This window comes from Mangifera indica, chromosome 17 (genome assembly GCF_011075055.1).
Source record: "Mangifera indica cultivar Alphonso chromosome 17, CATAS_Mindica_2.1, whole genome shotgun sequence".
NCBI classification, from domain to species: domain Eukaryota; kingdom Viridiplantae; phylum Streptophyta; class Magnoliopsida; order Sapindales; family Anacardiaceae; genus Mangifera; species Mangifera indica.
In genome coordinates this window covers 5665397-5774980 of record NC_058153.1, presented here as the reverse complement: position 1 = coordinate 5774980, position 109584 = coordinate 5665397, and the positions used below count along the sequence as shown (strand labels likewise).

At 31.1% G+C, this 109584-nt stretch overlaps 9 protein-coding genes across 20 annotated transcripts in view; 8 read left to right on the top strand and 1 right to left on the bottom strand.

The window, feature by feature from the left end:
* Nucleotides 1-12574: 12574 nt before the first annotated feature.
* LOC123199903 (monogalactosyldiacylglycerol synthase 2, chloroplastic) lies at nucleotides 12575-15536 on the top strand. The gene is made up of 8 exons (XM_044614943.1): nucleotides 12575-13187; nucleotides 13443-13615; nucleotides 13977-14138; nucleotides 14223-14364; nucleotides 14500-14724; nucleotides 14821-14883; nucleotides 14972-15046; nucleotides 15151-15536. The coding sequence occupies exons 1-8, from the start codon at nucleotides 12891-12893 to the stop codon at nucleotides 15409-15411; spliced, it is 1398 nt and encodes a 465-aa protein (XP_044470878.1). The 5' UTR covers nucleotides 12575-12890; the 3' UTR covers nucleotides 15412-15536.
* A 4998-nt stretch (nucleotides 15537-20534) lies between these two features.
* LOC123199942 (actin-related protein 2/3 complex subunit 3) lies at nucleotides 20535-24185 on the top strand. Of its 4 annotated transcripts, none has more exons than XM_044614997.1 (6): nucleotides 20535-20764; nucleotides 20873-20936; nucleotides 22030-22076; nucleotides 22362-22470; nucleotides 22547-22816; nucleotides 23775-24185. In XM_044614997.1, the coding sequence occupies exons 3-6, from the start codon at nucleotides 22074-22076 to the stop codon at nucleotides 23915-23917; spliced, it is 525 nt and encodes a 174-aa protein (XP_044470932.1). In that variant the 5' UTR covers nucleotides 20535-20764; nucleotides 20873-20936; nucleotides 22030-22073; the 3' UTR covers nucleotides 23918-24185. The 4 variants fall into 4 exon arrangements, with proteins under 4 accessions (XP_044470932.1, XP_044470934.1, XP_044470933.1 ...); XM_044614999.1 differs by having other exon boundaries at nucleotides 20850-20936; XM_044614998.1 differs by lacking the exon at nucleotides 20873-20936 and having other exon boundaries at nucleotides 20535-20769.
* A 6397-nt stretch (nucleotides 24186-30582) lies between these two features.
* On the top strand, nucleotides 30583-34896 carry LOC123200912 (ubiquitin C-terminal hydrolase 22-like). Its single transcript, XM_044616295.1, has 3 exons — nucleotides 30583-31576; nucleotides 31790-31914; nucleotides 33698-34896. Exons 1-3 carry the CDS (start codon nucleotides 30765-30767, stop codon nucleotides 34465-34467), a joined length of 1707 nt encoding a protein of 568 aa, XP_044472230.1. The 5' UTR covers nucleotides 30583-30764; the 3' UTR covers nucleotides 34468-34896.
* Nucleotides 34897-38841: 3945 nt separating this feature from the next.
* LOC123200678 (translocase of chloroplast 90, chloroplastic) lies at nucleotides 38842-43037 on the top strand. 5 transcript variants are annotated; one of them, XM_044616004.1, is made up of 3 exons: nucleotides 38842-39144; nucleotides 39270-39400; nucleotides 40425-43037. In XM_044616004.1, the coding sequence occupies exons 2-3, from the start codon at nucleotides 39365-39367 to the stop codon at nucleotides 42615-42617; spliced, it is 2229 nt and encodes a 742-aa protein (XP_044471939.1). In that variant the 5' UTR covers nucleotides 38842-39144; nucleotides 39270-39364; the 3' UTR covers nucleotides 42618-43037. The 5 variants fall into 5 exon arrangements, with proteins under 5 accessions (XP_044471939.1, XP_044471937.1, XP_044471938.1 ...); XM_044616002.1 differs by having other exon boundaries at nucleotides 40357-43037; XM_044616003.1 differs by having other exon boundaries at nucleotides 39260-39400.
* Nucleotides 43038-46971: 3934 nt separating this feature from the next.
* LOC123200925 (bifunctional purple acid phosphatase 26-like) lies at nucleotides 46972-54501 on the top strand. Its single transcript, XM_044616311.1, has 9 exons — nucleotides 46972-47370; nucleotides 47765-47965; nucleotides 48266-48377; nucleotides 48640-48866; nucleotides 49695-49833; nucleotides 51922-52142; nucleotides 53031-53152; nucleotides 53307-53468; nucleotides 54205-54501. The coding sequence occupies exons 1-9, from the start codon at nucleotides 47188-47190 to the stop codon at nucleotides 54263-54265; spliced, it is 1428 nt and encodes a 475-aa protein (XP_044472246.1). The 5' UTR covers nucleotides 46972-47187; the 3' UTR covers nucleotides 54266-54501.
* A 10112-nt stretch (nucleotides 54502-64613) lies between these two features.
* LOC123199919 (putative chloride channel-like protein CLC-g) lies at nucleotides 64614-68951 on the top strand. 2 transcript variants are annotated; one of them, XM_044614963.1, is made up of 8 exons: nucleotides 64618-64736; nucleotides 64842-65040; nucleotides 65130-65330; nucleotides 65410-65587; nucleotides 66076-66338; nucleotides 67023-67292; nucleotides 67386-68514; nucleotides 68611-68951. In XM_044614963.1, exons 2-8 carry the CDS (start codon nucleotides 64886-64888, stop codon nucleotides 68743-68745), a joined length of 2331 nt encoding a protein of 776 aa, XP_044470898.1. In that variant the 5' UTR covers nucleotides 64618-64736; nucleotides 64842-64885; the 3' UTR covers nucleotides 68746-68951. The 2 variants fall into 2 exon arrangements, with proteins under 2 accessions (XP_044470897.1, XP_044470898.1); XM_044614962.1 differs by having other exon boundaries at nucleotides 64614-65040.
* A 2675-nt stretch (nucleotides 68952-71626) lies between these two features.
* On the bottom strand, nucleotides 71627-81226 carry LOC123200099 (calmodulin-binding receptor-like cytoplasmic kinase 3). Of its 4 annotated transcripts, none has more exons than XM_044615211.1 (9): nucleotides 81073-81226; nucleotides 80136-80810; nucleotides 79742-79987; nucleotides 79214-79476; nucleotides 75824-75989; nucleotides 75655-75744; nucleotides 74921-74956; nucleotides 72775-73073; nucleotides 71627-72142 (listed from the first exon to the last, which is right to left on the bottom strand). In XM_044615211.1, the coding sequence occupies exons 2-9, from the start codon at nucleotides 80422-80424 to the stop codon at nucleotides 71933-71935; spliced, it is 1599 nt and encodes a 532-aa protein (XP_044471146.1). In that variant the 5' UTR covers nucleotides 80425-80810; nucleotides 81073-81226; the 3' UTR covers nucleotides 71627-71932. The 4 variants fall into 4 exon arrangements, with proteins under 4 accessions (XP_044471146.1, XP_044471148.1, XP_044471149.1 ...); XM_044615213.1 differs by lacking the exon at nucleotides 81073-81226 and adding an exon at nucleotides 80910-80926; XM_044615214.1 differs by lacking the exon at nucleotides 74921-74956 and having other exon boundaries at nucleotides 81073-81225.
* Nucleotides 81227-94552: 13326 nt separating this feature from the next.
* Nucleotides 94553-97730, top strand: LOC123200414 (receptor-like protein 15). The gene is made up of 4 exons (XM_044615579.1): nucleotides 94553-94893; nucleotides 94966-95130; nucleotides 95243-95383; nucleotides 95472-97730. The coding sequence occupies exons 1-4, from the start codon at nucleotides 94671-94673 to the stop codon at nucleotides 97673-97675; spliced, it is 2733 nt and encodes a 910-aa protein (XP_044471514.1). The 5' UTR covers nucleotides 94553-94670; the 3' UTR covers nucleotides 97676-97730.
* Nucleotides 97731-108454: 10724 nt separating this feature from the next.
* Nucleotides 108455-109584, top strand: part of LOC123200038 (heptahelical transmembrane protein 1) — a 1888-nt gene continuing 758 nt past the window's right edge. Inside the window, exons 1-4 of the mRNA XM_044615124.1 lie at nucleotides 108455-108841; nucleotides 108922-109014; nucleotides 109361-109418; nucleotides 109513-109584. The exon at nucleotides 109513-109584 is cut by the window's right edge and continues 758 nt beyond it. Of these exons, the coding sequence (XP_044471059.1) occupies nucleotides 108549-108841; nucleotides 108922-109014; nucleotides 109361-109418; nucleotides 109513-109584 (516 nt within the window). The 5' untranslated portion in view covers nucleotides 108455-108548. The remainder of the gene's footprint in view (nucleotides 108842-108921; nucleotides 109015-109360; nucleotides 109419-109512) is intronic.

The window sequence follows — 109584 nt, the reverse complement described above, 5'->3', positions numbered from 1 at the left end:
CTTGATAGTAATTATAAAATTTAACAGATGAATGAATATTTAGAATTTTGATAATTAACTGGGTGAAAAATTAAGTTTGCACCACCTTAGATGGAAAATAGTCATTTGGCCTTCCTTAAACTTGAGAAAAATTTCATTATTTTTTATTCTTGTAGGTTGGGAAAATTTTTATTGATTGGTTCAAACAATGTTTATTAGCAAGTATGAAAAATTATCAAAAAAATATATTATTGAATATAAATTATTATTATATTTGATAAAAATTTATATATATAAATTATTACTATATTTGATAAAATTTGACAGATCTGGATGACGAAGGGTCATCCTTCGTTAGATAAGACCGCCACTTTTTCTTGATCACCAGTCAAATTCCCTAAGCCACAAGAGATGAAACCTAGAAAAGGGAGAAAACAACTTTTTCAAAGTTTAATCATAGAAGCAAATTGTTAGTTTTCTAAACTAAGGGGGGAAATTATATACATTTCTAAGATTTCAGGGTTTTGGTTTTGGAGTGAAATGATGATTTTATCCCTCCTTCTAACTAAAAATTTTAATAGGGGTTAGCACATGGGTAGATGTTTGAGTTTTTCATCTATCATGGATATGTTTTTGAGATTGGACTAAAAATTGGGTAGAAAATTCTCCCTTGATTGTATAAAAAATATTGTATTTAGTTGAAGGTAATAAAAGAATACAAAAATATTTTTTTACTTAAATATCTTTATGTGTAATTATTTTAAAATACATTGATATTATTTATTATATTAATTAAAATTGAAGGTATTTTAGTTCTAAAAAATTAATAAGTAAGGATAAAATTTGAAATTTACGTGGAATCATCTTATCCAACTGATGTGGCAATGACACACAAGCATGGTCTCAATATACACAACCGTGTGTCACTCAAAATTTTTATTTTGACTTTCTATTCACACTAAATCCTTCATACAAAAATTATACTCATACATACAAACTATTTTACTCTTAAAACGTACCTGTGAGTGTTACAATTCCTTCCCCCTTATTGGAATTTCAATCTTTGAATTTACTGGAAACAGCTCGAAATGTTTATCTCACATGGTCTACTCCATCTCCTAAGTTGGTGCCCAATAACCTATGCAAACTCCCCCAAAAAGCCAACACAAACCTTATGTCTCTATTATAAACTATGGTATTGGGTACACCATGCAACTTGACAATCTCTCAAACATACAACTTTCTCAGCTTACCTGTAAGGGTGGTGTCATTAATAAGCAAGAAATGCACTGTCTTGGTCAATTTGTCAACTATTACCCAAAGTACATTAAAATTGCTTTGAATCTTCGAGAGCCCAACAATGAAATCCATACAAATATGCTCTCATTTCCATTCGAATACACTTAGAGGTTGTAGTAATTCTAACAGTCTTTGATGTTCGACCTTATTAACATATTATCGTTTATGTACAAATTTATTTTTATTATTTATATACATAGTATCACTCTTTATAATATATAGCTTCTTCCTAATGGAACATTATATTGAAACTTCAAATGCCACTTATATTATTATATTATTTGTTGAAAATAATAAATAAATAAATAAAAATTGCTTGACAATCAGCATCTAAGTTTCTGGGAAAGTTGAAAAAGTACAAGATAAAGCATGGAAACACGTTAGGTAAAATAGTAAGGGGGTTTACTATTAGCATTTGCCGAGCATTCATTAAAATTAAATGAAAGTCAATTTTCTAAAGGAAGATGTAGACAAAGTAGCCGCCCATAAAAAATAGATATTATTGGGGATCATTGCGTGTGAAAAAAATTTTCAATATGTATGGACTTGAAAACAAAAATTTTCAAAAACACTGTTAAAAGGAGTTGGAAGTTGTTGGCTGCTTAATTCATTCATCAGTCAAACTCAAAAAGATAAGGCAATAGATCAAATGTGGAACCCTACATGTTTCTTTCATTTTCCTTCTTGATTTTCTAGATAATTATTTGTTGATATACTTGGGGTTTCTTATATTTCATACATAAAACCAATATTTATAATTTAATAAAATTATATATATACATTTTTAAGTATATAATTAGATATACAGATGATATATAATCATGTAAATAAGTGATTTTGAGTATAGAAAAAATTAACACCTAATCATATGATAATTTATCATCTGTATATTAAATCATACACTTCAAAATATGTACACATAATATTATCTATATAAATTTTCATCTATTTTTTTTTTCTAGATAATTTGACAAACCTGCGCTTGTTATGTTGTAAAATAACATTTATACCCCATAATTTGGGAAACTTGTTACCCCTACTTTCATAAACTAGTTACATTCATTAACATTATATTATTTTTCTTCCATTGTACATCCAAAACTTTATATTTGTAATCACAAAATCATCAAAATAATCTGAGGTCTGTTAGATTTCATAGTTTTGTAATTAAATTAGAATTCTTGATCATTTTCAAAGTGAGTTAATTTTTTTCTTTCACAAAAATTTAACTTTTGGCCATTGGGTCTCATATCCTTTCCCACCTAAAGCAAGTTTAAGTGAAATCAATTGTAATATTAATTTTCACATGGCAGCAGTTGATTTAAGCTCTGGATCTTCTTTGCTAAGTTTAGTAATTTTATATAAAACTATTACAAAATACAAACAATTTATCATAAAAATTTTATTGACTCAATGAAAAATCATTTCTCAAGGGTATTCTAGTCATTTCACCTCGCAAAGCGGAAGTCTACATGTCTTAATTGATTGTTCACCGGTTAATGGCATTCAAAAATTGTCGGAATGCCGAAAAACTCTACTTGGATACTAAGACTCAAGTAAATGATCGTATATCTCATACCACATAGTCATGGCACGAACCCAGAAAATAGATCAAGAAACCTAAATTTGATCCCTGGTTTACCACTACGTGTTCAATAAGCATCCACATTACTCAATTCTAAGTACAATAGAACCCTTAAAGGAGCAATATTCATCCATTCAAGATATACCAATCACAACCCGCAATACTACAGTGATTAAACACATACTATACTCTTCTCCTCAACCTCATGGCATCATTCATCACTTATTGAATTTGCCAATATGCAATTTTACAAATAACAACATTGCTAACCTAATCATCAACATTGAACTTAAAGGCCTCATTTTCTCTTCTTTCCTTGCCACCACGTCGCTGAAAACAAGTCATCGAAGTTACTTCACAGAAGTCAAATGATCAGTCTAGATATCTCTCTCTTCTTCTCTTTGTTTCATGCATTTGAGGATTGGGATAATAATCTTTAAAATGCAGTAAGGTGTCTTTTATAAAATTGAAACCGTGTTCAACACATATGGGCATGTGTCACTTAAATTTGAAATTTACAAGGAATCATCTTATTCAGCAGTTGAGGTGACAATGACACATAGGCATAGCCTTACTATGCACAGTCATGTATCACTCAAAACTTATATTTTAACTTTCAATTCACACTAAATCCTTCATAGAATAATTATAATCATGCATAAAAACTATTTTGCCCTCGAGACACACTTGTAGGTGTTATAATTCCTTCTCCCTTATTAGAATTTTGACCTTAGAATTCACTAGAAACAGCTTGGGATGCTTATCTCGCATGGTCTACTCCATCTCCCTAATAGCCTCCTCAATCATATGATTCCTCTAAAGTAGCTTCATTAAGGGAATCTATTAGTTTCTTAGTTGCTTGATCCTCCTATTTAAGATTTGAATTGGTCGCTCATCATAACTCAAATCCTCTAATAGCTAAATCTCCTCGATCCTCAACACATAGGAAGGGTCACTAATGTGTTGTGCAATGATGAGACATGGAACACATCATGAATATGGTCTATATTTGGTGGTAACGCAAGCTTAAAAGTTATCTTACCAACCCACTCCACTGTTTCACATGGGCCAATATGCAGTTTTGCAAATAACAACTTTTCTAACCTAATCATCAAGATATTTATCAAGCAAACTAACATACTCAAAACTATGTATAAATCATCAAGTATAAAGATTATATCCTTTTCTCCATAAAATCATAACATTACCATCTCAAACCACAATTCCCATCAAGAATCATATTTAATAAGTGAAATTCATTCAAGCATAGAAGAGGGCAAGCCTATTTACCTCTAGATGTTTTTGTTGCACTTGGTCACACAAAAGCTTTTTTCTCTCTTCTTTCTCTTGCACCACATTGTTGGAAACAAGCCATCAAAGCTATGACATGGAAGTTGGATGATCAACCTAGAAATCTCCCTCTTCCTCTCTCAATTTTGTGTGTTTAGGGATTGAGATAATCTTTAAATCATAGCAACATGTCTTTTATAAAACAAAAATCGCATTTAGTACACACAAGCATGTGTCATAGGTACATAGTTGTGTGTCACTTAAATTTGAAATTTACATGAAATCATCTTGTCTGGCTAACGTGGTAACAGCACACGAGCATAACCTTACTATGCATGGTCATTTGTCACTCAAAACTTATATTTTGACTTTCAGTTCACACGAAATCCTTTATACAACAATTATACTCATGCATAAAGACTATTTTGCTCTCGAGACGTACCTATGAGTGTTGCATTGGTGTTTTGCAAATAAAAGCTTTCTATATCTATTTACAATTGTTGACATCATTGATGAAGTTTCTGGAGCTATTGTAAAAAGATATTACTCGTATTTATACGAGTTAGTCAAATATGAGAGATGTGTGATTTTATTGTAACTCAAAATTATGTTTACAAGTATGAAACATGAGTTGGGTGCTTTATTTTGGTAAAGTTGTTGTGTTGTTTGCCTTTATGAGGGTGATGAGACTCGAATCACTAACATGGAGATTTTAGAATAGTGACACTTGTGTAAAAAAGATGTGTTAAATTGGACCATGTGAACTTAATGCTTCTGTATAACTACAGAAATATAAACTTCACATCTTATCTACTTTGCATACATAGCATAATATTGAGTGGATGGTTGATTTGTGGGCTATAATCATTGATTAGAATAAAAGGTGAGATTTTGTTTGTACACTAATCAATACCTTGGCTTGTTAAGATTGTAATTTAATAAGTCCAAGAACATTGTTTCACTAACTTCAAAAGGTTTAACGGTCACTGTCTTATGGGTTTTTACAGGATAATGACTGATGAGTTTTCGCCAAGTGTAGAATGAAAGGTTCATTAAATATTGTCGTTCATTAGATGTTAAAACTAAACACAAGGAAAAAGACAAAACTAAAAGAGTATATCTGTAAATTGACCTAGTTTGGCTATCAATGTTCTATGAGGGTACCTATACACTTATTGTTAAATGGATGACTTTAACATTATTATTAAAGTTCCTAGACATAATAGTGTTTAATTTAGGAGCACAACATTGTCCATATGGTGGAGTAAGACATTGTTAACAAATTTGAAATCTTAAGTTTATGAGATAAAAGGGTATGGATTCATATACATTAGAGCTTTTTATTGAATATTATCCTACCTAGATAATAAAAGTTATCTTAGATAATATGTGATTATATGTTATAATCTAATTCAATTAAAACTTTGGAATAGTTTCAAAAATTAAATTAGTTTGGTCATGTCTAGTTGTATGGAGATAGTCACTAACCATTGTTGTCAGTCGCTACCCATAATCGATAGTTACTGCTCGTGGTCGATAGATAGTGCAGTTATTAGTTTCTTTGAGATAATTAGTTTCTTAAAGACATTACATCTAGAAAATATTATATATACACATTTTTAACACATAATTTAGATACATAAATAATATATCATCATGTGATTAAATGTTATTTTATTTTTAATTTAAAATCATTCAATCATGTAATGATACAATATTTTTGTACCCAAATTTATACTAAAAGTGTATACATATAGTTTTATCAATAAAATTTTCACTTCTTCGACATTTAAAACGTAAAACACTGCAATCTTTAATTAAATTATTTGAAATTTGATATTGTAGTTTTAATAAAATTTTATTTTCATATTTGTTAACATATATATTTCAATAATTAGATTTTAATAGCAAAAAAAAATGAGTTTTATTTTATATAAGATCAAAAGAGAATGGTTGTATTTTAAAATCAGTTTAAATAATTTTTGAAGTTTTTTCAGTTCTTAGTAACACTAAGGTGTTTTTCATTTTATAACAAAAGCGAAACTATTGATGACATTTTATAGTATCTAATTTGGTATTCATTTTTAATGTTCATAATTTTATTGTTCTATAAATATTGGTCATTCACACACATATATAAAGTTGACATTTCATTCCCTTCACTTAAGTTATATTCCCATCACCATAATTCTTATGGGTAAAGATGTATGAATCGATGGTTGGAACAGAAATTTGTATCGACTAAATATTTTTAAATAAAAAATTAGTTTTTATGTGGCATTACAGAAAATTGGTTAACAAAATAATAATTAATAATGAATGATAGGTCAATCGGTGTAAATTTCAGTACATTTCATCAATTTAGGTAGTATTGCTCAATTCTTAATATAAAATATTAGATAGTAAACTACAAGTTTAGGGAAAAATAAAAATGCCAAATGACTATATTTGAAAAACACAGTTTGAAAAACACAACCCCATACATCTATTAAATTTGTTAACATAAATTTTTTTATAAAATTACTGAAAAGACAAAAATAAAAGCCTTAAACTAAATAGAACGTTGCCCTTAAAATTTTAAAATAGTTTTTGTACCTTCATTTATGTTGATTTCAATTAAAAATAATTAAAAAATTTATATAAATATGAAAATGGGTGTCAACAATAAATAATTGTATATCGGTGATAATGAAATTTTAAACGGGTTTTGAATTAAAAAAAAAAGTTTGGGTTTTTCTAAAATTTTAATATGTCCCTTAGTAATTTTAAAAATGACAATTATATCTCAAGATTAAATGAAACACAACAAATTATAAGTATAAATGTTATATTATAAACTATTGAGGTTATAAATATATTCAAAATATATAGAGGTAAATATGATAATTTTTTAAACAAGATATAATGAAATTTTTCATTTAAAAATGACATTTTCACCCTTACAATATTGTTCATAGTTCTGCTCAATAGAGGTGTTATTGTATTATTTTAAATTTTGAGAATAAAATAACACTTAATAACACATCTATAATAATATTTAGACAAATTATGATATAAATACCTTTCGACTCTTAAAACTAAATATTGATTTTGACAAAAGGGAGGAAATTGATTTTTCTAACTTAAAGGATGAAGATCTACCATTTTATCACATGTTGGATGGGAAATCTAGACGATTTTCATTTGGAAATCTAGATGAAAGTCGTCTAGAAATATAGACGATTTTCATTTGGATGATGATGCGTCCAAATGATTAGTTTGGACATCGTCGTCTAAATGAAAATCATTTGGATTTTCAGATAGAAATTGTCTAAATTTTTAAACGATTTTTGTCGATTGATGGTTGGAGAAGAAAGGGAGAAAAGTCGAGAGGGAAAGATAATGCGGGAGGGAGGATAACCAACAGTTGGAGATAGCGGTTCATTGCCAGGGAAAAGAGGAAAAAACCCCATAAGGGAAATTGTCTTTTTTAAACTTTGGGTGGGGGTAAATTGCAAGATTTTTAAATATGAGTGAGAAAAATGTGATAAAACTTTAATTTTTTAATAAATAACGGTTTTACCCCTAACCATAACTGAAATTTTTAAAAGAAATTGTCTCATAGGTAGTTATTTGGGTTTTTGAAAGTTGAAGAGTAAAACTTTGGGATTTCACTATACCTTAGGTGGGAATAAGTCTTTTGGCCTTTCTAGTTTTGTTATTTTTGTTATTATTAGAGCAAAGGACTATTTCCCACCGAAGTTTTAGCTCAATCTCAACAATTCACCGCGACAGATGAAAAACTCAAACATTCACCCATCTCTAGACTATCTTTAAATTTTCTGTTAAATATAAGTGTAAAACTGTCATTCAATAATAATATTAAAAAATATTTTTTTTTTTTCATTTTCTCATTAAATTTTAAAAATTAACATTTAACCCTCATACCTAAACTTTGAAAAGTGACTTCTCCCCTCAAATCCCTAAGTTTTTTCTTTACCTCTCCCTCCGACCACTGACTATCGTCCAGTCTAGATGACGAAGTGTCATCTAGATTTGGACGATAGTCATCATCCGATCTAGACGACACTTGTCATCCTTAAATGATGGTCGTCGTCTAGAGGTCATCCTCTGGAGACTTCGTCTTGTTTCTCCACTGTTGGTCTACCATTCGTCAGAGAAAAAGGTTGGATTTTAGGTTTGGCATCCTAGGGGCAAAAGTTATTTTTCCAAAACAATAGAGAAAATAAGATATAATTAAGGGGGGAAATGTTATATTTCCAAACCAAGGGAGAAAATAAGATATAATTTTAATTATTTAATATCATTGATAAAATTTGTGGAGGTATCATAACAGATTAAAACTTGTATGGATATTTGAGTTTTTCATCTACCACGAATATATACTTGTCATTTTATCAAAACTTAAGTGAGAAATTGTCTTTTCCTTGTTATTATTAATTATATGTCTTCTTTCATATATATTTTTTCCTTAAAAAAAACTGTTTTTTTGTAAGAATAATTTGAATAGCATAAAAAAAAAGGTTTCATGTGATAGTAGTGGAGGCAAAAGTTTAAGTAATGAATATGAAATTAAATTTTTATTATAGTGATTCAATATAAAATTAAGGCCAAAAGACTTTCCCACCCAAGGTTTAGTGAAAAGACAATTCCCACCTATTAACTTTTAAATACTCAAATATTCACCCATATATTAAAATTTACTATTAGAGTTGAGGATAAAATTATTATTTAGCTAAAAATATTTAAAAAAACTAAAAATTATCACATTTCCCTCTAAGTTTAAAAACTAACAATTTCTCCCCATCTAAGATTTGAAAAGTTACATTTTTCCCCTTAAGGTTTGATATTTTCTAATAACCTCTTTCCAACAACCACTTCAAGAAGGTCATGTATCAACTTTTCCACTATCTCCCTCCCCATGGTTTTTCGACATGGAAACCAGTGGAAATTCAATCAATGGCCAGACGATGTTGCATAGATCAGTGTGACATCGTATGAATCTGTGCGCTATCAAACCATTTTGTCATTAGCAAGATGACAACACATATGTATGTGCATTGCCTAGCCAATGTTGCAGTGGTCGGATGACACAAAGATTCGTGCAACATCGCACAAATCTGCTTAATATAGTTCAACCATTTCGGTTAGATTTCTAATGGTTTTCATGCAAGGAAACCATCAGAGAGGAAGGTGGTGGGAAGACCAATTGACAACCTTCTCAAAGTGGTTGTCAGAATGTGGTTACTAGAAAAAATCAAACCCTATGAGGAAAATGCCACTTTTCAAATCTTGGGTAGGGGAGAAATTATTAGATTTTTAAACCTTAGGTAGAAATGTGATAGTTTTTTAAAAATATTTTTAGCTAAATTACAATTATACCACTAATCCTAATAGTGAATTTTAACAGATTGGTAGATATTTTAGTTTTTGAAAGTTAACAGGTGAGAATTTGTCTTTAACCTAAAATTTTTTTTTTTAGAAAAAAAAGATTTCTTTTGTTAGTAAGAACAAAATATTACTTTGATAATTTATCTTTTATTATTCCCATTATTTTGTTTGATTGTTATGTAATAAAAGATTTTAATAATTACTAGAGGTGATATAGTAGGTAATATAAGAGATAATCTGATTACTACCTTCACTTTAGATATTAAAAAATTATTATTTCCATTATTTTGTTTGATTGTTATATAATAAAAGATTCTAATAATTACTAGAGATGATATAGTAAGTAATATAAGAGATAATTTGATTACTATTTTCACCTTATATATTAAAAAATTATTAAAGTAATCTTGATTTTATTACAGTTTTATCCTTACTTATTAATTTTTTTGATAAAAATATATTTATTTTCAATAAATATAATAAGTAATATAACGAAGAGTAGCACTATATGCACAAATAATAAACACAAATTTGTTCATAAACAAACATGTCACTATATGATTGAAAATTCAAAATCACTTAATCAAATATTGATATATCATTGTTTGTACATAAATTTATGTTTATTATTTATATACATAGTTTTATAATATGAAAAATATTTTTAAAATAATTATATCAAATGACATTTAAATAAAATAATATTTTTATTTTTTTATTACATCGAGCCAAAGATAATAATTATTTATACTTATCAATTTTTATTAAATATATTAATAACTTATATCCAATAATTTTCAAGATAATCTATCGTTGTAATAATTTTTCAATTTTAATAATAAAACATTTCTTAATCCGAAATCACCCTTAAAATTATCATATAATTCAGCAATTATAAACAATACCAAATAAATATAAATTAATTATTATACAATTAATTATGTGTATAATCACAATTTATAATTATTATCTAATAATTATAAATTTTATCAGACGATATTATATAATTAAAAATTTCAAATTGATTATAAAATAAAAATAAGTCAAAGGATTATCTTTTACACAAATTTTGATAAAAAGATAAATGTATCCATGATAATTAAAAAACTCAAATATCCACCTAAAGTTTAGTCTATTATCACATATTCAAGAATTTTCTATTAGAATTAATTGTAAAATTATCATTTTATCAGTAATATTAAAATAATTAAAATTATATCTCATTTTCTCTCATGGTTTGACAAACTAACAATTTTTCTCTAAAATTAAAATTTGAAAAATTCACTTTTTTTTCTAGAGTCCGATATCCCAAAATTTGATCACTTTCTTTGACAAATGATGGGCCTCTCCTGAAATCCAACCAAAACTTTTGTCTAGGCGACGAAGGCGTTATTGAAGGATGACACTTCGTCATCCAGTGAAGGATAATGAGCGTTGTCAAGCAAAGAATAATGTTTCATCATCTGGATCTAGACGACGAGCATCGTCCTTCAAAAGACAATGCTTCGTTATCCCTTGGTTTAGGATGAAGTTTCTGGTAGTTAGGTTTAGGTTGAAAACTAGCAGTCGTCGATGGCTGAAGAGATGAAAAAACTAAGGATTTAGGGGGCAAGAAAAGTCACTTTTCAAAGTTGTGATCTGGAGTGATGTTAATTTTCAAAACCTGAGAGAAAATAAGAAAAATTATATATTTTTTAATATTATTATTAAAAATAATAGTTTTACCTTTATATTTAATGATAATTTTAACAAAAGTTAAGAAATAGGTGAATATTTGAGTTTTTGAATTGATGGTGGTGTACGTTGAGATTTGGCTAAAACTTGATTGGGAAATAGGTCTTTGGCCATAAAAATATCTTATTTAAATTTGGGACCCTGCTGGGAACCGGCAAATAATTGCCCTCACGTTTCTCAGAACCACTCGCTGTCTTGGTCTTGCCACCGCCAGCTAAATTTGTCTCAAATTGCCCAATCACATTGCACCCCTAACACTTGCCCATTTTATTTTTCTCTAATGCCCTTAAACTTTTCCATTATTACCCTAATTCCCTCACAATTTCATAATCTTCTTTTCATGCCCTTCAACTTAAACCTCAGCCAACTCATCTTTATTCAAACTCTGTTTTTTTTTTTTTTTTTTACTTTTAATGTGGAAAAAAAAAACCCAACTTGGAAAATATGGTTGTTCTTTTTGAGGTAGGCCTTTGAGTTTAAACTTGAATTTAATAAAAAAAATTAAACATTGATTTAATTAGTAAAAAGAAAATTATTTATGAACTTCTTAAGATTTTAGCCGTGAAATCATTTAAATTTAGTCATTATTTTTTTCAAGTGAAAAAATATCAAATACGTTGAATAGAAGATGCCCCTTCTAGGATTTGGAGTTGAAAGATATCTAGCCTCAAAGCAAGATACTCTATTTTGCAAGGGTAGATGTGCAAAAGCCTTCCATTTAATAGTTTAATTTTGGAGAGTCCAAAATACATAACTAAGAAAAAAAATTAAAACATATAAAAACACAACAGAAATTAATAATAAATATAAACTTATTATAAATATTTTATTATAAAAACTTAAACCAAGATCTTATTTACATATTTGAATATATATATATATCATCAAATTAAACTTATTTTAATATTAAATAAATGAAATAATATATTTAATCATAAATTATATAAAAAAATCTTAATATTAATTTTAAATAATTAACTGATTTGACTACCAATTAACCCATCTGATTATTGGTTATACTAAACCACGTCCTCCACTGAGTAAATATCTTATTCAGAGCTGAAAATATTATTTTATTTGTAATTTTAAATTATTTAATTATAATAATTTATTAATATTTATATTGGAATATATAATTATAATTACTGTAGAATAAAAATAATAAAGAAATCAGTGGGTAGCAAAAGCTGCAAATTATAAGAAATAAAAGGGCAAAATGCAAAAGCAGACAAAAAGTTTCTAACAAAACCTAAAACCAACTTTCACTATTCAAAGCAGAGGCAAGATGAAGATTCGAATCTTCCCAGCGGAACATTCCAAGAAAAAATGCGAATAAAACGGCAGCGATTCAATAAATTCCACTAAACTTTGGAAAATTCCAAGCATAATTCTAGTTTCCAGCTCACCTTAAAAACCGCTTCTGGCCAACGAAGTCTCACAACCCACCTTCTTTTGTCTCTTAGATACCGCAGAATACCAATTCAACCATCACTGTCTACCGGAGAAATCCAATTTTCCGGTGGCGGGAACATAATTTACCCGTTAATTTCATCTGGGTTGTTTTCCTTTTTGTGATTTATTATTAGGTAGAAGAATAAGTTTTAGTACCCTGATGACGGTGGCCACGCCGAAGAAGGCTGTTTCGATCACAGAAAAGGTGTGGAAGAAAGTCTATGGGAATTATGGCGCCTGTAGCGGTGGCGCGAGTCATCATAATAAGAGGTGTTCGTATGAAAGCGAGGATGATATTTATGAAGATGATAATGAAACCACCATGGAGCTGGTGCAGATTGGTGCTGAAAGGACTAAAAATGTGTTGATTCTTATGAGTGATACTGGTGGAGGCCATCGGGCTTCCGCTGAAGCCATTCGTGACGCTTTCAAGATTGAATTTGGTGATGAGTACCGGGTAAGTTTACTTTGTTGACTTTCTTCTTCGTCAAGTCTCTGAGTTTTTCTTTTTCCCCATTTTTGAAGATCTTGTTATCGCTAAAGAGAAGAATTTTTACCAATTCCATTCTGAATATGTGAAGAATATGCCGTCTGCTTATTCATTTCTGAGCTTGCAGGAATTTTTCAATTGATTCTTTTAATTTCAGGTCTTCCAATTTTGATACCACATGGTTCAGCTATTACAATTTTGATTGGCATGTTGTTGTTCCAGATATTTGTGAAGGATGTTTGGAAGGAATGCGCAGGGTGGCCATTAAACGACATGGAGAGATCATACAAGTTCATGGTAAAACATGGACAATTGTGGAACGTAGCATTTCACAGCACCTCTCCTAGATGGATTCATGGCTGCTATCTCGCTGCCATGGCCGCCTACTATGCCAAGTATGTTCTTCTTAACATTTTTTGCCTTCTGCAAAATTGCGGATTATTGACTGCCTACAGTCTGTTTGGAAATTTTATTATATGCCTTGATATTGTAATTTTTTAAGTCTGCCTGTATTAAAATGCAATCTTGCAATTGATGTTGGAAGCTTTCAGTGCTTAAATAAGCATTGTTTCTCTACTTTTGCCTAAACTTTTGTGTTTGTCATCTTTCATGGAAATGCTTCTTTATTACCCATTAGTGTGCAAGAATTGTTTGTTTGCAAAGATGAAATTCTCCCTAGGCTGAATATTTGAGTATGTAAAATTTACTCTAATTTAGTGTGGAAGATTCTAAATTTTGTTCTGTGCCTGATTGAAGGAAGGTGGAGGCTGGTTTAATGGAGTACAAGCCGGAAATTATCATAAGTGTTCATCCTTTGATGCAGCACATTCCCCTGCGAGTTCTTAAATGGCAAGGTCTACAGAAGAAAGTGATTTTTGTCACAGTTATTACAGACCTCAATACCTGCCACCCGACCTGGTTAGTTACTGAAGCCATTTCAAAATTTTCTTCTGTCAATATATTATAGAGCACCCTATATGTTGACGTTGAAATTGGTATCAGGTTTCATCCTGGGGTCAATAGATGCTACTGCCCATCACAGGAGGTAGCCAAGAGGGCTTCACTAGACAGCCTAGAAGAGACTCAAATTCGTGTATTTGGCCTGCCCATTCGACCTTCTTTTGCCCGTGCAATTCTTTCTAAGGTAGTTGATTCAAATCATTTGCATGCATTCTTTTGCCTTATCAGGTTTCATCCTGGGGTCAATCTGTTATGTATTCTTGCTTAGATGAAATCTGGGTCTAATTTAGTTTACTTGATTCTTTGGTTGATTCATCAGGATGATTTACGACGAGAACTTGAAATGGACCCCAACTTGCCAGCAGTACTACTGATGGGGGGTGGTGAAGGAATGGGTCCTGTTAAGCAAACTGCAAGGGCTCTAGGAGAATCTTTGTTTGATAAAGAAAGAGGGAAACCAATTGGGCAGTTGATTATCATATGTGGTCGTAATAAAACGCTAGCCTCTATTCTGCAATCTGACGAATGGATGATTCCGGTTAAGGTGATTGCTTTTCTAGTTTAAGCTATTAGATACAAAACATAGATAATGTTTACATTCCATATGTATCTAATGAACAATTCTTTTTCATCGTTGCAGGTTAGAGGGTTTGAGACACAAATGGAGAAATGGATGGGCGCTTGTGACTGCATAATTACTAAAGTATGTTTTGGAAGATCATCTCTTGATAGTCCCAAAATAATGTCAAGTAATTTACACTAATACATCTCTTGATTTCTGTATATCATAGGCTGGACCTGGTACAATTGCAGAGGCATTGATCAGGGGTCTTCCTATTATCCTCAATGATTACATTCCAGGACAAGTATGCGATCAATTCTTTTGCACATGCAATTACTTTTATGAACACCAAGTATCATATCAAGTTTCGAGTTCATACTAACTTTTCTCCTTCATTCGGAAACACAGGAAAAGGGCAATGTACCATATGTCGTAAACAATGGGGCTGGTGTTTTCACCAGAAGTCCAAAGGAAACAGCAAAACTGGTAGCAGAATGGTTCAGCACCAAGACAGATGAACTCAAGAGAATGGCGGAGAATTCCCGTAAACTTGCACAACCAGAGGCAGTTTTTAACATTGTAAAGGACATTCATGAACTTGCCAAGCAGCGAGTGCCTCTAGCCGGTGTTCCTTATATGTTAACGTCTTCTTTCTCAAGCTTAATCTAATTACATAGACCTTCATTTCTACTATAGCTAATATTTCCACAATTAGAATGGCCATGTACAGCTTGTTAAATTATCATTCTTTGTCCTCAAGATTCTTATAAAAAAGAAACCTCTTATGTTTGCTAGATTTGGGATTGTTTTAAGTTACTCTTGGGAGAAACTACTTTTGTTGTGAACTATAATTATGTATTTTATGTCAATATTACATAGACAGGGGGGGCAAAAAAAAAAAGGAAGTTGGTGTCTTATTACTTTACCTTCCCCAAAACTTGAAGGTTTGTTTTGCTTTAGATTGAGTCATGTTAATTGGTTGCTTAAAAGCTAAGCAAAAGTCTCTTTTGACCGACTCAAAACTTACTACGTTAGCAATCATTCCAAGTGGCTTCGCTTACAAACCTAGGATCAAAACTTTTGATTGATACCCTTCATATTTAATGAATATAAAGGAGATCCACAAGTTTTAGAATTTCACTTATACCCTTATATTCCTAAACATTTTTCGTGTGGCACATAATTTTGGACACAATAACTAATATACCCTTGTTTTTTCTTTTATCCCGCAATAAAGGAACTACTTTTTTACATTTTTGTACTGTTAAGATATTAAATATTATTAAATGATTTAAAAATATTAAATCTGACATTTGATTAAATATTTGGGAAACAAAAATATTTTATTTTTGTTGTAATTATCTCTTGGAGTTACTTTCTTATAAATGTTTGTCAATTATCTGGGTATAACTAATATTTTTAGAATTAAATTAAATATAGATTTGATTAAATAAATGGTTTGATTTAATTAATAATCGAATTGATTGACTGATAGTTAGATCAATTAATTATTTAAAAATAATATTTAAATTTTTTTTTTATAATTTATTATTAATTATAAATTTTGATTTATTTAATTTTTCATGATAAATTTTTCATGTGATTGGGTTTAAGTTTTTATAATGATTTTTTTTTAATTTTTTATTATCAAACCCGATTTAGATGGTTAGAATGGTTTTTAAAACTATGGGTATAACTGTTTTATTTCAAGACCTGACGACATATGAAAATCTCCTCAAAGATATTTAATGGGATAAACGATAAAGTCGTGTGATAATTTTTTTTTTTAAATTTAGGTCAAAGGACTTATTCCTATCCAAAGTCTATTGTTATTCCAAATTTTCATTCTTTAACTTTGAAAAACTTATTTATCCATTCATAGATAGTTAAGTATGTTCATTTTAAAAACAAAATCGTTATTTTACCTATAATATTAAAAATAAACTAAATTTTATCTCTTTTTTTTCTATAAATTCTAAAATCTAATATTTTTTTATGTATGTCAAGTTTTAAAAAATAATATTTTCTCCCCTAGGGTTTAGTTTTCAATTCTCGATGACATCTCTGATAGTCTCTCCCTCTCGACACTTCCTCTTCCTTTGATAGTGTCTCTTTTGGCATCTCTCTCTCCTTCAATCGACTATTCAAACTAAAAAGATGAAAAATTTTATCAGAAAAAACAAGAGATCTCGTCTTTATTTAGAAAGACAATCGTCTTATATTACCAATTGAAGGAGGGAGAGATGCTAAAAAAGACACCATCGAAGGAAGAAGATGTGTCAAGAGAAAGAGGTTGTTAGCAATGACATCAGAGATTTCATCGAGAATTGAAAACTAAACCTTAGAGAGAAAATATTGCTTTTTAAAACTTGATTTAGGGAGATAATTATTAGTTTTTGTGGTTTAGGGAAGAAAAGAAAATCAAATTTTAAGTGGTTAGAGTTCTGTTAATTTTAACCATTTATTGGTAGGTAAATGAGTTTTTCAAAGTTAAAGGATAGGAATTTGACAAAGTAGAATACTTTGGGTGGGAAAAGGGCTTTAGCCAAAAATTTATGAAGTAATTAGGAAGGCACTTAGTCACGATAATTGTGGTGTTAACGTGTGAAACACGGCTCTAATCCCTTACCAATATCAACCACGTGTTGGGTAATAACCAAAGTGATGATGAATGAGTTATGAGTTCAATTTGGGATAATAACCCAAGTGACGCCACATGTAGGTGACAGGGGTAACGTTCAACCACCATCAGGTTGATGCCAACGAATAACTAACAAGAGAGCCAATCATTAAGAATCCGCACATTTACAATTTGATGTTTGGTTTATTTTCCATATTTTTTGTTTATAGTGAATTGGTCAAGCATTGTCACTTCAATAACATAACTACACTTCAATAACATACCTACAACAATTTGAGATCGTTTAGTTAGGTTATAAAGGCCAAAGGATTACATCTCACCCAAGTTTTAATGTATTTTCAAAATCACATCAATAAGAATTGAAAAATCAAAAGTTTTACCGATGAATCAACTGTTATTAAAATTTTTTGTTAAAAATAAGAATAAAATCGTTATTTTACTAATAATATTTAAATAATATAAAATTTATTATATTTTCTCTTTAAAACTAACAATTTCACTCTTACCTAAAGTTTTATAACTTTAAAAAATCACATTTTCCGTTTAAATTTTTTCTTCACCCTTCCGAGCACCATCTCCTATGTCGACTATCTCTCATCTCCATCCTAAACCATTGATCGATGCATGAGAAGTGATGTGAAGTAGACGAAGAGATCTAGAATCTCTTTGTTGGAGACAAAGAGGTATAGATCTCTTCGTCTTGTCATCAAAGAGAAGATCTAAACAAATTTCTTTTTGACGAAGAGATCTGGAGATCTCCTAGTCGTCAGATCTCTTCATTTCTGATGAAGAGATCCACACTAAATCGTTTCTTATACACTAGCTAATAGTTTAGGGTGGAAAAAAAAGGTCGCTGACGCTGGAGATGGTGGCCGAAAGGGTGAAAAAAATTTGAGGGATGGAAGCAATGTGATTTTTCAAAGTTAAAAAATTTTATATAAAGGTAAAGTTGTTAGTTTTTAAAATTTAGGGGAACATAAATAAATTTTTTATTTTTTAATATTATTAATAAAATAACGATTTTATCCTAACTCTAATAAAAAATTTTAATGGTAATTAGTCTATGAATAAGATTATAAATTTTTTAAATTTTATAGATATAATTTTGAAAATGTATTAAAACTTCTGAGAGATATAGTCCTTTGGCTGGTTATAAGTAACAATCTCTTCCTCCCTCCTTTGTACCTTTTTCCACTAAGAATGTTTATGAAAATATGGGATATGGTAGGGTTAAGAACTCGGTAGCTTCTATGAAAAAAAAAATTATGAAATTGTTGAGTAATATTACGTATATATATTTTTAGTATATAAATATATATTTTTTATTATATAATTGAATAATATTTTATTTTTAATTTAAAATTATTTAAACAGATAATAACATATATTAAATATATAATTATTTGTATACTTTAAATAAATACGTATAATTTTATTAAAAATTATGTTGAACCATTGCTTGAGGACTAAATCAAAAATGGAAATACATAAAAGAATTATTTATGAAATTGTCTAACCGAGAATATATATATATTTTTTACATATTTATTATATATATATATATATATATATATATATATATATATATATATATATATATATATATATATATATATATATATATATATATATATAAAATATATATTTGAATATGTTTTATATTTATTTTATATCAAATTGGACCACCTAATTGCTAAAACTACCATACACCAACGTATATTTATTCTCCTGTTTAAAGTAAGGCCAAAGGATCTAGGGTTTGTTGTATTTCTAAATTGATATTTGTTAAATATTAAAAATTCAAATATTCAAGTGTGGTATTCCCATCTAAGGTTCATTGTATTTCCAAATTAGTACCTGTTAATTGTTAAAAGCTTAAACACTCATGTGTGGACTATTAAAATTATCAAAATCAATTAGCATTATCTATTTTCTTACTAGGTTTAGAAAACTAATTATTTTATCAAAATTAAACGTTAAAATATTATATTTTCCCCCTCAGGATTTCTTTCTTTTCTCCTTCCCTTTTTTGGCATTGTCTCGGACCAGCTTTTCTCTCCCTTTCCTTTTCGATGCTATCACTAGACGAAGACATCTTGCCTTCATTCAAAGACAATGACAATGACAATGTCTTCATCACTAGATGAAGATGATCGTCTTTGTTTGGAGACGATGCCAAAAAAGGGGAAAAAGAGAGAAGCCAACTGAAGATGACAGTGAAAAAGGGAGATAAAAAAGAAAGAAACTTTAGGGGAAAAACGTAATATTTCAAAATTTAATTCTAAGAGAAATTATAAGTTTTTTAAACTTAAAGGAGATAAATAATGTTTTATTATTTTTAATATATTACAAGTTAAATGACGATTTTACCTGTAGAACGTAACTGATTCTGTTAATTTTAATCGCATATGAGTAGATGTTTGAGTTTAAAATAATTAATGGGTACTAATTTGAGTATGCAACAAGCTTTGGATGGGAATAGTTCTCTGGCCTTAAACTAATAATAAAAGGCCAAAAGACTATATCCTGCCTAAGGTTCAATGAAATGATAAATTTATTTTTGTTAACTTTAAAAAACCTAAATACCCACTCATTTGTTAAAATTCATTGTTAGGGTTAGGGTTTAAAATGTTATTTAACTAAAATATTTTAAAAAACTAAAAATTTATTATATTTTTTCCCTTAGATTTAAAAACTAACAATTTTTTTCTAATCCAAGTTTAAAAAGTGACCAAATCCCTCTTAGGGTTTTCTTTTCCTTTTTCCGGTGACCATCTCTAATGGTAGGTCTGTCCAAACTCCTCACTTGATCTCTGGCAAGAAAGGAAGGTACAATAAAGGTTGGTTATCGGTCAGGATTGAGGTGGTCATTGGAGAAGGGAAAACAAAACTTTAAGGGGGATTTAGTTACTTTTCAAACCTTAGGTTAAAAAGAAATTATTAAATTTTTAAATTTAAGGGAGAAATATGATAAATTTTTTATTTTTTAAGTATTTTTATTAAATAACATTTTTATTCTTAACTTTATAATAAATTTTAATAAATAGATAATTATTTGATTTTTTTAAAATTAATATGTAAAAATTTACCAATTCACTAAATCTTAAGTGTAAAATATTTGTGTACATTTAAGCGGCATTGCCCTTAAGTTAATTAGTTTCTGTTCTCTCAAAACTGATTCTTTTTCAAGTCCTTTCTCTCTAAGATTCATTTTCTCACAAATTCTCTCTCTCCGAAGCAAGGAATCTGGTGACGAAACGATTTGATCCAGCAAACTGACGACGACGCTTCCATAAACTTTGTCTAGGTCACGCACGGTCGGAGACGCAGCTGGAACACAGCGTTTGCTTCTGCACGGGAGCTGACGAAGCGTAGTCTGTGGTAAGTTGAGTATTTTTTTTTTTTAATTTTAAATTCTTTTTAATTTTCTATAGATGGCCGTTTCATTGTTTCAAGCTATTAATAGGTAATGTTTTACATTGTCAATAGCAACATGCGACATGTCCTTAATCAGGATTTCTGAAATCCTCTTGTTGGACTTTAATTGATCTAGGTAATTTTCGCATTCTAGCCGAGCAGATTAAATTTAAATCCATTTCTTGTTTTGAGTCCTCAATTAGCATCCTGTTGAAAATCACTTCTCTGAATTGTGGATTACAACGGATGTTAGTTGGAATGTCAGATAATAACAGTGTCTGCAAATTTTTTAAAAAATAAAATAAAATCTTTGCATTATTTTGCTTTTCCGTGAATATGATTTTTTTTTTTTCTTGTGTGTTGTAGCTGCTTTGATGTTTCTAAATATTCGATGTTTTTATTGTTTGATCAATGAAGGAATTGGGCATTGTTTATTGAATGGTTATTAGTTTGTTTGTCTGAAGATATGATATAAGTTTCATCGAGGTCTGTTTGTGTCCTGGGTTATATTACGAGACTTAGAAATTAATTCATGTGATGTGATGAACCAAAATTTGATCTAGATTACTGTAGAATTTTTTCATAAGAACTCAGGATAAGATAATTTTCTTGGTTGATTTGTTATGGTGTGATGAAGTGCGGTACTTAAATGCTTATCAGCATTGTTGTATAAAGATGTGAATTTTATATGTTTTGTTTTCTGTAGGTTCTGTTTGTTTGTCAGGAAATTGTTTTGTGACTAAAAATCATTTGAATCTATCAACACCACCAACAGTTTTCTTTTGTTTCACTCTGAGCCTATCATTTGTTACTGTAGTCATTGATTCATTTGAAGTAAATGCATTTTAATGTTCTATAAACCTGCAAGTTTTGGTTTATACTTAAAAGGTTATTATTGCCTTTAAAATTGTAAGGTCTATAGACTTAGATATGCTTGGGAGAGGTGAGGCTAGGTTTTAAAACATTAGTGTGGCTAGGATCATGAATATCATTTCCCTACTTAAGTTCAAATAATATAATTGTAATTTATAATTGTTTGAAAGGGTAAACTATGTCATTTACATATATGTGCTGGCAATATATATATAAAAGATGTGATTTGTTCTATCATGACTCCACTTCCTTGGATGTCCCATCATTGCCAATCCTATCAACATGTAAAGTAGTAAATATTCAATTTTCCTCACAAATTTTAGTTGTTTTAAAAATTGCAATTTTCATTTCTGCAGGAGTTTGGTCAAAATCTGATTCTTCTACCTTCATATATTAGCAAATGGTATGAGAACTTTTCCCAATTTAATTTTCTCAAACATTTTCTATGTTTATTATTCAGTATTAGCCTTATGTGATGATTAAGCAATTGAAACTGTAAGTTCCATATTTAAATTACATAGTTTATTAATTACAGTTTGTACATAAACTTGCTAAATAGGTTCAATGGCCTTCTAGGTTTTTGAAAAATAGGAATTTGATTAATTTTATGTTTGGTGCCTTAGTTCTAGAGGTTATGTAAATGAGCGATGTGCTTCCAGAAGTTAGAGATGGTGTTTTTTCTTAATAGGTTTATCACTCAAGTTTTGTGGATGAAGAAGGAATTACTAAAGCTTGTGGGTGTCCTTTACTTCCTTTGAAAAGCCATATAAAGGGTCCTGCCCCGGCCTCTGATCAAGGTTATATTTTTATTTTAATTTCTAAAAGATTCACTCTTTTGGCTTTTTGTTTGATAATGACATTTTTTTTTTCCAGATAGAACTGATATTGTTGATGAAGCTATCACATTCTTTCGGGCAAATGTCTTCTTTAGAAACTTTGATATTAAGAGCTTGGCTGATAAGCTTCTTATATACTTGACATTCTACATAAATGTGGCTTTGAAGAGGCTTGAGGGTTGCAGAACCTTGGCTGAGGGAACTAAAGCCATCATTAACTTGGGCTTGGAAAAGGTTCCTGTGCCTGGTGAGCCTAATTTTCCTTTTCCGGGCCTTTTCCCTCTTCCCCAATCACAAAAGGAAGCAGGTAAAGCTCATTCATGTCTATATATGCATTTAGTATTACTTGTATGTCATAGAGCTTATTGAATTGCTCAAGAATTTGTGTAACTTTTTTCCAAGTTACATCATTTAGGTCATGTTTAATTAATCATCTCATTCTTTGCACTTCATGATGATATTGTTGCCTTTTAACATTCTACTTAAGATGTTTTCATCGGTAGCTCTAATACTAATTTCTTTTAATTTTGTAAAAAAAAAAAAAAAAAAAAATCTATGTTATATCTCATCCTACAGTTGACTTGAAAATTTTTGGTTTCAATATGATTAGTACCATTGTTAAATGACAATGATTTCTTTCTATTGCTCAAATTGTCATGCACGTAGGGCTTAAACACCCCCTCCCCTGTTGTTTGTTCACCTTGTTTCTCTGAATTGAAAAGTACGTGTAAGAATGATAATCTTGAGCATAATTAAATTGGTTTTCCTTGTGTCTTCAGCTTATTTCATTATTTCTAATTATCCGGAAGGTACTTTGCTGAAACTGTAATGCTTGCCTTACAATTGTGATCAATATTCAATTAAGTGTTTAGTCACTCGGCGAATCTGCCCCTTGGAGGATTGATTTTTAATAAAAGTTGTTTGGCATGACCTGTTGCTCCATCATATGATATCACAGTCTGATGTTCTTAATAAAAGTTGTTGAAGTTTATAATATTTGAAAGTAGTTTCGTCATGTGCCTATCCAAAGGTATTAGGGTAGGTATAAAGAAACAACTTTTTTCCCCTATGCTATAACCTCCACTTACAATTACTCGATTTGTCAGTTATATTAATGTACGATATGTTTACAGTCACATAACCTGTCAAAATGTTCAGGTTCAGTCTAGTTTATAATACTTGACACAATGCGATTTGATTGACTACATTGAGTACTCAGACATTGATTTGTTTAATTGTTTTTGACTTTGGATTAAAAAATGCAGAGCTTCTTAGAAATTATCTGAAGCAGATAAGAGAGGAAACTAGTGGGAGACTGTTGAGTGTTGCATATAGACCTAATGGCACTCCAAATAAATGGTGGTTGGCATTTGCCAAGAGGAAATTCATGAACATCATTGTTCCTTGAATAGATTGCTTTATTTCCAATCAACAGGTAGCTGTATGATGGATTCTTCTCATGGTAAGCTGTGAAAATTCTGTTGCAGATATTCTCTAATGATAAGCTGCGAAAAATCTTTTCTGTTTTAAACTGTCACTTGATCCCGTGTTGAAATCTTTTACATTGAAGACTATCCTGTGTTGATAGTGAAACTTGAGAGTCAAACTTTCTATATGTAAATTGCCAAATTCGTTGTATCTTTTTTTGTGAAAATAAATGTTCATGTTTTCTTCAATTTTTGAGGGCAAAGAAAAGGAAGGAGTGGGAGGGGAAAAAAGAAGTTTCCTTGGGAGGCTTTGTTAATTATTTGGTTTTGAATTATATCCGATTGTAATCCAAGTTAAGGGGTTACATCTGGCACAACTTAGGGTTGAATTCGAATTGAGCTTGAGTTTGAGCTCTCAAGGGAGTAATGACTATTGTTGGGATGGATTCCTCTGTCTCATTCTATTGGATTTGTCTATCTTGCCCTTTGAATTAGGACATAGATAAACTCATTTTGTGACAAACTTTCGACTCCACAATCATTGAACCAAGTAGATCAAGAGTTATATCTTGATATATCATCAGAGAAGACTCAAATTCATTCTCTTTTATATATGAAGTTTTTATTTTTATCATTCAAACTACTCTTGGGGTTGTTAAGATATAATTTGTTCTTGGTATATTGACAATGAATACTTACTCAAGTGTTACTTCTTCTTTATATTAAATCATATCTTTCGAACAGCCTCACTAGCCTAATTATTATACTAAGTTTATAGTTTGGTTCGCTAGGCGGGCTTATCACAGCCTTATCTTGGTCAACGCCAGTTAAAGCCTGTTTTAATACTCTAAAATTGATTTCATTTTTAACAAAGTAATCAACTCCCTAGAGTGACTTTCGAATTGATCGAATTACAATCTCAAACTGAAAATCTTTTCAATTCATATATACGAGCTCTTGATCTAGTTTTTGGAAGCAAGAATCAACAAGGCAGTGTTTCTTTTTGCAACTCGATGATTTCATGGACGACAAACTAATTTTTGGCCTTCCAAACCTAGACTAGATTGTTGGGTCATTTTCTTATCAAATTTTGTAAAATCTAATTTCTAAGTGTTAGGCACAAAATCGCTAAAATAGGCAATCAGCTTAATTTGTTGGTGTTGACCATTCTTTCCAATTTAGTTTGACTTTTGTGCAACTTTTCATTTGCTTCTTAGTATGTCCTCGTCAAATTCTATTACATAAATGTCTTCATCTGCTTGATAATATGTCCCCGAAACTACTCTTTTTGGCTGATCCCTGAAGTTACCTAGTCTTTCTCAAGGTTTCCTACTTCTTAAAATAGTTTTATCCTAGCTTTGATACCAAAGTTTAGGACCGGATTTGAGTCGGTATAAGCTCACACATAAGTTTGTTGATCTTGTTTCATAGATGTTTGAGTTTGGTTCATTTGAAAGGAATCGAGTCTAAGTTCAAGCTCAAATCAAAATTTAAGCTCAGTTTTATACTAAAACAATATCATTTTTATGTGTATTTGTTAAAATAACATCATTTTAGTTTATTCAAATCAAAATTTTTAAGCTCATGATTTTTTAGCCAAACACTCTTAAAACGCAAGGTTGAAAATATTAAACTCTTAAACTCAAGCTTGCTTAAAGAATGCCAAAGTTGTAATAAGCAAAATTTTATGTGGAAATAAAAATCAAACAAACCATGAAACTTAATGAGTTGATTAACCAGAGTATGATCTTTTATCAAGTAAATATAGTTCAAGAGATATCAAACCGTAGAAAAATATGGAGGTAACCCCAAAAAAAAAGGCAACATATACTATTCGAATGTCCTAATTTAATAAAATTATATATATATAAATAATATGTATAATTTTATATACAAATAATAATATATCGTTATGTGATTGAGTATTATTTTATCTTTAATTTAAAATAATCTAATTATATAGTAATATATCAATATTTATATATATTATTTCTATTTATAATATTACTCGTGCTAATAATTTGGTAAGTAACTAAACAAAAACGAAAAAATAATAAAAAATGGATAGAATGGCAACGACATGGACTTAGTCTCCAACGACAACCATTGTAACGACAAAATAAAACTAAGCAGCCGTCGCATGTAGACATGAATAACAATATTGAGATGGTAAACCATTGTTCATGCATAATAAATTAATACAAACTAACTAACATTGTTATTATTATTGCTTTAGGTTTTTTTTGCTAAGTATTATTGCTTTAGTTTCTTATAAATAAAATAGTTAGAAATTATTATATTTCTGCTTGCTTTATTAAGCCGAAATCTTTCATGTTTTTACATAAGCTATAATCCTATGGTATAACATGTCAGAGGAGAACACTAATAAACAATGGCAAAAAACAGTAGATGAAAATTAGATACGTCAATTAAGTCAGGTTAACCTATCGTTTGGTTTGATATTGTAATATGTTAAATCCAATCTATGGGCCTTTCGGATAAAGTGGTGTGTTGGGATATAAGACCTGTAGACCAGTTTTGGCTTACTGTTTATATAATTTAAAAAATAAAAAAATTAATCAGTTAATTAATACTTATAATATAAAAAATTAATTAAATAGTGACGGGCATATATAAATTGGGTCTGGTCATTGGCCTTATGTATCTCATAAGTCAACTCAATCCGAAGGCCAGTCATTATAATGAGTCTTAGGCCCGACCCAATTGACCCATGGGTCCTATAAGCTGCGTTAGAGCTGACTTGACCTAGCCCATGAACACATCTAATGAGAACTTTGAAATACACTTTAAATCTTGAATATAAAATATTTATTTAACTATTTTCAATAAATGCATTTAGAGTGCGTTTGATTTTTATAATATTTTATTATTAAAAATAAAATTACCACAAATATAAATTATCTAAAAAATTACTATATATAAAATTTTTATATATTTGATAAAAATTAATTAAGATAAATAATTATTGTGTTTGTTTTAAGGTAAAAAATATTAAAATATTATTTTACTTAAATATTTTAGATATAATTATTTTATTCATATAGAGATTATTTTTTTCTTAAAATATTAATATTTAATAATATAATTATAAAAAAATTAAAATACCTTAATAATATTTTAATATTTTATGTAAAAATGAAAATTAGATTACATATTACCAAAATAATTTTTTTTTCTTAACCAAATACCTCGTTAGTCTATTTTATTGCTACATAAGCTTATAAAATTATAACCCTATTATAAGGGTAAATCATATTCCTATAATTATATTTAGTGTATTTGTTCGTTTGAAGTTTTTTTTTTTTCTTAATTCTGCAAAATAACAAAGCAAATTAGTTGTAACTGTTTTCATGATGAATTATACAAATTTTATAATTGAATATTAGTTTGAATTTAGTTTTTTTAAAGTTTTAAGTTTCTCTTCTTTTTTTTTTTTTTAATTAAAGGAAGGTTTATATATTGAATGTATTAGAGGTAGGGCTAGATTCGAGTTGAGCCGAGCTGAGTTCGAGCTCGGCTCAATTTACATGTAATTAAGCTTGAGTTAAAGCTTGAACTCGTGAAAGTCAAGCTTGAACTCGGTTCGACTCATTTTTCGTTATTAAAATGAAGTCGTTTTAATATATATTAGTCAAAATGAAGTCGTTTTAATACATATTAGTCAAAACGACGTCGTTTTGTATCAAAATTTATAATTGAAAAATTTGGCGAATAGCTCAAGCTAGAACGAGCTCGGTTCGAGTCCAACCCTAACTACAGGTTTGACTAGACTTTCTTTTGAATATAAAAAACATGTTTGAGAGTTTTAGATAATATCAAAAACTAGATGGTTCATAATATAGTTTATTTATATAGACATTTGAATGGATATTTAACGGGAGTGAAGTGCTCGTTACAAGCATGGTACAATTGTTTTAATTGTATGACATGTCATCGAAATGATCGTTCTTAAGGCATCTATGGTTGTTCAGGTAATATCGAATCAATCATAATTAATTCTATGATTAACACTTAAAACACAAAATAAGATATTAGATAAGGTCAACTAGAAATAAGGAACAGTTGTTCCTTCAATTGGAATACTTGTTTACGTTGCTCTGTTATTTTTCTAATATTTAAATATCGTTTATTCAATTTGAATAATGTTAACTCTTAATTATTTCAATTCAATCCCTTCATGTTTGGGTTATTTTAGTGCGGTCCCTTAAGTAGATAAGATCACACTTAAATCCAATAATTTTATCGAGCTTGAAACCATCATTTCAAATTACGAACACGATTTACTCTATATAACCCAAGACCTATAGAGCTAATGAATAACTACTTTTATGTATAATCTATAGACTTTTTATCATATTAGTAGTGAGTGGATTCATGATGAATTTATAATCAATTAATCGTGCACATATAGATCAAGACTAATCTCTAACAAGGTATCATGATCACCCAAATGATAAAGTGTTATCGATAGACAAGAACTTATCAATAATACGATTACTGTATAATTTGATCATTTAATCAATTGATATTTTATCAAGGTTGAGACACAAAAGTACTAAATACCTCATATTATCCTTAATTTGCATTAGATAACTTATGTAGCATCAACCATATGGTATTGCTTTGATCCAAAACTCAATCCAATTAAATAAACAAATTTAAGTGATCATTGACATCTGTTAGTATGTCTAATTGATATATTTGATTTCATATTCGAAAGTGATAAATATTTTATTGATTTACCATAGTCTTATGAGAGCTCTCTCTAGAAGTTTTATCCTTTAAAGACTGATTCTACTTCTTTTTCCTATTAATGCATGATAAAGGAAAATCATAATAATTATTATAAACAATTCAAAAAATACCCTTTTAAAAAAGAAAAATATAAAAAAAAAATAAAAGATGATATATTAAATCACAATAACTAAAAGTGTGTAATCAAATATTTGTTTTATATATCAATGAACGATAAATAAACATCCACATAAATAACTTAAGGAACAACTAATAACAAATGTCTCTCTAATACATTATCCATAGTTGACATGTTGTCACGCAATTACCAAATCACTATCGTTTGCAAAATATAAAATAAACATAAGCGAATAAAAAACATTAAGTAAGAGTCTTTACTTCTACGATATTTCTTTTGATTCATTTTCACATTTCTAATATCTCATTTCCTACTTGTTTTCTCTCTCATCATCCATGACAAATCTCTAAACCTAGACTCTAATGACATGAAATGCAAATGTACATAAAATCATCTTTTTCAAAATCATTTGGTGAAAGAATTTTTCAAATCAGTATCATAAATTCATCAAAGTATGTATGCCGATTGGACTAGTTTAAGGTAGATACTCAACACCTTGACCATATGACTTAGTCTCTCAAATTATCACAGTTCAAAATATGTATAAATTTATCCTAATACTATTCTGTGGGTAAAGTCCATGTACTCTCTCATAAAGCCTCTTTGTTGGTACACACCTCTCCATGGGGATATGTGGTAAATGACGAATCCTCTGCATAGGTATAACACCTCTCTGTAGATGTATATTCTTAAAGAAGTGGATATGAGAGGTTTGAGATAGAAGTTTCAAATCACTATAAATCGTTTGAGTAATCTTTTATTCTCTTTATGTAAATTACAACATTTTACTTATTGTTCCCTTGCTTATATAAGTGTTAATATTGATTTAGTTTGATTAAGTATTTAAGTATGCAATAATTTTTATAACTCCTATTCACCTGTATAAGAGTAATTTAGCCATATTAGTTTTACAAATTCTATGTCCACGGTTTAATTATTAATCGATAATACAAAGTACCTTAAAGAGAATATGTGTATAAGAGACTACACAAGGTGATTAGCTAGATAACTTATGTATGTGCAGCTCTACTCGAATATGTCTAGTTCGAACCTCCTCTTGTATTGGGTTTTTATATTTATAAGACTTGAGAGGAGAAACTATAATCAAATAGTAATATTTGAAAATTCTTAATTCATTTATGATATTAAAAATTTATTCATATTTTGATTGAATTAAAAAGGAATACTTACAATAATGAAATTATTTTAATTGAAAACGAGGATATAACTTTCCTTTATAATCACATAAGAGAATAAGAAAATTCTTTTGAAAGATTTCGAACATATTTGCTAGTTGCAAAATGGAAGGTTTATTCGCATTTCTTGATATATGTCCAAAAAAGGATGTTCTTTGATCACAAATTCTATAACTAATTATTGGTCACACTTGCTCAGACATATTTCTTTGAAGGAACGTCCCTTTGGGAGATACCTTGCATATCAGAGTTTACCATATAACACTGGCATAACAAACCTTGAAAATAGAAAAAATAATATAATAATATATTTTATATATTAATAAAATTGATAAAATATTATAATTTTTAAAGAGAAGACTTGAGTTTGAGTTTTTACCGTATTTATAAAACTGATAATTGTATTTTAAGGTTTATCTTTTCGGAGAAACCAAATTAAGTTCAAGATACTAAAAAAAATTAATTATAAATATTAAAGTATTCAAATTAAATAAGAAAAGAAAAAAAAGACAAAATTATTTTTTTCGAGTATAAGTACATAAGAATCCCCACCTGACGAAACATTATTCTCACACTCCCACGCTTACTTTAATTCGTCCGCATCAGTCCTCGTGCTCCTTCACACCCGTGCCCTCCATCTTAGCCGTTGATCTCATCCCTCAATCCCATCCATCCATCCATCCATCACCCTTATGTTATCCTACAAATCTAGGGTTTACACCGCCAATTTTCATCACCATGTCATCCAAGATCAATCACCACCACAAAATCAACGGTCAGATCTTTCCCCAACCATGTCCCCATCTCGCCGACTTCCGCACCCGTAACGGCTCCAAACCATTCCGAGCCCTGCAAGACTGCCTCCGCATCAAACCCCCCGGCGGTCGCGCAGCCATCCGCCGTGACCCCTCCGAGGTGCCCCGTTGCGGCGCGTGCGGCGACGCATCGAAACCCCGCCTATTCGCCTGCGTGGCCTGTGCCTGCATCAGCTGTCACGCCCATCCACATTCCTCCCACGCGGAGGCTCACGCCTCATCGCGGTGTGTTCCTTCGGGTCACGAGATCGCCGTGGATGTGGATCGGGCCGAGCTCTTCTGCTGCGCGTGCGGTGACCAGGTGTACGATCGTGATTTCGACGCGGCGGTGGTTCTGGCCCACTCGACAAGTTCAATCCAGCCGTTAAAACCTGAAAATCTACGGAAACGACGACGTATCGATTACCGTCCTTGGAGCCCAGATTTACGAGAACGGGCCTTGCTGGCTAATAACGCAAGCCCAATTGGTACTCTGAACGGGAGTTGCAGCAATCTGCCGCGGGGATTACGTGGACTTAATAATTTGGGGAACACTTGTTTTATGAACTCGGTGTTACAGGCATTGTTTCATACTCCGCCGTTGAGAAATTACTTTTTGAGTGACAGGCATAACCGGTACTATTGCCAGTCCAAGAATGGCGTTAGGTTGTGTTTGGCTTGTGACATGGACGCCATGTTTTCCGCCGTGTTTTCGGGGGATCGGACGCCGTATAGTCCAGCAAAATTCTTGTATAGGTTAGTTTGTTTTGGTTGTGATCTGCCTTCCGGGATTGTTATGAGTTATTAGATGGAGTGAGACAAAAGTTTGTAGCTTGTATTACATGCTGTGGGATTATGGGTAATATGGGATTTGTTATTTTACTTTATTTACTATGGGTAAATCTTTTGATTGTGAGCTGTAAAGGGCCCTTTTTGAAATGGGATAGATTTGTTGTTTTTGCGTTGCAGTTGGTGGCAACATGCTTCTAACTTAGCAAGTTATGAGCAACAGGATGCTCATGAATTTTTCATATCCATGCTTGATGGGATCCATGAGAAGGTAGAGAAGGATCAACAAAAATCCCGAAGTCAAGGTAAATTGCTGTTTTTTAATAGTTGTAGGATGTTTCTTCTGTTTCTTCATACATTGGTTAGCATGATCCATTGGTTTTAGATATAGCAAAAAACAGTATTCAGTGAGACAGTCATACAGTGCCGTTGATCAAGCTTCATCTACATTTCACTGATAAGCGAAGGAATTGATTTAGGTGGATAAAAGAGAAAAATGAAAAAAAAGTGCCTATATGACAGTTTTATTCGATAGCTGGAGGTATTAAAATGTCGAACCCTTTCTTGTGCTTGAAGAGTGTGTGAAATTGATCAAAGCATCAAAGTTGGGAAGGTTTAGTGTGTCTTTCTACTTAGTTTGTTGATGGTTTAGTGTAGCTTTGTACCTGGTTTGTTGGGTGGTTAGAATTGTGCTGGGTTTTTTTAGAATGTTCCCTCCAATGCCACTCTTATAGTTGTCTTGATGTTTCTTTTGTTGTTTATATTTAGATATTTTCTTTAATCATGGTTTAGTTGTACTCATGCGTGTTTGTCAAGCTGAAAGTTGGTACGTTGTCTTTATCACCTGACATATATATACCATTTGTTGAGTTTAGATTGGAATTCCATGCCTATTATTATTCTCCATTAGCAGCTTAGCTCATGATCATTAGATTGTCTAACTTTGAGGTTTAAGCGGAAAGAAGAAGTAAATAATGGCAGCAGCGTATAGATTATTAAGAACACATTGTGTAATCCAATCTTGATTAAGTCACTGTTGAAAGTGATATATTTTTGGAGCATGAATAAAACTAGCTGTCACACTAAGACTTCAATATTATATATATAGAGATTACTTAATGTGCTTCTGATGTCCGACTCTGTAATATTCTAGTTTTCTTTGTGATCAAGATGATCCAAAATCCTTTTTCAGGATTAAGAAGTAACCACAACATTTAACTGCAGGGTGAGTGTTTTAGGTTCCTTGTTTGTTGCCCTAGGAGTTGCCAAGTGCTTCCAGATTTAGGGATAATACTCAACCTCAACCTGCAGGCTTGATGATGTCATCTGCTTCACTCCTGTAAGTCAACTTTTTCTAGCAACTGGTTTCATCATAGGGATCTCTTGTCTTCATGATTATCTTGTTAACTCAACCTTTGCCATTTATAGTGTCTTATATTATGACAAAGTTGATACCAGTCCTAGAGAAAGAGCAAGAGTTGCCTTAGGTTTTCTGCAAGGATAAACTTCCTTCTGAAATATTTTGAGGACTTTGATCCTCCTTTCTTCTTTGTGTCAAAAATCCTTCAAGCACCCTCTAGTATTGGTAGAGATTTTGGAATCCCTTTCAAACTGGATAAAAGTTTCTGCTATTTGGCAGAATGTTTTTTTTTTTCCCATATTCAAGTTTCTTTTCTCTCACCCCTTTTACCATGTAGGTGTTGCAATTGTTGTATTTTAACTTGTTGCTAGTTGGTTTTTTCTGACTATGGAGATCAGGTTTTAGTGGTTCTCAGTTTGTGTAGAGCTAAGATTCCAAACAACATTTTTACTGTACCATTTGACTTTTGCTAAAGAGTAGATCTTATGTATGTTTTTGGGAGAATAAACTGGAATTTTGTGTTGTTAGTGCACTAGATATTCATTGACTTGTGTTTTATTCATGGAAATTATGTATGCCCATTTTTATAATGGCAGAATTCTTGTAAAAGGAGTATATATATAATTTCAAATTTTAGATGTCCTGTGAAGCATCTGCCAGCTCAAATATTCAGTCATTTGTTCAACATGTCAAATATGTTACTAACCTTTTTTTTCTTGGTAGTGCAGGCAGTGGAGAATGTTGTATTGCTCATAAAGTGTTCTCTGGCATTTTGCGATCTGATGTCATGTGTATGGCATGTGGTTTCACATCAACAACATATGACCCATGTGTTGACTTCTCCCTGGACTTGGAACCAAATCAAGGCTGTTCTGCAAAGACAGTGCCAAAGTCAAATCATTCTTGCAATGGCGAGGCAGATTCCATGAATTCAAGTCAAAACTGTGGAATATCTACCTTGATGGGTTGCTTGGACCGGTTTACAAGACCTGAAAGATTGGGGTCTGACCAAAAGTTCTTCTGCCAACAATGTCAGGTTAGGCAGGAGTCTCTTAAACAGATGTCCATAAGAAAGCTTCCATTGGTTTCTTGCTTCCACATCAAAAGATTTGAGCATTCTTCTGTTCGAAAAATGTTGAGGAAGATTGACCGTTACCTTCAGTTTCCTCTTTCGTTGGACATGACACCTTACCTTTCTTCTTCCATCTTAAGGGGTCGATTTGGGAATAGGTGTTTTCCTTATGATGGGGATGAATCAGATAGTTTGAGTGAACTCTCCTCAGAGTTTGAGTTGTTTGCGGTTGTCACTCACACAGGCAAGCTAGATGCAGGCCACTATGTGACTTATTTGCGGTTAAGTAATCAATGGTACAAGTGTGATGATGCTTGGATCACTCAAGTCAATGAAAACGTTGTGAGAGCTGCACAAGGGTACATGATGTTTTATGTGCAGAAGATGTTTTATTACAAAGCAAGTGAGAAGCAGGTTGTCTCATGATTCTTCAAAGAGAAATGAGATATGGCTGATAGACTCAATCCAACAAAAAGCAAGTTTGGATAACACCATTGACAACTATGTTTAAGCATGGAATGCCACGGCTAGATTTTTGTATACTGTATATACAGATTTCTTCGTGTCACCAGTTGCTATACAAATTGGCAGAAGACAAGCTGATCAATCAAGTATTTGATTGGTAGTTAATGATCGTCAATCGGACTGTAAAGTGAGCCTAAATTTTTGAGGCATCAGATATTTGAGAAAATTAATTTAGAACAAAGTTCGGATTCATTGAAAAAAGTTTTCTGATCTGATATTTTGTTTTCCATTGTTTGGAGTGGTTTATCAGTGTAGTGGTGGTATTTACAATGTTAACAATGTAAATGGATTTTGTTTTGAAGTAAAAGATTCAATTGCCTTAGTTCATAACTCATCTTGACATTGTGTGGTACATTCTTTCAATAACAGATTTTGCGCGGACTACATGAGGTCTTAATATGATAGTCTTTTTAACTTTTCTGAAATCCAATCTGCAAAGTTGACAGCCACAAAATCCAGGAATATCTGCAGGGGATCTGCTAAATTTATGAATTTGATGTTGAAATGTTGCATTTTAAGAGCAATTTGCTTGGGATCATCCTTAACTGTTCCAATGATACAAAGGAATAAAATTAGGTGTCTTTGTAATGAGTATTAAATTGTGTATTGGGGATGACTTTATTATTGGTATTCAAAGTGATATTCCACATGACATTACTCACAAAGAAGTGAATACTGTTGAGCAGGAATGAACATGTCTTACACCATGGGTAGTGAGATTGTAAGATAAACACCAAATGCTGCCACCAAAGCTGATGTCCAAACTACCCCTAAATCCCTAATGCCATATAACTGTTCACCCAAAGGGGATTTTTCCACCCAATGTTTGACCTTATAGCCTTTTCCACCTTTTGAATGTATAAATCATATTTCATACCCAATACCTAATCCCATTAATGGAAATTTGACTCTAACTCTATACAAAGATTTTAATTATCATATTATCTTTGATCTTCTTTTTACTTTTTTTTCTCTTTTGTTCTCTCTATTTTCATTTTTTTCTCACTCATCACGATGACTAGTGGGTCAAAACTTGATTTTTCACCACCTCCATCTTCATCATCAATTCTACCTCCAACAACATTACCACATTCATGATCATCATCATCTCCACCTAGATCATCACCACCACATTCTTCATCATCATCTCCACCTCCATTATCTTCAATTTTGTCGTCATCATCATATTACCTTAGGTTTTAATTATTGTTTTTAGATAAATAATAATTAAATAATCTTGACGTTTGTTTGTGTTGCCAATTTGTTGCCTAGGCTATGTGGATAGTGGTAAAGAGTGAACTCAATGAGTCGTTTAACAAAGTTGAAATTTCTGATGGAGGAAGTCTTTCTACACTTATGAAATTGGTGGCTTTATATAGGTTTCTTTATCCTTACGCGTTCAATATTGTTGTAGATCTTTTTCTGATTTTGTCTAACGCGAAATTCACTCCTTCTTGATTTGTTGATGTTGATAGGTCTAGATTATTTCCTTTGTTCTTCCTTCAACATCTACTTAGTCCTTATACGATCAGGAAACTTTTGAAGATTCTTTCATTTTCTTCATTTATTTTCTGCAATTCTTCCTGATTTTCGTTCTATTTCCTACAAACAAAAAATAGCAATAAAATAAAATATCTAAGAATTTTATTACTATTTAATTTAAAATCCTAAACTTAATTATAGTTTAATGCAAAATGTTTACACCTTTAGACATAGTATATGAGTGTATAAATTTAATGCAACATCACACTAATATCATCTCATGATGTTCAACAAAAAATATTTAGTATGTCTACTATATGATATCATTGCCTAATTGACATCACGTAGGTAGGAGACATTTCGATGATTTGATCTTTTGAGAATTCATATCATCCGAACACTTCATATACACACAATTTATTTAATAAAAAAATTAATAATCAAAACTGAAGCAATATATGAATGTGAAAAAAAGGAACTCTTTCTTATATTATTATAAGATTAAATACACTAAAACCAATAACACCATTGGTTCCTAGGGTATATATTAATAGGAACTCTTGGGCTTTGCATATAGGTAACATCAACACTTTTATACTTAACCTTAAACAATCGTCTGAACTCGATCCATGTCATCTCTACAACTTTGAAAGTCTTCTCAATCAAATTCCACTAAACTCAAGTATCTGCCTTGAAAAGATAGATGACATATAATTCTATTTATAAGTTATCTCAAAAAAGGCCATGACACCTTCAACTGCTTCTAACCATTCTTCGAGTGTGGTTAGGTCCTTGGTGCCTACATATTTCAAAGATTGATGCATGGTTGAAAGACCATATATAGGGTGCAATTGGGTCCTTGCTACAATTAGAATCTTTACAAATGTCTCCTTTATTGAAACTTGTATTGGTGGTGATGTTAGAATTAACTCACTTACTTGAATTGGATTGTCATTCTGCTTCCTTAACACTTATTAAGTTCCTGATGTCAACAACTTTTATTATTGACTAAAAGGCTTGATGAATTAGCCTTGAATCTTGTGTCTATGGTGGGTCTCCTCATTGGCTATTTCCATTATACCTATTTGATCTCCTTATGATTCTGAAAATCCCATAACAATAAGTCTCAAACATATTTTAACAAGTATAACTTAAACTTAAATTTATAGTGATCGACTTCAAATGCGGTCAACGTAGCATGAGAAACTTATTTTCTTAATTTAAATTAGCTACATACATCTTAGGATAATCGTGTTCTGATATCACTTGTAACATTTTCTTCAAAAGTGCTTCTCTTAGGAGGAAAACATCACTTACTTAGAGTATTTCAACATGCAATCAGTTAAAATTTCTTCACACATTCAACATTCACTTGCAACATTACCAAATTACCCTTTATTAAAAGCAAACGAAAACAAAAAGGATATCTACAAATCATATATAATCATCAGACATCAAACAATTGTGTGTAGCAAAAATAACATGTCTAAACAATTGTTCGAATGAAAAACACATAAGTTGAAAAATGACACATATGCCCTCACTCATTGACTATCACTCATTCCATAGCTACTATATTCATTTTCACTTGTAAAACATGAAAAGAAAGGGGGAGAGTAAAAATCATTCAGTAAGCAAGATACCTATCTTTTACTAAATTCCTAAAATACCTATGACTTGATCCATCTTAACTAGGTCATCATGAGTTTGTCACCAAACTTCAGTTATGATGACATGGATACTACTACTTTTGTAAGAATACTCGGGAAGATCTACTACTTTTGTCTACTACTTTTGTCACCAACTAAAGTATGCAGTCTCGAGCCTTGTGCAAGTTAAACTCTAATAATAGCGATAAGATTTGATAACACTTTGGTGTCTATTATAATGTATAATGAATAAGATTGTGGCCATGAAAGTAAATAAGATATAAAATTTTTAACACAGTTTGACTTGATGATCAGAAAACCTACGTCTATAGTGTAGTTATTGGTTGTTGCTTACAAAGTATGTCTTGAAGAGAATGTACACAAAGGGAATATATTTATTTATTTTAGGGATTTGTTCATTAGAACCGATAATTTACAATAACTAAGTTATCTTGATTGGGAAGAAGGGGATAACTTTCTTTTATTGTCATGAAAGAGAATGAAAAAATTCTTTTGAAAAATTCAAAGCAGATTCATTAGTAAGTAGAAGTCTTTTTACTACCATGGGTTGAAAGGTCTATCCACATTCTTTGATGTATGGAGTGCAAGGGATGCTCTTTGTTTATTAAACTTGTAACTAGTTGTAATTATTTTGAAGATTTCATTGAAGAGATGCTTCTGAGAGAGATATTTGAAGGGTAGGGGAATACCGCACAACAATATATCATAGAAAAATTCTAAATTTCAATTGTAGAACTACAAATTTTATGACAAGACCTTGTGAAAAATTAGGGTTTAACTGACATAATCTTCCTATGATATGACAAACTTAGACAAATTAATCTAGAATTGAATAATAAAATATTATAATAAAACAAAACCTTAAATTATCTAGTATAATAGTTGCGATTTTAATTATTATATCTCAGAATTTGCTTATCTGATGAAGTCGGATAAGATTTTCTGATCATTAAAAAAAAAAGTATTTTCGAAACCAAAGAGGGGGATTTTCTTCCTTTTCTCATTAGAGGTCAAAATGTAATTCTGCCTCGAAACAACGGATGACGCAACACAATGTCTTGCTTCCAATCCCGCCCAATACACGTGTGAATGACAAAATCTTATCAAACAAAATCGTGCTGCTATTTGCAAATGCTCTCATTTTCGTATTTCTCTTCTCCAAAAGCACAACAACAAACAAAAAGCACAACCCTGATCTCTCTCTGTCTCATCTAATCCTTCTACCCCTTCTTCGGCTACTTCTCAGCCTCCCCTTCGTTATCACCGTACCCACTCTCAACTCTACCGCCACCAACTTCCCTTTCAATTCTGTTATTCGTTTCACCGAATTGGTTTATTGTCTCACGCCAAATGAATTTTCCTCGTTGAAGCCGGCTTTTAATTCTCATCGCTTTTTGAATTCCGCCTTCAATTTTCTCTGTTTTAGGTGATTAAATCTTGTTGTTAATTAATTATTTTTAACCGTTTTGTGAGTGTAATTATTCATTTATGTTTTGGGTGTATTTGGTGGATGATTTCTTTAATTGGCGTAATTTTTTTAGTATAATTCAGGGCAATGAAGGGTGTTAGAGACTGGGTTTTCTCTCAGTTATTGTCAAATTCACTGGCATCATCCGGGCCCCTGTCAAGCGGTAGAAGTTTCTTTCATGGAGGATCTCCTGATGAAGAGTTTGACGACCGAGGCATTGCCTTTCCCCTGCCTCTTTATTTTAAGTTAAATTTTATCATTTTAGTGTGAATTTCTGTAAAATGTGGATTAGAACTGTGCCATTTAGTTTAAACCAAGTGCCAAGTATACATTGATTTTATCTTCATAGTTCAGGTAATCCAACCGATGTCAATTGCCCTTACTGTTTTTTAATTGATTTCCTAGTCACTTGGAGTTATTATTATTGTACCCAAAAACATCATTTAAGGCGCCTGATTGTTTTGTTTTGTTTTTCACATTATGTTCTTGAATTATGTGTTCTTCGGTTTTGGGTTGTCAGGGACCAGTCAACATTTCAAACTGATGGATAGTTGTCAACCACCATCTTTCTGGGATGTTTAAGTAAATCAGTAACTATTCTTTTGGAAGCATTACATTTTAACTATGCTTGTTATTTTGCTCTAAGGAATAAACTTTTTAGTTAAATTATCAATGTATTGATTGAGTGTTTCTAGATGGGGCTCTACACACCTGTGTATGATTTTAGTTATTTAATTTTGAGTTACTTCTTCAGACTATATATCAGAGAAAACTCTATATAAGGAGAACTCTAGTATGCTTATGTCTCGGCCTTGGCTTCCCTTGGACTTTGGAACATGGAATACGCCAATAAGGGGGTTTTTCAGCATTTTCAAGTCTGTGAGACAGTTTTCTTATTGCTTTTTTTTTCTTTGAATTGATAGTTTAGTGTGTAGTGCAAAATATTCTTTTGGGATGCACAATTTTCCTTCCTAGATTGTCAATTAGAATACAGCTTTTTTAATTACATCTGGTGCTTAGGCCCTAGATTTTCAGATTGTGCTGTATTGGTGATAATGCTGGTAGGAACTTGTTCCAGTGTCATGTTCCAATTTGAGTCTCTGAATTGAAATTTTGTTTTGCTGTTGTCGCGTATTTTTCAGTAAGAGCTTATTGTGTTGTTATTTTCAGCTCACACATCCAGTTTGGTAGCACCACCAGTATCTCCTGATGCATCATGCGTTTCTGATGTTAATCAGGGTTATGGACCTCATCAATCGCTGCAACAAGTTCTAGTTGAAGATTCCACTCGATCTAATAGTCATAATGTTGATGAAAAGAAGATGGGTCCTTCGGCAAAGATTGAAGATCTCCAAATTAAGTTCCTGCGTCTTATTCAACGTGTTGGGCACAGACATGATGGTCTCTTGGTAGCCAAAGTTTTATATCGGATACACTTGGCAACTTTGATACGAGCTGGAGAATCAGATATGAAAATGGTCAACCTCAGAACTGACAGAGTTAGAGCAATAGCAAGAGATCAAGAGGCGGCTGGTCTACCTGAATTGGATTTCTCAATTAGAATACTTGTACTGGGAAAAACAGGGGTTGGTAAGAGTGCAACCATAAATTCTGTATTTGATCAAATAAAGACTGAGACTGGTGCATTTCGACCTGCAACAGATCACATCCAAGAGGTTGTGGGAACTGTTAGTGGGATAAAAGTAACTTTCATTGATACCCCTGGTTTTTTACCTTCTTCTGCAAGGAGTATAAGGAGAAATAGGAAGATTATGCTCTCTGTCAAGAAATTCATTAAAAAATCACCACCAGACATTGTTTTATATTTTGAACGTCTCGATCTCATCAACATGGGCTATAGTGATTTTCCACTTTTGAAGCTAATGACTGAAGCTTTTGGTTCTGCAATTTGGTTTAACACCATCCTTGTCATGACTCATTCGTCAACTCTTCCTGATGGACCCAGTGGGTATCCTGTTAGCTATGAATCATATGTGAGCCAATGCACAGATTTGGTGCAACATTACATACACCAGGCAGTATCTGACTCCAGAATTGAAAACCCTGTGCTTTTAGTGGAAAATCATCCTCAGTGTAGAAAAAATGTGAGGGGGGAACCTATCCTTCCAAATGGACAGGTTTGGAGGTCTCATTTCTTGTTATTATCCATATGTACCAAAGTTCTTGGTGATGCTAACTCCCTTTTGGAATTTCAAGACAGCATCGAATTGGGGCCCTTGAATAATGCCCGACTTCCTTCTGTTCCTCATCTCCTTTCCTCTTTTCTCCGTCATCGCTCATTATCAAGTCCAACTGCAGCAGAGAGTGAAATGGATGAAATATTTGTTTCGGACATGGATGAAGAAGATGAATATGATCAGTTACCATCAATACGGATTTTGACAAAAGCCCAGTTTGAGAGATTGACAAAATCCCAGAAAAGATCCTATCTTGATGAGCTTGATTGCCGAGAGATTCTTTATTTGAAAAAACAGATGAAAGAAGAGTTTCAAAGGCGGAAGGAGATTAAGCTTTCCAAGGAGGAAAATTCCCCCAATGACAATAATCCTGATAATGAGGTATATCCAGAGGCCATGATGCTACCAGATATTGCAGTCCCTCCTAGTTTTGACCCAGATTTCCTGTCCCACAGATACCGCTGCCTTGTGACAAGTGACCAGTGGCTTGTGAGGCCTGTTCTTGACCCCCGTGGATGGGATCATGATGTTGGCTTTGATGGAATTAATTTGGAGACAGCTTTGGAAATAAAACAGAATGTCCTTATCTCAGTTGCCGGACAGACAAGCAAGGACAAGCGTGATTTCAGTATTCAGTCAGAGTTTGCTGCTGCCTACGAGGATCCTAAGGGGCCTACTTACTGTGTTGGTCTGGATGTTCAATCTGCTGGTAAAGATCTGATCTATACAATTCACAGCAACACAAAAATGAGGAATCTCAAGCAGAATGTTACTGACTTGGGGGTTTCTTTGACATCTTTTGGGAACAAGTATTATCTTGGCACAAAGCTTGAAGATGCCTTACTGATTGGGAAACGACTGAAGTTGGTAATGAATGCTGGCCGAATGGGGGGTCCAGGACAAGCTGCATATGGCGGGAGTTTTGAAGCAATTTTAAGAGGGAGAGACTACCCAGTGAGGAATGACAGCATCAGTTTGACAATGACAGCTCTCTCTTATAATAAAGAGCTAGTATTAGGTGGAGTTTTCCAATCTGAGTTCCGGCCAAGTCGAGGGATGAAAATGTCGGTCAATGGTAATCTAAATAGCAGGAAAATGGGACAGGTTGGTATAAAATTGACTAGCTCAGAGCATATGGAAATTGCTTTTATTGCAGTTTTTGCAATTTTCAAGGGTCTATTCCGTAGAAATGCACCTAAAGATAGAAGCACGGAAGCATTGGATAGATGTTAAGTTTTGGCTTTTTGATACCAATGAGAAATGAATTTTGCGGTGGCCTGTGCCCTGGAATTTTCACCTTAATTTTTAGGTTAGTATTGGAGAAGTGTGGCAGGGAAAGGTATGGATAGACACAGTTGCGATGTTGTCTGAAAACCCATAAAACTCTGGTTCGATTTCTCACTACAGAATGCTGTTAGAGGTGGCGTTTATGGCCACAGAGGTTATCATCAGGTAAATTGGTGATAATTGTACAGGAAATCACTGAGTGAGTTTTTCTTCAGATTTATGTAGTAAGTCGAAATAGAAATAAGACAACCAAAATCTGTTTTTCTACTTCATAATAAAATCAGAGCGTTGCTGCAAGCAATGTATCATGATTACTATATATAAGGAGTTGGGATTCTGTTGAAATGGAAAGTGTGATTGATAGAATTGATCTTGTCACGTCTAACTCAATGAAGATATATAAAGTGTGAAAATTGGGGTTTACAACTGATTTGGCATGTTATGGAGTAGTTAGTTGTAAACATTTTTATGCCAACAGATGGTTAAATAGGTTAAACTTGTAATGATTTCTAACTATAGAAAGTGATATAATTTTACCAATATAACAATCACTTGATGCTTTCATATGCTCTCATTTAGTAATGATTAAGATTAATATTGTAATTTTATTAAAATATTGTATTGTATTTTTAATTAATTAATGACAATTATGTTGGTATTTATAGATTATAAAAATCATCGTAATGACAATGAAATAATAATTTTAAAATTTTAAGTACATTAAAATCTACCATAAACACTATACCAATAAAACTATGTATACCCATTTTTTATATACAATTTGTGTACACAGATGAGGTGTCATCATGTGTTTGAATATTTTTTTATCATATAGTGACAAATGTTTTAAAATCATCTAATTACATGATGACACATCACTGTATACATAAATTATGTGTAAAAAATGGGTACACATAGCATTGCTCAACACTATACAAAAGATTTACTTGTAGTTATTGCTATGTTAACATACTAAAGACTATATAAAATTAAGGGCACATATGGTGTTTGAAGGAATGTGCCAACGTTGGTGGCCCCTTCTTTTTAATGATGCCAAAATTAGGTTCTTACTTGTTTCTTATCCAAGTACAGGAAAACACCTTTCTATCTACAGGAGGTACAAAAGAGGCGATGGACAATCAACTTAGGTTTGCTAGAACCTTTATGCACAGTTTGGATGATGAACGATAGTACATCTTCTTATATAGGAGACGATGTATTATCAAACATCATCAAACATAGTTGTTTACTTGATCTTATTCATATATTGCATGATTCGTAATAATCCATATTTTGAGATGTGATAAAATCTACGAATAAGGTCAACCCGAGATAATGCACGAATGTGCATTGACCATGTACGGTTGTGTGTGACTTGACAATTATCCATTTCCAACCTTATCTTTATCTTATTTGATCAAGTCAACTACATGTTATTTCACCCAAAACATTTACCTTCGGATTATTTCACTTTAGTCCTCAAAACATTAATAGTATGTTTTGTGTCCAAACATTTTACAAGACTCCAAACCAATAATTTAGATATCAAACCAGATTCATCTTGAATAATTTAATGCCTTTGTAAAATTCGATCAACCCCAATTGTATGTGACTCATAGGCTCTTCATCGAGTTAGTAGTGCACAAATTTGTGTTGAATCTACAATTCAACAATCATCCATACATAAACCAAAATTGACGTATAGCAAAATATCATAACTACCCAACTAACGAAATGTTAGAGATTGATTGTTAACCTATCAATAATACTGTTATCGTATAATCTGATCTCTTTATCATACAATATCTCTTCAAGGCTGAGTTTGGGGATGATTAGTCCTCTCTATCAGTTTGTCTCGAAATGATATGTTGTACTGAAAGCTAATTCTTTGCCTAATGACCTTTACAAACTCCCTATCATGCTAACATAAATTTAATATCTTTATTTGAAACTGTTGTTTTAGGTACTCCATGCAACTTGTCTACTTCTCTCTTATATAACTGGCCCAACTAATTAGTGGAAATAGTGTCTTTCACTACTAGAGAGTGTACTAACTTGGTTAATCTATCTATGTGTCATCGAGAGCCCAACTATGAAGTTTGTGGAAATACACTCTCATTTCCACTTTGATAAATTGAGAGGTTGCAATATCCTAACAGTCTCTAACTTGATGGCATGTGAGACATTTAGCAACAAACTATTAGTATATTCCCTAGGAACCATTCGTGTTGTCGGTTTCAAGATATTTAATCTTGTATATAATCTTTTAAATAATTTATTAATAAAAAAGTAGCTCTTTTGTACATATGCATAAACCATTTCCTTTATTTTGTAATAGTATAGAGTATGTGTATGAATTATCTAGATGACTCATTTAATACAAACTAAATCATCGAATTGTTTCCAACGGAGGTAATATAACTTGGACAATTATATCACATAGTAATATACTGAATATCTTCGTTGAATCTTATGAGATGATATTAGTGCAGATGATTATAATAGTAATGTCATTACGATATTAGTATGGATTAATAGTTAGAAAATCGTTTTTTGAACATGACCAATAACAATAAGTCACATGATCATTAAATCGTAGTCAATGACTTATCATAAGATTGTACTAGTGTACAAAGTAATTCTTTGACTTGAGATGTCATGGTTGGATTCGATACAGATACATGTGATTCATGTCTCATAAAACAAACAGTGTTGGTCATGTGTTATTTGTATGTGGAGAAGAATGATGGTCAAGATGAAATCTGTTAACTCAGAAAATATTGGGTTTTGAATATTCGCTCATTCGACCTAGATCCAAGTTCTGAAGCCAACACCAATAAATATTGAAAATCAAATCTCTAGCTAAAGTATAATATAAGTCATATGAAAGATGTTCGTTATGATATGTTTTGAATATTTAAATTGATGTTTTGTAAAGAATGGAAATTAAGACTTTGACAATTCATGAGTCCCAAATCGATCTAGATTGGACAATTGAAAGATATTATCTATATGGAACATACGATTGGAGATTTTAGATTCAATGGAGTGTTTTTTATCGTGGTTTAGAGGCTATGACACATTGCTAGATGTTTGTTATAGTCATTGAGTTTCCAAATACACTTTCGGATTGTCCGAAAAAGGATTCATGGCTACACAACGATAAACCTAAAGGGTCACACCAATAAACTAAGCTTACGAGAGTGAGAATTAATTATCTGGGGTTGGTTAGCACATTCCGAAGGATAATAAAAATCATATAAAATGTTATATGGATGCAAAGATAACACTTTAAAAGTTAAAGTGTTAGTGAGATGAAATTAATGTGGTAAAATATTATATATATATATATATATATATATATATATATATATATATATATATATATATATATATATATATATATAATAAATCTTTAAATCAACATTTTGGTGGACCAAAATAAAATTTTAGAAAATTACAACTAATCACCATTATAAAATAATAAAGTTAGTTCATTCAAAAGTAGTTAATACATTTTAAACTAAAAATTCTCTTATTAAAATTGCAAAAACTGTTTCTCTCTCTCTATCTCACAACAAGATTTGTCTTTTAGCTTTGTGGTGAACTTTCTTTGGAGATCTTATAAGTGAAAGACTCATTCCATCAACTTATATCTATATAGCAGGCAAAAGAGTGCGTAAAATCTTATCTTATCCTTTCTTTTTTTTAACAAATGCATGTCTTGATTCTTTCCCTTTTGAATTGTTTTGTATCAATTCTCTTCACCCAATTTTTGCACAATCCCACCTAGATATTTCTTTATACCCACCAAAACTTCTCTTCCAATTATGTTACATCTTTATACTCCTTGGATGAATTGTATAGAGTTTATTTTTAGTCTCTGTTAGAATCCTTTGCTTCAGCTCCTTATCCTGATGAAGAGGTTCTAATGAAAATGACATTTTTAAGGAAAAGGTTTACATGAAACAACTAAAATGTTTTATTACAAAGGGAAATGATTAATTTGGTTCGTAGAATAAATATATATGATGAAGACAAATCATCATCTCTTCTAACTCACACCAAGCCAGGTCTTGAAGCATTGTTAGTGCTAACGTGCACCTGTCCCGCTCTACTTTAATAATCTTTTTTAAGCAAAGACAAGTTCATTATCAATCATTTTCTTCCCTTCTCTTCAATGCTTTTAAGGCACTTCTTCTGTAAACTTTAAAATTAGCAACCAGTTCCTGTACTTTTATTTTTCTTTGAATTTTGATTCTACAAGCTTCTATAATTGGTAATATCACCTCATATATCTCACTCATTCTGGGTTCATGTTATATTTTTGTTTTTTTTTTCATCTATTTATATTTTTTGCTTTTGGGATTAATATAAAAAGGGTTTGAGCCAAGTTGATTAAACAGCGTGTCTATCGTTAGTGTGGGTTAAAGTCTTCTGTTTTTATTGACAATTTGATTTGTTCTTGGATTCAATTAACCGATTGATCAAACAGAGCAGTCAGGTTGGAGGTCAAATGAGGCATTCCTACTCCTGGTTGTTTGAAGATATATTGATATCACTAGTGCTGTTGGGGAATTTGAAATGTGGGAGTGCAGGGATTACAAGTACTTTTATTCGATCAGAGTGGCCCTCCATTGATATCCCTCTTGATAATGAAGCATTTGCTGTTCCCAAGGGACATAATGCTCCGCAACAAGTGAGTTTTTTTCTTTTTCAATTGGTGTGCTATTTGAATGGCATGGACTTGTGCAGTCTTTAAATTCATTTCAGCATTTTCTGACGAACATTTGAAGAGATCTTTCTAAAATTATGTTATTCAAGAGGAATATAAGTGAATGGGATCCAAATAATTCTCGTTTTTAGGAGTCATTTCCGTATAATGATTAGTTGTGAAGTAGTTTTAAGTCCTTCAAGGTCATTTTTATTTGTGTTTAGAGAGAGAACTGTGTTTGTACAAAACAATTGTTAAGTGACCAGATGATGATGCGTTGTGTCGCTAGCATAGAAGTTTGTTGTGTTTTTCTTTATTTTAAATCTCTTGCCTAAATTTACCCACTAACGGGTAGTTTCCTTCTTTGCTTCATCTGTAGGTGCATATAACTCAAGGGGATTATGATGGGAAGGCTGTGATTGTTTCATGGGTGACAGCTGATGAACCAGGGCCCAGCAAAGTGCAATATGGCACATCAGAGAACAAATACGATTTTTCTGCAGAGGGGACAATGACAAACTACACCTTTTATAAATACAAGTCTGGTTACATCCATCATTGTCTGATCGATGGTCTTGAGGTAATTTCATCTTGGAAAGTGGGATTTATATAATGGTTTAAATTTCCTCTAACATGGAAATGGAGTACTTACTCGAAGTTGTAATTGGAGGTCATGAACTTTCACATATGCATCTAGCAAACATATTTGTAGGTTTATATAATTTTTAGAGCTTCTTGGAAATGTTAATTAGGTGAAAAACATTATCTGTTATCTGCTATGGGTTATTCTTTCTGCATAAAATTTATTGTTTGCATGGAATGCCAATTTCAGTCTTCTGCTTAGTGAATTTTCATTCCTTAAACTGTGTCTGGGTTTCAGTATGATACCAAGTACTATTACAAGATTGTGAGTGGTGATGCTTCTCGGGCATTTTGGTTTCAAACACCTACAAAGATTGATCCAGATGCTTCTTACAAATTTGGAATCATTGGTGAGTTGTATCTTTTTTGTCTAGCAAAATTAGAATGGTTTCCTCAAAGAATCATAACAGTAAGCTGCTCCAACAAATGATTTATGCTCCTTTTTTTATCGGAATGGAATTGAAAATACACATGTGAATCCCTTTTCTCTCTCTTCAGAGTGTGTGCATATGCACACACACATATCCATGCATGTGTGCACATATTTCAAGACTTACAAATATATTTCTTCAATATTTCTTTTTCACAAATTCTGTTTACGATAAATTTCAGGTGACTTGGGGCAGACTTATAATTCTCTCTCCACTTTTAAGCATTACTTGCAGAGTGAAGGACAAACTGTGTTGTTTGCTGGCGATCTTTCTTATGCTGATAGATATCAGTATAATGATGTTGGCATACGTTGGGATTCCTGGGGTCGGTTCATTGAGCAAAGTGCTGCATATCAGCCTTGGATTTGGTCTGCTGGAAACCATGAAATAGAGTACATGCCTGAAATGGTAAAGAGTTAGATTTATGTCATTGCAGTTCTGGAATTCATTATTGCTAAACAGTAGATTTTGAATCTTTGAGCAATGGTGCATGTTGACTTGCTTTGATGCTGAAATATATTATTTGCATGTACACTAATGATCGTTTAGAGGCAACAGTGTACTAAATTATTTCATTTTATTGCTCCTTATTCTCTTTCTTCTGATTCTACCAGTTTGCATTGTTGCATTATTTTACCCTTAACCTTTTTGTTGTGGTACATATTTGGTTGGCCTGTTCCTACATATAAAACAATATGTAAGAGTCAACTAGTGACATATCTGCCAAGAATATCTTTAGATCACAAAGCAAACTGGTGTCCTCCATGTGTTAGGTTGAAAGCCATTATAACATTTATTGAACTGTCAAGTTTACTTTTCCATTGCTATAAGCAGGCCCTTGCTAGAATATGTTGAATTTGGGAAGTACATGATTGAATTTGAGTTGAAATGTTTGATTGAATAGTCATAGCCTCTTTGATGTGCCTATTTGTTTTTTACTTAATTTACAATATCCTTGATTGCATTAGTTACATTGCTTATATTACGATGAGCCATGTAGGTTTTTTCATACAACTAAGTGTACATATAAAGTTATGATGATGTTATTTATAGTGTATCAATTTCTTTAGTCAAACAGCTCAGGTTAATTATAAAGTTCCAGCATAGCTCTGACATTTTCCTAATGCATCAATTTTTTTTTTTATATAAACAAGCACATTCTGATAATATCATAAGATTCTTTAATGTACAACTACTTCTTTAGTTCTCCACTGGTTGAAATATACATGTATGTAGGGGGAAACAATTCCATTCAAATCCTATCTTCATCGGTATCCTACCCCTTACTTGGCCTCCAAAAGTAGTAATCCTCTTTGGTATGCAATCAGACGTGCGTCTTCCCATATAATTGTGCTATCCAGCTACTCTCCATTTGGTAATTTCCTTTTTCTTTTCACTTGTTCATTCCCTGGGTTAATAACTGTATCTTTTATTTGATGTATCTACTGGTGAATTCTGTATCTCAGTTAAGAGCTATCATTATGGTAAACTCAGAGAAGGTTAAAATTGAGATCTTTTAACGGTTTTATTTGACTAGTTCTTATGTAATGGATTTTTGTTTGGGTGACAAATGGATGAGAGACTTTCCCACATGTGAATCAGTCCCTCATCTTTGCAGAGGTAGGACAAATAGCTTAGAATAATCTAGAGGAATAGGTGGAAAAAAATCAGATAAAAATAGATGGGGGAAAATATTAGGGCAATAACAGAGAATAGAGAGAACTACACTCAATTTTCAAATTATCATCATGTCTAACCTGAGAATAACAACCTTATAGTGACCAATACTAAATAAACAACAAATCATGAAAATTTTCTAATGATAGGTAACTTAAAACTTAAGAATAAAACTAAAGTAATTTGAATGAGATATATAAATTTCCTTCTTAAAGTACTTCCGAAAACTATTAAATCCTAAATCTTCATTGTACAGATCTTATCTTATATGAAATGCTGCAATATTTTCTACTATATCAGCTTGTTCTCTTAACAAAGGGCCCCTCCAGTACTCAGAAGAAAAAAAAAAAAAAAAACAAACACCCTCAAATTTGAAAGGAATTTGAAAGAGATTTTAACATTCCATAGCTTATAGGGGTGGTAGAAAATATGAAAAAATTGATGTCATGTTGTAGAAGCTTGAGCTCTCTGGCAGTTATTATTGTAGATTATCTTATGGTTGATAGATGACCACCCCACAGGTAATTTAAACCTTTCAATATGATTTGTTCAGCTTAATGTTCTCTTCTTTTTAACTCAACACAAAGTTGTTATTATCATTATTTTCTTTATAAAAAAATTAAAGAAATAGAGAAGGAAAACAAATATAAGTTTGGTCACTAACCTAGACTGGTAATCCGGTGAATGATGATTGTACGGGTTCATGGCAAATTTGATGCACTTAGGTTAAAATGGTACACCATGGTGTATTTCAGTCCAGTGCAGCAGGTTTTCTTTATAATTTACTGGGGAGTTATTGAAATGGGAAATTGTAATGACTTCTTAAATTAATGCCTGGCCTCGGTTTGATGTAGCAAAGCACTTGAGCCTTTTTATTTGTCTTAAAATCATCTGCCGCTGGTTATGAAGCACTGACTAACATTGAATTTTCCTAAAACTATTGAGGATTACTATGGTTTCGCACAGGATGTATATTATCATTAGAGTGGAAAAACTGGGAGTATGATGAAAAGTGATGTGGTAACAATTGATATATTATGTTGGATGTGGTACTGATAATATGATGTGAAGAGGTGGTGGTTGATTTTGCTGAGGTAGTTTCCCTTGAGTTAGTATGCTGCATGATTTAAAAAGGCTCTTACAAAAGGAAATGTTTTAGGAATAAAACTATGCGTACAAATAAATTTTATTAACTTATCTATATAAATTGAGATGACAACATGTGACTGGATGATGTGATTATTTACTTTTTCTCTCACTTCAAAATGATTTAAGCACATGCTGCTATATCAGGGTGTATGGATAAGTTAATAAAATTTATTTTTACATGTAATAGTACTCATCTTTTAAGGGGTTACTTAAGTCAATTAGTGCATTAGTAGTTAGGTTTGATATTAGCTGTGGTCCAGGATGCTGAAACAAACATATACTGTCCATGGATGCATTTTGCTAGCTCTTGACACTTGGGATACTTGAGCTAGAAAAGTGAAATGGAAAATAATTGACTTTGTAAAGCTGGAAAATGACTCCATATTATGTCGACCTAACTGCAATAGGTGACATTCTGAGTGGTGTTTGTTTTTAGTAGGAAAGTCTACAAACCCAAATAATTAAAAAGGCAACTTGGGGTTAATGACACTTTTGATTTGTGTTTTTTCCCTCAATATTAATCCATGCATACTTTTTATTATTTCATCAGTGGTATTTTTGTATTTTTCCTATAGCAGGGAAGAATTACTTTTATTGCGTTTGTATATCTTGTTTGATTTATTATGAAATTTTACAGTAAAGTACACTCCGCAATGGAGGTGGCTCAAAAATGAACTTAAAAGGGTTGATAGGGAAAAGACACCTTGGCTAATTGTTCTCATGCATGTCCCAATCTACAACAGTAATGAAGCACACTTCATGGAAGGTGAAAGTATGCGAGCAGTCTTTGAGAGTTGGTTCACACGATATAGAGTTGATGTAATCTTTGCAGGCCATGTTCATGCTTATGAAAGATCGGTATAGTTCTTAACTTATAAAACTGACCATTTTTTTGCATACACAAATAAATGGATTAGCAGTTTGAAGGGTGAGGAAGTTTTTTGGAATCCCCCAACTTAAGTGCATATTATTTGTCTGTGTTTGTTAGTTACAATGTCATTGTGCTGATGTAATTTACTTTGAGTTGAGTACTGACATATAATGGCTTCAGACTACAAGCAAAATTATATTAAAACTTCAATTTGGCATTAATAAAAATTCCAAGAGAAACACCTCTAAACTGTAAATTCTAATTGTCCTCTGTTAACCATATACACACACACACACATTAATATTCTTGTTTCAGTAAATCACCCAACTATATACAGAAAATCCCTTGCATCAGTTTTCTTCTGTTAATGACATTCTGGACTTGATTGATCTTTAAATAAAAGACTAAATTCCCAAACCATTAGATCAAAATGAAGAATTTATTTAAATTAGAAGGTTGATGAAATAAAAAATAAATAAATAAAATGAGCTGATAAATAATAGCCAGTTTGCAGTTGATAAAGATTTAAAACCCTCTTTTTCTAAATCCAAATAACAGCCACAATTCTCATAGAGATTCAAATTTATACAACATGGGCTGTACAAAATTTCACAGGTGAAAGATGCAGTTCTCTTTTGATAGGAACTTTTGCTTGGATGGAATTGAGTGCTCACTAAGTATTGATTAGAGATGGGAATAAATTTTTATTGTCATCAACTAAACAAAATGGTAAATGACACCATTTTGCTGATGATAATTTAGTTTACCATTTTGGCTTATACTTCAGATGTAGACATACTGCATTACATATTGGTGCATTCTAAAGCAGTTATCTGCTTCTAGATTGGATGTTCTAAAACAGTTTAAAATTTCAGTACCGAATTTCAAATGTTCACTACAACATATCTAGTGGTGAGCGTTATCCTGTAGCAGACAAATCCGCCCCTGTATACATCACTGTTGGGGATGGAGGAAATCAAGAAGGTCTAGCTGGAAGGTAAGTTGAATTGCGTGACTGATAAATTTGCCCTGCTTTCAAGTAAGTGTATTTTCTAATAGTTCTCTGTTAGAGAAACAAATTTCTTGTTTATTTCTCTCTGTAATTCATCATTTGGTGGTCAATCTGTAAAAATAGTCCTTTGGTTCTCTAGGTTTAGAGACCCACAACCTGATTATTCTGCATTCCGTGAAGCCAGCTATGGGCATTCTACACTAGAGATTCTAAACAGGACACATGCATTCTACCACTGGAACCGCAATGATGATGGAAAAAAAGTCTCAACTGATTCTTTTGTATTGCACAATCAGTACTGGTGAGTAAAACTAAATTATTGTTTCTTCTGTTGGCTAATTGATGAGAACTTAAAAGTTCTGCGTACCTGAAATGTCTACGTCGTTGAACCACATTGATCCAAATCTATCTGTTCATTATATGTTTGACTGGGGCCTCTGACTTCATCTTTTTCCAGCAAACAAGGAGTTTTCTTGTGGAGAGAACATGAAATTAAAAGAATTTGTAGTAGTAAAATATTCGGACTGCCTTTCTTCAATACCTGTCCATTTTGATCATTTAAAATAGCTATTTGAAGATGGTTTGCTCTTGTGGTAACATTGCATGTAAAAGCCTTTGACTAGATCATATACATTTACATGAAATCTGGTTCCTTGTGCAAAGGTCTGTTAATCCTAGAGGTGTTAGTAATACATTGTGGAATGTATACTGTTTTATATCTGTTTTTGTAATTGTTAAGCTACCCTTTAGGAGCCCCGGGAAAACTTTTAATTATTTACTAAAATTTTCCTTTTTTGTCAGAGCTTTTAGCTTCTTACTTGACTAACTGGTCTTGAAATCGGTCAACTCTAGCTGTGCACTTTTTATATTAACATTGTGTTCTCACTATGAAGTTCAAAAGGGAGAAAAACCAGTTGCCTCTGAATTAGTATATGCTTAGCAAAATACAGACGCAACAACGTAATTGTTGAGATGCAAATATCGTGTTTTTTCTTATGAGACCAGTCTTACACCAAGATTGAATTATATTCATTCAGGGCAAGAAATCCTAGAAGGAGAAAACTGAGAAAGCATTATATAAGGAGTGTTGTCGGCTGAATGTCTACTTACTGATGAGATGTCGAGCACCTCCAATATTTTAAGTTGGTGAAACCCATCAAAAGGGTTGTAGCTGAAAAGGATGGTTGAGCCATCACATGTCTGAAATCTTGAATGGTGTTCTGGCCTTTGTTGTGTAATAGTATGTGTCATTATTGTCCATAAATTGGTTGAATGTACGAATTGTATTTGACCCATTTGGGGAAATTAATACATCTATGTTATTATTATACTAATTTTGTATTTTGCAGCTTCTTCAATAACATTGTAGGGCAAATAATATGTGTTATCCAGTTATTTTACTGATAGAGCCATCATCTGTATTTCACCTCTAAACCTTTTTTTTAGCATGGTTAGGGACGACAGCCAAATCCTTTGTGTTGCTGGAGAAGATCAAAATCTCATTCGCATTAAAGTCTAAGATCAAACTTACAGAATACTTTCTGCAATTACAAAACAACTTAACCCATATGAGTGGCCAGTTTGCGGTATCAAAACCCTGTTTATAATACATTAGGCTGGACATTTTTTTCAACATCAGTATATTTTCCTTTCGCTTTCAATGTACAATATTGCCGAATGTCAGCTAAAGAAAGTATCTGCAGTGTATGTGATTGCATATCATTTAGGTGAGAAATTTTGTGTTAACTGCAGTTGGCTAAACAACCTCTGTAGGCTAGGGAATGGTATCACACAAGTACTCAGGAATCTCAATAATTGTTGTAATCGGAGTGAGCTTAGGTGCATGTATGGAACAATGGTTCTTATATTAATCTGTAAGGGCCACAGTTTCTGAAATCAACAAAAAATGTGCAATTCGAAGACATGTTCTGCCTTCCGATATACGTAGACACTTGAATTCAAATTTATATTCAGGGTAAAAATCACAAATAACATCTACAAGGAACAATGTAGCCCAAAGATAGAACTTCCACACACCTCAGTAGAATCTGAAAGTTCGTGTCACCACCAATAACTTCAAGCTTGAAATCCAACTTCTTCTCCAAGCCCAAAAATTGAATGTCAGATAAAACATATGCACAAAAACAATGAGCACTATATATACAAGTCTTTTATATTCTAGGAGTTAACAAAATTTATAGAACAATAGAACTTTCATAAAGAAAACAGGTTCGAGGTTTTGCTCTGTTTGTAAAATCCTAGTTTATCTGATGTAATGATTATGAGTTTGATTATTGTGTATTAGAGCTCTCTGGTTACCCAAAAAAAAATATATGTACAAATAATGTGCATAATTTTGTATATTTACTTATTATCATATCACTAAATAATTTTCAATGAGAGATAAAATAATAAATAATATATATATATATATATTTTGCACTCCCACACCAATTGTTAGTTTTGATTGTTAGGCAATGGTCAATTTATAGTCAAACTAAAATAAAATATATATTTAAAAGTTTTGATCGTTATGGGCAAAATTGTAATGTTTCAATTTTTATTTATATGACCATTGATCTCAAAGCCCCTGGTCTTGGGCGCTCAACTCAACTTTGTTATCATTGAGGACTTTTTTTTTTTTCTTTTGTGACATGTTTTTATGGTTTTTCAACGAATTCATCATAAGCTTGAATTACACTTTTTTTATTTAAGTTGATCACGAGCCAGCCATTATTTAAATTTGGCTCAATTAAAATTCACCTCTATCTATCGACTTAGGACCAAACGTCCCCTCTCTAGATCTAGGACCAGGTCCGTAGTGCCTAGGCCTGCCGCCCCCCTTGGGCCCAGTCTGAGCTTAAGCCCAAGAAATAAGGCCTGAGCATTTTGCCCATATCTAACTTTCTACTTGGGAAAACTATGTAGCAAAACATAATAAAAAGGTTAATGGCAGTAATACCCCCAAAAATAGTTGTGGTAATAGCAAAAAATTTCCTACTTGTTACATTTTAGAAGATGAGTAATTAAATGAATATTTTTTAAGCCGTCGTATTATAAATTCTGACGATGTACTCACGGCAAAAAATTTTAAATTATTTTTGAAATACCAGGCAGAATATTGTTAGGGTTCTGATTTAAAAAAAAAAACCATAAAAGAAATTGTAAAATCCAATTCCAAGTGCCAATTTTTACCACACAATTAGAAAGAGAAATACCAATTTGCTTCCCATTTTGTGGTAGAAGTAATTTTGTAGATTGTTTGAAAAAAACAAGGTATGTGGTAACATAAAGCAGACAATTGCAGAAGCTTGATTGGTGATTTAGGAAGATGACTTGGTTGTAATTTTGTGTAAAAAGAGGGTCCACAGATGTTTTGGCTGATTGTGGAGGAAGGAGAAGAAGAAAGTCCCCTAAAAACAAAACACCGGTGCCTTGTCCAATTCATGATATGACATGGTGGCTCTTTAATACGGCCAGTAGAGTTGCTCCCACCCATCACACGGTAAAATCCAAATATCATCTAATTTTTTCTAAATTCAAATATCCATCAATAAATTAGTTTTATTAAAAATTTTAATTAAAATTAAAGATAAAACTATTATTTATTAAAAAAAATTTAAAAATTATCATATTTTATTTTTTAAGTTTAAAAATCTTATAATTTCCGCCTTCACCTAAAATTTGAGAAGTGATAATTTTTTCCTAAAGTTTTTTCTTCTTCTCTTTGGCAATGACTCATCATCTCTAGCCATCAGCCGTCCTCCCTTCCGCCTTATCGCTTCCTCTCGGTCTTTCTCCCTTCCCTCTTTGATCGTCTTTGGTTGAGACAAAGACGAAATTGTCTCATCTCAAATGACGATTGTTCGTCTTCATCTTCGTCTTGGTCAAATACGACCAAAGAGAGAAAGAAGAGAGACTGGGTGGAAGAGATAAGGTAGAACAGAGGATAACCAGCGACTGGAGATAACGATTCATTATTACAGAAAAGGGGAAAAATCCTAAGAGAAAAGTTGTTACTTTTCAAACTTTGGGTGGAGAAAAAATTGTGAGGTTTTTAAATATGAAGAGAAAAATATGATAAAAATTTAATTTTTTAAAATTTTTAAGTAAATAATGATTTTTCCTTTAATCAAAATTTTTGACAAAAAATTATTTATAAATAAATATTTAGGGTTTTAAAAATAAAAAAGCAAGACTTTGGGATTCTGTTTTATATTGGATGGGAACAAGCCTTTTGGCCTATTAATAAATTGAATTCTGAATGATGTTATTGATCTCTGTGCACCTATGATTTTAGCAAGTAACAACAATTGGGTGCATTGTTTTCATGAGTAAAAGATTCTGTGCCCACTTGATATATGCAATGCCGAAAGTTGATTGAACTGTCAATAATTTGAGAAATGCACTCTACGGAAGCTATCCGATGAATGTTTTTTTGGTGATCTGATGGGGCAACTTGGGTCCATAGGCAACACATGAAGCACCCTTTGTTTTATTAATAGGCGAAAAGACTTAATTCCACCCAAGATTTAGTCTATGATCAAACTCCCACCCACAAAATTTTAAAAACTTGAATATCAACTTGTTATCTAACTTTTGTTAAAATTTTCAGTTAGAATTAAAGAAAAAATATCATTTAATTAGTAATATTAGAAAATATAAAAGTTTATATTATTTTTTCTTTTGGTTAAGAAAACTAACAATTTTCATTGTGATTAAGTTTTGAAATATTATATTTCCTCTATAAGGTTTCAAATTTCTCCGATGATTTTCCAACGAACAACGACTGCTTAAGGCAATGTCTTGGCTTCTTTGGCGTTTTCTCTCCTGTTGATGCTCTCTCCTGATGGATGACGATAAAGGATTCGTCGTCTAGACAAAGCTTCCAGACGAAACGTCCAAATGAAGCATCCAAACGAAGGTTCTCCATATCTGACAACATTTTTCATCTAATCAACTCTAGACAAAGCTTCCGTCATGCAATTTGTCTTGCCCCAAAGCTAAATCGACAAAAAACCAAGTTGATTCTCGTCATCCAGAGTTGATTCGATGAAGACAAAGACGAATCTCTTTGTCTTTGATTCATCGCCTTCATTCATTGGTCTCCACAAATTGCTCATCTTTGTTCATCAATCTTTGGCCTTCTTCATTGATGGAAGAAAAAGAAGAGGTAATTGTCCATGCCGAAGACGGTGGTTGAAGAAGGAAAAGAGAAAACCCTACGAATGGGGGAGAAGATGTCGTTTTTCAAACCTTAAAAAAATTAAGATTGAGATAAAATTATTATTTTTCAAAATTTGAAAGAAAAATAAAATCATATTATATATTTTTTAATATCAATAACATAATAATAATTTTATCTTTACCATTAATAGAGAATATTGGAATAACATAAAACCTTGAGTGGGAATAAATCTTTTGGCCTTGTTAGTACAAATTGGCTCCAATTAGTCGTTGTATAGATTCCAATATAATTTAGGGCAAACGTCGCTTCCCTTTTCAAGGTACTGACCCAGTTACAGGAAGATGTCATCCATAGATAAAAAGACAAATTCTGACAATTTGATGAGAGATTATAGTGATTTTTAAAATGGGTTTATTTCATTTATTTTTATAAAATAATTTAACATACATATATAGCACATCTATTATGTTTTTTTTTTAAATATTAAATGATTTATCAGTTGATTTTTAATGGAAAAAACTCATAGAAAAATAATGAATTCAATATAACACAATAATTAAAATGTTTTATAAACTCAGAAAAATAGTGGATTCAAAAGAATTGATGTCAGAAGCTCTACACAACAAAGAAAGATTTATGAGGAATCACATAAAAAACAATAAATTTCCACGTCAAATTAATCAGATGGCAGAGACATGACGACAGTGGATTTTGTCAGGCCAATTTCAGCTGATTTTGGTGCACTTCATCAGGCTTGGGTGGGTCTAAGGCTTAAACAATGATGGGTCTTTGTGTCAAGTCAACCCACCGAATTGGGAAGACCCACAACACAGCCTTATAAATAAGGTTATGACGTGTCCGTCCATTTTTGTATTAATAAAAAAATAATTATTTAAATTTATTAATATAAATTATTTTTCAAATTAATACAACCAAATATTGTAAATTATAAGTTGATCACCTAAATTATATTTTATCAAAAATATTTTAAAATAATATAAAATTATTTTTATTATTAATTATCATATTTAATTTAAAAATTATTTATTTTATCTATAACACTGTAATGGATTTATTTTCTTTAATTACGTTTTATTAATTTACTTGATATTTGAGTTAAAACAACTATTTTTCATTTACTTAACCATCAAGAAAAATCGAATAATTTGTGTGGATGGTTATCCGACAATGTCTCTCATATTTTCTACTACTGCCACCATTCTGTTAATGTTTATTAACAACTTAGTTTCTATTTTGCTTTTACAATTTTATTAATTATTATTTTTTTGTAACATATTTGACAATAAAAATACTTAATATTTTCTAAACAAAAAATGTATTTCAACAATTGAGACGACTTCACTTTTGTAAAGACTTCACTTTTATAGAATCAATTGATCAAGAATGGGTGCAATGGAAGCACTGTAACAAAAATTGTGTAAAATTTATGTTACAGTATTTATATTACACTAATTCCTGATCAGTTGAGCCTATAAAAGTGAAGTTATTTGAATCGTTTGTATACATTTTCTATTTAGAGTATATTAAGTTTTTCCATTATAAAAATATTTTAAAGAAAAATAGTAATTAATAAAATTAGAAAAATAAAAAAGAAATTATATTATTAATAGACATTAAGAGAATAATAACAATAACAAGTATAACAAAAATTACAAGTGGCATTATCTAAAGCTAATGTACACGAGTTACTTGAAGTATGAAATATAGTTCTTTCAACTCAAGTATAAGGTAAACCAATAAGACATCGTTAAAAAAAAACAAGTTCATCACGACAACATCGATAAAATAAATAATTTTATTTAATTAGATACAACAATTAGTAATAGAAATAATTTTATATTATTTGAAAATATAAATAAAATATGATTTGAAAGATTGACTGACAATTTATGATTTTCGGTTGTATTAATTTATAAGAAAATTTAAATAATTATTTTTAAATTTATTTTTTATTAAAAAACATAGAAAAATTAATACAAAAATTGAATGAATACAATGACGGGAGGGACTGCGATTAAAATTGAATAAAGAAAATGTTAAATTTGAAGGGGACTGAAACAAGAGAATGTAGAGATAGAATGAGATACTAAGAAATTAAGTTGAATGTGTGTGATTAAGAGAGTAGGAGACATTAGGTTTACACAGGAAAAAATAAAAAATAAAAAAAATGAAAACCCAATGGCTACTCGTTTGGCTAATAGCTACTGGCTTGCAAGTTGCAGCTTGCTTAAGAATTTAAATTTTTTTTTTAGTTTTTTTAAAATGACATGAACAGTATTAAACAGCCCCACAAGCCTAAAAGCCAAGATATGCCTTTATGAGCCAGGCTTCTTAACTAGGGTTGGACTTAAACCGAGCCAGCTCGAGCTCGAGCTCGGTTCGACTTGGTTCAAGTCCAAAACGAGCAGGGCTCTGTTCGGCTCGATCGAGCTCGAGTTGGTTAGGTAGATCTTTTTTAAAAATTTTTTATACAAAACGAAGTCGTTTTGATCCATATATATTAAAAACAATGTCGTTTTGATATGAAAAATGAGTCAAGCTGAGCCGAAAATGAGTCAAACTGTAATCGAGCCGAGTTGAGCTCGAGTCGAGTTCGAGCCGAACTTGAGCCGCCCATAAATAAACCGAGCCGAGTCTGAGCTGACTGCGAGCCGAGCTCATCTCGGCTCGAATCCAGCCCTATTTTTAACTGTACCTTAGGATGAGCCACAGGTTGGCTCGACCCATTTGATATGTCTAATCTACAACAATGCTTGCATGTCAAATGACAACTTATGTGTCTCCTAAATTGCAAGCTAGTTTACCATTGATTCATGTGTGAACAACGTTAGATATATCCAATTTTGAATATTTAATTGAAAATCTAAATTATACATTATCAAGTAATTGAATGTTATTTTATCCTTAATTTAAAATCACTCAATCATTTGATTATATATCATCTATATATCTAATTGGGTGCTAAAAGTTAGGCATCAAATGTGTTTTAAAGACATGAAAAGCCCTCGCATGTTCCCATGACGTCCCAACAGATGTTTTGATTAATTATCATGCGAAAAATTACATGATAACATGAGATTAAATGTGATTCAACCACCAATCACATAATTTCAATTAGGGGTATGCACAATTTAGTTTGATGCAGTTTGAAAGCTTTTTAAACAAAATTGAAAAAATGGTTTGAAAATTTTCCAAACCAAACTAACCATTTTAGATTTCAAATTAAATCAACTCAAATTGAAAAAATGAGGCTTGATTTAGTTTAAATTATGATTTAAACATATTAAAATCATCAACTTCTAAATATATATTATTTAATAAATTTAAATAAATTATAGTCTTTTAGAATATAATAACATGTAAAATATATATACAATATTTATACAATATACATATAATAAAAATGACAAAATAAATATGAAAAAAACCAAGTTTTACATTTAATTGCTTATTGATATTTTTGTCAAATATAATTATATATATATATTTCAAAGAAATATAGTTTACAGTTTGATTTAGTTTGAAAATTTCTCCAACCGTAACTCAAATTAAAAATAGTTTTTTAAAAATTTGTCAATCCAAACCAAATCATTTTACAAATCAAATCAAACTAAACTGTATTTTTTAATCAGTTAAATTTGATTTTACGATTTGAATTGAATTATTCACACACCTATAATTTCAACCAAAACTTCAATCAAATTATACTAAACCATATTTAAATTAAAATTAAAACAAATTTTAAACATGTTACAATGACCATATAAGAAATCTAAACTATGATATCATCAAGCAAACATGCAAATTCACCCAAAAGTTGTATATGTAAAACAAATATCTTATGACTCTAATACTAATGAAGGGATTTTGTGATCTCTATTTAACATACATGGCAATAAAATTAAGCGCAAAATAATATTTTTATATCTAAAAAAAAAAAAAATCATCCTTATAGGATCTAAGGGTGTTATACATATAATAAATGAAGTATTTCATATCACACTTATTTTTAAAGGTTTCTTCTTATGGAAACCTGTCCCGAGATGTTTTTGAATCCTTTTACAATTCTCTACAAAATAGTATAATTTCTACTCATCCACATAGAGGTAACCACAAAAACAAGAACATTTGAAAGGTGTTAAAAGGGCTCATACGACTACAAAATAAGTGAATTAGGAATATTGAATTTGTGAGAAAAGTTCTTTCTTTTATTTTAGGGTGGTTAATTCTCAAATGAATAATAGGATAAGTGTTTATTTCATATTGCTCACTCAACTTCCAATAATTACATTGCAGCCAATAAACTTTAGAATTATTGTCGTTTGACTCCTAATGTATTAATCTTATACATTTAGATCTAACAATGAGCAAAATATTTATCATGACATTAATAAAGCTTGAAATCATGATGGTCAACTGTGATTCACTATATATGTAATTAATCCACACTTTGTAATTATGAATATCAACCTTCTATTGTATATGATCTATAAGTTCCTTATTGTGTTGACAGTGAACACATTCATGATTAATTTACTACTAATTATCATTTATTCACAAAACATGAGCGACTTCAAACAAGATATTATAATTACCCAACAAATAGAGAGTCAACAAAAAATTGATGTTAACCTTACAATAACATAATTATCGTGTATTCAAATCCTTTCACAAACTGATATCTCAGGAAGGTTAAGATACAAAAATATTGTCTACCTCAGGTTATCCTACCAACTAATTCCCACTATGTCATAGATTTTAGTACATTGTCATAACCAAACAACGTAGTAAAATATCTACTATTGTACTTGTGAATGATGAATTTTGTATACCATAGCCTTGATATGCTTTTTGATATAGCCAAAAACTATCATTTTGATAATTGTTGAAACAGCAATCATACATAACACTCTAATGATTGCCGTAGGTTTAAGAATCACTGCACTATTGTTCGTTAAATGATTTGTTTCATAGATACTAGAGTTACCATTTATAAGGAATTTCTAGCAAGTCATACCAATAAATATGAAGTCAACATGCAAACATATACGTGTTGCACTCAGTTGATACCAACAATCTTCATACATGAGATATGTCCCTATCTTTTTATAAGATTATTTAATATTATAATACCTTATTGCATATATGTGCCTTTAGTAAGGATAATGTTAAGCCTCTGAACGCTCCTAGATTGCTCATCATATGTGCTGATAGGATCCTCATCAGCAAATTACACATTAATTCCTTCATCATGATTCTATCAACTTAAGAACTTTTTCCAAACATATGTATAAATATATGTACTTGAGGCATTTTAAAGAATCCTAAAAAGGCTAAATAATTGACTTTTACATATGTAAGAATAACCTAAGAAATTTTTTTATATTCACATAACTTTAAACATCAAATATCATATAATCCCTCAATTATAAAATATCAAATAAACTTTTATATTATAAATATGATATAACCCCCAAAAGTTTAAAAAATAACACTTAAGTACACTAAGCGTAAGTATATCTACTATTTCAAATCATGGCTATTGCAAAAAATGTGCCTACCCACAATTTTTTGACATTTCACAACAAGTCTAACTAAAATTCACAACAATGCTTAATACAAATGCATAATAGAGGTGAAAAAATTGGATCAAACTTAGACTTAACTCTACCACAGTTGTTTACCCATAGTTTCAAACAAATTCTATTTCATAATATTAGTTTATAAAAATGGATAATTGATGTAAAAATAGGTTAAAAATTATATATTTAACTCAAATTCATAATAATTATTAATTAAAATATCGAATGATGAAAAAAAAACATGCTTCAAAATTGACTTAATTATACCATGCACATTTATGTATACTATACTCCCTCTATCTTGAGTTTCTTCACATTTCACTCTAGTTCTAACTTAATTTTACAACAATCCTTAATAAAACAACAAACAAGGAAAAAATAAAGTTATTTATTTAGATTAAAATGAGATTATTGGTTAATTTGGTGATTTGTAAATGAAATTTTGTTGAAAATTTTGGTGACGGTGAGTAGAAAAAAACTAGAGTTTACTTAGGATTAAACTAAAAATATAATGGACATTATTATTTTATTCTTTTGATTATGTCCATAAAATCTGTGTAGTGTTGCTAAAATTGTATGGAGATCTAATTTGGTTAATCTAATTAATGATTTGGTTAATTTAACTAATGATTAATGAAATGGGTTGAGCACGTTTCATAAATGGAGAAATCCAATTCTCAGACTACACTGGGGAGGTTCCATAATGGAATCGTCAGCATGCTTCATGAGAGAGTGTGATGACTTGATGAATGGCGTCTGCAACTCTCACTCAAACTAAGTACAATTCAACTTCCTTACAAACTCTCTCTTCCAACTAATTTTCAATTTAATTTATATTAACCATTTTTAACTTGTCCTTCCTTCCTTCCTTCCTTCTTCACAGAATCCAATATATCCTTACCAACTGAATTCCCAATACCTGAAATTATGGCCGCCGCTATTGACTCTTCAAACGATTATGTTCAAGATCATGAATCTATCACCATCCCTTTACTTCGAGGCCAAAGATCCTCCATTTTTTCTAGTTCTCAAGTCGCCATTGTTGGCTCCAATGTCTGCTCCATCGAAAGTCTTGATTATGAGTAAAGTTTCAATTTTTATACTGTTTGATTGTTTTTATCGGTTTTGTTTTTCTTTTTTTTTTTTTCATGCGGGTTTGTTTTTTTAATAGGATTGCTGAGAATGACTTTTTCAAGGAGGACTGGAGAACTCGTGGGAAAGCACAGATTTTTCAGTATATATTTATGAAGTGGTCTCTGTGTTTTTTGACTGGGTTGATTGTTGGGCTTGTTGGGTTCTTCAATAATCTTTCTGTTGAGAATATTGCAGGGATCAAGTTTGTGGTTACTTCTAATATGATGCTGGCCTCTAAGTAAGAACTATAAAAGACTTAGTTTTTGTTCTGAGCTTTTCTTTTTTCGGTCGCATTTATTTGTTTCTTTGTTTTGCAGGTATGGTTTGGCCTTTCTAGTGTTTTCTGTTTCCAATTTAGTACTTACTCTCTTGGCCGCAATTATCACTGCCTTTATTGCGCCAACGGCCTCAGGCTCTGGTATCCCCGAAGTCAAGGCTTACCTGAACGGAGTGGACGCGCCTGGTATACTTTCATTTCGGACTATGATTGTTAAAGTAAGTTGTTTGTATTTACAGGGCGTTTTGTTGATTAGGATTGAATGGCTCTGTATATGATACTCTATTAAGAGGCATGCTTAAGATGAATGCTGGGGTAATTGTTGTTATAATGCCGGTTTTCCATTTCAGCTTCTGTGTGTGCAAACTCTTATAAGTGTTGTCTTTGAGTATTTATGGTCTCAGTGATTTTGATTATGTTTAGGCAATGTTACATTTACCAATTTGAAAGTGGGATTTTAGGTTTCTGAATTAGTAATTAATTTTTCCATCTTAGTTAATCATGTATTTATACCCTGTGATCTTTAGGATGGTTCTATACTGTGTTGTTGTAAGTTTAGGAATGATTAGACAATCTCACCAAAGCCCTTTGGTTGTCTTTGGATGTCAAACACACAGAAAAATGAGAACAAGTGCTTCGGATATCTTTTATTCACATTCCTTGTTTTTCATGGTAAAGGGATCTTTCATGTTTTCTCAATGTGCAGATTTTTGGAAGCATTTTTGCAGTGTCTTCTTCTCTTCTAATTGGAAAGGCAGGGCCCATGGTGCACACTGGTGCATGTGTTGCATCATTTCTGGGGCAGGGTGGGTCAAGTAAATATGGCCTAACATGGAAATGGTTACGTTTCTTCAAAAATGACCGAGATAGGCGAGATCTTGTAACATGTGGATCTGCTGCTGGAATTGCTGCTGCCTTCCGTGCTCCAGTTGGTGGTTTGCTGTTTGCTCTTGAAGAAATGGCATCTTGGTATGTAGAACTATCCATCTAAGTCACTTCTTATGTGTTTGATGGTCTTTATCATATCTGTCCTTTTTTTTTTTTTTGAATTATTATTTATAGTGGTCATGCTTTGGGCAATATTTACTGCTTGAACTTAAATCTAATTGTTCGGCCATTACCTATAAGTTTGCATAGGAGGGGGAAAACCATATTGACCAAGAGGTTCTGTGTTCAAAATCCCGACTACTGTAATTAAATTATAATAAATGGTTGTTGTATTTGTGGTTGTGGTTATTGTAGTTGAGGTTGGTCCACATGCAAGTGCACGTAAAGAGGTGTTTTAGAGCTTAAATTCTGTTCTTGGACTTCTACTTATCAACTTAAACTTTTTGGTCAAATGACTGCTTGACAATAACATATTTGTAGCTCACAAAAGTGGTGTACAACATGAATTCCTTCATTCATCTTGAAGTAAATAAAGGTGGATTCTTTGGTGTTATAGGATATGATAATTATTTTTTCTCCTTGTGATGTTAGAAATCTACATGTTCAAGATATTTCTAAGTTTGTGGTTTACAACTGACATTACTTATCTAAATTGAAAAGATTATGAAAGTCTCAGTATTGGTGCTGCACACTGAAGATGCAGGGAAGATGTAAGTTATGTATCCCCTTATGTTAATCTTGACATCAGAAAATATCATTTTGCAGGTGGAGAACTGGCCTTCTGTGGAGAGCTTTCTTCACAACCGCTGTTGTTGCTATCCTGCTCAGGGCTCTGATTGATGTTTGCCTTAGAGGCAAGTGTGGGCTATTTGGTAAAGGGGGACTGATAATGTATGATGCATATTCAGAAAATGTTTCATATCACCTTGTGGATGTTCCACCTGTGCTTGTTCTTGGAATTGTTGGGGGCATATTGGGGAGTTTTTATAATTTTCTTCTGGGGAAAGTTCTCCGGGTTTATAATCTTATTAATGAGTAAGCTTCTACTGTTGCGCTAAAATTGTGTTTCAAATATTTGGTAAAATGTGATCTAGTAAGCTAATTTTCCTTATATTTTCCCTTTTCCAGGAAAGGGGTTGCTTACAAAGTCTTTCTTGCCTTGTCAATCTCAATTTTCACATCCTGTCTTCTGTTTGGATTGCCGTGGCTTGCAAAATGCCTTCCTTGCCCATCCGATGCATCAGAGCAATGTCCAACTATAGGCCGGTCTGGGAACTACAAGAAATTCCAATGTCCTCCAGGTCATTACAATGATCTTGCGAGCCTCATTTTCAATACAAACGATGATGCTATCAAAAATCTTTTCAGCAGGGGCACCAATTCTGAGTTTCAATATTCATCAATTATTATATTTTTTATCACCTGCTTTTTCCTCAGTATTCTTAGCTATGGGATTGTTGCTCCTACTGGTCTTTTTGTACCTGCCATTGTTATAGGGGCATCTTGTGGGCGTTTTGTTGGAATGTTAGTTGGTGATCAATCGAGTCTTAATCATGGCCTCTACGCTGTGCTAGGTGCTGCTTCGTTTCTTGGTGGATCTATGCGGACAACAGTCTCTTTGTGTGTTGTTATCCTCGAACTGACCAATAATCTACTATTGCTACCCTTGATAATGCTGGTTCTTCTTGTTTCAAAGACTGTAGCAGACGCTTTTAATGGCAACATATATGACCTGATCATGAAGGCAAAAGGCTTACCTTACCTAGAAACTCATGTTGAGCCTTGCATGAGGCACCTGACTGTTGCTGATGTAGTTACTGGCCCCCTTCAAATTTTTCATGGCATTGAGAAGGTTGGTAATGTGGTTCATGTTCTCAAAACAACAAAGCATAATGGGTTTCCCGTGATTGACGAGCATCTAGTTTCTGAAAAACCCGTTCTCTATGGTTTAATCCTTCGAGCCCATCTTCTTACATTGCTGAAAAAGAAAGCTTTTCTGTCAACTCCAGAGCCGGTTGGCGTAGAAGCTTTTACAGAGTTCTCATCGGTGGATTTCGCAAAGAGGGGTTCCGGCAATATTGACAAGATAGAAGACATCCAATTGTCATCAGAAGAGATGGAAATGTTCTTAGATTTGCATCCTTTTACTAATGCATCACCTTATACTGTGGTGGAGACAATGTCACTTGCAAAGGCTCTCATTCTTTTCCGAGAAGTTGGTTTGAGGCACCTGCTGGTGGTACCTAAGACCGCTGCTGTAAGTCATTTTCAGCCCTGAATATAAGATATCTTTTCTTAAGGAGTCCATAATTTTGTTTTTTTCAAGTCTGCCGTTTTCCATTGTTAATTGCAGAGATCGCCTGTTGTGGGCATATTGACAAGGCATGACTTCATGCCTGAACATATATTGCGTTTGCATCCTTTGCTGGTAAGGAGTAGGTGGAAAAGGTTCGGAATTCTCTTCCCCTCATTACGCAAAATCTGTTAGAAAATCTCAGTGAACCCACCAATTTTGGAAGACTGTAACTAGTTACTATTTAGCACAACTTATGATTACTGAATTATAATTACAGAAATACTTGGTTATATGATAACCAATTCTTCCTTGTTTATTGAATTATGAATAATCATAATCCACTGTGACATTTTGACAAATAATCAATAATATAAAGCTGATTATCTCTGTTGAAAATATTCAATATGTTAAAACTCTTTGGCTCTATTTATCACTACACCAATATGTAGACCAAGGGGGGATCATGTGGGGCTCAAGGCCCGTACAGTAGCTGGTCTTTGTGTAGGGTTTATCTATAAAAATATATAGGCCTATGGTACGGTTTGTGCTACAACAGGCCTATGGCCCACGAGTTGCTAGAGTGCATAGTGGGCTTCCGTGGGTCATGTCGTGTCATAAAAAGGGGGCTTGTATTAGCCCGGCCCTATCCACGTCTACCGATATGCATAAATTTTTAAATGAAATTCTAAGTCTACACCATATTACAACTTTGCAAACTAAATTTTAATAAATTATAAACTATTATTATATGATACTTATAAAATCTGAAAATTGGTCGGGGTTTAATCTTTTTTTTTTTTTTTACTTTCAAAATTTTATATTTAAAGATTTATTATTATTTAGTTAAATATTTCAATAATTTAATATATGATATAATTATATTTTCATTTAAATAATTACTTCCATATTTAATCCATGTCATTTTTATCCAATTAAATATGAAATATTTATTCCAATTCAATGTGATGCATTGAAAAAAAATAACATATGATCAAAGACTATTTCAAGAAATAGCATTAGCTTATCAAGGTAATTTTTTAAAAATATAGTTTGATTTTAAAGTGAAAAGTTGCATTTTAATAATTTTTATTAAAAATATTATAATCTTTATATGGTAGGTTACGAAGAAATTAGTAATTAAGCTAATTTAACTTTTCAAATAATCTATTATATTTTCTTAATAATAGGAATATAAATTCCTGAATAACCATTCAATAACTCATCTTTTATTCAATTATGTAATAAGCTTTTGATAATATCGATCATAGAAAAGATTTGTTCGACCATCATAGCAACTAGCAAGATCAATTAGGGTTGAATTTAAACAGAACTTGTTCAAGTTTGAGCTCGATTGAACAAGCTTGGTTCGAATGAGCCCAATACGAGCTAAGCTCAAACTAGCTCGAGCCTAAAAGTTTAACATTTTTGAGTTCGAACTTTGGGGTGTTTAGCTTATCAAGTTTTCAAACTAAAAATTTTGATACAGAACGATGTCGTTTTGATCAATATATATTAAAACGACATCGTTTTAATAATGAGCTAGTTAAAAGCTCGATTTGAGCTTAAGTTTAAGTTCGGCCCTTTTGAAATAAGTCAAACTCAAGTTTTGTTTTATATAAATCGAGTTGAATTCAAACTTAAACGAGTTTAAGCTTGACTCAATTCAAATTTAACCCGAAGATCAATGATAACTTGACTAGTACATACGCAAGAGAAAGATTATATGTTTGTTTATAACAACCATCTTTTTAGCGAGATCTCTAAAACCTAATATTGCTTCAAAGTTTTTATCCAAACGTATATCAACTAAAAAGTTCTCTTTGCTAGAAAATAACATGAATAAAATTCAGTTAAACGAATCAATTTGCTCCCATCAAATGCATTCTAATAAGTTATTTTTTCAACATTCAAATCCAACAATTAATTGGGTTATGCCTATTTAAAATTAGATTTTGAGCATCATATATATATAAAAAACTTATGAATGAGATAAAGGTATTATAAATGGAAATAAATTTCTTAGTTACTTGGTTTTGAGAAAATTATTTTTGGTAAATATAATTACAAATTTTCCAATAAAAATATTTTTAACAAAAATTAGAGGTTCAGAGAAATAAACATTTGTCTTAAAGGCTCATTATAGTAATATTAAAATTCACAAGCTTAATAAAAAAAAAAAGGAGGAACTTTTAGAAAGTTAATTCTTTGGAGTATTTATGTTATTGGATTGCCAATAATAAAATTGTGGTTTTGCTTGCCTATTAGTAGGGGCATGCACACTCCAATTTAATAAGGTTTGAGAGCTATTTCAAACTAAACTAGTTTTAAAAATTTGCAAACAAAACAAAACTGAAAAATTATAGTTTGATCCAGTTTAAATTATAGTTTAAATCTATTAAAATTATTTATTTTTTAATATATGTTATTTTATAAAATCGATTGAATTATAATTTTTTAAAATATAATATAAACATATAAAATAAATATGAAATATATATATAATATATTTACAAAGAAAATAACAAAATAAATATTAAAAAACAAGTTATATACTTAATTATTTATTAAAAATTTTTGTCAAATATAGGTATATATATTTATTTTAAAAAAATACGGTTTACGATTTGATTTAGTTTAAAAATTAGTTAAATTGTAATCCAATCTTAAAACTATTTTTCAAAAATTTATCAATCCAAACTAAACTATTTTATAACATAAACCAAACAAGACCATATTTTTTAAACAGTGTAATCCAATTTTACAAAACACACTCCCACCTACCAGAGTTTGTTTTAGGGTGTAAATAGTGAATGCCTGATCTTCCACAAGTGGACCTAAAAGAAAAGGCCTCCTTTATGATGGCTTAGTTACACCTAAACATATAATTGGTTAAGATTATCAATTCACCCAATAATGGCCACAATTAATGAATTGTATAAACCTCTTCTCATAAAATGCATGCATGCTCTAACACGAATTTGAGGAAAACCAAATAACTAGAGAAGACAAAGTTTTGTTTTCTTACAACATAAAAGACAAAGTATGACAGTACAATATTAGATCCTGAAAATGCCACTCAAAAATTATAATATGAAATATCAATCATCAATTCCTCAAAAAATGTGGCTTTATCATTTGGAGGCCTACATTATCATTCTCATAACAAGCAACCAAGCCAGGAAACCTTAGAAAGTACATAATTATATGCAATAATTTGAAGAACACCAAATATATTGACACATTTTCATGAATGAAAGTCAAAGGGGAAAAAGGTGGAAAACCTTTGCTAAATGCCAGATTCCAATTCTTCAAGACAAGCTACTAAAAAACTCTTTAACTTCAAGACAAGCTACTGAATATCAGTCTTAAATTTGCTATGCTACCCTTTCTTCACACTCTTTAGATAGTCTGCCCTGATTGCCCACAATTCCTCTCCCACTGATTTCATGTCTGGCCGATCGTTTCGTATTGGTGCTGCACATTGAATTGCCAGACCAAACATTTTCTGGAGGATCTCTACTTCTACTACTTCATTCATCAAAGGATCCACCATATCAAATAAGGCTCCCTCGTTGAACTTCCTGAAGGCCTGCACGGTCAGAAACACATTATGAAAAAGCTTTAACACTAGGATTTTTTTTTTTTTTTTTTAAAGATTAAAAATTCATGTTCAGAGCTGAATACCAATTTAAATAAAAACTTAGCCAACCCTGCATTGATAATAGCAGGCATCTCCATTTGTAAGAATTTTCCAATTTGGAAGTATGTTATATTCAACTTATAATAGATCCATGCTCCTAAATTTATTAAAATCTCTAAACATAGGTCCACTGTGGCCATCCATCGGAGAATTCTTTAGTCATAGATGTAGTTCTCACTCAATTAAAGGTTAATGCCTCTCAACTTATCCGTTATCAATATGCCCATAGTTGAGAAGTTCAGTATTCACACAAAACTCTATAACAGTATAGGAAATTTCGGTGCCAAGCAAACAACAGTCCTAATATTTCTATCAACATTTGTAACAAGTCAGCTCAAGCCAGCTCTCAAGACAAAATTTGGTCCTGTGAGCAGACCATACGGGTATTATATAGAAGGTATAAAGATTTTTTATCAGAGCAGGAGGTCAGTCTCAATTATGAATAAGGATCCATCAAATTTTTATGATCAATCACAACTCTGACAAATGAAAAAATGTATTAGAAAAGAATACCATCTTACCCATCTAAGAGTCACCCGCTCATCAACCGGCTTCTTCAACTCCACAGGACGGCGGCCTGTCAGAATTTCAATGAGTAAAATTCCAAATGAGTATACATCACTCTTGGGGGTGAGCTGATAGGTCTTCATATACTCTGGATCAAGGTAGCCAACTGTCCCTTTCACTTTGGTTGAAACGTGTGTTTCATCAGAACCCATTAGACCAAGTCTGGCAAATCCAAAATCAGCCACTTTTGCTCTCATGCTCTCTGTCAGCAGAATGTTGGATGACTTCACATCTCTGTGTATAATTTGTTTCTCTGTTTTCAGAAAGAATATAAGGTTAGGCACTAATTTCATTTATGTAAATTTTCAAAGTAGTGTCTACAAGTAAGGTTACAAATTTAGAAGTCAAATGAGAATTAGAGAGTACAGGATGAGGATATGGAAACTTATGAAATAAAATGAGTGATTATAATGAATATCTGTGTATCTTAACGCTAATAGCAGGGATTACATGATCAAAGTAGAAACCTGTTTTCTCACTTGCATTCAAAGCAAAAGGCTGTATCCACTAGCACCAATCAAATTAAAATATGAATAAAATCTAGTGAAGAATTGATTCTATTGCTTTGCACAAATTCCAAATCAGAGAGTAAAAAATTTTGTTCAGATTTAGCTAACCATCATAGTGGAATCAAATATATGTTGTTCTTAAGAACAGAATTTAAATCTCTGATGCATTTAATGTGCTTAATAAAACTTTTTTTTTTTAACCACAATTTCATTCGGGAATTCTTTATCCTTTTTCATATAAAGCAAATTATCCGACAAATATAATAATTAATGTTAAAAATGAAAGAATTAATATCTTGAACTCAAATTTAAACTATAGATTCTAGCTGAGTCCTGGAAAATTTTCTAGATACATTACAAGCAATCAAGACAACTATAAATTACAAATATATATATATATGGAACCCTTAAATATTAAAATGCTACATCAAGCCGATGTTAGGATCCCAAGTGCAAGGTATGGGACTTGGATCTCACATTGGAAAGTATGGGCAACTAGTGTAGGGTTTATATGGCCTTAGGCTCTCCCATCTCAATAGCTATTTTTTGAGGTGTGGTTCTTCTAAGTTTCATATCATTTGGTATCAGAGCCATCACCACGTCTCCCAGTTGCAATCGTGCGACGCGGGTGGTGACGCCGGCATTGCATTGTTCGCCCGAGGCTAGTAGGGCGCTAACACATAGCCAGCCCGCTTGGGCGCCGGGGCTGCGGAGCGTGGTGGTATGTTCGAATCCCAAGTGCAAGGTATAAGACTTGGATCCCATATTAGAAAGTATGGACAACTAGTGTGGGGTTTATATGGCCTTGGGCTCTCCAATCTCAATAGCTAGCTTTTGAGGTGTGGTTCTCCTAAGGTTCATATCATTACCTTAGGAGAACCATACCTCAAAAGCTAGCTATTGAGATGGGAGAGCCTAAGGCCATATAAACCCCACACTAGTTGTCCATACTTTCCAATGTGGGATCCAAGTCTCATACCTTGCACTTGGGATCCTAACATACCACCACGCTCAACAGCCCCAGCGTCCACGCGGGCTGGCTGTGCACTAGCGCCCTACTAGCCCCGGGCGAACACTGCAATACCGGCGTCACCACCCGCGCCGCACGATTGCAACTGAGAGATGTGGTGATGACTCTGATACCAAATGATACGAACCTTAGAAGAACCACACCTCAAAAGCTAGTTTTTGAGATAGGAGAGCCCAAAGCCATATAAACCCCACACTAGTTACCCATACTTTCTGATGTGGGATTCAAGTCTCATACCTTGTACTTGGGATCCTAATAGCCAACAAAGCTGTAAACTTTTGATTTGAGAAAAGTGCACAAGATATTGTCTGAGAAATACAGAAAGTCCATTTTATTCTAAAATTCATTTTCATGAACCAAAAATTTCTAATATAAAAGGAAAGATAAAGGGATCTTCTAAGGCTATTTTCAACTGTTGAACATCAACAAAAAGAACAAATAAGGTAAGGTTGTTTTGTGATCGCAGCCCTAATATTAACATAATAACTATATAAACAATTTAATCAGGTAATTTGAATGTTTATAAGGTAATCACAGCAGAAATGAGAAAAGACAATTAACTGAGATTGCAGGAACAATTGGACGAAACAAAATCACCTGGAAACGAAATCAAGTTAATTTGAAAGGATGTTGGCACTTCAAAAACAAAAAATTGATAAAAACAGAACAGGCCAGAATATCATATCTTTAACAAACACTGCAGTGGCGAGTTGTGATGTGAAACTGTTCATTTTAAATTTCCTAAAAAGCCTAGTAGCAGTAAAGGAGGAACAAGGTTGGCAAGGGACCAAGGTGGGCAGCCATTGTTTATAATTTTGTCACTCCAAATGGTTAACCACATGTTATTTTTTTCATTAATTTAATGGCTTACCACAAACTAAAACAGGGCTAAGGGTCCTATAGTCATCATCAGCAAAATTTGGAAATTTTAAACTGGTCAGCTCAAGCTATTTATTTATAGCATTATTCCGATTCTTTCAGTTTACTATTTATTTTCTTTGGTTAGGACTTCCTGGCCCCTTATGAAATATTTCTCTTGCAATTCTATTTACTAATAAGAAAATACATTCCACACATTTCCTCTTTTTCTGTTCTACTCAGTGTTCTCTAAATAAAACAGGTTCTAGTAATATTTGAAAATTTTCAACAAGGTCCATAGCTCAGAGGTAGAGCATTTGACTGCAGGTCAATAGTTCACCAGTCTGGTCCGGTTGGGCCCTTGAAAACTTCTATTCTATTTTATTTGAATGAATTTTTCAATGACCAAAACAATAAGCTACTGGAACATTTTTCACCTGCATACAGATGGAGATACGTTAGACCATGAGCAACATCAATGGCTATCTCAAGCCGCTGATTGAAATCAAGGATTTTTCCATGGTGACCTGGCAAAAATAACAGCAAAAGATTAGTATTGATATTTTGACTTGAATCAGAACCAATCTACTAGCTAAGTTATCTTACCATCCAAGTGTTCCCTAAGAGTACCATTTGGTACAAACTCTGTTATGATAAGGCGCTCATTTCCCTTGTCAAGATAACCAAGTAGTTTCACCAGATTCCGGTGATCAATTTTGGCTAGGAGTTCAACTTCACTACTGAATTCATTTTGCAGACTGTCAAATTGTTCCTGGACATTTTTTCCCATTAACAAAGAGAAATATTTTCAGAATATATGCATCCAATCATTCCATTTATGCAAAAAGTAGAAACTTATGCTTTTTCAAGTAAACTTAAAAAAAATTAAATGGCACATGGAAAATTCTGAAATAAATTTTACATAGAAGTTGCTATGTTGATAGATGAGTTGCCATTCACAACATTGCCCTAATTTGGACCATTTCATCAAACTAGCTTTAGAATATTCATACACTGAATAGACATAATGTGAACACTTGTAATTCTTGTTAATCAAACACCCAGAGCATCCATTAACCTTGCCATTGGAACCTCTCTTAAATAAGGCCAAAAGTGAAATTCTATCAACAAGATAGAGACACGAAGATAGAGCTTTAGTAATATTATCACATAATTCTATAAACTGCTACTAATATACAAGATTTGACCCTTTTGCTTTTTACTTTTTCTTTCTTCCATTTTATTTCCCTTTTGAGGTAAAGGAGATAAAATTTCTATTTGCAGCAAAATTATTAATTCTTCAATCTTCTTCCTCCATTCAAACCACTAAATACATTCCTAAACCAACAAGATAACAGATTGGAAGCCAAGTATCAAAACTTGATACACAACAACAGGGGCTGAACAAGAAATAGTATAGATATGTTATAAAATGGGTTTCATCTATAAGCCTTTCTCACGTGGACTAATATTTTAACAAACCAAATATGATGAGCTTAAATGACTAAAACCAATTTAATTTACAACTCCCATATAAAATTATTTTATATATATTTCCATTAATAACTATCTAAAACTCTTTCTTGTGTCTTAACATTCCATGTCAAATAAGAATTTATAATCCTTATATCATCATAACTAAAATTTGTATATGAAGACTTATTAAGCAAGTATTTCTTTATTTCTTCAATCATAATTCAAAAAGGAAATCATTTTCTTATTACCTTTATTGAAAAATAAGTCCTAATCCTCATATACGATTAATCTCAATCAAATAGTCTTTTCCCCTTAACTTTGAATACAATTCTCTTTCATTATCTCCAAAAATTGAGGATTTTTACTCTTTAAAGTGACGTAGAGGCACAATTTGTATAAAATTTTACTTCACTAACCATGTATTTGAACAACAAACTATGTCAAACTACAAATATAATCTCAAAAATTTAGTTCAATATCCCACAATTAAGTTTTTAGATGAGTCAACAATTGGTCAACACACAGCTCCTGTCTAGAACATACTGCACAAGAGATCTAGCTTTTAGAGGTACTGAAATCTTCACTCCAACGTTTGGGTGTCACCTCAACACGCTGAAGAATCCAACTCCACCTACTCTTGAGAAACCTTCCAAGGCAATAGTACAATTAGGGCTTGATTCGAAATGAACTTATTTGGGCTCGAAACGAGTTTTGCTCGAACAAGCCCAAGCCAAGCTTCCCTTAAATGAACCCGAATACGAACACGAGCCTGGATTTTAAGCGAAAAATAAATATAAGCTCGAACCTAAACATGGGTTGAGCGAGCCGAGCTTGGCTCACAAGCCACTCATTCAAATGGAAAAAAATTTTAACTTGGAATAAACGGCACCATTTATTCCCTAAAACACGAGCCTGAAGCCGAGCTTCTAAGCTTGAAATGCGAGCCCGAACCAAAACACACGAGCCTGAACACTAAAATTATGAAACGAGCTGAACACGAACATTTATTTAATGAGCTCAGCGAGCTCGAGCTTGGGCTCATCGAAAACGAGCCAAAAATGAGCTAGGCCCTATTCGGGCTCGGTTCGACTCGTATCCAACCTTAAGTACAATCAAGTGATGTACAAGACAATAACAAATCTAATATGGACACTAGTGCTCATCTTTAAGGGCAATATTATTGATGACTATAGATCTCAACATGCTAGGCACACCCATTCACCATATAATTCTGCCTCATATCCTAAGCAAGTCTTTATTCTTTAAGCAATCAAATGCTAATTTCTAGTTGATGACTTCTCAAGAAACCATTTCAAACCCAAATATTAGCCCTAATCCAAAGTTAGCATAGATAAATATAGAGAGTATTATTTTTCTAGCATTTTCCTCAAATCCATACTGAAAGCTACCATTGTCATAGTCACGGTCAATAATTGCATGTTCCATTCGCATACTAGGCACGAGATGGAAATCAAATGTCCTAAATCCAGACGACAATATTGGGATCTTGTTAACCGTCAGCAGATTCCAATGATTAGGACTTAATAGATGTTGACATGGATGGAAAATATGATGAAAAATAGTCATTGTATGGTATCTATCCCTTCAGATTTTAATGTACAAATGCATTGAAGCATATTTGTACCTTCACTACATGTAAGGATTGGATTTGAAGTAACTGAGAAGCTAGCAAGTGGAATATCATATCTAAATCAGCACTCATAAAGAGTTTAGCTTAACTAGATTATCATACCTTTTAGTGTTGCTTGGAATGACAAGACATCCATGCCAGTCAATGTAACTTGTCAAACATCAACTAACATTGATGATGCTTGGATGTCTAAGTGGTAGTTTTCTAATCATAACAATTGTTTCAGAGAATTACCAACAGTTTCACTTGCAAAAATCAGATGCTCTCTTCAATAATAGAAAATTAATGAAGAAAAACATGGGTATCCATGAACCCCCAAGAGGTAGCTTGAGTAGTAAAAGAGGAGACTCCATCAACAAGAAAGGATAAGTTCAAGCCTCCTCTGATTTTAACTTATCTAACTCAATGGTTGTAGGGCTGTTCACTAGATTGACTTGTTTGGTGTAGTTAGTTCAAGCAAAAAGGAGCGGCCTGGCTAGAATGGGGTTCCCCGTTACCCAAAAAAAAAAAAACCACATGGGTATCCATGCATCCATAGGAGATGTAAACAGTGATTCTAAGGCTCATATATCTTTTAATTGGTTATCTAGGGATAACATTCATATAATCTTCTAATTTAAGGATTTTCATATATAAATACTATTTAATGTAAAATTTTCATTTGTGTTTGATGATCAGAAATCCTAATCTATAGTGTTTTTCCTTTCCTCTTCTTTTTCCCTCTTTTCTCTCACTCCCCTCTACTTCTCTTTTCAGTTATCCATCATCAATCTTATAATAATATAGAATATGAACTTTAAAAATTTAATAACTGAATTGAAAAACTATTGTAGAAATATTTCAATGGTCATATTAGGGAACTGTATTACCCTCTTTGCTCGTTTTATGGCGACCACCTGGCCATCTTCTAGCTTGGCTTTGAAGACAGTTCCAAAACCGCCTTCACCAATTTGTAGAGATGGTGAGAAATTACGTGTAGCTTTGATAACCTGACTTATATTTAGATGTATTGATCCAATTCTACTGAGTTTTGGAGACATGGTGAATCTAGAAGGACTTGGTGGTACCCTTAATGGACTTGGAGGAATCTTTTCAGGAGCAGAAGTCATTTCAAAGGAGGAAACAGAATCCACTGCAAGAACACAATTATGCATGTCATAACAGAATCAAGAACCAACCAACAAAATTTTGTCAAGACTTTGATAGAACCTTAGCCAAATATGAAAAAACAAATCGAGCAATCAGAAACATAATGTAGTAAATTAAGTGTATAAGTCAAAAAACTGAAATTGTGAGAAAATAAAAAACTGATTCAGTGGTAAAAGCTGCATAAATTTATCATAGTGAAAAATTTTTTCATTCATGCTATATTGAAAGACTTTAATAAGAAAACTCACTTGAATTCAGGTCCTTGGAAAGAACAGTATGTGCAGTGGCTTTCCTTTTTCTATACAAACAAGGACAGACCAGAGCACAAGATAAGAAAACAAATCCAGCCGCTGCTACACCAACTTTGTTTCCGGTCAAAAGAGATTTGGTATCAGTATTGTCATCAGTCAGATGACTAGTTTGTTTACCATCAGTTTCGAGTTCTTCCCTGTCCTTTTGCAAAATTTTTCTTCCAACCTTGTAGGGCAACCTAGCTGTAATAAAATATTAAAGATTGATAATAGTTCCAAGAGTTTTACTGTAAGTTTTGACTAATATTCATAAACCTTAATAATATCAAGTACTAATACTTTATAATCGTTCAATAAAAAGGCCAAATCAAAATTTCATGTTTGCACACACCTGGAGAAAGGTCTAACTCACAGTAATCACTTCCAAAGAATCCTTCCAAGACACAATGATTTGCATAGTGAAATCGGAGAGCCTTACAAAATGAAGTTTTGTCGACTAGATTTCCATTTATATAAAATAATTCAACATCATAAGAATTCAAATATGCTATAAGACCGGCACCGCAATCCTTAGACTGTAAAGCAAATCCAGAGGCAAAGATTCCTGGCAATTGCATAAGTAGCAGTAGACTAAATAAAGCACTCGCCATTCTCAATGAAATAATCTGCACCATCTCCATCCTTGTAATTCAGCAGATAGTCGAAGCATCTCTAAATGTGGAGATACACAACAAAGGAAAGCTAAAAGACGAACCAAAACTGCAGTTCCAGAAGCTTATGAATCTCAATCAGTGTTGTTTAAAACAAGCCACCAAAAAGACAGAACAGGGAAACCCACTTCCCAATCTTCAAATACTACTGAAATCCGAGATAAAGAGACCAAATACAACTACAAAGAGGCGAATTCCATATCTTACAATTATGGGAAAATCTCAATTGAATATTGATGATACAGTCACCGAATTGATTCGATAATTGAAACCATGATTGACATCCAAATAATTCAGTAAAATCTCTAGCAATTAACAGCAAAATGCTACAGAGGCTTCAGCCCAAGTTCTCCATACTGCAAAACAAGTACAACAAAAACCCACTTGAACCAAAAAGCTACAAATTCAAACTAAAAACCTCAAAATTGAACTAAATTCACCAAGACCAAGCTCACAAAAATCGAGAACTAAACCAAAACGAAGTCCCAAACAAACAGCGTTAACTTCAGAATTCAAACAAAGCACCCAAAATAATTCAACTGATAACAAAAACTTTCAGCTAAAGATACTAATAAAAGAAAAAGCAGAACACAGCTATATGCATACAAAAAGACAAACCTAAAAGGAGGAGATGGAAAGAGAGATAAAATATAAACGAAGAGATGGTGAGAGAAATTGAGAGTTAGAAGGGGCCATTTTGATGAAGAGAAGATGGTGGTGGGGTTTGATAATGTAAGCAAATTGCCGTCTAAACGTATTAAAAATCAATTTCATTATCAAACAAAACCAAACAAAATTGTTGACCACGGCGAATTTTCGTCATTTGATTTACTTATTGTACACGTATATATTTTCAATTTTCTAGCACAACTTTACTGGGTGAATTCCCATAATTTATACAATAATCTTGGATAAATAATATTTATAATTTTATATATAAATAATAATAATAATATATAATTATATAATTAAATATTATTTTTTATTTAATTTAAAATTATCAAATATTATAATAATATATTATTATATATGTATAAAATTATATATATTATTTATATAAATAATATTATTTTAATAATTATTTTTATGTATAATCAAAAAATAAATTTCTTTTATAATTATAACAAATAGGAAAAAACTCCCTATTATTAAGTTTTTTTTTTTTCTAAAAGAATATATAATTAAAAATACGTTGTTAGAGAATTTTTTTAAATAAAATTATACTTATATATATTTTTGTATATAATTTAGATATGTAAATAATTATTTAAATTAAAATTAATTAATATTTAATTATCTAATAACATACTATTTGTATATTTAAATTGTATATAAAAATATATACACATAATATTATTATTATTTTTAATTCTCAACTAAACTAACTTAAATACCCATAAATATATTGTAATTATGATATCATTTTTCAAAAAATAATTAAAAAATAGTATAATTAAAGAATCAAAACTGGCCTTATTTTAATCATGTTATTCCTCTTTGATTTTTATTTTTAATTTTACAATTTAGCCAATGAAATACTCCATCGACATTATCCCTCTACAAAATGGGGGCCATCTTATTTTTCTCGGTCCACCTGCCTACCCTTTCTATCCTTTCATAGTGTTCTCGAATTTTCCCATGATTTCGACAACCCAAGTCTTCGTTTTTATTCAAAATCCTACTAGTCATATTCCTCTGAAAAATGAGTTCACCGTTTAGTACTTTATTTTGTATTTATTCTCGGGTATTTTTCAATTCAATTAGATTTTGAATATTTCAGCTTGATTTTATTGGTTTTGATTTTAGAAAAGGTTATTATTTGATGTTGGAATGTTTATTAGATAGCATAGTAGTTTATTTAAGTGTTGAAACTGAAAATGCTGTAAAAAAAAATGTTTTTTCATTGGCCTAGGGTTTAAATTTTTTATATTGATTAGTTAATCAATTTTTTTTTTTTTTTTTTGTGTTAAATTGGCTCTTAAATGTTGAAATAGTCCTCCCGGTTAGAAATCGATGATCCTTTTACAAGTATGATTAATCTCTAATGTCAATGCATCTATTTAAGAGAAAAAATGATAGATCAAACGTAAGTCAAACGTTTATAAAAGAAAAATAATGATATTTTACAAGCTCATTAAAAACTTTTTAAGCGAAAATTGATAGGTCAAATGCCTATAAAGAGACAAATCGATATTTTGAACACCTTGCTTAATGTATTGTTCACATCACCATTTATGTATGGTCTACATGACTATTCATACTATATAGTTTCCGTTAAATTTGATGAAAATTTTTATAAAATTACTATTCATGAAACTACACTTTTTATTGTTACTGTTATATTCGATGGAAAACTTAATAAAATTTATTGTTCACAATACAACTTTTCTCGAAATTTTAATTCTTTTTCAGTCAATTATTTTATTTTATTTGTTTTGTGTTTATTGCACTACTTTTAGGTTTCATTGACCAACTTAGACGTAATATTTGATCTTTTTTGCAAAGATTTCTAGTAAATCACCACGAAGGTGAACTAAAATTCAACAAAGCACACCAATATAAGGTATAGTTAACTGTTTGAGGGCCCAAGAAAACTATTCCAAACATCTAGTTGCAGTTAACATTCATCCATCAACAAATATTTAATGGAACATGTGTTGGGCAATTTTTTTGATCTAGAGGAGCACCATTTTAGCTTGGTGCTAATATGTTCTGTTCTTTTTTGACAGGTTAATTGTAGAGGCTTTGCACAAGTAATTTAAAGTTTTACACAAACCAACTAAGAAAACAGTGATAAAAGTATGAGAAGATTTAAGTAAGTTTGAAAAAAACGTTTAAAGATTGATACGAAGATGAGTGTATAAAAGTAGAGTTAAAAAGAATAAATGATACTAGGATTTTTACGTGGTTCAACCCTATAATTAGAATGTCTATGTCTATAATGTTACTACTAGTCTATAATATAGTACAAAGATAAAACCATGATCTTGGGTATTTTCTCTCTATGTATCTTTTCTCACCTCTCCCCATCTCTCTTTTTCATCTTCTTTATATATAAAATTTTTGAGGAAAAAGACCTCTCTTGAATTTCCTCTCTCCTCTAGAATTTGCCCATGTTTTTTGAATTTGAACGGAAGAATTTATACCTATATTGACGGTATAGTATTTATACAAAAGTTAATATCCTCATTAGATAACTATTATAATACGAGATCCAATAGGAGACTTAATTTAATAATCTTAAAAAGATCATTTTAAAATTTGAAACTAATTGCTGGTTAGTCATTACTTGCTAGTTCTAGGTATCCAAGTCTTTGAACCCTTGACCTAGTGTGCATTGTGTCTAGCTATGATTTGAGAATTAATACTCATTTTTTATTACATAAAATATGCCTACATTTAGGGCTGGATTCGAGCCGAGCCAGCTCGAGCTTGAGCTCGGTTGGGCTCGGTTCGAGCCCGAAACGAGCCGGGCTCTACTCGGCTCGATCGAGCTCGAGTCGAGCCCGAGCTGGCTCGGGTTGGCTCGATATATTTTTTAAAAATTTTTTTATACAAAACGACGTCGTTTTGATCCCCATATATACACAAAACGGTGCCGTTTTGATATGAAAAACGAGTCGAGCCGAGCCGTTACCGAGCCGAACCGAAAAAGAGTTGAACTCGAGCCGAGCTGAATCCGGCTCGAGTCAAGCTCGAGTCGAACTCGAGCCGGCCATTAAAAAACCGAGCCGAGCTCGGCTCGCAGCCAGCTCGAGCTCGGCTCGGCTCGAATCCAGCCCTACCTACATTAACAAATAATACAAGCATATATGTTATTTCTGGCCTTTTTCTTTCTTAAAACAACTTGTAACAAAGTCAAACGTAGTTTCATAAGTAACCACTATTTGCTTACCCTTTTTTATTTTTTTAATTGTTATAATATATAAAAATGTGGTTAGTTACTTGAGATTAATATTCAATTTATTCGAAGAAACGTGTTAATTTATGCATAATAAATGTATAAAACTTCGTATATAGTTTTATTCTTTATTTATATTTATTGAATATTTTGAAAATTTTAATATATTTCAAAGGCTATAAATGTGGTTGACGATGAGTCTTTTTTTACAATTAAATCAATTAAAAATTTCCTTCCCATTTTTATTCAATTTGTAATTGAAAAAAAAAATGAGGGTCTATTGTGATCTATTCTATAATGACGTATTGGATGACCCATAAAGCTGAAACTGTGGGCTAATGATGCAATTGGAGATGAACAAGGGTGGCGGCTACCTTTGATCCGTTTGATATAAGTGTGAACGAGTTTCACGTGTGGTTGAAATATGTACATTATTGTACAATGATACATTGGTGAAATATATATATATAATGTAAAGAGTATCATATCATTATCTTGCAACAAACGATCGTCATAATTGAGTTGGTTTAGAAATGCTTGCTGAGTAGGACAATTATATTATATGGCTGTGACATATGTGAGGCATTGGCTTTCTGATATTCCAAAAGCCAAAGTTTTATCTTAATCTTAAAATGATATTTTTAACAGATGAAAAACTCAAATATATAGTTATGAATTAATTTTTTTTAGAATTTTTTATTAGAAATAAAAGTAAAATTGTCATTTTATCTCTAAACTTTCAAAATTTATATTATTTTTTCTTTTAATTTAGAAAACTAACCATTTTTTTTTTATAATTAAACTTTAAAAAATTATATTTTTCTCTTAAGAATTTTCTTCCATCTTTGACGATAGGTTGTCATTCCCATTATCGATCAACCTTTTCACTATTTTCGTCTCCCCATGCCGATGTTTCCATTGGATCGATTTTGTCTTTATTCGATTAACGAATCGACATTAGAAGATTCTTGTCCTTTGGGCCTATTTCAAATCTTTACTGTGATGTTAGGCAAAACTATCATTTTAAGCTATCGTAACATTATTTAACTCTCTTTTTTTAATGAAAGGACAAAATTGAATAAAACTGATATGCTGAAAATGTTATATAGAAGGCACATGTCTAGGAGCTAAGGGTGTACCAGAAGAAATTCAAATCGTTCAATTGGATCAAATTATTCTAATTTTGCAATTTGTTTTGATTTAGCTTATACAAATTTTGAAAAATAGTTTATGATTTGGGTGGTTTTGAAATTTGACTAAATTATAAATAATTTTTTATTGTATGGCATTAATATCTTTTGCATTTCTCCGTTGAGCAAAGTACCTTGGTCTCCTAATATTGCCGTATAAGTCTTTTTTTCTTTTTTTTAAAAGTAATCTTAAACTTACTCATGATTGTGTTAGCCTCAATCGTTCCCCATCACAAGTCAAGCACTCGGACTACATCTCAATTGGGGAAGCTGAAACTGTGAGGTAATGATGCAATTGGAGATCAATTAGGGCGGCGGCTACCTTTGAGCCGTCAAATATAAGTCTGAACTGGTTTCAGGTGTAGTTGAACACGTACATTATTGTATAATACATTACTGAAATATATATAATGTAAAAAGTATCATATTGTTATGGCTAAAGGACTATTTTCTACTCAAATTTTAATTTAATCTTAAAAGTAGATCAATGACAATTAAAAAATTCAAACATCCACTCATAAACTAATTTCTATTAGTATTTTTTGTTAAAGATAAAGATAAATTTATTATTTTACTATTAAACCTTAAAAATTTATATTGTTTTCTTTTCTTAGTTTATAAAACTAACAATTTTTTTTTTTTATTATTAAACTTTAAAAAACTATATTTTTCCTAAGGTTTCAATTTTTCAGATAACCTCTCTCTCTCTCGTAATCAATAACCTTTGGTCGTCTCTCTCTTTTTTTTCGGTTTCATCCTTGTGAGAAAAGATGAAACTTTGTCTGGATAAAGATGAATCATCTTCATCCAAATGAAATGAAAAAGCTAAGAAATTGTGATGCGAACTTCAACGACGACGTGCAAAACTCAATGAAGAATCGATTTTTGTCTAGGATTGAAATAAGTTTCATCTTGACCCGATACGAATGAAATTAGTGCAAACCTTGGTATAGATTAGTGATTAGAACGCCACAATGGATGAACCTTGATAAGTTCTTGATAGTTTTGAATCAAGAAACTGAAATCTTGAAACAAGGGAAACTCACGGACTGTTCATACATTATTGTTCACGGTTACCGTTCATTCCTCCAAAAGAAATTGTTTTTTAAAATGTTGTCTACAAACCCTAAAGGCCTAACTTTACCTTAACCCAATAGACTGTCTAATTTACCTATGCTCATTAACTAACTGAATGTTTAATAACCTAAATTAAAAACCAACATGGCATTTGGGCTTTAAAATAACTAATTTAAGTAGCCCATTACATAACACATATCTTAAATGAAAGTTTGGGCTTTAATAAAATAAGTCTTAGCCCAATTCAAAACAAATAATAATAACATAATACTAGGCCTAACCAGGGCAAGCTTGGATGCCTTCCATTGAACTTGACGACTTCCTTGATGGCCCAACATGATACACTACTCTTGGATTAAGCTTTTATCCCCTCATAGTCAATTCCTCTACTCTTTCTTAACCTGAGAATTGCATGAAATTAACTAGTCCCTCGATGCCTTCCTTGACCCAGTCAGCTCCCATGATGTTTGGCTTGGACCAAAGCTCTTCCATGAGTCTATTTAAGGCTTGTTGCAACTTCTTGGCTGGACTCTTCATAATTGGTCCCACTGATATTTGAAATGGATTAACTCTATGGCTCAATGCTTTGATGATGTCTCCATCAAATTAACATAGTCCTTTTGGCCTATCGTTATCTTGCAACAAGCGATGGTGATAATTGAGTTGGTTTAGAAATGCTTGTTGAATAGGACAATTATATTATATAGTTGTGACATAAGTGGGGCATTGGGTCTATGATATTCCATATCTTCATTATGATTTTAGGCAAAAATATCCTTTTAAAAAACTGCACAAGATTAGAAAGTATAAAGTCGAGGCATAATTCTCTCTAACATGTAGTTTGGGTGGTTTTGAAATTAAACCAAATTATAAATTGTTTTTTTTTATTATAGGGATTAATATCTTTTGCATTTCTCTGTCAGGCCATGTATTTTGGTCTCGTAATATTGTCTTGGGGTAAATTCTATTTATACCATAAGCTTTTTTTGGTAGTAATCTTAAACCTAAGATTGTGTTAGTCTCAATTGTTCTTCATCATAGGTCAACCACTTGGACTACATCTCAATTGGAGAACAAGAATTTTGATAGGGTGGATAGATTTTGGTTGCTAAAGGAAATACACCACGTCACTTGAGCTTGCAAAAACACCATTAGCCTTATGCTATATGAATAGGAGTTTACACAATTAGCTTTTTGCTGTAGAGTGGATAAGTTGGTTTTCAATAATGTATTTTAATATATTTTGTTCATTTTGCAACAATTGTATTATGATAATTGTAAAAATAAGAAAGGAAATAACATTATTTTATATGTTCAAATCATAATCTAAATTGAACCAAATAATTAATAATTATTAGTTTGCATCAGTTTGATTTTCTTTAAAATATAAAATAGCTTGATTTAATTTGAGAATTTGTCTAACCGTTTTATTAGCATGGTTTGAAAATTTCTTAAGTTGGAGTAAACTAGATCATACACAATCCTATTTGAGTAAAACCCCATGCTAAAAAAAATTTGAATTTACACAAAAAAAATTATTAGTCTTGTTAATACTTGGACAAACAAAATTTGTTTTCTTAACGGAAGAACGGTGAAAAAACAAATTTATTCTTACAAGAGAAAGAAAAATATATAATAAATACTAAATTAAGAAAATAATAGAGAAATGATAGAATATAGAAGATATTTTATATATATTAAAAAGTATAATAATTATAAATGTTTAGGTTGGGGAGCCACCACCTAGCTTTACCCCCTAGAAATATCACAATTATACTAACTTAAAATGTTACCAATAAAACAAGTCTCATAACTAAGAAACATTTTGTCGATGGTTCCATTTATCACAAAGTGACATTAAGAGAAGTAACTAGTTATAGGAGCAACAATTAGTAACTTGATATATAGCTAGATGTCCCTTGACTAGAAGAAATGATTTGCCAACTTACATTTCTTTTTTGTGCCAACATAAGAAAACAATAACTTTTTATTATATCAGGGCATAATCATTATCCTAATTTAAATTTTTAATTTAAATTGTAATAGATAAGACAAGAGTCAACAATAGGCTGGGCTAGGTCATTCGTAATTTGGCATAGGCTATCATTTTAACCTGTCTCAATACGAAAGCCTTAGGCAAGACCTATAACATTATGGGTCGTGCTTACTCTAGAGCACTTAAAAGGCAAACAACAACCCATGAAGTGCATTGAGGGCTTATGGTGGTGTTTGACAGTGTACGAAGGTATTATGGCATGCATAACAACTTTACGATGGTGCGTGACAATGTGTCAACGACAAGTAAGAGCATATGATGACAATGAATGAGCATGAAGAGGTTGTGGTGGTATATAAAGGTAAATGAGTTGCCTTTAGGACTTTGTTTAAGGATGAATTTAAGGCACATAATTCGCCCTCCTTGTAGTAAGATTGATAAATTTAGGTTATCAACTTTATCGTGTCTAGTTAAACTAACACATTAAGTTAAGATTATTGTTTATTGGGTTAAATGCAACATTTTTTGAATTAAAATTATCAGAGATAAAAAAGATGTCATATGTCATGAAATCTTGATTAAGGCAATAATGTATAATATTATTGGAATAATTTTGTGAGTTTTTATAATGGTTAATTGCCAAAGTAGTACATTATTGGTGCCTACAAAAGTTTTCCTTTCATAATGATACATTCTTCAATTTTAATACAAATAATTTCCCACCCAAAGGTTGTCATTGTCTATATTAAAATTGGTTATTATAGAAAGTCAATTTTGGAAATACATTAGTTGTGAAAATTTCAATACACCTAAAAATGGTTGGGTTTTCATTCACTTGACAAGTTTTTTCTTACCCAACGATTTATTCAATTGACAAGTCTTTTCCTATCCAATAAATGATGAACAATGGTATAAAAAGTTTATCTGTCCAAATATGATATTTCTTTCGAAAATCATATATTCTCAATGTCTTCATTATGACTTTTATAACTATGTGCTTTAGACCCTAATTGTATATCATTTTCTCTCACTCAGAAGGGAGTTAATGGTGGTGTATCTTGAATCCATATAAGGTGTGACTTATAAAGTTTTAAATCTATTTTAATTATTGCTTAATTATACAGATTTGTTGCAATATTTAATTAAAATTGTTAAAGATAATTTTGTGTTGTATCTTATGAAATCTTAATTCTAGATATATATATATATATTAGTCTCAATAAAAATTATTGTAAGTTTTCGAAATATTTAAACACTAAAGTGTTGCATTCAGTAAACTAACAAAATTTTTATATTCAATAAAAAAGATATTTTCAATTTAATGCATATAATTTCTTGATTAAATGTAGTTACTGTGCATGTTAAAATTGATGGTTGCGTAAAGTGATGGAAGAGACTGTACCCAAGAATCTCTCTCACCCAACTCATCCTAGTATAGAGGAGAACAACACCTTTTATTATATAATACCTCATAGTTAGCCATCCAACCATGCCTGATCTAAAATAAAACTATTTTAAACACGTCACGATCGTGTTTGACCTTGGTATGATCATACATGCATTTATAAGGTGTATTTCAAACCAACTTCACATTTAATAGATTTCTAATTGATTTCTAATGTTCAACAACAAACTAAACAGATCTTTAATGTCCTTAGAGCACATAAGTAAATCTCTAACTTAATAGATCTCTTTAATACATTATAAAGCATAACATCAATAGAATTTGATGCAAAATATGTGCCTTGCAACATAATTAACACCTACTGACTAAGCTACTAGGATTAATCATGCCATTCAAAATACACATAAGTAATTCAAATAAGATGCATAAATCTTTTCATGCCATAAATACAAGTTTTAGTCTTTATTAACACATTATATGACATATTACACATGGTTTCATCAATACTTCATCATTGTAATAGCTTGCCTGACCATGAATTCATATATCTCAAACATCATACTCTTACTTAAAGAAGAAACACATGTTTGTCCCTACTTATTATTTTCTTTCTTAGTTAGACAATTTGGTGCAAACTATCTTTTGCTTCTTCATTTCTTCCTTTTTTAGCACTCTAAAACTCTTGAAATATCATTTCCCAGGTCCTCATAACTTGTTAGATCACCCAAGATAATGCTCACTTTCTATTTCTTGAATAAGAATGAAATAAACTAATGAGATACTAATGCTTGGTTTACAATGACATGCCCCTATATATTTTTTTCACTATAACAACATGTACGGGCGTGCATGCTTGGTATGCACAACTATACATCCTTTTGAAATATCAAGGTGTCATGCGACTTATGTAGTTGCTATGACACACAATATAAGAGAATACACCTTTCATGTATAGTCGTACATTGACTTAAATACTTAACATTTAATTCATTTTCAAATCAAACGCATACCATAAACAAACATAACCATAAATTTATGCAAAAAGATTGCGATGCCTTGAAAGGTGTTACACATAATTTCATAAGTGGACTACCAAAAAGCTATTCGCAGATAATGCTATAGGTGCATGCATGAAACATCTCTCTAGTCATGTGAATATTCTTTAGTGTAGTTCTTTTTTCCCTGCACACAATTCATAAGCGAACTACTTAATTGACACTTTTAGTTGTAGATGCCTCTACACGAGTGTGTGCATGAAACATCTTATAGGTTTTATGTTATAGCCCTCATGCTTTCACAAAGGTTTGTGAGCCATATATCACACAACAGTGACTTTGAACTTGGGCAAAAAATCACATATCATTGATCTTATTATGCTAAAGATCATGTAACAGTAACACAAAATCTTAATGCCAAGATCACTTAGCATGGAATAATATTTATTGCCTCAGATGACATATCAAAGGCTTACCTTAGATCACACAACATGGGCATAATATTTCTCATACCAAAGATGACACAACCTTGGTACATTCTATTTTGTTTGAGTCAAAGATCACACATTCAACTCATCATTCATTCATTAATGCCATAGTACTCACAACTAATGGCACATATCAATGCATATAGTCATTTCCAATCAAATACAACTTTTTAGCTTTTCAACCCAAATCTAAGCTTCTCAAGTATGTGTCGTATTCATGTAGTTAGATATCTTTTTCTTAATATTTTGTTTCAGGCTATTCCCCTTTCATAACATAACGATATTTTTGTAAATTCAATACTATGACTGGAGAAAGCTTACGTATTGGTAAAATACTCTCTTGATTGGTGTTTTTAAGAGTTGCTTGTGGTTATTGTGTCCCACCGATTGTTTGGATTGTGAACTTAAGAAGGAAACATTAGGTGAGTTGAACGTCTAACCTTTTGTGCTTTGATTTCATAAGTTCAAGCTAACCTTATAGCTGTTGTCAGGGTCCCGAGATTTTGGACTATTACATCAACTCATATCCCATCCTTTAGCCCATTGATAAAACATTTAGTCTCTTGCTTGTTCTCAAGGTGTCAGTGCAAGCTAAAAGCCTCTCAAACTTGGGTTGATAATCACAAACACTACACTACTTGTTTGTTTAAGCTTGCACAAGTCGCCAAAGGCATCTTCATATTTAGTAACAACAAATCATTGTAATAGTCTTGCCTTCATGCCATCCCAAGTGATCAGTGACCTTGGTTTTTTTGTCGTTGCTACCACAGTTGAACATCTTTTTCTAAGTGGTACGTAACTAACTTGACTTGGTCTTCCAAAGTTGTCCCTTGGAATTCAAAAAATTGTTTTGCTCGGCAGATCCATAAGGTCAGATCTTTGGAGCCATCATAATGAGAAAAGTCCAACTTTGTTAGTTTGGGAACCACCAACCCACCTCTAATTTGGGACCACCCCATCAGTGTGGTCCTCGATTCCTATTGATGGACCCCTCTTTTGACAATTCTAAGCTTGTGTTCATTGCCACCATTAGTTCTTCTATCGTAAACTCAAATTTTCTACCTAACCTTCAAGTTGTTGGAGACATTGATCTTCAACCATCATTAGCTCTGATACCACTATATTATGATCTTCATTGATGGCGCATCTCTGATCTCGTCCCCGTCCTTTGCCTTGCTCATGAGCTATGTTGTTATGATAATTAATCAATAGAAAAGATAAAATTTCGACAGTGAAAATAAGAGATGTAATTTGGAAAATTTCAGTGATACCATTATTACTCAACATTAATAATATTTATAGACTATAGATTCAATAACTTATCAGAGTAAAAATAGTAACAATAAGTGGAGAAGGGTCACTAAATAGCTAAAAGATAACTAGCTAAACAATAACTCATCAAGATCTTTATCCTACTACTGCTAACTGTTATATTACACTTCTGCTAATTAATTTTAATTGACTCAACCAACCCAAATAAAATATAAATAAACTAGAATATCGATACATGACATTAAACTGACTCAACCAAAGTATAAGAGTCCTAACCAGATGCTTTTTCTTTGAATATAATTATCTATAATCATTCCTTATTATTAATGCTTTGCTTTGCTACAGGAAAATTCATCTTCGTCAACTGCGTGTTATTAATGTTGACTTTTTAATAATAATAAGTCCGGGGTTGATGATGAGTGAAAGTCTTCTCCAACAGAAAACATATGAAAAGTAACAAAGATCTGCAATAAAATTATAACAGTGAAGGGCAATGAATAATTTTAAAGAAACTATTATTTCACACTTGAAAATTGAAAGTAAAGAAAGTCGTGTATTCACACTCATCAAAATTAGTCTAATATCTTACAACACACTCATCAAAATTAGTCTAATATCTTACAATGACAAACGCTTAGTTATCATCACCATAAAAGAATATATATCCGAATGAAGACCAAGTCAACGTGCCAGAGTCAATGTAGATATTTGTTATAAGGAAATTGAAATTTTTAGCACTATTTTATTCCGTGTATATAAAATTACCACATATCATAAAGCTTTCACAAATATACCACAACAGTATTCACGTTTCTCAAAATACCCCTCTTCAATCTTTCATGCACAAATTTTCTCTCTTCTTCTCTGTAACTTTTTTTCTTTATTCTTCCTCTTCTTTCAAAGTGATAAAGGACTCACTCTCTCTTCTCCCTCATCTTCAAAAACAAAAGAAGGAAGGAAAAAACTGAATTCTTCAGATTAAGAATTCTTCAAAGTAAGGAATTTAAAAAAAAAAAGAGCAATCCAAAAAAACTCAATCACATCCATTTTATACTTTGAAAGAAATGACAATAAAAAAATATCATTTAATAGGATTTAACTGAAAAAAATAAAAAATTAGCATTTGAGGATTTAAATTGAAAAAAAAAATTAAAAAAGCGCCAACCTTTTTTATTTTTTTCAGTTAAATGCCTAACTTTTTTTTTTCACTTAAATCCTTAAACGTCAATTTTTTTTATCTTTTTCCAGTTAAATACTACTACATCGTCTTCTCCGATCATCATTTCCTACAAGGTATATACAATGGATATGTTTGAGTTTTTGTGAGTTACTTTTTTTTTTTAAATCCTTACTTTGAAAAATTCTTAATATGAAGAATTCAGTTTTTTTCTTCTTGCTTTTGTTTTTGAAGATGAGGAAGAAGTGAGAGTGATTTCTTTATCACTTTGGAAGAAGAGGAAGAAGAGAGAAAAAAGTTGCAGAGAAGAAAAGAGAGAATTTATGCATGAAAGATTAAAAAGGGGTATTTTAGGGAAGATGATTACTGATGTGGTATATTTGTTAAAGTTGTAGGATAGGTGATAATTTTATATACACTGAATAAAATAGTGCTAAAAATTTCAATTTTCCTTTGTTATATTTGAGAAGTATGACATTTATTTTAATAATGATAATGAAGGAAACCAAATGAGCCTGCTTGACCTTGACGGGTAATATCTCCCTATAAATTAATGCTCATAATGGTGTCCTGCCAAAGCAAAAACTTAAGTAAGATGGGGAGAAGGCTAAAGATTGTAGTGGTAGTGTTGGTGGTTTTGTTAAGGGGTTGGTCATCGTGCGATGGGTGTTTGGCAGGGGAGAAATCTGCAATCTTGCAACTCAGATCTTGGTTCATGGATCCTTTTGTACCAGAAAGCTGGGTTGAGGGAAACTCTGACTGTTGTGAATGGGAAAGGGTTGAGTGCAACAACAACACCGGCCGAGTCATCAAACTCTCTCTTAACACTATGACAGGTCTTCGTGGAGGCAATTGGTATCTTAATTTCTCTTATTTGTTTGCCTTTGATGATCTCGAGAGTCTTGATTTAAGTAGCAACTCAATAGTTGGCTTTGAAGGTAAACAATTATAATTTGTTTATTTTATGATTTAGAGGTAGTTTGTAAGTTTTTATCAAAATCTCACTGCAGGTGTTGAGAGACTGTCATCAAGGCTAGGCAAATTAACGATCCTTGACTTGAGTTCTAATAAGTTGAATGAGACGAATACTACTTTCCAAATTTTGAGTGGGTTTTCATCTCTTAAGTCTCTAAATCTAGCTAGCAACCTACTGAGGGGATCAATACAATTTACGGGTACGTTTAGCATATGCATGACTCTTTGTTTTTTCATCCCTCTAATTGTTTTTATTGTATTGTGTATTGTGTATTTATAGCTTCATTAGTTTTCACGGTTCTTCTAATGCAGATATGCGTAATTTGGAGACGCTTTACATGGATATGAATCCTCTCAATGAGAGCTTTCTTCAAAGCATGGGAACATTATCTTCTCTTAAATATCTGTCTTTGAGTGAAGCATTAAAAGATATTGCCGCTTTACCATCAGAAGGTAAATATATATATTCATCTTGCCACTTAATTTCTTCAATATCATATGTTTTATTTCACCTATATATATATATATATTTGTGGCACAGGTTGGTGTGATTTGAAGAACCTGGAAGAGCTAGATCTCAGTAGAAATGAATTGGAGGGGACGATTCCTTCATGTTTAAGAAACATGACTTTTCTGAAGCTATTGGATCTCTCCAACAATCACTTCACTGGACATATTGCCTCATCTCCCCTTCCTCATCTCACATCCCTCGTCTATCTTTCACTTTCACAAAACAGGTTGCAAATCCCAAATTCATTCCACTCATTCGCAAACCACTCAAATCTTAAGGTCATTTTAGGTGATGAGAATGAACTGATCCCAGAAACTTCTTTCCAGACATGGCTTCCAAAGTTTCAATTGATAACCTTTAGTATTTCCAATTGTCGAGTTGGAGGACTCAATATAACAATTCCTAGCTTCTTGATCCACCAGAATGACTTGCGAACTCTGGATCTTTCCTACATCAATTTTGGGGGAAATTTTCCATCTTGGTTGTTAAAGAACAATACCAAAATGGAAAGACTTTTCTTAAGAAATAACTCGTTTACAGGGCCTTTTCATTTGCCATCACTTCCCAATCTTGATATTTACTTGATAGATATATATAACAATAATTTCCAAGGTCATATTCCCGCAAATATAAGTTCAGTCTTTCCAAATTTGAGGTATATAATCATGGCTTCAAACGAGTTTGAAGGTGATATTCCTCCTTCCTTGGGTCATATGACCTCTTTGGCGTTTTTAGACCTGTCGCACAATCAACTATCCGGAGGAATACCACAGGGGATGGCCATGGAAAACAGTTCGTTATGGGCTGTCAAACTCTCATACAACAATCTAAATGGCCAAATACTACCAACAATTTTTAATTCAACTCAATTGCAATATTTCTATGTGGATGGAAACAACTTTGTGGGAAATGTGCCAGACATCTCATCTAACAAAATTTTATCATTCATAGATGTTAGTGATAACTATTTTTCAGGAGACCTTCCAAAATGGATTGGCAACTTGTCAAATTTGATTGGAATTGATTTTTCCAATAATCTCTTGGAGGGTTCGATTCCGGTTGAATTCTGCAAACTTGACGGCATTGAATTTTTGTATCTTTCTGAGAACAATCTTTCTGGCTCTATACCATCTTGCTTCAGCCCAAGAAGTGCAAGGCATGTCCATCTGTATAAAAATAGACTAGCCGGTCCAATGACAAATGCTTTCAACAACAGCTTAGCTTTAATAACGTTGGATCTCAGCTATAATGAAATAACCGGCACCATTCCAAGTTGGCTTGGAAACTTTCCAGCATTGAGCATCCTTCTCATGAAAGCTAATCGGTTTGGTGGCAACAATATCCATCTTTTATGCGGCTTGAATCGATTAACCCTATTGGATCTTTCTCAAAATTATCTCTCCGGTTCTATACCTTCTTGTTTAAGTCAGTTACCATTTGAAGAATCACTTGAAAAATCACGTACAACTGTCTTTACAAGAGGTTTTTTATCACAAAGCATGTCACTTGTTGCACTAAGGGAGAGCTTCAACTTGAAGAAGTTATATCCACCTCATGATTCGGAGTACTCTTATTCTGTCTTGGATGTACAAAACTTCGTAGATTTTACAGCAAAGAGAGTGTCCCGCACTTACTTGGGTAATATTCTCAACTTAATGAACGGCATTGACCTTTCTGAAAACAGATTAACAGGTGAAATCCCCCGAGAAATCGGAAACATAACCAAGATTCATGCACTAAACTTGTCTCACAATAGCATCGCTGGATCCATTCCGGCAACGTTCTCGAATCTAGAAGAGATAGAGAGTTTAGATCTTTCTTACAACAAACTGAATGGAAATATCCCCCTTGAGCTGACTGAGTTGAACAATCTAGCAGTCTTCAGTGTGGCGCATAACAACTTGTCAGGTGCCACTCCAGAGAGGAAAGGCCAATTTGGGACCTTTGATGAAAGCAGTTACGAGGGAAATCCATATCTCTGTGGAACTCCTTTGAATAAAAGTTGCAGTGAAACTGAATCACGACCATCACTTCCAAATGATGAGAGTGAAGCTAGTGGTTTTATAGATATGGAATTTTTTTACGTCAGCTTTGCTGTGTCTTATACATCTGTGTTGCTGGCAATCATAGCAGTTTTGTGGATAAACCCTCGTTGGCGACAGGCATGGTTTTACTTCATTGAATCATGCATCATTATTAGCTACATCTTTTGCAGAAAAATTGTTAAAAATTGATGTAACTATATAAATACATATTGCTATGTGTTTCTAAATGTTTAGTAAATATAGTTAAAGAGACATTTGACGACAAATATTTATTTAGTTTACGATCAATTTCTATACTCCATAGTCAGGCGAATTATCCTTAATATTTGACAATTTCCCGCAATAAAATTATGTGTCTTAAGATTGATGAAACCACCATTTTCAGAATGTGAGTATCCGAATGAATCATGAATATGTTTTTTGGACAACCAAGTTTTCCATATCTTCACTGGCTAGCCTTATCCAATTGGAAATATGTCGATTCAGCATCTATCAACATTCCTTTCAACCATCAACATATTGATATTGCCAGGGGACAAATTTACTGTGATGTTGCCAAGAAGAAAATGACCCCAAATAATGCCTTTCAACTTCAAGTTTAATTAGATTGTTAAAAAAATTGGGAATGACATAGTAGCCTCACAATTAAGGGTATAAATTCACTACTATATCTAGATTTCTTCAGTATTATAGTTCATTTGCCATCACTTAATAATCATACAACAGTAACTTCCAAGGTTATGACTTTGCCTTTCCACCTGTTTGCGTAGGCACTGCTTGACTTTTGGAGTTGCTCCTTTTTAGCTGACCCCAAAATGCCTACCAGTGCATCCTGGGATCGTATACTTTGTATTACCTTTCTAGGATGGCCGAGCCTACCACAGATGAGATCACATATCTTAATATTTGGAAGAAGAATCCTAAGGTATAAAATTTTTTCTTTCTATCCAAGCAGGCAGGGAAAGACTTGAATGGGCTTAGTATAAGTGATTGGAATACCAACTATTTCTTTTACCTTTACTCTATGGATGAAAGGCTTCATAAAGTAAGTTCTTAAATGTTTTATATAGGTTGCTAATATTTTCATTTTCTTTCTTACAATTGGACGCTTGAAACCAACCCTAACCCTTGACCAAAAGGAATGGATTATGAAGTTTTGTGAGTAAAATGAGGAAAAGCACAAAAACCCTTAGGCTGTTAAACTTATTCAGGCTACCATCGAAGAGATTAAGAGACATGTTTGTATATACATATTAAAATAAAAGTTATGACAATAAACTTATGAAAATAGACTTATTTTAACAATAGCGGTTTTGTCACTATACACGTATTATGGCGAAAAGCAAAATTTATTATAGTGAATTATTGTCATAATTCATATTGTTAAACCTTTTGTTTAAGAATTGGATGCTGAATTAAAAGAGAATAAATGTGTTTATATCATCGACGCAGCAAGTGGGAGAATGTTAATAGATTTTTTTTATTTTTTATTTTATCTATTACTGGGACAAATAATATAGGTGAAAAACTATTCCAATTAAATTGAAATTTATAAAATTTTCTATATATGTAGTCATCCATTAGTTTTAATAAATATCTTATTATTCACGAAAGGCCAAAAGACATATTTCTACCCAAGGTTTGGTTTATTCCCATACTTTTATTTATACGATTTCAAAAACCTCAATATTCACTAATTAAAAATATTAAAAAAACTATCACATTTCTCTCATTAGTTTAAAAACTAACAAGTTCTCTTACTCAAAGATTGAAAACCTAAGGTTTTTTTCTCATTCTCTAATAACTATCTTTGTTTCAACCATCGGTCAACCTTCTCATATCTCTTTTTCTCTCACCAAAGCTTGAGGATCGACTACCATTTTCATTGAACAAAGATGAATCATCTTTGTCCAGCCAAAGATCGGCATTATCTTATTTAGGAGATGTTGATCTTCAGCTAGACGAAGACGGTCGTCTTGTCTGACCGAAGAGACGAAGATGACAAATTGTCTTCATCTTTTTGTCTAATGAAGATGAATCATCTTCGTCTGACGAAAATGAGCACTAATATTCAGACTTCGGCAAGAGAAGAAGAAATATGAGAAGGTTAGCCGATGATTGGAACCGAGTTGGTCACCAAAGAAGGAGAAAAAATTCTTAGGAAAAATGGTTTCTTTTCAAACTTTAGGTGAGGTGAAATTTTAGTTTTTTAAACTAAGAGAAGAAATATGATAAAATTTTAATTTTTTTTAATAATTTTAACTAAATAATATTTATACTTTTAATTCTAATAGAAAATTTTAATATAATAATGAGTTTTGAAATTATACTGATGAGAGTTTCGAAATCAATAAAACTATATGTATATATTTTTTATATATAAATATGTACAGAAATAGATGTGTATTGATATGATTAAGTGATTTTGAATCAATAATAAGGTAACACTCAATTATATGATAATATATCTATATATATACTTATTTGTGTACCAATAATGTGTACACATAATATTGCTCTTTGGGAATTAACCAAACGTTGCATGGGAATAAGTCTTTTGACCTTCACAAAATTCATTGTAACCTAAAATTTAGAATCAAAGATATCTCTTCCTATATATAAATATTTTTTTGATGGAAGAAATATATATGAGCTTTTTATAGACACCTGTTGAGCATATTAGAGTCTCTGGTCTTGTAAACATTATGCCTGTACTTTCCATTGCTTTAGGCAATATGGTTTTGCAACTGCTAGAAAATAGGGAAATTGAAATTTTTAGTACTTTTTTATTCCGTGTATACAAAATTACCACCTATCCTAAAACTTTCACAAATATACCACAACAGTACTCACCTTCCCCAAAATATCCCTCTTCAATCTTTCATACATAAATTCTCTCTCCTCTTCTCTGCAACTTTTTTTTCTCTTCTTCCTCTTCTTCCAAAGTTATAAAGAAATCACTCTCTCTTCTCCCTCATCTTCAAAAACAAAAACAGGAAGGAAACAACCAAATTCTTCAAATTAAGAATTCTTTAAAATAAGGATTTAAAAAAAAAAAAGGGGAAAAAAAAGAACAACCTACAAGATAAAAAATGACCATCGAAGAAATGACCATGTAAGATGATCATGTAACAGTATTTAACTGGAAAAAGAAAAAAAAATTGATATTTAAGGATTTAAGTGAAACAAAAAAAACTGGGCATTTAACTTAAAAAAAAAAAAAGTTGGCGTGAAAGTTGCTGTGTAACGCCAACCCTTAATATATGTATATAATATTAAATAATATTATTATATTAATATAATATATTATATACTATAATATTATAATATATTATAATTTATATAATTAAATTATAATATTTTATAATATAATATAAAATATATTATATATAATATATATAATTATTACAGCGCCAACCCCTGGTAATATATATTATATATATAATAATAATATTATATTAAAATATTATAATTATATATTAATATAATATTATTATATTAATATAATATATAAAATATTATAATTTATATAATTAATTTTTAATATTATTATAATATTTTATAATATAATATTATATAATATATAAAATATATTATATTATATATAATATTATATATTCTATAATTATATATTATTATAATATATTACATATTTTATATAATAAAATTTATATAATTATAACTATTATATTATAATATAATTTTATATTTTATAAAATATATGTAAAAGCAGTCTGGGTTGGCGATAAGGGGAAATTGGCCTGTAGCATTAATGTAGGGTGGGCCCACCTTTTATAAAGCAAAACATGATTTATATATATATATATATATATAATTATATTATATATTAATATATGATATATTATATTATATTTTAATTAGAATATTATAATTATATTATATAATTATATATTATAATATATTATATACTATAATATTATCATATAATAATATATTAATATAATATATAATATATTATAATTTAAATAATATTATTATAATATAATATTACATATATAATATAATATATATAAAATATATTATATATAATTATTACCAGGGGTTGGCGGCATCGCCAACCCTTGGCGACGCCAAGGGTTGGCGATGCCGCCAACCCCTGGTTATATATATTATATATTTTATATATATAATATTATATTATAATATAATTTTATATTTTATAAAATATATGTAAAAGGAGTCTGGGTTGGCGATAAGGGGAAATTGGCCTGTAGCATTAATGTAGGGTGGGCCCACCCTTTATAAAGTAAAGCATGATTTTTATATATGTATAATTATTTAATTCTATATATATATATATATATAATTATATTATATATTTATATTAATATATGATATATTATATTATATTTTAATTAGAATATTATAATTATATATTATTATTTTATTATAATTATTATTTTATTATAATAGTATATTAATATTAAAATATATTATTATATATTATTATAATATTAAAGATATTCTAGTATTAATAATTATATATTATAATATATAATATTATATATATATTAATATAATATATATAATATTATATTAATATATTTTTTTTCCAGTATTAATAATTATATATTATAATAAATAATATTATATTATATATAATATTATTATTTTTATATATTATATTATAATAAATAATATATTATATTATTAATATATATATATATATTAATATTATATATAATATTATATATTATATATATAATATATAATATATAATTGCCAAAGGTTGGCGGCATCGCCAACCCTTGGCGACGCCAAGGGTTGGCGACCCCGCCAACCTTTGGCAGTATTAATATATATTATATAATATATATATATATATATATATTATATATATATATATAACATATTATAATATAAAATATTATATATATAAATATAATATTATATATAATAAAATAATATATTATATATTATAATATAAAATATTATATTATATATATTATTAATATATATAATTATATATTATAATATTATATATATTATATTATATTAATTATATAATATTATAATATAATTATAATTATATTATATATTAATATATAAGATATTATATTTAATATTTGTAATTATATAATATAATATATTATATTATATAAATTATATATTATATAATTATATTATATAATTGTAAATATTAAATATAATATATTATATATTAATATATAATATAATTATAATTATATTATAATATTATAGAATTAATATAATATAATATATATAATATTATAATATATAATTATATTATATAATATAATATTATACATTATATATAATATTATAATAAATAATATATTACATTATTAACATATATATATTATAATATAGTAAATATTATATTATAATTAAAATATAATTATATAATATAATATAATATAATTATATTATAATATAATATAATGGGTTGGTGCCTGATGACGCCAACCTTTTGCCTGTAAAAAAGTATTATGGGTTGGCGTCCTATTTTAATTTATAATTATGGGTTGGCGTTTCCGCCAACCCCCAAAAATTATAAAACGCCAACCCATGCCAACCACTTTTAATTTTTTTTTTCCAGTTTTCTTTTTAATTAAATACCCAATCTACCGATAAGATTTCCAGTTTTCTTTTTCCAGTTTTTTGAAATCTGAAATTTAGCGAATAAGATTTGCCAATCAGTTTTATTCTTCAGTTTTTTTTTTCTGACAACCTTTTTAACTTTTTTTTCAGAAAACCTTTTTAATAATATATATAATATAATATTTTATATTATAATATGTTATATATTATAATATTATAATATATATATATATATTTTAATAATATATATTAATACTGCCAAGGTTGGCGGGGTCGCCAACCCTTGGGGTCGCCAAGGGTTGGCGTCGCCAACCTTTGGCGATGCCGCCAACCTTTGGCAATTATATATTATATATTATATATAATAATATATAATATTATATATAATATATAATATATATATATATATATATATATATATATATATATATATATATATATAAAATTAAATAATTATATATATATAAAAATCATGTTTTGCTTTATAAAAGGTAGGCCCACCCTACATTAATGCTACAGGCCAATTTCCCTTATCGTCAACCCAGACTGCTTTTACATATATTTTATAAAATATAAAATTATATTATAATATAATAGTTATAATTATATAAATTTTATTATATAAAATATGTAATATATTATAATAATATATAATTATAGAATATATAATATTATATATAATATAATATATTTTATATATTATATAATATTATATTATAAAATATTATAATAATATTAAAAATTAATTATATAAATTATAATATTTTATATATTATATTAATATAATAATATTATATTAATATATAATTATAATATTTTAATATAATAATATTATTATATATATAATATATATTACCAGGGGTTGGCGATGTCGCCAACCCCTGTAATAATTATATATATTATATATAATATATTTTATATTATATATGTAATATTATATTATAAAATATTATAATTTAATTATATAAATTATAATATATTATAATATTATAGTATATAATATATTATATTAATATAATAATATTATTTAATATTATATACATATATTAAAGGTTGGCGTTACACAGCAACTTTCACGCCAACCTGTTTTTTTTTTTTAAAGTTAAATGCCCAATTTTTTTTGTTTCACTTAAATCCTTAAATATCAATTTTTTTTTCTTTTTCCAGTTAAATACTGTTACATGATCATCTTACATGGTCATTTCTTCGATGGTCATTTTTTATCTTGTAGGTTGCTCTTTTTTTTCCCTTTTTTTTTTTTAAATCCTTACTTTGAAGAATTCTTAATTTGAAGAATTTGGTTGTTTCCTTCCTGTTTTTGTTTTTGAAGATGAGGGAGAAGAGATAGTGATTTCTTTATAACTTTGGAAGAAGAGGAAGAAGAGAAAAAAAAGTTACAGAGAAGAGGAGAGAGAATTTATGCATGAAAGATTGAAAAGGGGTATTTTGGGGAAGGTGAATACTGTTGTGGTATATTTGTGAAAGCCTTAGGATATATGATAATTTTATATACACGGAATAAAAAAGTGCTAAAAATTTCAATTTCCCTAGAAAATAAGTGCTCTATAATTATCATAAAAGTACCTGCAAAGATATATCAGTTATACTCTTCGAAACTTAATAGCTATGACAAGTGGAGGTTCTATTTAGTTTCAGTCTTTTAATTTTAATAAATATTTTATATTGATTGATGAATAACAGTTATAGACATCTCAGAAATCATTCCGTTTTCAATCATTACAATTTGAGAACTTTTTGGTCCAAGCATAATCGTTTGAATAAGGCCAAAAGACTAATTTTCACCCAAAATATGCTGTTTTCTCGACTCTTTTCTTATCAATTTTAAAAATCTTATTTATCACTCATAGACAGTTAAATTTTTTAGTTTTAAAGGTAAAATCATTATTTTATATTTAATATTAAAAATAATATTAAATTTTATTTTATTTTTCTCCTTAAATCCTAAAAACTAACAATTTTTCTTCAACCCAAGTTTTCAAAAACAACATTTTCCCCTTAGAGTTTTCAAACTTTTAAATTCAATTTTTTCGACAACAAACAAACTTCTCTAGCGATTTTCAGACAATGTCTCTTTCTCTCTGATCTGTCCTTCTTTCGAAGCAGTGCGGTGTCATCTTTAACTAATGGACTTAGTTAATTTTAATCATCCATAGATAGATAAATGAGATTTTTAAAGTTAATGAGAGAAAACTTGAGAAAACAACATATTTTGGAAGAGGGTGGCTGCGAATAAGTCCTTTGGCCTTTTAATAATTGATTCATCTTCAATCATGAGTGATTCAGAGAATCTTATTGGATAGTTTTATATGTCTTGAATGTAGCTTCGCTTTAATATCAAATATATAATTAGAAACGTGGTCAAAGGATTTATTCTCAACCAAAGTTTCTTATTTTCTCAAGTTTTCACTTATTATTTTTCAAAAACTTAGATACTCATTAATATATTAAATTTTGTTATTACTATTAGAGTAAAACCATTATTTTCAAATTTTATTTAAAAATAATAATTTATCCCTCATTTTTATTTTTATTTTAAAAATTAATAATTATTTTTTATTTTTTTCACCATCCCTATCTAGGGCTCTTAAAAAAGGCATGTTACAAAGAACTAGTGGGAAATTCAAAAGAGAGGAAAACTGTTTGGGTGGGAATAAGTCCTTGGGCCATGGAAACGCAAGTGGCATATATGACCCAGTTGACAGAATCAAGGGATTCTTAATTTAATGGTTGGCAGTTGAAACTTAATAATAAATAACAATATAAATAAAAAGAATATATCATAACACATTCCATGAACCATTAGATCAACATGAATAAATGAAATCGAAGCTTATCCAACGGCTCGTGATCGAAATCTCCTACTATACCTTCTCCTTCATGACAAATAATAAAAAAATACAACTACCATCAAACAAGAAATGCGGACACAAGTAGTTCTCGGTTGGCAAGACCCATAAAGTCTCTCAAGGAGGGCCTAATAAATATGCATTTACAAGTAATAAATAATCAATGGTCTTATGGTCGGCCACCTGTCCCAACAAGTCAAAGATGGGTGCCCAATCCCAAACTAATTAATTCATTAATGATAATTTAATTAATACTTTGGCTTTTCGGCCCCATAATATCAGGGAATTATGCACCCATAGTCACTCAATTCTCATTCATTGGTTTAAGAAAATTATGCAACTTTGGACTTACTAATGGCCTAATAATTTTAGTAAAGTTACAATAAATTATGTGGAGTGTATATTTATTATGTGTGATTAGATGATTAAATAATTTTAAATAAAAAATAAAATAATATTTAATTACATAATGACATATCATATATGTTTTTATTTATATATTTAAAAAAATATATATATATAATATTATCCATAAAGTTAACGTCAAAATCTTTGAAGCTTTTATGTTCACATTTGTCAAAGTGATATCTCCTTCAATTTAAGTTTTATGACATTATTGGTCTTATTATTTTCTTAGATAACACTCTTATTATTTAATTTTAATTAAAAATTATAGGAAACAAAATTATCTACATTAAGATTAAAAATTAACGTGACCTGTCCTACTTAGGGTTGGACTCGAGCCGAGCTAGCTCGAGCTCGAGTTCGGCTCGGCTCGGTTCGAGCCCAAAATGAGCCGGGCTTTGCTTGGCTCGATCTGGCTCGGATTGACTCGGTAGATTTTTTTTAAAAATTTTTTATACAAAATAACGTCGTTTTGATCCATATATATATATACAAAATGATGTCGTTTTGATATAAAAATGAGCCGAACCAAATCGAGCCGAACTCGAGCCAAGCCGAGTTCGGCTTGAGTTGAGCTCGAGCCGAACTCGAGCCGGCCATAAAAAAATCGAACCGAACCTGAGCTGACTGCGAGCCGAGCCTTTTTTTTTTTAAGTTTTCACCTTAACTAGGTTGTAATTAATTTCTTCATTTAATTCTATTACATTGGACCATTACTTTATTTTGTACAGTAATCTTAACCGAACAGATGTCTTAAACATTGCATTTTAGATACAATAAAAAATCCAGCTAGAAGTGAGTGGTCCCAAACTTGAAGACAGCTGGTTGATTGCAAAGGTCAGTGGTGGCCGTGGTGGGGGCAGCACTTCCCTATGGGGCCTTACCGACTTGGTTTCAATTGCTCTCTTTTGGTAGGACCATTTCTTATTTTGACAAAACAAAATAAAATCTGATCAAGATACAAAACAAATTTCAAACTTGTTGTCCAGGACAATTTATTATGTACACTGGCATGATTTCACATTCATTTCCTCAAAGAACAATTCCTTCAAATATCTAGAAAATTAATTTCTGAATTTAATTACTCTTACATAGGCTGAGTTAAAATCATATGCTGTCATAATTTTATGTAACAAGTATATAAATAATAAATTTTTTTGCTTATCATACCTTATTCTTTCAAATCAAATTCTAATTTCATTTCATTGTAATTAACAACGCTCTTTTTTCTCAGTAAGAAACAGTATTTTTAAAATTAGACTGGACTATCTAGTTTGATCGGTTAAATTATAAACCAATTTATAATTTAGTTTGGTTTTATAATCCGAATCGATTTATATATAAATATTGACTTATTTAAAATTTGGTTAAACACAATAAATCAATTTAATGAAAAAATTATTTAAAACAAACAATTTGTAATTGGTTTATTTCTTTACTTGTGTAAAGAAGTATCAATTATTTAATTAACAGATTTAGAATTATATTTTATATGTTTTATATTTAAAAAATATGATAAATATTTATATTATTTAAGAGATACATAATAATTTGATAATAGATTAAATTGGTTAGTCATTTGAGTAAATGATTGAATTGTAGACTAATAAAATAACTGGTTTGATCATTAATTCGATTTTAAAATCACTCGTGAGAAACAAATTAAGGCATTACAAAAAGGTAGAGTTAGATTCGAGCTCGAACTCAACTTTATTTGCATAAATGGAGTTTGAGCTCGCTGTAAATAAGCTCAAACTTTAACTAACTCTTTATTAAAATGATATCGTTTTAATACATATTAGTTAAAACGACGTCGTTTTATATTAAAAATTTTTATTTACAAGTTCAATGAACACTCGGGCTCGAAGTTATAAGCTCAAACTCATTTAAATTTAACTTATTTTAGATTTATTCGAATCGAATTTAAGTTTGAGCTCGAATTTGAATGAGTTTGATTTGAATCCAAGCCTACAAAAAAGGCAAATTTTGGAAGAAATATTGAGGTAGATTGAGCCGTCCATATTATCATATTTATTGTTAACCTAACAGGTTTTACTTGTGCGCCTTAATTGCATGCAACCCCAAATCAAAGCGAGGAGAGGACCCTCTTTAAATGCTACAGTTGGTAGAGTTAGCTTATCTATCTTTACTTAAATTATTTCTCAATTGATTCCTCATTTCATCTCTCTCTCTCTCTCTCACTCACTATGTCTTTCGAAGACGAAGCTGTTTTCATCAGGAGAAAAACCAAAAAACATATGGATCAAAATACCCTCCAGCACTCTACTGATAAGAAGGATGCTATTCATCATCATCATCATCATCACCATGGGAGCTGCAGTAACAAATTCAAACGGCGTGAACTGGTGTCTTTCTGGGAATTGCCAGATTATATGAAAGATAACGAGTTTATACTTCATTATTACAGAGCTAATTGGCCTCTCAAGGAAGCTTTCTTTAGCATATTCCGTTGGCATAATGAAACACTCAATGTTTGGACGTAAGTTCTTATTTTCTTTCATCTTCTTGATTAATTTTATTTGAATGGGTTCTTCTTAATCTTTATTTTTTGTTTTTCAGGCATTTAATTGGTTTTATTATTTTTTTGGGACTGACTATGTCAAATTTGATGGAAATTCCTCAAATTTCGGATCTCCTTAGCTTACTCACAAGGTCTGAATAAAATTCTTCTTATATTCTTTATACATAGACATATTGTGTGTTTATTTGGACTAAATTGATTTTCTTGATTTTCCTTTTTTCTAATTCTATGAACATTTTAAGCTTAGAAGGAAAAAAAACCCTTTAATTATAATTCATTATTCTGTTTTTACAAAACCAATAGTATAAACCAATAGTATACTCTAAGGTAGTTCGAAAAGGAAAAGAGAAGATTCGATATATAAAAGAGTATAGATTCAAATCCTCTCTACCGACATATCAAGGTCTAGACTAACTTAATTGAATTTTAAAATCAAGCTTTCTTTTTTATTTTTAATTATGTAAATATTTGTTGCAGGTCTTTTCCCATTAGTGCAGATACAAATGTTTCACATAACTCTGAAGATTTCTTTGTGGTAAGTCAGTTCTAACATGGAGATTTCACAATCCAAAGTACAGAAAATTGTTTGACTGATTTCAAAACATGAGTAACAAGATAATATTTTTCAGGGAGCAACAAATCTCATTGATTTGAAGCAGATAACGGCAAATGAAATGGACATTACCCCACCGGTGACGCCT

Excerpts from the sequence above, each read along its gene's own strand:
- LOC123199903 (XM_044614943.1), top strand. The coding sequence starts at position 12,891 with ATGACGGTGGCCACGCCGAAGAAGGCTGTTTCGATCACAGAAAAGGTG. Across the intron at positions 13,616-13,976 it reads ATGGCCGCCTACTATGCCAA|GAAGGTGGAGGCTGGTTTAA; the intron begins GTATGTTCTTCT and ends GCCTGATTGAAG. Across the intron at positions 15,047-15,150 it reads ATGATTACATTCCAGGACAA|GAAAAGGGCAATGTACCATA; the intron begins GTATGCGATCAA and ends TCGGAAACACAG.
- LOC123199942 (XM_044614997.1), top strand. Across the intron at positions 22,471-22,546 it reads TGCCCCGGCCTCTGATCAAG|ATAGAACTGATATTGTTGAT; the intron begins GTTATATTTTTA and ends TTTTTTTTCCAG. Across the intron at positions 22,817-23,774 it reads CCAATCACAAAAGGAAGCAG|AGCTTCTTAGAAATTATCTG; the intron begins GTAAAGCTCATT and ends TAAAAAATGCAG.
- LOC123200912 (XM_044616295.1), top strand. The coding sequence starts at position 30,765 with ATGTCATCCAAGATCAATCACCACCACAAAATCAACGGTCAGATCTTT. Across the intron at positions 31,577-31,789 it reads CCAGCAAAATTCTTGTATAG|TTGGTGGCAACATGCTTCTA; the intron begins GTTAGTTTGTTT and ends TTTGCGTTGCAG. Across the intron at positions 31,915-33,697 it reads ACAAAAATCCCGAAGTCAAG|GCAGTGGAGAATGTTGTATT; the intron begins GTAAATTGCTGT and ends TTGGTAGTGCAG.
- LOC123200678 (XM_044616002.1), top strand. The coding sequence starts at position 39,274 with ATGAAGGGTGTTAGAGACTGGGTTTTCTCTCAGTTATTGTCAAATTCA. Across the intron at positions 39,401-40,356 it reads TGAAGAGTTTGACGACCGAG|CTCACACATCCAGTTTGGTA; the intron begins GCATTGCCTTTC and ends TGTTATTTTCAG.
- LOC123200925 (XM_044616311.1), top strand. The coding sequence starts at position 47,188 with ATGAGGCATTCCTACTCCTGGTTGTTTGAAGATATATTGATATCACTA. Across the intron at positions 47,371-47,764 it reads GACATAATGCTCCGCAACAA|GTGCATATAACTCAAGGGGA; the intron begins GTGAGTTTTTTT and ends CTTCATCTGTAG. Across the intron at positions 53,153-53,306 it reads CAAGAAGGTCTAGCTGGAAG|GTTTAGAGACCCACAACCTG; the intron begins GTAAGTTGAATT and ends TTGGTTCTCTAG.
- LOC123199919 (XM_044614962.1), top strand. The coding sequence starts at position 64,886 with ATGGCCGCCGCTATTGACTCTTCAAACGATTATGTTCAAGATCATGAA. Across the intron at positions 65,041-65,129 it reads ATCGAAAGTCTTGATTATGA|GATTGCTGAGAATGACTTTT; the intron begins GTAAAGTTTCAA and ends TTTTTTTAATAG. Across the intron at positions 65,331-65,409 it reads AATATGATGCTGGCCTCTAA|GTATGGTTTGGCCTTTCTAG; the intron begins GTAAGAACTATA and ends TTTGTTTTGCAG.
- LOC123200099 (XM_044615211.1), bottom strand. The coding sequence starts at position 80,424 with ATGGAGATGGTGCAGATTATTTCATTGAGAATGGCGAGTGCTTTATTT. Across the intron at positions 79,477-79,741 it reads TTCCAAGGACCTGAATTCAA|TGGATTCTGTTTCCTCCTTT; the intron begins GTGAGTTTTCTT and ends GTGTTCTTGCAG. Across the intron at positions 75,745-75,823 it reads TCTTAGGGAACACTTGGATG|GTCACCATGGAAAAATCCTT; the intron begins GTAAGATAACTT and ends TATTTTTGCCAG.
- LOC123200414 (XM_044615579.1), top strand. The coding sequence starts at position 94,671 with ATGGATCCTTTTGTACCAGAAAGCTGGGTTGAGGGAAACTCTGACTGT. Across the intron at positions 95,131-95,242 it reads GGGATCAATACAATTTACGG|ATATGCGTAATTTGGAGACG; the intron begins GTACGTTTAGCA and ends CTTCTAATGCAG. Across the intron at positions 95,384-95,471 it reads TGCCGCTTTACCATCAGAAG|GTTGGTGTGATTTGAAGAAC; the intron begins GTAAATATATAT and ends TTTGTGGCACAG.